The 144,179-nt window shown below is 40.2% G+C and overlaps 10 protein-coding genes across 11 annotated transcripts; 6 read left to right on the top strand and 4 right to left on the bottom strand.

Moving 5' to 3' along the window:
* The first annotated feature begins 28,046 nt into the window (after positions 1-28,046).
* Positions 28,047-30,828, top strand: adora1b (adenosine A1 receptor b). Its single transcript, XM_054609835.1, has 2 exons — positions 28,047-28,387; positions 30,033-30,828. The coding sequence occupies exons 1-2, from the start codon at positions 28,047-28,049 to the stop codon at positions 30,826-30,828; spliced, it is 1,137 nt and encodes a 378-aa protein (XP_054465810.1).
* Positions 30,829-42,712: 11,884 nt separating this feature from the next.
* On the top strand, positions 42,713-47,198 carry mmp9 (matrix metallopeptidase 9). The gene is made up of 13 exons (XM_054608447.1): positions 42,713-43,022; positions 43,298-43,536; positions 43,704-43,852; positions 43,969-44,097; positions 44,214-44,387; positions 44,512-44,685; positions 44,779-44,952; positions 45,049-45,204; positions 45,306-45,501; positions 45,606-45,745; positions 45,839-45,989; positions 46,246-46,349; positions 46,463-47,198. The coding sequence occupies exons 1-13, from the start codon at positions 42,885-42,887 to the stop codon at positions 46,585-46,587; spliced, it is 2,049 nt and encodes a 682-aa protein (XP_054464422.1). The 5' UTR covers positions 42,713-42,884; the 3' UTR covers positions 46,588-47,198.
* Positions 47,199-47,446: 248 nt separating this feature from the next.
* Positions 47,447-59,653, top strand: LOC129100188 (zinc finger protein 335-like). Its single transcript, XM_054609756.1, has 28 exons — positions 47,447-47,980; positions 49,278-49,471; positions 49,597-49,873; positions 49,967-50,044; positions 50,407-51,531; positions 51,675-51,857; positions 51,988-52,152; positions 52,240-52,495; positions 52,591-52,768; positions 52,865-52,977; positions 53,078-53,096; positions 53,237-53,353; positions 53,933-54,009; positions 54,201-54,361; positions 54,468-54,691; positions 54,808-54,907; positions 55,616-55,704; positions 55,823-56,079; positions 56,483-56,597; positions 56,689-56,886; positions 57,027-57,169; positions 57,317-57,456; positions 57,598-57,695; positions 57,805-57,891; positions 57,987-58,070; positions 58,169-58,228; positions 58,363-58,468; positions 58,918-59,653. Exons 2-28 carry the CDS (start codon positions 49,280-49,282, stop codon positions 59,037-59,039), a joined length of 4,764 nt encoding a protein of 1,587 aa, XP_054465731.1. The 5' UTR covers positions 47,447-47,980; positions 49,278-49,279; the 3' UTR covers positions 59,040-59,653.
* A 417-nt stretch (positions 59,654-60,070) lies between these two features.
* On the top strand, positions 60,071-62,197 carry LOC129100292 (uncharacterized). The gene is made up of 6 exons (XM_054609889.1): positions 60,071-60,324; positions 60,436-60,747; positions 60,980-61,106; positions 61,205-61,323; positions 61,435-61,481; positions 61,601-62,197. Exons 1-6 carry the CDS (start codon positions 60,291-60,293, stop codon positions 61,769-61,771), a joined length of 810 nt encoding a protein of 269 aa, XP_054465864.1. The 5' UTR covers positions 60,071-60,290; the 3' UTR covers positions 61,772-62,197.
* A 585-nt stretch (positions 62,198-62,782) lies between these two features.
* Positions 62,783-65,922, bottom strand: LOC129099666 (pepsin A-like). The gene is made up of 9 exons (XM_054608996.1): positions 65,494-65,922; positions 65,089-65,230; positions 64,788-64,905; positions 64,079-64,197; positions 63,778-63,974; positions 63,572-63,688; positions 63,338-63,482; positions 63,022-63,120; positions 62,783-62,920 (listed from the first exon to the last, which is right to left on the bottom strand). Exons 1-9 carry the CDS (start codon positions 65,547-65,549, stop codon positions 62,783-62,785), a joined length of 1,131 nt encoding a protein of 376 aa, XP_054464971.1. The 5' UTR covers positions 65,550-65,922.
* Positions 65,923-67,647: 1,725 nt separating this feature from the next.
* prok1 (prokineticin 1) lies at positions 67,648-69,599 on the bottom strand. Its single transcript, XM_054609975.1, has 3 exons — positions 69,417-69,599; positions 68,279-68,404; positions 67,648-67,767 (listed from the first exon to the last, which is right to left on the bottom strand). Exons 1-3 carry the CDS (start codon positions 69,597-69,599, stop codon positions 67,648-67,650), a joined length of 429 nt encoding a protein of 142 aa, XP_054465950.1.
* A 10,973-nt stretch (positions 69,600-80,572) lies between these two features.
* Positions 80,573-83,459, top strand: lamtor5 (late endosomal/lysosomal adaptor, MAPK and MTOR activator 5). Its single transcript, XM_054609658.1, has 4 exons — positions 80,573-80,766; positions 80,861-80,922; positions 82,208-82,325; positions 83,016-83,459. Exons 1-4 carry the CDS (start codon positions 80,732-80,734, stop codon positions 83,074-83,076), a joined length of 276 nt encoding a protein of 91 aa, XP_054465633.1. The 5' UTR covers positions 80,573-80,731; the 3' UTR covers positions 83,077-83,459.
* A 1,947-nt stretch (positions 83,460-85,406) lies between these two features.
* On the top strand, positions 85,407-106,485 carry slc16a4 (solute carrier family 16 member 4). 2 transcript variants are annotated; one of them, XM_054608545.1, is made up of 11 exons: positions 85,407-85,636; positions 85,978-86,054; positions 88,816-88,956; positions 92,507-92,639; positions 93,018-93,150; positions 93,330-93,473; positions 93,629-93,790; positions 93,918-94,571; positions 98,934-99,145; positions 102,587-102,680; positions 105,104-106,485. In XM_054608545.1, exons 4-11 carry the CDS (start codon positions 92,523-92,525, stop codon positions 105,310-105,312), a joined length of 1,725 nt encoding a protein of 574 aa, XP_054464520.1. In that variant the 5' UTR covers positions 85,407-85,636; positions 85,978-86,054; positions 88,816-88,956; positions 92,507-92,522; the 3' UTR covers positions 105,313-106,485. The 2 variants fall into 2 exon arrangements, with proteins under 2 accessions (XP_054464520.1, XP_054464519.1); XM_054608544.1 differs by having other exon boundaries at positions 85,880-86,054.
* A 5,041-nt stretch (positions 106,486-111,526) lies between these two features.
* On the bottom strand, positions 111,527-116,300 carry rbm15 (RNA binding motif protein 15). Its single transcript, XM_054608543.1, is given in 2 exon segments — positions 111,527-115,440; positions 115,443-116,300. Coding segments are annotated over 2 exon segments (2,550 nt in total). The 5' UTR covers positions 116,182-116,300; the 3' UTR covers positions 111,527-113,629.
* Positions 116,301-120,465: 4,165 nt separating this feature from the next.
* alx3 (ALX homeobox 3) lies at positions 120,466-125,844 on the bottom strand. Its single transcript, XM_054608541.1, has 4 exons — positions 125,514-125,844; positions 121,382-121,656; positions 121,121-121,246; positions 120,466-120,907 (listed from the first exon to the last, which is right to left on the bottom strand). The coding sequence occupies exons 1-4, from the start codon at positions 125,842-125,844 to the stop codon at positions 120,557-120,559; spliced, it is 1,083 nt and encodes a 360-aa protein (XP_054464516.1). The 3' UTR covers positions 120,466-120,556.
* Positions 125,845-144,179: the final 18,335 nt, after the last annotated feature.

The following is a 144,179-nucleotide window of genomic DNA, read 5'->3' as shown; positions in this document are numbered from 1 at the left end:
TGAGAAAAACAAAAGTGCTGTCAGACAGCAGCAGTGGTGCTGCAAAGGCAGATGGCTGCACAGTCTGTTCTCTGTCACTGCCGTTATTAACAGCAATGCCGTGAATCCTCCATATACACTTTTATTGACGTCAGTAAGGCAGTGTGTCCTCGTCTATTCCTTTTGTTCTATGTTACTTAAACTAGTTATAAGTACTGTGGGTATACAACTCTGTGATGTTGTCATTAGTTGCATTAGAGACTATATTCATTTTGGTGACTCCCAAATTGTCCCCTAAATCCATAAAATTGTCCCATGTTAGACTTTCTGTGGATTCTTTTATCTCTTGCATCACTACTTATTGATCCGACATGAATGATGAGCAATGTGAGCTATCTACACTTCCCCCATTTATCCAAGTCAACAAATTTGTCAGAAGCAGTAGCAGCTTTATTTCTTACAACCCTCCAGGGATGATGCAGTTGTGCTATACACACACTCCTGCGGAGAAATTTATGGACATGTGTGTGAAGATGTCTCTTGGGGGCTAAAAGCAAGTTGCATGCCAGAATGAGCTGGTGAGTACACATATTCAAATGTTTTGTCATACGCGTTTACTTATTTCATGTCTTTCTCTGTTTACCTTTCTGTCACTCCTTTTTCCCCCTCAGTCTCTCTCTCTGTATGTATACGTCTTTGTTACATTTTCTTGACTTCATCCCCTTCCACTCTGTCATCCTCAATAGGGTTTTCATAAGGTCTCTTTTTGTACTCTTGTGGTTTGTCATTTTGACACGCTGGCACACACACTCACAGCAGCATGACTGCTGTCTTACCCTCTTTACAGCCAGTCTTTGTGAACGCTGATCTTTTCCTCACTGCTGTAACACCTAGTGTCAGAGGTGTAGGAGCTGCTATTTGTGGCCAGGCTTCAAGTCATGACGTGCCACAATATACTGTGGGCTATGAGAGCCAGTTGATTCCCCCACTCATCTGATTTGATTAGCTCAGTTCATTAGACTTTCAGTGGTGGCTTGGGTGGTGTGGCACACAGTTAGCCTGCTGAGGATCCCCCACCGACCAGCTCGGGGTGCATATTTAACGGCTGCATTATGCATAATGTGCACGTAGCTTGCTGTAAGGCAGGCCGCAACTACATACTGAAGGGAAGATAACTCTCTAATTGTCTTCCAGGAGGGCTTCAAGTATTTATTTTTTTCTCATGGTAGGATGCAGGCGTGGGGAAAATCATAGCCGAGGAGGGCTGAAAGTTCTCTTAGATTGTGCCATCCTAATAAGAGCTGAGTGGGGCTGGACACAGACATTTATTATTTACCTATGAGCAGAAGCTGAGCCCTGGTCAATTTCTCAACCATATCAGTCTTAAATCAAAACACATGTAACCTGTGCTCCTGAAGAGAACGGTAAACAAATTGATATTGATACTCCGCCTTCTCTGAAAGAGAAACAGTATGAACTGTATGGAAATTGCACAAGAAACATGTAATAACATTTTTTTTATAGATTGGTGATGTTAAAAAATACACAACAAATTTTGATGTGCTCTGTACTTAATTCTCAGAGTGGTTAACGGGCGGCGGTTCGATCCCTGTTTACTACACTGAAACTGCAAATATGTTTCTTGTGCTGTACTGAATTTGTTTAATGTTGTTTGTAATACTCCATCTCTTGCACAGGAATAACCAATTTTCCTGCCCTGAGCAATAGGTAAAAGCTTTCATGCCAAAAAAAACGACTGGCAGAGTCCTAAGATTTTTTTGAAGTTTTGCTGAAGCAAGCACATTTGTTTGTTAAAGAGAGCTTTTGTTGTTGTCCCTCACATTACAACAAGCTGACAACTCCTCACTAATGTGCTGTCAACAACAACAAGGGTATCCAGCTGTGTATCATTTATTTTCCCACATGAGCAAGGAGAAATGTTATCATGCAGTGATCAGATTTATACATCGCTTCAGTCTGTGGATGTAGCGTGTTTTGCACGACTGCTCTGTCATAGCAGTTTTGTTGACTTCCTTCCATTACTCTTCTCATGTAGATCAGGACAGGATTTCATAGAATTGGTTTACCATTTAGATTTATTTGTCTCATAGATGCAAAGAAGAAAGAGGAATTTAGCACTAAGAGGCTTTTTATAATCTCTTTTCTTTCTACAGCAAAGGACTAATATTGTAGGAGCATTACTGAGATGGCCCACAGATTGCATGATGGTTGGCAAAATGAAAATCTGCAGTAAAAGCATCATTCGCTTGGAAGAGAGAGACTCTTATTCAGTCGTGAAAAAATGGGTTTTCAAGTAGCTTCAAGTCTGCCGGCTGTATGCTCGAGTGAAAGTACAACATGGGTGAACATAGAACGAATAAAAGGCTATATTACTGTGCTTATGGCAAATCATTCTGTGAGGTCAAAGAACAAGTCTACAACAAGTATAAGTGAAGTTGAAAGAACAATGTTCAAAGTTTATGTAATTTCAATTCATTATGTAGTTTTGCTTTACTCTTAACCGACACCACAGATCTAAAGAAGTGCTTATTCGTGCCAGTGGTGCCCTGTACATTAAACTGTAATAAAAGACATGATGAATAATTGATCGTTGAGGCCCCAGAGAAACTGCACTCACAGGGCGGCAATATGCTTTGGTGTGTCAATGTGCATGTCAAATTATACGTTTGCTCATGATTTAGCAAAGTGCTCCCAATGTGCACAATACACATAGGGAACAGGATCGGCATTTACTGCAGAAGAACTGTTCGATTGATTCCCAACACTGTTACAGCACTCGACTGTGGCTGCTTCCCTTCTCGATTCACACGTTCCCTGTGACATTGCCCGATGGGAGTAGTTATGAGAAATGTTCTGCGGAGGTGTGGTGTTTTGTTGGTGAGTTGCTGACGGCAACATTGGAGGGGCTGGCACTTAGCTGGCGGTAATGGGGGTAACCTTGTTAAGGCCTATTACAATCTTTACCCTGCTGCTAATGACACCCCCCCCCCCACACACACACACACACACACACACACACACACACACACACAGCTTGAGTGTATTAACTTGCCGTGTATCCCACATGTCAGGGCAAAACAGCAGGTTGGAGAAAAACCAAGGCTGTGGGTAACAACTCCTCACTAGCTGGCTCATTATAAACTCCATGTGGCAAATACCACTATTCTAGCTGATGCTCTCATGAACCTGCTATTACAAATTGATTTGCAGTAAATTAACTGGTAGCTGTATTCTCGTGGGACTGCACGACAATCAATGCACGGTCTCTTGAGTATTTATTTACTGTATAAAAGCAATATATAATCCATATGTATAATCAATGACAAATCCTTTTACAGCGACAATAAGTAGTGAAGGCACAGGATGTTTAATTTTTCAGCAGGCAGATCATTTTACAGCGACAATAAGTAGTGAAGGCACAGGATGTTTAATTTTTCAGCAGGCCTTTTAGGCTCTGGAGATTCACAGCCTTTTATTCCAAATGTCCTGACAGTGTTCAGCATGACCTTTTGTCCGCGGGGTTTTCAATAACTTTAAGTCAGTAAATATCAAATATGAGCTCAGTACCACTCACTTTGATAGCAGTTTAACTCTTCTCACCCCAGCAGGATTAGACTGCTGAGTATACTTGCACAGAAAGGGAGAGAAAGAGAACAAATCATGTATGGTTTCAGTGAGAGCAGGTTTTACGTATGTACAGAGATGGACTCTGTTACAGTAGATTTAAAAATAGAAGAATAGAGTCTTCAGTATAAGTGTAAATGTTGCCAGTTGTCACCACATTAGTGCTGCATCTTCTTGGCGGATAATTAGCTGTTTTTATTTGGTGATGAGATGTCTGAAGGCAAACTTAAGTAAGTGATGGCATGATTTCAGCAAAGAAAGTCAAAATAACAGGATGATACCTCTGGCTTTCTGGCTAACCCACTTTTTGTTATGCTGCAGTTCTAATTTACAAAACTGTGGATTCACACAGTGCGATAGAAAATAGTTAAAATTATTCATGCAGCTCCAGTTGGGCTGACATAAAAGACACTTTTATGGCTTCTCTCTGTGTCTCCTTTCCCCCAAGATGCCTCTTTTCATGCTCTCGTTTTTTTCTGATGCCTGTGTTGTCTTTTCCAACCACAACCTTTTTGATCTGGCTTCACAGTTTTCCTTGTTCAAAGACCACAATTTGCATTTTAATATTCCAGCATCCTGATATACACAATACATTTTATTCTCATTATGATAGTGGTAGCACTAATTAGTAAGACAAAAACACAAGCAAAGCGTTATACTGCATATATCCAACATATATCCAACATGCTCAAATGTCTTATTGCCTTTAAATAGGTACCAACAGATATTGACATTGTAGATTATATTAAAGTGAAAAGGTTAAAGTACTTGCTTTAGTAAATCTGAAGAGCTGCATGAATATATAATTAAATTGTAGAATTTTGTTTGTTTTTACTCTCTTTTATATCAATTTAAAATAATGGTAAAACTAAAAGTTAAGTGCTAATGGATGACAAAACTTTTGAAAGAGCCAGATGTGCACACAGGGAAAAAAAAAAGAAAAGAGAAATGCTCGGGTAAACATCTGAGAGTGCTTCCATCACAGGGAGGTGATTGAATGAAAAATGCTCTTTTATCTCATCTCTCTCCCTTTTCCTGTGCCCCAGCCAGATGCCAATATTTAATGCTTATGGATGACCTGCTCAGCATCAATTACAGGCAGTGTAAACTGAGGTGAATCAGTGCACATGTTAGGGCTCCCCGGCAAATTGAGACAGCTGATACAACAGTTTTAAAAGTCATGCAGTGAGGTATTCATCTGACACGGCGCAGAAGTACCGTACAGTTACTGTTCTTGACTGCGGTTGTCCTTCAACCTACTGAATCAGATATATACTGATGTACCAGTTTATTGGGTACATCAGTATAATAAATACCATCCAATACTGTAGCACTGCAATATCTATCTATCTTTGTGGAGGTTACAATGTTTATAGTCTTTGTTGGCAGTGTGCAGAGACGAGATGATCCAACTCTATATTCATTATTAAAACTATAGTTAGTGGTATTGTTCTGGATGGCACCGTATTAAAAGGTGTTTTCAATTTATTTAATGTTCATTGGCATTGACCAATGCCAGATACCACAGCATTTATATGCTAAGCTAGTTTGCAACGCCCGTCTACTGCTCTGCGACCCTTGTCAACACCTATATAAAATAATACAGTGGTGGACAACACATTAAAAATATCTTTAAATGTGATGCAGCCATGGGATATCAACTCCTCTCTGACGTGTTGTCAAAAAAGCGGGTTGACGTGTTGTCAAATGTTTTTATTGCATCAGACTGTTTATCTAATAAGCCTGTAAGTGAGTCTATGTCATTCAGATGAACTGAAATTACCAATATGACTCAACCATGAAGCAAACTGATGTAGCTTGGATAAGATAAGATAAGACGCCAGATGTTCCCTTTGAAGTCTACATGCACAAAGCTGCACATTTATTCACAAGAGAGATTTCTGATAATGAGGCTAAAAAGCAAGTCTTCATTTGTCTTCATTACCTCTTGTCTGGTTAACAGACTGAAAAGAAATTAACAATCCACTGAGGCAGTGCAGCATTCAGCAATGTTATAACATGACAGCAGATTAACACAGGTTAAGTAAAAGATGAAACCTCACACACCAATATTTTTATTTATTAGGAAAAGAACCCAACATTTTGACAAGGATTTCTTTGTTTGTTTAAAAACGGCAAATCAAAGGTCATATATAGTATGTAGGGGCTGCAATTAACTACTGAAGTCATTAAGTCTAAGGAAGAATATTGCACTTAGTGTAGAAACACTGTGATACATGCTTTAGATCCATCCATCCATCCATTTCATCCGCTTATCCGGGGCCGGGTCGCGGGGGCAGCAAGCTAAGGAGGGTCCTCCAGACGTCCTTCTCCCCAGCAACACTTTCCAGCTCCTCCTGGGGAACCCCGAGGCGTTCCCAGGCCAGATGAGATATATAATCTCTCCAGCGCGTTCTGGGTCTACCCCGGGGTCTCTTACCAGTTGGACGTGCCTGGAAAACCTATAAAGGGAGGCGTCCAGGGGGCATCCTGATCAGATGCCCGAACCACCTCAGCTGGCCCCTTTCGACGCGAAGGAGCAGCGGCTCTACTCCGAGCTCCCTCCGGATGTCTGAGCTCCTCACCCTATCTCTAAGGCTGAGCCCAGCCACCCTACGAAGGAAGCTCATTTCGGCCGCTTGTATTCGCGATCTCATTCTTTCGGTCACTACCCAAAGCTCATGACCATAGGTGAGGGTTGGAACGTAGATGGACTGGTAAATCGAGAGTGATGCGGTACAACGCCCGCATCACTGCTGACGCTGCACCGAACAGCCTGTCCATCTCCCGTTCCATTTTACCCTCACTCGTGAATACGATCCCGAGATACTTGAACTCCCTCGCTTGGGGCAGTGACTCACTCCCAACCCAGAGGGTGCAATCCACCGTTTTCTGGAAGAGAACCATGGCCTCAGACTTGGAGGTACTGACTCTCATCCCGACCGCTTCACACTCGGCTGTGAACCGCCCCAGTGTGTGCTGAAGGTCCCGTTCTGAAGAAGCCAACAGAACCACATCATCTGCAAAAAGCAGGGATGTGATTCTGAGGTCCCCAAACCGGAAACTCTCCTCCCCCCGGCTGCGCCTTGAAATCCTGTCCATGAAAATCACAAACAGGATTGGTGACAATGGGCAGCCCTGGCGGAGGCCAACACGCACTGGGAACAAGCTCGACTTTGTGCCGAGTATTCGGACACAGCTCTCACTTTGGTCATACAAGGACCGAATGGCTCGTAGTAATGAGCCAGGTACCCCATATTTCCGCAGTACCCCCCACAGGACTCCCCGAGGGACACGGTCGAAGGCCTTCTCCAAGTCCACAAAACACATGTAGACTGGATGAGCTAACTCCCATGCCCCCTCCAACAGACCTGCAAGGGTAAAGAGCTGGTCCGCTGTTCCACGTCCAGGACGGTATCCGCATTGCTCCTCCTGAATCCGAGGTTCGACAATCGGACGGAGCCTCCTTTCCAGCACCCTGGAGTAAACTTTCCCGGGGAGGCTGAGCAGTGTGATGCCCCTATAATTGGAGCACACTCTCCGGTCCCCCTTTTTGAAAATGGGAACCACCACCCCGGTCTGCCACTCCACAGGCACTGTACCCGACTTCCACGCGACAGTGAAGAGACGTGTCAACCAAGACAGCCCAACACTGTCCAGAGCCTTTAGCATCTCCGGTCGAGTCTCATCCACTCCTGGCGCTTTGCCGCTGAAGAGCTTTTTAACTACCTCAACGACCTCCGCCAGGCATATGGATGAGTCTTCCCCTGAGTCTTCAGACTCTGCCTCTTCCACAGAGGACGTGTTGGTTGGGTTCAGGAGTTCCTCAAAGTGTTCTTTCCACCGCTCGACAATATCCCCAGTCCGGCAGTTCTCCCCCCCTGCTGAGCACAGCCTGAGAAAAGCCCTGCTTCCCCTTTCTGAGTCATCTCATGGTTTGCCAGAACTTCCTTGAGGCCATTCGAAAGTCCTTCTCCATGGCCTCGCCGAACTCCTCCCACACCCGGGTTTTTGCCTCAGCAACTGCCGTAGCTGCAGCCCTTCTGGCCAACCGGTACCTGCCTGCTGATTCAGGAGACCCCTGGGCGGGTTCTCGGATTGCCGCCACGACAGGCACCGATCGCCTTCCAACCACAACTTCTAGCAGCAGCTTCCACAATGGAGGATTTGACTCGGATTCCATGTCCCCAGCCTCCCCCGGGATGCACAAGAAATTATTCCGGAGGTGGGAGTTGAAGACCTTGCGGACAGGATCCTCAGCCAGACGTTCCCAGTTCACCCTCACTACACGTTTGGGTTTACCGGGTCTGTCCGGCAGCCTCCCCCGCCACCTGATCCAACTCACCACCAGGTGGTGATCAGTTGACAGCTCTGCTCCTCTCTTCACCCGAGTGTCCAAGACATACGGCCACAGATCTGATGACACAACTACAAAGTCGATCATAGACCTTTGGCCTAGGGTGTTCTGGTACCAAGTACACTTATGAACCTCCCTATGCTCAAACATGGTGTTTGTTATGGACAGTCCATGACTAGCACAGAAGTCCAACAACAAAGCACCACTCGGGTTCAGATCGGGCAGGCCGTTCCTCCCAATCACACCCCTCCAGGTTTCCCCGTCGTTACCCACGTGAGCGTTGAAGTCTCCCAGAAGAACTATGGAGTCCCCAGTTGGCACCCTTTCCAGAACACCACCCAAGGACTCCAAAAAGGCAGCGTACTCCGAACTGCCGTTTGGTGCAATGCACAAATGACAGTCAGAGACATCCCCCCCTGCGATTCGCAGTCGCAGGGAGGCGACCCTCTCGTTCTCCGGGGAGAACTCCAAAACAGCGGCGCTCAGCCGGGGGCTTGTGAGTATCCCCACACCCGCCCGGCGCCTCTCACCCTGGGCAACTCCGGAAAAGGAAAAAGTCCAGCCCCTCTCCAGGAGTTTGGTTCCAGAACCAGTGCTATGCGTGAGCCCAACTATGTCTAGTTGGTACCGCTCCACCTCCCACACTAACTCCGGTTCCTTCTCCGCCAGAGAGGTGACATTCCACGTCCCTAGAGCTAGTCTGTGATGCCGGGGGTCAGCACGCCCAGGTTCCCGCCCCAGCCTGCCGCCCAGCTCACACTGCACCCGACCCCAATGCATATCCCTGCGGGTGGTGGGCCCACAGGGTGGCGGCACGATGTAGCTTTTTCGGGCTGGGCCCGGCCGGGCCACCAGACGCTCGCGGCGAGCTCCCCTCCCAGGTCTGGCTCCAGGAGGGTGCATGCTTTAGATAAATGCTGTAAAAGTAGACAAGGAAAATAATCTTATTCCATACCCCATTAAAAAAAGAAAAGATAAAGGGTGCATTGAAAAGTTTGATATATATATATATATATATATATATATATATATATATGTATGTGTATGTATATGTATATATATGTATGTATATGTATATATATGTGTATATATATATATATATGTATATATATATGTATATATATATATATATATATATATATATATATGTGTATATATGTGTATATATATGTATATATATATATATATACGTATATATATGTGTGTGTATATACATATGTAACAGCCTTATGAGAGCAGTTATGAGAGCGGCTGCCGTGAGCTAGCCAGTGAATCACCCTCACATGCATGCACATTCACTAAAAGCATGCGAGGCAGAATCCGGATAACAACACACAGAGAGAGAGAGTGACTTAATTCTCTGCTCAGGTAGACATATCTTTACATAACAAATAGTTGTTTGCTGCTATGTTAATGCTCTGAATGTTGTTTAGAGAACCTTTAACATGATATAAATATTCATAAATATTTTTTAAATATCACTGTTATTGTCAATACTTGTATATCGCTATGCCCCTAATTACAAACCATTAATTAATGAACCATTGATCAGATAAGCTCCTTAAACCTGCAGTAATTGATTATTTTTGTTGGCCACAACTGTGACAAACGGATTTTGTTCACCTTTTAAGTTGGTATGGCAAATATGTTAGCAAGCTATTGCTTATTTACCCATCTAAAAGACAAACAGAAACACCCTCATTAATTTTCAGACATGTGCGTGTACACCTAATGAATGTCAGTCCAACATTCACTTTCTTTTTAGCTGTGTTTTTTGTCTCCACCAGCTCCTGCGGAAGATATCTGGCTCTTTAGCTGCTGAGGTGAGCTGCAGAGATTAGGTGATGACTCTCTGAGGGTTTGTCTCTACGAGGGACTCATTTTACATACAAGTAGCCATGTGATCCATTATCATATCATATCAAAAATAGTGATTATAGAGACTTAATTATTTAATTTAAAAGAGCAGGAATCATTGTTATGAAATAGTGCACTTGCTCTGCTGAGACACAGTAGCATCCTGATTCTAGGCTACAGCGTAGGAGGCATTTCGTTCTTTTTGTCTTGCTGCACAAAGAAGGAAGCAGATTTCCATATTCTCTTCCACTGAGATTGAGAAGATTTGGATCCACATTCATCTCTCTCCATCTGCTGTGTCAGCTGACCCTTTAGATAAACACACTCTGTCAGTATGATGGTCTTTTAAGATTCATCTTATGTACAGCCACTGAAATATTAATACCTAAAGCCCCCAGAGAGTTAAGGTCTTAAACAGGGCTCAAAGTGTGAACAAAAGATGTTTGCTATTCACTGGGGACTGCAGCAAGGAACAGCTGAATAACAGAAGTAGAGCATTGGAGCTCACTTCATTGGAGCCAATGGATCACTTTCTCTTGAGGTTTTACTCAGGTTATGATAAATTAATTTGCTGCTTTGATTTTTTCCTATCAAATATGACAGATCCCTGTACCCAACTCCCTGTACCCGACATCGAGACAGAGAGGCAAACTAACATATTTTCCAGTATGCAGAATTGTTCAAACTGCAAAATAAGCAGCCAATCTGGATTTGCTGCCAATGCATCTGTGTTAGCTGCGTCTATCTCATTGTCAGCAGCGTTCTCATTATTATTTTATGAGGCCCAGTTGGCAGAGTGTTTGGCAGAGTGCTGTGCTCCTCGAACTCTGTTGGAGTGAATTAACTTAAAACAGGATTCAGACATTTGCCCTAGATATTTTTAGTATCTTCTCAGGCTGCGACTGCAGGGACTGAATGTCCAGAGCTCAGACAGTAAAAGGATAAACCTGTGCTGCCAGCCTTCCTGCAAAGCTGATAGCCGCCCAGGATCAAGATCTTAGGTGTCTGTACATTATTTGACTTTTACTTTATTGCAATTTTCCTCTTAGGTACATACATTTTAGGCAACCAAACTGTCCAACTCTACATTCACAAATCTGTTTCCCTATCGGGTATCATCAAGGCAAAAAAGACCTCGAACTTTGTATTGATTGCAGCCAGAAAAATCAATGCATGTGGGAAACTAAAGCCCATTTTAAATGCAACAGCTCAGTGTTTGTTCCTTGTTAAAACTAAATTACTAGAAGTAACAATCTATTTTAATCAGGCAACCAACAAGTGTTACGATGCTGCTACCCATTATAAACTGAGAGTCATTATAATCATGTTGTTTACTTGGATGAATTACTGCCATCAATGAGACAACTCATACCAGTGATATGCTTTACTAATGATCAGTCTGAATTACTCGTATACTGGGAGATATGATTGTTCATCTTGCAAGAAAAGATAAGCTAACTGAACAGAGAGGGAACGACTGAAGGGGAAATGATTGCTGGAAAATGCAGCACCTCAGCACTTTTAAAGGGCTGTTAACCTTATCTCTGCGTTCAAGACAGTTGCTGGATTGTGTGACATTCACTGAGCCAGTTTTTATGCACAGAGACAAAGGTCGAAATTGTGTGCAAACACGAGTAATAAAAGACAAGCTTTTTAGGAAGGTTGACTTGTAAAAACCTGCAGAGGCAACATTTTCAAATATGACCTGATAACAAGTTTTGAGCAGATCTTCACCAGCGTGATCTCTTTCGGACAAAATTCCCCACATTCTCATATCTAACATCACACCATTTGACTCATTAAGGAGAACTTTCGCATTTAATGTCAGCGAAGGGTGAGCGGAAAACGGGAGGGCTGCTATCATACTTAATCAAAAATCTGCTTTTGCTTTAATGTTTTCCTTAAGGCCAGATTTTCTCATTGAGTAAAAGCTAGAGGGGAGCAGTAAGAAAGCAGAAACACTTAGGTCTGCAAAAAACAAACTACTGTCTTTTTTTTCACTTCGTGCTTTCCTTTCGTCACTGTTACTTTGCTTTCTTACACCAACATTAAGAAACATTATTTTTTATCACTGTTGTTGACAGCTTCACCGAAAGTGCACTCTAGTGTGTCTATAACCTTGAATATCCTTTTTATTAATTTTGATGCGTCAGATTTTTTAGACTAAAAAGACGTTGATCTGCCAGCTATTGATTGCAGCATTGAGAGATGTAATCCAATATTCTGTATCCTCCTACTGTCATGCCAGGCTGCCGTGTTGACGGACTATTTCGAGAGCAGCATGAGTGGCCATTCATTATTCATTTGATCAAGAGTGCTCGCTGTATGTATGCATTTTATGTGTATAGACGGTTCATGTTTGTAGCTGAGCAGCATGTGTTGGATTTTGTAACCACCGTCACTATTGTATAAGAAGCTGGAAGTATTTTACATCACACTTTAACCACTTCTTACTTTGCTGACTTTGCTCCTCCTGCAGCACATTTCTAATTCAGTTCACTTACTTTTTAAGTACAGAAACTTTTCAAACCTTCTCTGCAACTGCTGGGCACCTCATCCACCAGCGGATAACCTGCGCAGGTCAAAAGAGCTGCAGTAAGAGGTAATGACAGGCTGTCAGTCAGTCCTGAGATGGCCACCTTCCCTCTCTAGAGAGAGCAATGGTTTTGTAACACAATGTTCCTTCCGGTTAGTGAGACAAGCCAGGTGACACTCTGTAGCCAAGACAGGAAAATATCTCTGAGGAATACTGCTGCTTGTACACCTGCCATCATGTCAGGGTTTAATAGTTAGCTCTTAAATGGCTATTAGCAGGTGGCATGACATGATGGGCAAATATTGGAAAGGAGGAAATTATTATAACACACATTCATACACACACAAAACCTTATAGCACACAAAATAATGTGGCAATTTGAAATAGAGGGAGGACATCTTGTGAATAAATTCCACCATCACCATTAAAATGGCATTTCTATGATACGTGTTGGGGATTAACTGTCAGATTCGTGTTTCAGCTGAGTGTCGTCCTTGATTATATTCTGATTGAGATGGCGCTTAGGCTCCTGTTGTGTGCACCCCAGAGTTTTCCAGTACAACCTTCTTCTAATTGACAACGCCCTCATGCCATGCTGTAATGCTTACACTGCATGGCAGCAGCTGGTGAAATTTCAAAAAACAGGATTACAAGAGTGCAAAAAATGTGGGTGGCTGGTGTGGGAGGTGGAGAACTATGGAGTATTACTATGTGGTTCTAGTGGAGAAATGAAAAGATGAGAGCAAGCAGGAAGGGTCAGTGAGGTGGAGATCTGGAGCAGAAACATCACACAGGTGAAACAGGAAAAGAAGTTATAGCAGAGAGAATAAGAACGGAAGTTTAAAATAATAAAGAGGATTGAGAATGCAATAGTGTGATAAAAAGAGACTGTACAGCCGGATGGGAAGTCCCTAGCGTGGTATATTTTAAATTCAATTGGCTGGCTGTCAACACAGGGCTGCCATGACTTGAAGGCAGGCGTGACCTGTGATTGGTCTCTGTGGGAGCGGTGGGCTGAGATTCAGGCTGTGGCCATGGCCACAAAACGCCTCAGCAAAAGGCAGACACTCTGTTCGAGCAGAACTTGTCTTGTCAGAAACAGGGAGAAAGAAAGAAAGAAAGTGAGTGGAGACAGAGGGAGAGAAGGATGAAATATTAATTCCAAACTCACTGCTCTCCACTGAGCTACAGAGCTTCGTTTCTCTCTCTCTCTCTCTCTCTCTCTCTCTCTCTCTCTCTCTCTCTCTCTCTCTCTCTCGATCTCTCTCTCTCCCTCCCCATCTCTGTGTTGCTTAAAAAGTTTTCCATTAACAGAACTTGCACTTTCAGTTGTCCAGGTGATCTATAATTTAGCAGGTTTGTCCCGTGGAGTTGCTTACTTTAGAGCGTTTGTGTGCTCTCTCCGGTCTCTTTGTCTGTGGTTCAACCAGGATTGGTCCTGTCAAGTGCTGTTGATTTGATTTTAGATCAGGTGTTCCCTTAAGTGCTCTGTGGTGCAATGTCTAATTAACTCAATTTGACCTTTGGGTATCGAAGTCAAACTTCTGTGTAAGACAGAAGAGCATTAGATTCATTAGATGAACTGTTTCCTGGAAAGCTATTTCTGACCAAACTCTGCACTGATGTGCTTCATTAGAAATGCATCTGTAAAATAATGAGAGTGGCAGGTAAAACTTTCACACCAAAGCATCAACCTAATAAAAATAGCTTTTTTCAGACCTGGATCCACAGCAGTGCTCACTACCACGGTTTAACAGGGTTTAAATGTTAAATACTGCTTGGCTTCTGTGTGGGGGTTTGCACACAACTTTATGCAGATTGACTTGACATCTGGCCCATAGGCATTTCATTCTGCTCTGCTTTGGCTGCTGAACGTTTTCAGCAAGTCCTCCGAAATAAATGAAAAAACACATTGTTTCCCTCCAGGGTGACAAATGCAAGCTTTTCTTATCGGACATCTCTATTGGCAGGACAATACAAATTGTGACTGCTTTCCAAAATTGTTTCTGACACAACTATGAAACAGAGTTGCACTAAATGGATTATGGAAATGCGTTTTGCCTTTTAATTCTGATCTAGGGAATATTTAACTAACATGACTAATCAGCTGTTTATGCTGTCAGCGTCTTCGGGGACCAAACTATGCTGTAGTTTATACGCTCTGAACCAGTTGATGGACACACGCCATAATTCACATTCTGTTTTAGAGACATTTCAAAAGTTAGCCTGACAATTAAATGAAAACACGAGCGACATTGCTAACATGCTGATGTTTAGCAAGTAATGTTTACCATGTTCACTATATTAATTTAGCTCATTAGCCTGCTAACATTTTCTATTTAGGTTATGCAGACAACTCGATTATGCAATGTAACAATTTCTACATTATCATCTTTGAAATTGTGATACAACAATTTTGGAGATGGAGATCAGTAAATAAAACCCCAATCTGCATGTCAAGAAACAACAACTAGACATACTTGGGAAAATATGTACTTTTTTCGTTATTTGGGCGAACCAACCCTTGCAGAATTATACAGGAGGAGTAAAAAACATAACAGCCAGCTGTGGGTTCGTCCTCATACTTTACAATCATGTCACTTTTGCAGTGACATGTAGGCACCAACCCAGTATTTACCCATCAGAAATAGCCTGGTATGAGTTGCTGTTTCATGTCACTGGGTTTGTTTGTGAAAGATAATTTACTGTACGTAATCAGCATGCACAGAAGCACGATCCTGATGTCCTGCCCTTGGGTAAGGACCATGACACTTCAGTAGATCCTAAAGGAAAATTGATAAAAGAATTTGGCCTTGCCATGTTTTATTCATGTGCATTTACACCAAGGTAATGAAGAACACTTCAGCTAAATACAAGCACAACTTTTTGATTGCCAGATTTGAATAAAGCATGTAGTAATAGCAAACAGTAGGAAAATACACATTACTGGGGCTTGAGAGAACTAGAAAGTACTTGGTCACTTGTCTTACAACTTCAATTCAGTTCAGTTTGAACAATGTTAACACACATTCTTCTTTAACCCTTTTTTTTTTAGAAACTCAGTTGAGGATTTTAAGGCGAAGACAGTGGGTAGACTACATCAAAGAATCGCCACAGATCCTTAACAACACTGGGATTATCTGGATCTCAGCATCATGACATCTGTGTGTTTTAATCCATGCCCTCATTTGTCCGTAAACCATACAACATGAATTCAGCCGAGACAATCTCATTCCTTCTTACAGGGCACTGCTCGGTGTAAATGTCACATCCAATTTATGATTGATAATAACACAATATATGAAGACAATATATAACCCGGTGTGTGCTGGTTCATATGTTTCCCATGAGATGAGTGGGCATCCATAAAGCGGATATCATCTTTTTTTTTTCTGCGTTTGGCAGAAATATGGTTCCAAAAACCCCAATAAAGAAGTACAAGTGTAGAGCTCCATCGGTGGCTCCTAGAGGCTACATTATTTATTACACCTCCATTATAAAAAAAAAAGCTTTGTCCGGGATGAAAGAATTCATTGAAGTGGTAGAAAGTAAAGTTTAAATATAATGATAAACTTCATTTATGTAGCACCTTTTTAAAACAATCTTATAAAGTGTTTTACATGTGAAAAAACAATTCAGCACCACAATTAATAAAATCAAGAAAGTACAGGTCCAGATCAAATAAAATTAGAATCAAATAAAGTAAATATAATGAAATAAGATTGAAAAAATCTGTGAAATATACAAATTAAACACACATTAAGCATAGTGGAACTAAGTAAAACCTTGGTCTAATGTAATAAAAGGCTTTTTAGTTTTGAAGAAGTGATAAGAAGGCTAATTTCAACTGCTCCTCCTCGGGGGCACTGACTGCAAAGCTTGGTCCCATTTCATTGTAAAGTTACCGGCTTAATATAATACATATAATACATATAGCTATTTACTGTAATATATTGTCCAATTGCTTATGGTTGACAAGCAATTGGACATTATACTATCATTAAGCTTATATCACTTCAGCCAGCCCTTCATATTCCCTATATTCTTACAGCATTAAGATGTACTTTCTGTTGTCACAGGCATGTTCTTCCCCAATCCTCATGAGAAAATTAACATTTTTAAAATGTTTATTAATCTGTGTCAATGTTCACACAATCCCCTGGAACTCATTTCCACAGCCTGAACGTGAGTCAGACTGACTTGCAATATGCAAGCAGGACAGAATCAATGGAAAGTAAAGAAATGAGATAACTACGGCTTGTGTCATGAATAGTTATTTCACTGCACCTGCAATGCAAATGCACATTCTAGCAATTTTCCTTCCTGACTGTAAACTACCATACTGTACGTAAATGAAAACAGGAAAGCACAATCGAACTATAGTTGTAGCCTATTTGTAACACAACAAACACATGACAAACAAAACAAAACAATACATTCCAGTTTTGCATTTTTTAATTTGAATCATAAGGAATGTAAACAGCAGCAACAGAAACAGGTAATAGCACACACCTCTGAAGTACATTAAACAAAGGCTGCTTATTGACGCCTGAAAGGATTAAAAGAGTCGGTGTCAAAATGTTAAAATTTATATCCACATTAGTTATCTGGACTTGTAGATAGTGACTTTTTAGCCGTTGTGATACAACATAAGTACATCTGCAGACTGCTGTCTGTATGCTGCTGGGTCCAGAGGGACAGCAGTGACCCTCTGTCATACTTTTGTTTCATATCATGTTGAATATTATCTCTCTGTATTCTGCGTTCAGAGAAAAAACTCTTTAGTACCTGCAGTTAGTTCAGACTGACTTACAAACACTGGTTTCCAACTAATTTTAGAAGTGACATTTTTAATAACATTACAGTAAAGAAAAGTGCCTCTACTGCTTATATTGAATGTCAGTATGAACAAAGACATAATAACAGATCCACAGACAAAGCTCTGATTGTTCCCAGTTGCAGACTTGAAGCCAAAATGTACTAAAGAGGCTGAAAATGTATTTCCTCTAATGAGGCTTTGTTTGTTGTTTTTGAGGACAGTATTGTGTAACCTTGTTTTGTAAGATGTTTGAAATAGAACTTATTATTACTGGTTTCTTTGCTATTAGCACAAAGAGTGGATAAGTAATGTTTGGTGACCTAGCTATTCTGATTTAGCGGGTCACTTTTAGCCAGGAGAGTCTTTATCTTGATAAAAAAATACTCTGGCAGTTGGTATGGCATAGGTGAGCTCATGTAAAGAAGGCATTTTAGATTGGCACCGAAGGAACAAGCCCGCCAGGATAATGACATTTAGTTCCCTGGTCTAACATTCATAGTGAGACAAGCCGTTGTCATAGAAAGTGGTTTAAAAAGGTGGATTTCGTCATATCTGTGGAAAGTGGATGTAAATTTCTTTGTGTTTTAGTCATTTAAAATATCATTGAAGGCAGCATTAAGCCTCAGGTTGCAGCTGCAGCTTGTGTGTGTGTTCAGTTGTGTCAGACAGAATCAACTCTTGCACATGAATATGCTAATAGAGGAGGAAGATGCCACTGGCTGTTTCACAGTCTTGTAACACCTCAGCGTTAGAAACACTGTCAGCAGTCAGTCAACAGTCGATGTGCTGCCAGCTTTGACAACGATTTGGTTATGAGTCAGCATTGAAAATGATTGGTTTCGGGTGCAGAAATGTCTTTAATGTATTTCAGCAGGTCTTTGTGGTGACTGATAAACTCTCTCCGTCTCTGTGTAATGAGGCATGAGCGCTTCAATAGCCACCGAAAAAGCAACTATTCAAGGAAATCCTGAAGGTATTCTTCTCACGGACAGAATTTATTTTGCTGAGGCGTTAAACGCTTACTTTTCTCTCCACATCGATTCACTGTTATTTACTGAAGAGTTCTGCATGTTTTCTTTTGAAGAAGCAAAAATTCCTCATATTAGTTTGTTCACATTTCCACCGCATAGCACAGTAATACACAAACATCCCCATGTGTACCATACAACTCCAACAGGCCAGCAACTTCCTACGAGTCTGAATGTGGCCTAAAGCAAGAGAATAACAAAAGGGGAAAAACAAGCTAATCAAATAAAAAAAAAAAAAACAATTGGTTTAAAAAAAGGAGAATGGGTAATAAATAAAACTCTGCAACCCCAAGGACCAGCCCACTTCTCACCAGGCTTTTTGTCTTCTTCTCTCTTTTCTTTATTCACACTTACACAGCTCCCCCACACATACACCTATTCATGTGCGTAGTTGTTAACCACTTCTCTTGCACTATTAATAAACACCAACACAACAACAGTAACAACAACAAAAAGCAGTCCTCACATGACACCATTGGCCTGGCGTCTTATTTCTACACACACAGCTCATCTGGTCCTTGGTGAGTCCATATACACCTGCAAATAGAAGGTCCTGATCCCTTTCTTTTTCACTTTATCTATTTTCAGTTTTATTCAGTCTTTCCACTGATGGGTGTGTGTTTGAGTGTGTGTATGTGTGTGTGTGTAGCCTTGAATTGCCCATGCGTTAAACATTTAAGTTGTTTGCAGCCATGGTCCAGCAGCCTGGGTTAAAAGGAAGAGGAAGGCAAATTAGCTTACAGGGTGTTTTTTCAAAAGCACTCCCATCTGTTGTTCTAGGTGTTAACCTCCCGTGCCCCTTTCCACCAAAAACTAAAACACTCCGCTTGACTTCACCTCAATTAATAAGAGCTTAGTGTGTGTGTGTGTGTGTGTGTGTGTGTGTGTGTGTGTGTGTGTGTGTGTGTGTGTGTGTGTGTGTGTGTGTGTGTGTGTGTGTGTGTGTGTGTGTGTGTGTGTGTGTGTGTGTGTGTGTGTGTGATTATATCCCTAGACACTGAAAATGTTCTCTCCACTGAAATTTTTGAAGCATTAATTCCAGCATTGCTATCTGTTGCCATGGAAACAAACATGAATTCCCATATGGAGGCCGGTGGATGACGGAGGGTTCATACATCAGTGCAGAAGGAATGGATTTGGCTCAGAATAAAGCATTTAATCAAGGAGCTTTGCACGGCTGTCACATGCACTTTGAGGGTCACTGGGTCAAGAAGTAATTTCTTATGAACATGCAAAGCCATGAAGCAATCTGAATATGGAAATGCATATTTAAAAAGGACAACACATACTGTATGTATACTGTAACCTCTGAGCACAGTCACATCAATCTATCCTGGGTGTCAAACGTGTTGGTAAATATTCATGGTTGGTGAAACATTTAAGAGGGAAGTCATATCTAACTGAATTGCCAATGAGAACATTAGAATTTGTGAACAAATCAGACACAATCAAAATAATTTAAGAGTTAATCAGAAACACTGGATGGATGGATGGATGGATGGATGGATGGATGGATGGATGGATGGATGGATGGATGGATGGATTGCTTGTTTGAAAGGCTAGATCGCTTGTTTGAAAGGCTAGATTGCTTGTTGGGATGGATAAACGTATTGTTTGAAAGGATGGATGGAGAGACGGATGGCTTGTTTTGATGGATGGATGGATGGATGGATGGATGTAATGTTTAAAAGGATGGCTAGATGGATGGATTGTTTGAAAGGGTGGATGGATGGATGGTTGTTTTGACAGGATAGATGAATGGATGGATGTATTGTTTGAAAAGATAGATGGCTAGAGGGATGGATGTTTTGAAAGGATGGATGGATGGATGGATGGATGGATGGATGGATGGATGGATGGATGGATGGATGGATGGATTGTTTCAAAGGATTGATTGATCGATGACAAGTAAGTCAAAAAAGAAAAAAGGTTGATCGACTACATGATTGTTTACATCCTAATCTCCCAAATTGCATTAAAACTCATTAACTTCCAGTCAAAAGCCCATGAAAAACTGCTTATATTAAATCAATCAAAGCCAAACCCAGGGAAGTCTATTTCATTTAAAAGATGCGGGGCACAGCGCACAACACACTGCACTGATTGCCTTTATAATTAAATCATAACAATGCAAATGACAGAATAAAATGATGCCTATACTCATTCTCTTCTGAATGTTGATAATGCATCCACATTTCACAGGGATTTTATTCCCTCCCACGGTGACAGAAGCACTCACGTTGCAGGACTCTTTTATTGCGTGGCGCTTTCCAGCATCCACACACGAGCAAGAATAATGCATTTCACATTTCTGTAATTATTTCCTGCCTTAGCACCAATATTTAGACCTCCCATTTGTGTAAACACACACACTACTTTCCAAATGGTACTTAATAATCCCAGATCCGCTAACAATTTCCTTCATTTGCAATATTGCTCCTTAATTGAAATGGCAAGTGGCCAGAGCGCGCAGGGATTTATCTCATTAAAAAACTATCATGCCTCCTCTCAGGCCATAGAGAAGGTTTGAGAGGAAATAAGGGTGGCGAGAGGCAGGGGACCCTTTAAAATTAGTTTCCAGTTTCTCTTTCGGGGAGTGCAAAGAGGGTAAACATGCTGTAAAACAATTGACAATAAATGTGTCTGTGGGTGAAACAATTCGGACAAACCTCTTCTCCCTTCTGTCTGACTCGAAGGGTCTTTTGTTTTCAAGTATTAAAGATAGTAATATCCCACCCCCCAGAAAAGCAAAATAAGAGAGTTAGACTGCCTTTTGCACGAAATAAAATAAGATTTGTCATTGCTGGAGGCAGTAAAGGTAAGAAAATGCTGTCTTGTCCACAAAGTTTACACGGTTGAATATTATAAAAGCTTCAGAGGACTCACATATCTCCTTTTTACATATCTGCCGCGCCACATTTTAGTCTGGGGATTCTTACAACCGAGAGGTGGTGAAAAGGAAAAATTGTGCAAGCTGTCATGCTTGTGAATGTAGCACATGTCCATTGAAGCACAAATACCCTGCCTCATTTATTCTGTGGGAGGAGCAGATGTTTGCCTTAAGGTTGGTCTTCTATACATCAACAAATCCACAGAAGTGGTTGGTGGTGGGCTTAATAATCAAGGAGTCAAGGAATAATAATCTTGAAAAAGTTGTTCTAGGAGACCATGATGTCACCAAAATCAGAATTTTTTTTCTTTCTGGGAGGGTGAATGTACACAAATAGTAATGCAACCTGATGGCTAACTGGTCAAGAAATACGGTCATTAAACAGATCACCTTGCCAAAGCTCATTTAACAAACACTTCAATGCCTGCCTTTGGCCAATTACAGCAGAATTAATAGATAACAACAATGAGCTGCATACCTTTTTGTCCCAGTACAGAGAACAGCATTCAGGTACTGAGGCACACACGTTAGAGGAATAAATTAGAAGATGAAATGCCTCCTACCCATCTAATCAGCAGCATACATAATATGTTTGTGCATGATGCATCATTCCCCAAAGTCTGCCAGTCTGATTAGTGGCATCCAAACTGTTGTGCATGATAGACCAAGACCAGTGCACAGTCCCAGCCCAATTTCATAGTGCAGAATGGTGATGGGAATGCAGAATTCACAGAACACAGTCTTGCACACTGAATACTGGAGCCTCTCAATGTATCCTTCTATGTGGATTTAGGCTTCATTTATTAATTCTTTCTTTTACACTGGATCGTGACAGCCTCCAAAATCCCAGAGCCAACATCAAACACGCTGAGCACAACGTCTTCATCCACAGAGAACCAAAAGTACACGTTTGACCCAGTTTTCTTTTACACGTCAGGACGCACTTTTCCAAAGCATCTTTTCAAAGGAACTTCACAGCAAAGTGGGCCGACAACAGCCTTGACTTTAAAAGACACATTCTGAAGTGTGCATTCACAAGAGGCCACATCAAGTCCTTTGATTTGGGATTGACCACCCCTCTTAAATAGATTAGATTTCGAGTTTTGTCATTATCCCACACATTCTTCCATCTCTCCCTCCATTTCCTTTCATCTCCCCCTCATCTATCTAGCCGCTGTGCACAGCCCTAACTGATGCCCCTCTCCTACTCCTCTATCTAATTATATTCTCTCTCCTTTCCCTGATTCTCCACCAGTTTCCTCCGTGTTGCCTTTATATGAGTTCACTACTGTAGCGACTAACAAGAACAAGAGGCCTGGCTTTATTCCCTATCACTTTGTGATCTAATTTTATAGTGTGAGACTTGTTTATGCAGCAGTAAGCATTTATGCAGAACATGCCATTACATATTGTACTCATGCTAATTATCACCTTTGTTGACAAATTATAAATTTGCAATCACCGACTGTATATAATATCGAGCATTAATATTTCATGTGCAGGCTGTGATCATCTTACTGTACATGCTGCTGTCAAAGTGCTTTCAATTAGTGTTGTGCAGCATTAATAGGGTCACATGTTGGGGAAAAGACATTAAATATTCCCTCTTATTATCCGAAGCCTTTCGATATGTGTGCAACACCGTGTAACCATTAGAAGAAATAGGGACGTATCATACATTGTTTTTATAAATTGTTGGCATCAGCTATACTGCTCTTACGGAGGCCAATTAAAATTACATCAGAAATAGCACTAAGAAGCGCAACGCAAGCATAGTCAACTCACCCACCTTTACGAAAACAGGATGTGAGTTCCTCACTTCGATTCACACATTTGCAAAATAGCTCTGTATTTAATTCTATGATTGGTGTGTAGGCTGCTGGAGAACGTTTTTACTGTAAAGCCGTCTGTGGGAGAACCTGAGATGTTTTTACCAATGCAGACTGAACATCAAAACTGTCAACATGCAAGGTGTGAATTATATATTTAACCTTGATATTTTGTGAGAGGCAGCCAGTGGCACTTCTGTCTGCTGGTTTTCTGTGTGTACACGGATGGAAGAGCTGTGGGAGATGCAGCGGAACATTTGAGAGGCTCAGTATTTTCTGCACAGTAATCTTATTTGGGACTGGTGTTGGATGACGCGGAGGCGCTCTCCCCACAGAGCTGCATTACAGAGACCGTGGTTTGGGTTTAGCGTTTCTGTTTGAGTGGTCCTCATCTGTACATCTTAGCACACTCAAGCAACAAGCATACCGAGACACAAAGACATGGGGAATCCCCTTATGCAACTTTCCCCGCGGAAAAGAGAATATATAAATTTAAGAGCAACCTACATGAAAACATATGGACATGATTATATTGCATGGTAGCCTACTTTTCCATTCAGCTATCTAAAGAGGAGGATACTGTTAAAGGAAAATGTTGAAAATTCCGGAAATGTGCGTATTTGTTTTATTGCCGATAGTTAGATGAGAAGATCAATACAGCTCTTATGTATGATGGTATGTTAAGCTATAGCCAGAAGCTGATTAGCTTAGCTTAGCTGGCCTTGGTCTGTCCAAAGGCAACGCAATCTCCTCACCAGCCCCTCTAAAGCTCAATAATTAGCATGCTATATCTTGTTTGGTGAATCCATACTAAATAAAAATGTAAAAACGACGAGATTATGACCAAGTAAACAAATTACAAAATACATTCCCCATATTGTCAAACCACTTATTTAACTTAATAACTCCTTGTTGCTGTTTCTCAAGATTTAGGGGTTTTAATCACCAGACCTAACAGCTCACATTTCTACAATTTTTAAGGTAATTTCCCTTTGAAGAAATAATGCTTAATTTAGATAAAACAAGGGGATTTTTTTTAACACTAGAATTAAAGATTAAAGAATTAAATGGTTTAGTGAATTTGAAATTAATAATTAAATAATTCCAAATATCTCTTTGTATTTGATGCACAGGTGGGTAGTCCTCAGTATTTCCAAATCCCTGGCTCTGGGCTTGCCAGGACCTCATCAGAAGGCCACATTAAAAGACTCATTTAAAATATCGCAGTTATGATCAAGGGTGGCTTTTTATATGATACCAGACAGTGAGCTGCCTGACTAGCTGTTGACATTTTTAATTTTCACCCTGTCAGCTCAAGCTTCAAGTGGGTGCGGTGGTTAATTTCACAGCAACATTGTGGGTGACGAGCAGGCAGAATGATGTGGGTCACCCGACTGGCTACTCTGAGAAGAGCTCTTACACCAAAATTAGTTTGTCAACAGGTTGTTTTCTCAGATTAAAGAAGAAAATTTAAGTAGACCAAAGTATTTTTCATATACTCAACAGTCAGGACTCAAACCACTTTAACTGTATTTTTGTGAAAGACAACACAAAATCTGGGTCACATGGATAATGTAAAATTTCATAGTGTCAAATGCATTTGTTCTGCAAAGATGTGGGGTATTTCTATCCATGAAGTCACCAGTTCAATGCTATGAAATCTAATATTCCTGAAGCAATAAATGTTGCTTTGTGCAGATGATCTCACTCTCTGTTGTGTGCAGCTGTTTGCTGACCTCAACAACATCAACTATCATTTTAGATTTATATTAATTGTAGAGGAAACGAGCAGACTTAATTGCTGTGTTTGTGTGAAAACAAATAGCTTTCATGGAAGAAATTAGTTTGTACATCTAATCCAACATCTGTTTTTCTTTTTTTCTCTGTGATGCACCACTTACTGGATAATTTCCATCTAAAGTACAAGGGGCCACGTCCATTCCCAGCGGCTATGATACTTTGGAGGCTGTTGGCGTTTGTCCAGGGAGAAACAAGTGAATGCTTAAATGTTCTTATATTGCCTCTTTTCTGAGATTTTCATTTTCATCTGAACGACAAAGCCAAGGCTATCCATCTTGTGTTGTTTTTCCTTAAAATGTCGCTTGTAATAACACTCTAGTTGTATTTCTCAATGGCCCCAGTCTTGTTTGAAATGGCTAAACTGTTTTACTGGAAAGAGTCCCTGGCTAATAGGCCAAGGTCCCAAGTCAGTTTTAATAATGTTGCTGCCGTCTGGTTCAGCGGTCAGCTGGGAACACCACAATAGTTTATGGCTGGTGATCTTTTCTTTAAATGACTGAGCAATATTGTTTTTGAACCCAGTTCAGCTGACAAGACACTGGGGAGGAAGAAGCTATGTGATCTTTCCTCATTTGAATATGGACATGGCTCAGTGCTTGGTTCTTCATCCAGGCAGTTGAAGCCTTCGTATAAATGATGCTATGTCAGAAGGAAAAGGTTGATGCGCTGTACAAGCTTGTGAGGGCGTCACACTGTGCCTGTGCCCATTAGTGGGCCTTTCTGTCATCTATCAGGATGATTTGCATTTAATGAAGAGGTTTTTGTTGAAAGCAGTCGACCTTACAACTAAACAGCTTTCCTTTTACCAATCAAAAAACTCTGAGCTTGGTGAAGGCCATGTACAAACTGTGGACATTTTGTAACTGCTGAGATATCTTTGATTTTGGACTCGACAAGAAAAGAGCACTGAACTGTAGAATCTCATGACACTGAAGCACACTGCACTTCACTGGTCACACATTCCCAAATGGCAAAATCTGACAATCGTTTACTGAAGCATTCCCTCATTTCCTCATATGGAAGAATTGTTTGAAAGGCCTTGATAGTGGGAAAGTCTATTTAAGGAAGTCTGTATTTGACACAGGGAACGTTTCATACTTCACACATTGTCAGGGTGCAGTCATGTCCTCAGTGAAAACACTGACTGTGAACAAGCACACGCAGCATTATGAAGTCTGTGCTGGCCATGTTGAGCATGTCTGTGTTCCCTGCTCGAGTCTCTAAGCTGCTCAAAGTTTAAAACACAATAAGGATACAGCCTGACATAGTGTATGGCACTTTCAGGATCCCTTTGCTACTCTCAACTAAGGCTTGACATAACATTGTAATTTGTATACTGATTGACACTTGATTGAAAAAGTAAAGAAAAATGCAGCCTTGACAGTGAACTTATTTGAAAAAACAAAAACATTCAGAATCTCTCTGGCTTGTCAACCACAATAGCCCAAATGTGTCAGTTCAATCCATTTGCTCTATGAAGATTGATTTCTCATGCATTACCACCAGGCTTATGCTCATTCAATTGTCAGTGAAAGAAGTGTGTCTGGTGCCAATCACTGCCAGCGGACCATATGGCTGCTTCCTTACTCAGTGTATGCTGGCTGACCTCTGTACCCCACGCTGATGTCTCTGATGCTGGTCACAGATAAAAGCTGGCTAGAGCAGAGCTCCTGCTGACTGTTGGCTATCATGCCATAAAACACGAACACCCGGTATGTACGTTGACCACAGTATTGCTTTTTTGTTTTTGTATCAGTCTGACTCACATGCCATCTGAAATCCAGGACTTCCACCCTGCTTTCTTCCATATTAGGCTATATAAGTTACAGCGAGTAAGCACAGTGCACCATCTGTGACGCCTTCACATCAAGTCTACACTGTCAGTCCTGTACGGATGTGAAAATAGAGATCCTGCCACGGTCAGAGAGCTCACGCAACTGCCTGTTATAAACCTTTGAACCACAGCGAGGGAGCACAAGATGCCAGTGCTGTAGGTCACTCCTGTATTTTCTAAATGCTTGGCTGCTCAGGGGTCATCGTGTGTTTCTAATTGACAGGAAGGGTTGTTGTGTCACTGGAGACCGGCTTTTGAATGGCCCAAGTCAGAGGCAGGACATATTCTTTTAAGGCTGGTCAATATATCTAAATCCGTCATACCGTTTCTAGTCTTGTTGTTATAGATTTCTCATTAGTTTGGAGGCTGGCCTCGGGCTCAAAGCGGAGGTCTTTGAAGTCTGAAGCACATAAATATATTTAGAATGACCTGAATAATAATAATAATTTCTCTGAGGTGTTGTGAATTAATGAAGTCTATTTTGGCAAATGAGGAAAACAGTGAGATTCATATTGCGTGATTCCATAATTGTGCCACTGTTTACTCGGTCTTTTGTCATGAGGGAATTATATATATGATCTCTGCCATTTTCAATAGCTCTAGCTGTGTTGTTATGTGTAAGCTGTGGCAGTTCACTGCCTCACCTCTTATCAGAACAAAAGGTAACCGAGCAAGGTCCATTAGCATTTGAAAGGGCGTGGGAGGAAGGCGTGCATGGCATAAAATAAAAAACGAGAGTTCAAATCACCTCTGCACTACCTGACTTCCTTGGGACGGTCCCGCAGAAGGATACAGCGCATTTAATTATTTCTGCATGGAAACAGAAGCAGTCGCACCCGCCGAATAGACTACGCTGAACCAAGAATATTATTTAAACAGAAACAAAAACAACACATCTGAATAGAACAAAAAAAAAAACGGGGGGAAATTCCAAAGCTATATTCGGCAACTGCATTATTGGTCTTACCGAAAGCACAGTGAGGGGGAGAGAAAGAGGGACCCGCCTGCGCAGGAGCTGCAACTGTGCGCACTTTCATCCAGAAGGTAGCTTATTGCCGTAATGAAACCTGCATTGTTGAGAATTAAAAACGTAGACCGATGAAGATGAAGATGAGGCGCCCTCTTGGATAAATCGGAGCACATGTGGAGGATGCTGCTCTCACCAGGAGCAGGTGTATTTAGCCAAGTGGATGCGCAGGGCACAGAGCAGGAGCGACGCACAACAGCCACCGGACCACAACACCTGCTCCAAAGGAAAACAAACTCATTTTTAGATATGCTGCTGGTTAACGCACTTCTTACCACAACATAACTGGATTATTTTTGTTGCAATTTATATCTCTTAACCAGGAGAATGTGGGCACCGGGAAACTGATGCACGCACAGCGCATTGGGAGAATACTGTAGACTGCCCTGCTGGCTGCTCATAACCATCAATCTTGTTCTTATCCAGGACATAATCATCTGCAAGGATGCCCGGAGCAGTTCTCTCAGCGCAGTCGCTCTACATTGGGATGGAGGTGCTGATTGCAGTCGCGTCTGTAATGGGAAACGTGATGGTGGTTTGGGCGGTTAAAATTAACAAATCGTTGCGAGATAACACGTTTTGCTTCATCGTGTCACTGGCTCTGGCGGATATCGCAGTGGGAGCCCTGGTCATTCCTTTGGCGATTACTATCAGCATCGGACTCCAAACTCACTTTTACAGCTGCCTGCTCGTCGCGTGCACGGTGCTGGTACTGACGCAAAGTTCAATCCTGGCCCTACTGGCTATTGCAATTGACCGCTATCTCAGGGTCAAGATCCCGACCAGGTAATGAGGTTTTCACAACCCAACAAGGAAAAAGGCACATGTCATTGTCTTTATCTGTGCCACGTGGACACGTGACAGGGATGGTGATAGTAATGATGTTGATGATGGCACTGTTTTTATTTGCTCACACAAACAAACAAATAACCACAGCCCCAGAGCTGTGCGTATTTATTTGCTCACGGGTCACGTTTCACTTCACAGGATGCCTCCACCCTGCCGGTCACTTTATTTGCATATAGATCTGACTCACTAGTGCTGACATGACAGCTATCTGATCAACCAACAGCTTTCATTAGTTCCTTTGTCCTCAAGGTGCTAATGTGTGTGGCAGAGTAGCACAGTGGCACACAGTGACAGAATGGGGTTGTATACTGGAGAAATATGGTTCTTGGGGGTCACAAAGATGGTCATATTTGCTGTCAATATGTATAATATCCTTCTTTGTTTCGGCTACTACCAGTGATTTATCATGCCGAGCTGAAACAAAAGACTGAGCAGTGGCGCTGAAAGGCTGAAAAAGATAATCTTGGTCGAACAGGGGAATTTATTGTCTAAGAATATTCTCAGCGGAGTCTTAGACATGAGATTAATGTTCGAAGCTATAACAAAGGCTTCTTAGGTTACAATTGCAGTTTATCAGGAATTTTAACTTTTTACAACTTAGTCTTTTAAAACCATCCAAGCTTAATGGTGTCTGCCTCAGAAACTTTCACATCCTACATATCCATTCCTTGTGTTACTAACATCTGAAATGCTGTCACAAGGGAGTGTTACTGCCACTCGCTTCCCACAACTTCAATTAAGTCCCACATTTCCTGCTGTTAGATTAGAATCTGATATTTTCTGAGCAGACTGGCTCCCAGGCTCAGTGTGTGAATAATGATCGTCATGCCATGCTTCAGACACAATCCCTGGTCGATACTAATCCAAGACATGGCACTGGGCTAAATTGCAGGATTTTGTTTTGCTTCAGGCTCCACTTCAGCTAAAGGTCAGGTTATTGTAATGCTAATTTCCCTGACAATAACCACAACACATGTTGAAAATATCACTCATTCGTTATCCGAAAGGGAGCATTGTTTGCTCTACACACTTTTCAACACGAGTGTGATCAGATAGATGTTTCACTGCCTCTAGGCAAGTATCAGTCTGAGTCTCTCTGTGCCATTGCTTAGTCATAGGACAGCAGTCATACAATTTTACAGCCTCTGCACCTTGTACTTCTTCTACCTTCTGCCTCTTATCCATATAACACCGGAAACAATGAAAAAGCCATATCTGTTAAAGCTGGTTGTAGCTTCCCAAGTCCTGCAGCTTTTGTCCACTGTACCGCTGTAATAAATTATTAGATAATATTAAGCCAATTGTAAGAACTGTGGGCTAATTGGTTGTGCCCTAAACAAAATAAGTGTGCAAAGCAGCAGTGATAAAAGTTTGCTGACACTGTCCTGTTCAAGTGGAAATATTTGCTGCAAGGAAATGTGTGTAACGTGTCCAGGGGCTTGAGGTCTGAATGGTAACTCTTTTTTTGTGAATCACACCTTTTGTCACTGACAAAGTGAAAGAGATGAAGCAAATAAGAAGCCATGCAAGTCCTTACAGCACTGTGAGAGAAAGTGCTGACATGAGACTGTGTTGTTTGCAGGTACAAGCGGGTGGTGACCCCTCGGCGTGCGGGGCTGGCAGTGGTGATATGCTGGACGGTGGCCTTCATCGTGGGGTTAACCCCCATGTTAGGCTGGAACAACCTGAAGCGCCTCCAGCAGAACGGCTCCATCAGCTCTGACCTTATTATCACCTGCCAATTTGAAAATGTCATCAGCATGGACTACATGGTCTATTTCAACTTTTTCGGTTGGGTGCTGCCGCCACTGCTTCTTATGCTGGTCATCTATGCAGAGATCTTCTACGTGATCCACAAGCAACTCAACAATAAGAAGTTCACCACCAGTCACACAGACCCCAACAGGTACTATGACAAGGAGCTGAATCTTGCAAAATCGCTGGCTCTGGTTCTTTTCCTCTTCGCGGTCAGCTGGCTCCCCCTCCACATCATCAACTGCATCACACTTTTCTGCCCTGAGTGCAAGAAGCCTATAGTCCTCATCTACATCGCCATCCTGCTCACCCATGGCAACTCTGCTGTCAACCCAATTATCTACGCTTTCCGTATTAAGAAGTTCCGCACGGCCTTCAAGAAAATCTGGCAGCAGTATTTCTGCTGCAAGGACACACCAGCTCTGGAAATTCAGCCAAGCGACAGAAAAGAGATGCCCAATGCGGAGCCAGCGACACCACCACAGCCCCCTCAGAAGGAAAGCCTAAAATATGATCCACCACAACAGCAGCCGCCTCCACCTGAACAGCAGCAGGACCAGAGGACCGAACCACCTCAACAACCTAAAGAGCATCCGCCTTTACTGGAGCAGAACACAGTCTAAGCCAAGGAATGGAGCTGATGGCTGTGTGGATAAAATAATGATCACTGCAGGAGCATTGGTTCTCTCCTCATTTGAATGTATTCTAATGAGGAGCATGAAACGCTACAATGATGTAGGGAAGGAGGTGACTCTGATCATAAATCCAAAATACTGGATGATCATTTATCTTTACTCAGGAGGAGTGGATTTTATGAAAGTATGGTCAGAGCAAAAAAAAAAAAAAGAAAAGGTAATATATTACCTTGCAATAATGGAAGTCTTTTTAACAGTGACTATCTTAGTAACAGACTTGAGACATTAAGCTTTAACTGTTGATCTTTATGGTCAAACATTTGGTGTGAACATTACAAAATGTGCAATTTAAGTTATTGTGGTTGGTCATTATCAGATTATCAAATGTTTTAATTTGCCATGGAATGAAAGTTTGTTCGTTCAGTAGAGCAGGTTCATTTTATTACTGTGTGTATGTTTAAACGGACAGTAGCTGAAGAATATGAATGTAATAATGTAAATAAGAGACAAACGCAGCACACCTTTTGAACGCTCATCTCCTCTTCAGGGTCTTGATCGCACAACAGTGGTAGAGCAAGTGGCACTATGGGTTCAGAAGATGCAGTTTAAAGGGTTTTGTAATCCCTTAACTCTTCTCCCCTGGAGCTGAGTCCCTCAGTGGATCTAGCAGCACTGCTCCATTACTGAGGAGATGGACAGTGATAAGAAACAAGCAGCTGGAGGGAATGGCTGGTTTTAACCTTTTAGAGGCTGCGTTCAGGAGACTCGCTGCTGCATGAGGACAGCTACTCACGGGGGAGAAGGACAAGATGCACTTAAAGCTCGTGTTTATCCAGCCTCCATGCCAGCTGGTGGTGAGAGCTGTTTTTCCTTTTTACACTACATTGAAAGATAACGTTATCACAACTTACCACTAGGAACAGTGGCTTCCATGGCCTTATTCAATATTATAATTAGTACGGACTGGACTGGAAAAGGCAACGTGAAGATTGTGAGTATTTTAACTGAACTGTAAGCTCAACATTGTGCAAAATGTCAAACTGGGGCATCTGTAGATTAGAAATGATGTTCAATGACAATGACAAAAACACTGTATGAGAATGTAAAGTAATTCTGTTTTCACTCTTGTAAAGACTCAGAGCTCTGGCCAAAACAGTTTGCTGATGTTCTCCTGAGTGGGTGACAATCTATTATGTATTTTCTATTGCAGTCTTGAGAAAAAAAAATGTAGATTCTCAGATGGCCGCAAAGGCAGAAACCTTAATGCGATCCACACCAAAGTGTAAAGGCCAGATGGACTGTATATAAAATACACTTGAGGGAAAAAAAGAGGACGAATAAACGTATGATATAACATGCTTAATGCTATTTTCAAAATATGTTTACAGTATTGTTTCCAATAGAATAGTGAAATATACATATTAGTGATGTATTTTTTGTATAGCTTGATGAATCACCTCTGATGAAAATGTGACTACTGAGCAAACAGTCTAACCCTGTTTCCAAGAAATTATGTTGAAATACAACTAATGTGCAACAGTAAATATGTTTGGAAGGAAACCTAATGCCACCAAAAATACGCTTTCTATTAACATAATTATTACATGTCAAGTCACAAAAACATTGATACTGAACTAGGGGTTTCACGATATACCGGTATATACGATAACACAGTTATGTTTACAGACTCTCTCTCAATCTCCCTTCACAACAGTTTTGAGTCTGATTAATTTGCCCTAAAAAAAACGCACTTTGGTTTAAACATTCTGGGTTTTGTATGCCCAACATCTGCTCTAACCACATCCTTGAGACTTTGTTAGATAAATGTAGAGCTTCATTAACTTAAAACACTGTTATACATAACGTTATCGGGAAACTAAATCAGTAATCTATGAATGTAATGTAAGGAGACAGGGTGTCACACTCGTGTTTTCATCCAATCATTTTATATTGGCCATCAATACTTTTATACAAAAAAAAGGATCACCTGATGACTTGTATGTGAAAGAGGTCGTTACAAATGACGAACGCACTGGAAAACCCACATGGCTGCTGGGCTTTATTGAGGTTTATTACGTCTTTCAGTTTATTGTTTGGATTTTTCAGCCTACAACTTTCAAGTTTTTCAGTCTCACTGCTCTCATCTTTGTTTCAAACTATTTCAGACTAAATTGGCAACAAGCTGGTGATGGAACTAGAGACATACTCATATATTTTTATTCAGGAGTTACCCAGAAAATGGATAGAACTAAAGACCGTCTTGCGATGGGATATCACAAGCTGAGACTCAAAAAGAGCCAGTGGAATAAATTGTGGGGGGGGCAATTAACCATTGCCGTCCTCCCTACTTCTGGCGCTCTTGCTCGGACCACACCCACCTTTGTACTCGGCCTTCATTTTGATCTTAACTACACACCTGTAAAGTTTAGGACTACATTTTGCCGAAATGACACATACAGACTGGCAATGTGAAAACAATACCAGCGTTACTGTTGCGGCTGGTAAAGAATAGTGATTATTGGACATTTCTCAGGTGGCCATAATCCAAATGAATGCTATTGTTGCTGCCTATCTACTGGTTGTGTAATTAAACAGCTGTTTGCTTACAATTTAACCCTTATAGGGATTTAATGTTGTATTGTGTCTGCTTCACAAAACTGGCCAAAAAAAAGAAAAAATCCGGTATAAACCTGCATTAACAGCCTTTATCAATCTGTTCCTTCTCACATAAAGTCTGTATGCTAACTGAGGATACACTAAAGTATAGACACCAAAAGACTCTATATAATTATGATAGTAAAGTTGTTTCTACCTATTCCCTCTTCTCGGCAGGCACCACTTCTTGAATTGTAATTATTCCACTGCAAAACACTTCAAGCCCAAGATATCTCAACTTTCCATTGGTACCTTGCTTGGCAGTGCTGTCACAATTCTCATTACCGCTGCAATAATGCAGCGAGTGGCTCTAGATAACAGTCGAGAGTTGTCACAGCTCTGACAACCCATTTTTCTTCCCTGTGTCTGAGTTCCTTTGATATTTAGCGATGTATAAAGTCCCTGGAAAGACCACGTAATCCTAGTGAGGACTGCTTAGCCTTGCTCTGTCTGCGAGGTCTCCATCTCTCAAGTTGCCAACAGATTTACTTCAATCACCTCTTTCAGATATAATTTATCCAGAATCCGTACATACAGAGTAACACTTTTTGTTCAGTCTGCGAGGCTATTTTTATCATGTTGGCTTGGTTTCATTGGCAAAGATGCTGAGTTTCAGGGAAGGATTGAATATCAAGTCGAAGGAGACTTCAGATAAGAACAACAAATAAGAGGAAAGGAAATACTGGTGCTTTGTATTTCAAATGGAACAGCAGAGGTGACCTTTCCCTGCAGCGACCTGCTGTCCTTGGGGCTAATGTGGGTGCTAACTGCAGATCCTGAGAGAAGGAGAGGGGCCTCTCTTTCCACCACTTCACATTCACATTCTGCAGTAAAACAAGGTTCAGGGTGTAGTAACCTTGTATTTAATGTTGTGACACATTTGCAATTACATTTACATTAGATTCAGTCAATGGCTTGGTGCACATTTGCAAGGGAAATTCCCAGAGATATGTGAATTGTAGTAATGATGTGTTTTGGAATGAATGCAAACTAATATCAAGAGTATTTTAATAACAAGTAACAACATGACTTCCACACCTCTGTACCTGTCCTTGTCCCCTCTGGTGAAATGCAGCTATTTGGATCAATATTTCTTCTAAAGGGCTTGTTTCAACCATGTTTCAAGTCAATATTTAGCTCTGTACATCAGCTGAAGATCTAACCGACTCGCTGCACTTCCAGGGTCGGCTTGGGTGAAAAATGCATCGCATGATATTTATGTCACAGTAAAGGGCTTTTACATTCAAAATGGAGGAGTGGTTTGATCTATCTGGACTCTGATCAGGCTTCATGAATAAGCAAGCGTGTTGTGCCCCCGTTGCTGCAGCACAACAGGAAACAAGGCTCCTTGTCAGAACGCCTTATGTGCCATCACAACATCTGTCTTTAGGAGCAGTTGCAGCACAGATCCAATGAAGAGCTTTGAAGGATAACGTGCACATAAAAGAAGCTCTATGTTACGATGGTATTATACAGTAAAGGCCAGAGCAATATCTGCCATCGCATACAGTTGATTGTTGTCACTCTTCTGCACGTGTGATTTCCCAGAAAAGCAATCAGTCATAAAAACAAGGCCACCAATTCTGCCTTTGCTGAGAGGAGCATCTGTGTCAGACACATCTGTGTCAGACACATCTGTGTTATGACACAGCAATGTGGGGACATCAGTTTCTAGTTGGCATCACAGCTAATAAGAGGTTGCGTCCAAAGGTATATGCATAAAAATGAGAAGATGCGAAAACAAATGAGCAGATGCACATTTGCAGCAGATGGAATTTTTGCATGCTGTAACAACTGGACACATGATATGAAACACATTCTAGATAAACAGCTGCGATTTATCAAAGTGATTACACAGAGCAGATAAACTGACATCATCTTTAGCTGTGAATTTAACCTAAAGGTGCTGTGCTAAAACTAAGAGATCAATCAATTGTCTTTTACAGTCCTTCAGAAGCGATTTCATCCCACTCACCGGACATCAGAAACAACAATAAGGGCTCACAGCATGTGTGAAAACCCTTCAATAGGGTATCTGCAAATTAAACAAACCAATTTCCCCTAACAATCAATTATTAACCAAACAGGCTTACTAAATTAGAACATCATCAATATTTTATCGCCTTTTTTATCATATCTCTGCCTAGGGAGGTATTTTGAAAAACAGCTTGAAGCAAAGCTGTAAAATATATAGGGGGAGGTTGGCTCCTGTGTGAACCCTGGCGAAGAAGAAGATGCAAACAATGGTTCACAGGATTTCATTTGGAAAAATAAGTTTTTATGGAGCAGAGATGGTCTTATGCTTTGTTTAGTGGCATTATTCACTTCCCCTGATAAAACAGGTTTTCCTTACACTACTGGCTGTTAAACCTTGATGCTGCATTTCTCCCCTCCAGCGCTCTATTTCTAACCCTTTTGGTGTCAGTGACAGTCCTTATGACAGACTGCCACCTGCTGGTTAATATGTTTGATTAAAGCTGAGCATTGGGAGTACCTGCTGCGGATCTGGCTGTCTAGTGGAGGGAACCAAGGTCCCATCTGGTTCCTTCATTAAGCTTCTCCCACAGGTCCTGATGGCACTTTCAGCGTCCAAAGACTTTTATTTAAGATCTTTTGGTGGCGGCTCCAAAGACCTGCTTGGCTGATTTATATCCCAAAGTCACTAGAACTATAGCTTATCGAGCACGGATGAAGGAGCCAAAACAAAAACCCCACATGATGCCCAGAAACAACGTGAACCCACAATTGAAAAATGTGCAGATTTAAGCACCACATTATAATCATTGTTGTTCCGTGTTCAGAAAAACATGCTTGATTAAGTTGTTTTATTCATTTGTTTCCACAGTAAAAACTTGCATTTAAAAAGAATGTACAGTAAAATGTGCAAGATAGTTTATCATCTATTTTTATCATAAGCAACCTTTTTTCATTTCTAGAATTGTGAACATGAAAGAGTTGTTTGAAGTTGTTGATTATCTCACAGAGATCCTAAAAATATGATCCAGAGATTGTTCCCACATCCACATAAGAGCACCCATTCAGTCATTGAACCAAAAGTACGTTTCTGTTATTGACTCCAGTATAATGTACCTATAGTGGTGGAAAGAGTATTCAAATGTTAAGGATGTAAAAGTAAAGAAAATGCACAACGAATATTCACATCAAGATATTCTTAAAGTTCAGAAAATAAAAGTACACATAATGCAGAATGGCCCATTTCAGACAAATATATATTATATTACTTGATTATAATGGTGATGCATTAATGTATTTATTGCTTTAATGTTGCAGCTGCTTAAGATTGGGATAATTTAATTATTTTATATACTGCTGGGTAGTTTACCCTCTAATGATACACCATAACCTATTAGCTGATTTATAGTTTTTATTAAAAGTATAAATCTGTAGCTAAAGATTTCAAACAAATGTAGTGGTGTAAAAAGTACACAATATTTGCTTCCAAAAGTTAGTGGAGCAGAAGTAAGTAAATAATAAATAATAAAGTCAATACTCAAGTAAAGTACCTCAAGATTGGTTGAGTAAATGTACTTAGTTACATTCTACCACTGCCTACAATATGAATAGAATTCAATTCTGTTTTCGTTGTGCGTTCCTCAGGCATTTTCAGTTTGGTGAGAAAGGTTTTCCCCGAGATAATGTTATGCTAGATTTATTGCTGACCATTTTGGTGATGCAGGCAGAGTCATCAGCAAATGTGTAACCACAAACAGTAATGTCAGGGTTCAAGTTGTTTTGCTGCATTACTGGGAAATGGCACATTGTGAGCACCACCATCTGGGTTTTTTGTAATGTTGTATTTATCTTAGGCCACGCAAGTTCAAACTCCGGCAACCCCACGTACGGTAACAGGGAGCTCAAAAGGCAGCAAACACACATCAAAAGGAGGGATAACTGCCAGCCTCAACAAGTCTGAACCAAAATGTGTCGAGGCAGCTGAAGTGCTGAGCCTGACTCACTTCACTCCTGCTATCAGCTGCTTTTCCTTTATCAGGAAGGGGAAATTCCCATCCCTTTTCCCATGTTCATGGATGTTGGTTTTAAAGCCCTGTTGAATGGACTTCACCATACATGACTCTGCTATAACACCAAAATGCCTATCTGTAACAAAGCACTGTTTTGTTTTGGTTTACAGGCCGCAGATTTTGAAAACAACTCTTTAAAAAGTTATGGAGGCGTTGCTATATATGCAGTTTAAAAGCAATAATAATATTTGGTGCAATTAGAGCTTCCCTCGTGGCTCATGCTGTCACTCCCTTGTGGCTGTGCTTTGGATGGCAGAGGATGGAACGCCCATAAAGGCCACTGCTTATGACTCGCAGTAATTAGCTTTTAACGGTGGTGGTGAAAGATGGCTGTCCATAAAGTCAACACAACTCCGCCTGCCTGGACTTGCTCTGCAGTGGCAGCCCACGCCTCAGCAGTCTACCCTCATGCATGGCTCCCTGCCATAACCGCCTGCTACTTTTTAGTGATATTATATAATTACAAATGGTCTTCATTACAGTATCACAACATTATTAAACCTCCTCCCTGCGGTGGCCTGGTGGCCTACTGGGGGTTAAGCTGCCCACCATGAACCACAATGTGCCGGATCTCTGTTGCATGTAATTCCCCATCTCACACTCTTCTCATTTCCTGGCATCTACTGGTACTATCTGATGAAGGCAGTTAGCGTCCAGATATATGTGTGTGTATGAGTTAGTATCCCTCAATCACTTTTGTCATGATGATTTGTCACACAGGGGAACCGTGTGAACATCTAAGATGATAGGTGTGGTTCTCACAAAGCCTCAAGTTAGTCAACAAAGTGCCATAATCACATATGTATCCATACAAAGTCATTGCAAAACATCTGTACAAATGACTTCAAGACTTTCTGCATATCCTGTTTCACTCATCTGCAGCAAAGTGTCATAATCCTGTAGAGTACCTAAGTGGAAGCACAGGAAATGGGCATTTTTGGACTGCGGTTGTTACCAAACAGTCGGTGCAAAAGCAATGGGAAAGAAAACAGCGATAAGCACTGATGGTTTATATGACATGCATCTTTTAACAGCTTAGATCAACTTGACATGGAACTCTGCTTTGATCCCTGGCAGTGTAGTGTAACTTATTTTCCCCACATCAAGATGGAGAAAAGTTGTTGTCTGCTAAGATTAAGTCAAAAGAAAAGGTTTGAAGAGAATAACATTAGAACAACTTTTATCTGCATTTAGTTTTGGAGTGAACTACTCAAACCTAACCCAGTATTTTCATTGTTCATCTTGGGCTGGATGTGACATGGATGACACATCACTATGAGGATCATTATTATCACTATTAATGCCCTTTCAGAATCTGAAAGTACTGTAATGCATATAATTACATATAAATGTTATTCGTATGACTTTGAATATCCATCTTTTCCATCTCAAAATCTTTAGAGCAGATCATTAGATTGTTAGACTGTGTTTGCGCAGTAAGCAAAATATATTCCCTTAGATGACTAAGCCAGACTAGTCTAGAATCTGATGAAGCGTTTGGTAAAGCGGAAGTAATCCTTGGAGACATGAGTCAAAGCTGTGACCACTTGTGTGCCTACGATCCCATTGATATGACTGTACACAACGTAATGTCAACTGTTTAGAGTTTGTTCTTGGAATTCTGTCTAATTTATCATGCTAACTTGTGACTCATGACACAAAGGGCTTAGAGGCACAACATGGTTAGGCGTTTGCTTGTTTTGATCAGTTTTTTTGTTTCAGCTGCCATAAATTTTGTTTACTGCGCTCTGAGGATCTTTGTCTTCCAAATTCACCCACAAGCATGCATAGTGTCTTGACAAATTAAAAAGGCCATTTAAATATTTAGAGACAATACATTAGACATGCCGTTCATTACTGTTTTAGTTTCATTGTTATTGTGATAATGAGATGAACAACATAGAATGACCAAACATAAAACAAAGGAAATACAGAGGCAAACTTCTTGGAAAACCAAAATAAACTGTTGCCAGAGTTTAGTGGGATATAAAAACAAAGCCATTCCCAGAATAACTGCAAGGCACAGCAGACTCAGCAAGGCTGGGTAAAGTACCTGGACGTGGTGTTGGAGTAACGCTCACTCCACATCAAACACAGTCTCTGTGTCCCACCGCAAAGTCAACAAACCAGTTGTCATAAAACACAACGCAGCTGAGCGAAGAAGCAGGAACCACATCAACTGTGGCAGACAGGAAGTGATTTTTCATTTATAACTGCCTGCTAGAAACATACCATAAGAAATAAACAGTTTGCTTTAACAAGGCAGGGCAGAAACTAAACAGGGCTTGTCACATTTAAGGACAAAGTTGAAAAACTTTCTTGTACAGCGCTGATCTGTAAACTCTGAAGAATCTACCATCAACTTAAGAAAATCAGGGAACAAAACATGCTGAGTTTTGATGAGAACACAGTGCATAAGATCAGAGTTTTCACCCTGAACTTTTATTGACCTTAAAATGCCAACATTTAGACCATGTCTGAGACATGCAACAGGGAGGATTTTCTTGTGCTCTGCCTAACTGTGTTTCAGCAGCTCCAAAAAATAGAGAGCGGTCACAAATGACGACTTTTGATATTTCATGGCTCTGTTGTTGCACAGTTAACCTAATCATAAAGATCTGTGAGCTGTGAGGGTCTTGCAGGTCTACTATGATATTATCCAGCTCCCTGATGACGCAGTTAGCCACCTCATACGCTCATGGTGGTGTGTGCCAACAGGCTGTGCTGTGATTGAGGGCAATTTTGGGAAATGTGCCACACAAAAATGTGTATTTTTCGAGAATCGGTGCCAGACGTCTTTTTGGAAGGAAAGTGGCAAAACTAAATTAAATGTGGCATTTGTTAAAATGCATGGAGCCGTTTTCATTAAGCCTTTGACGCCATGTTAAATCAGTGGCAGATGTTTTTTCAAAGGAGGCATGGGGATCTACTGAGGAGCCACATATATACAGAAATAACCTTAGGATTGTGTCTGAATGACCATAAACAATTAAAGAGGGCTTGTGTATTAGAAGCTGGATAGAGCTGCTTTAGTCTGGATTAAATGTTATCCATGTGGTCAAAAATAGACGTGCAATATGAATATGTGTTATGTAACTAAAATGTCATAGACATTTTTTTAATTTCTTGTGGAATTAGATTTAGTATTTTCCAGGAACAGTGTTGAGTTTGTTTTATAGAATACTATGTGAATAATGTGCATATAAAGTGAGAGTCAGCAAAAGGAAAATAGCACAATAAAAATTAAAGGATTGGAAAAAATGTAATCCCCCGTTTCTTGGTTTTGACTGGTCAATATCATTGTTACAATCATGAGATGTATGTGTGTTATCAAGACTTAAACTATAGAGATTTATATGTATAGTGCCTGTGTAGACATACTGATCTAACTAAACAAAATATATGAATTATTATGGCTGCTGCTCTCTATGGGAAAACCACAACAAACTACAGAAATGACAAATGTGGAGCGGATATGATGAGATGATTTAGACACATCAACAATACATTAGAAGAATGTGGGAAGATTGACATATGTGTCAAAACATGGCATCATCAACCACATCAGGAAACCAAGGTATCCTTCCTCATATTGACCGCAGGTCCAAATTTTCACACCACCTCTTAATTTGAACATTGATCGGTACAAATTGTCATTGACCATAAAAGGCAAGTTTTTAGAGAATCTGCACCGATGTGCACTTAATTACTTTCAGCTCTCCAAATTGATAAAGTCTCAATTGCAGCTAATATTTTTTTAGCCACTTATAGAAATTGGAAAACCATTTTTTAACATGGGCTTGGACAGGGACATCCCCTCAATTTACAATGGAGTATTTTGACTTGGCTCATCAGTTAAACAAATATGTTTATTTTCTTGCGTCTGAAAATGCAGCAGAGCAACTGAGTAAACATGTTTGCACTGGAGGTAAGGATGTCAGCTGTGTGCTCATATGAAAAAAAAACCCTCATCTGCAGCTTTTGCCATTCATGTGGGAAGATAAATGAGTCAGGACATGCTGGCTGAGACACATCCTTACCCACAACACCTTGATACTCACATACCTCAAAATATCAACATACACATACCCAGCACAAACACACCACTGCCCGTAGTTGGTACTCTCAAGATTGTATGTAACAGAAATGTGCATGAGAAACAGAGAGGTAAGATCCGCTTTGTAGAAAATACAGACACATTAGGTGCAATGCTCATTGCCAAATGAGACGTTTAAGTCATTGCTAATGAATTGGCTCATCTTGTGGAAGAAGCCAGGGAAGATGTTGCAACAGCATCGGTGTAGTGATGATGAAGCTGGTAGTTCCCTAAAATCTGTCCAACAAGAATAATGTAATACTGCAAAAAAAATCATAGTTAAATACATTGGGATTTCTTAATCACCTCAATCATTGAAAACTTCAAATTTGTATTTAAACGTTTATCATCAAAATAAAACAACTGACAGACGTGTCTGTGAGGATTTACTTTAAGCTTGACCTAGTTTGATATTTTATTCAGTATCTAACAATAGTTAAAGAGGAAACAAATCTCTATTTATGAAGCCTTAGGTGGAAGAAACTTTTTATATCATTGCTTAGACCATCTAAATAACAGAACTGTCTGGTTGAGTCCCATGATGAGTGTGTTGTACTCAGGTAAAAATACATTAACATGTCAAGAAGATCTTTCACATGAATTAAAAGTAATGAGAGAGACAATGTAGACTGATGATCTACACATTGTGTTTATGTTCTCTTTATGTTATTTCCTGAATGTTTTTATGACATAAATTCTAAAGATAATAGCAATTTTAAGTGCTTTCAGAGGAATTTGTAATCTGGTTGATCATTTTCGTTGGTTTTCAGGCAGCTTGTTTTATTTTATTAACATATTAATGCACCCGTAATAATTTGCCATAATTGGTCTTATTCACTACTGTCATTCTTTACCTCCTCCAGCGTGGACTATTTCCACCTAAAAACAATTAGCTAACCACTCACTAGCTGTTAGGTAAAGCTAAATGTGGACATTTTGGAAATTCCCCTTGTTCATTCAACATGCAGTCTGTCAAAATGTAAGTGGGAGGGTTGAGGTCAGTGGGCGGGGGGTGAGGTTAAGTGACTAAGACGATATGCTGCATATAAACAAGGTCCACAACCAATGGCACAAAGAAGAGACAACAAGAGCCACCAGTCAAAACAAAGAGGGAAGCCAACACTGAAGGAAAAACACTGCTGATTGTCAGTGGAGAAGCTTTTTAACCCTTTTTACCTAACTGAGCACTTGTTCACTGCAAGACTCTTAGAATATATATTTTTTTTAAACAATCTATAACAGGTCTCATCATGAGGTGCTGTGCTTTAGCTGTGTGTTTCATTTTGGGGATAAGCATACAGGATGGACAGAGCTTACCCCTCAAGTCCGTCTTTGTCACCTTCCCAGGAGACATCATCAAAAACATGACTGATACGGAGCTGGCAGAAGTGAGTAGCAGATGGTTCATTTGGTCTTGATAGAAATTCCTAAAACAGTGTGCAATCAAGCTGTGTGCCTAGACAGAGACCTCTATCCTGATGTTAATAGAAAGGAAAATATGCTCTTTTGAATTCAAGCTATGTGAGGGTGTAAAAGTGAGAACCAAAATAAAGAAAATCCTAACCACAGTTTACTTCTAAAGGATCCACTCTTTCCTGCTCATCACATAATATACTTACAATCTGGACTCATTATTGTGGTATTTCTTTTGTTCTCCTGCCAGGGTTATCTGAAGAAGTTTGGCTACATGAACTCGCTGCAACGCAGCGGCTTTGAGTCTATGGTGTCTACCTCCAAGGCTTTGAAGAGGATGCAGAGGCAGATGGGGCTGGTAGAGACTGGAGAGCTGGATAAGACCACCCTGGAGGCCATGAAACGGCCTCGCTGTGGGGTTCCTGATGTGGCCAACTTCAAAACATTTGACGGAGACCTCAAATGGGACCATCAGGATGTCACTTATAGGTTAGTAGGTAGAAAGAATCGATTAATAGACTGGATGACATTATGATGCTTGTGCCTTGTAATGCAAGGCAGCAAATATCTCTGATGAAGATAAATCACCATGTGTCTTCACTTACATTGTTAGTTATAAATCTGAAAACAAAGTGTCATTCTTCTCTTCTCCACAGGATCATTAACTATACTCCGGACATGGAGAGTTCTCTGATTGATGACGCCTTTGCCAGAGCCTTCAAGGTGTGGAGCGACGTGACCCCTCTGACTTTCACCCGCCTCTTTGATGGGACAGCTGACATCATGATTTCATTTGGAAAAAAAGGTATGTTTGTTCTGTGTTCATTTCATGGAGTGATGTCACATACTTGTATAATGATTTCAAACTAAACACAAGTTTAAAAACAAAAGACTGATGTGCATTTTGATTTTCCTGTTCAGACCATGGAGACTTTTATCCATTCGATGGTAAGGATGGTCTTCTGGCCCATGCTTATCCCCCTGGTGATGGTGTGCAGGGTGACGCCCACTTTGACGATGATGAGTACTGGACCCTGGGAACAGGACCAGGTAATAATATAAACCAAAACACAGTGCTCCACCACCAACAGATCATATGAGCTTGTCTCCCCCCAGTGTTCACTTTATACATTACATTACATGTATGTTTTTTTCTGTCACCTAAGCTGTGAAGACTCGCTTTGGGAATGCTGATGGTGCCATGTGCCACTTCCCCTTCATTTTCGAGGGCAAATCCTACACCACCTGCACAACTGAGGGGCGTTCTGACAACCTGCCATGGTGTGCAACCACAGCTGACTACAGCCGTGACACGAAATACGGTTTCTGCCCAAGTGAACGTAAGCTTGACAATTTGTTCTGCAAGGGAAATCATAGGTCAGAGGTCAGCTTGATGCATTTGCATTTGTGGCAGGCTGACTCGCTTCACTCGCTCATCCTTGCCCCTTATTCTCATCCTGACAGTTCTGTACACATTTGGAGGAAACGCAGACGGAGCGGAGTGCGTCTTCCCCTTCGTCTTTCTGGGGGAGGAATATGACAGCTGTACCACAGAGGGCCGCACTGATGGCTACCGCTGGTGTGCCACCACAAGCAACTTTGACAACGACCAGAAATATGGATTCTGTCCCAGTCGTGGTGAGTGACAGGAACCACAATTCATGAATGCTGTGGAGCACTGACACAATGGCTTGTTATCTTACTGTTGTTATTATGACTTTGTTTGGCCAGACACCTCTGTAATTGGTGGAAACGCTGAGGGGGAGCCCTGCCAGTTCCCCTTTGTGTTCCTGGGTAAAAAGTACGACTCCTGCACAAGTGAGGGACGAGGAGATGGCAAGTTGTGGTGCGCAACTACTGACAGCTATGATGACGACAATAAATGGGGCTTCTGTCCTGACCAGGGTGAGTACCATGAACATAAGACAGAGAAATCTAAGATGAATGCTATACGTCTTTACCCTTGACATTCCTTAATATTCCTTTCTGCATGTGTTCCAGGTTACAGTCTGTTCCTGGTGGCAGCCCATGAGTTTGGACATGCCCTTGGCCTGGATCACTCCAACATAAGAGACGCTCTCATGTACCCCATGTACAGCTATGCGGAGGACTTCTCCCTGCATGAAGATGACGTTGAAGGCATTCAATATCTCTATGGTGAGGTCATGACAGAATGTGTTATCATACAAAATCGCTAAATGCTTAAATTTCAAACTTCTCAACACTTTCTCTCGACCAACTCTATTTTCTTTTTTCAGGACGCAAAACAGGCCCTGATCCCACCCCCCCTCAGCCCGACACAACCACCCCTACCCCCAACCCAGACCCCATTGAACCCACCACCACCACCACAACCACCACACGACCTGTGGATCCCTCCCAAGATGCCTGCAAGTTGACCAAATTTGACACAATCACTGTGATTGAGGGAGCGCTACATTTCTTTAAGGAAGGGTAAGTAATTAGTCTATTTTTCTTTGTAATAACAGCAACATAAACACAAACCAGCAGTGCTGATGTGTTAATTTTATGTTGTGTGTAAATGTGTTGATCAACAGACAATACTGGAAGATGTCCAGCGAGAGCAATGGAGGGCTCCAAGGACCGTTTTCTATTTCACAGAGGTGGCCCGCTCTGCCAGCAGTCATTGACTCTGCCTTTGAGAACATTCTGAGCAGGAAATTGTACTTTTTCTCAGGTAATAAAGATACATACAAGTGTATATCGGAGCGTTAACACTAAAGCCAAAAGTGCAAGAACATTTTTTCTAATGATCATTTTCTTTCTGTAGGGACCAGATTCTGGGTGTACACAGGGAAGAGTGTTCTGGGTCCACGCAGCATAGAGAAGCTCGGCCTCCCGAACAGCGTTCAGAAGGTGGAGGGAGCCCTGCAGAGGGGGAAAGGCAAAGTGCTGCTCTTCAGTGGAGAGAACTACTGGAGGTGAGTTAAAACTGAAATCAGGATCAGGATGGAAAGCATGTCTGATGCTGGAAGATTTCATTTCAAATTCAACCCAGTCAGCTCTTCTTTGATTGCTATTAGTCTTTGAAGAAGTCAGTAAAATCCTGCATCCACTGTGGGTTTTCTGTCCACCGTTGAAATTGGCTTTTTCTTTACAACATAACCAAAGAATGTGATTCAAGACAGCTGATTTTTTTTGTCATTTTAATGATATTCTTTGCTATTATCAACACAGGCTTGACGTGAAGGCCCAGACAATCGACAAAGGGTACCCCAGATACACAGACGTTGTTTTTGGTGGAGTCCCCAATGATGCTCATGATGTGTTCCAGTACAATGGTAATTTCAAACATTTATACTGAGCTCATAAACTAAATAAGCATATAACCGTTGATTGTTGCAGGCAAGAATTATTATTTTGTCTTATTAAAATTTCTATATTTCTGCTTCAGGTCACATCTACTTCTGCCGAGACCGCTTCTACTGGCGTATGAACTCTCGCAGGCAGGTGGATCGTGTTGGCTATGTGAAATACGATCTCCTCAAGTGCTCAGATGCTTCACGCACTCAATACTGAGGAGAAGAACAAACAGGGATGAGCTGGAAATCGTCTTTAATTTGGTAGCACCTAGTTCTCTCTCCTGTGCAGGTGTCAGGGAGAATGTGATGCAGTAGTCTGTTGTATGTGTTTGCTTTCTGGGATGTCAAAGATTGTCCATCATTGATGTTGGCTTATTCTTTAACATACAGCATTGGTAAAAAGGAAGCAAAGCCAATGTATCTTTGGCACTGCCTTGCCCTCAATCCTGTAATCTGTGAATGGGTATGTTTCAGTGGTCTAAAATTTGAGACCCATAACAACTAAATTATTCTCAAAAGCTATCTGGATTCCAGATTTGCTGATGGTATATTTACATCTGACAGGTTCAGACTCTTATCAGTATTAGATTATTTTGGTATTTATAGCAATATCTAATATTATTTTTGTGTCCTAAAGCTTATTTGTTTTCTATAAATATATTTGTGTATTTCTGAAAATGGCTTCAAAGCCAATAACTTGCACTGGAAGACAATTTCATTTCTCCTTCACTGAAATTATTTATGAGGCTGATATGTTTTGTATTTGTACAAGTTCGTACTTTCAATGCAATAAACATTCTGTGAGAACTACACAAGTTGTCTTAATCGTTCACTAACTCAATTGGTTAACAGACATGCACATGGTTTCTGACACTATTATGTTGTATTATTATACATGTGAATCCATGATCCCACAACAGCAAAAACAATCATGTATAATCCACATCCTGTTAGTTTTACAACCCGGCTCACAGGCTGCAACGTGAGTGGGAGATCAGACGAGTTAAAGTAATAAAAAAAAAAACATTTATTTTAAAAATACAAAACCTTTCCAAAACAAACATGTGTAGCCAGTAATCAGTAATGTCAGCATGACTGGATGTGTGGAAATGTCTGAAACGAACAAAACAAAATATAAAGATAGACAGTAGTGATCTGCCACGTAGTCAGTTAGGATAACACAACACCGAACTGGCAAAAGAACAATTAACTTCATTAATTTCTGCAGTACGGATTATCTCGCCTCCTGAGACGGCGGCCCTAGTGAACGCATATTACTCCGCATCTAATTGCGTAATACGCCTTCCTCTAAAAACAATAGTCCACTAAGTGATTAAAAACATAACTTTTGCCGTTTATCTGAAACATGTACAGACCAATTTATCAATAAACACAAAAATGTTAAAATAGGTTAAAAAAATAGACCAATGTTCGCTTGAACGACGAGATAGTTTTCAACAAAAACAATAAATAAGATCCGGTTGCACGGACAGGAAGCAAGGAGAGTCTCATGGCGCCCGACTAGAAAGAAGCAACAATTATCCGTTGCTATTATCTGTTCTGCTTAGCGCGTCCATACGAACGGATACCCCGCTACCCGAAAATACACGGTAAGAAAAACACGTGGGGACTCTTGTGCCGGAGAAGGAAAATGTTTTAATTTCCTTCAGGGAGAGCATTTGGGCGGCCTGCCGCGGCGGAGGCCCTCGAGGTCCCCAGTAGAGCTTCCAGAACGCCTGAGCGTAAAGAGCCGTCTGCTGGAAAATGGCGACGCGGAGCAGGCAGGATCAAGGGCAGCTGGGCCCGTTTAAAAAGGCTAGCACATGCCGTGTGGGACGCTGTTGTTACACCCGACACGCCGAGACGTTTATAACTGTCCTTCACACATGACGCTGTCACGTTCAACCACTCAAACTACCTCCGGGAGACTTTAGTGTAACAATGCCTGTTAGCCAGCCAAAAGCTAACGCTAACAGCTCGTGAGCTAACGCTGGCTCCCGTAGAACTTCACTGCTGACGTCATTTCACTAGTGCAGGCACGTTTGACGTCCTTGAATGAAAACACGGATAACTTGGCAAACGTTTATTGATGTATACTTCACACTAAGTGATGGAAACTCAACATCTTTTGCTGAAATCATTTTAGGGAAATTACACATGTGAAACACATTTTAAATAGTCTCACAAACGCACTGGCTCAGCCCCTCTGTGCAGCAGGGGTAAAAGGATAAACTTTCAGAAAATAAGAAGTGTCAGTAAATCAAAACTGTCTTCAAGTTTATCTTAGTAAACGTACTCCTGTTATTTCCCACCCCTGGATAGAAATGTTCTTGTAAGCTGTTTTAAACTTTGTTTACATGTGCTCACTATTTGTTATAATGGATTTTTTGCATTTCCACAAAGGCATCACGGTATCATTATCTAAATAAAGACCCCGTAAGGACAGACACTAAATGTAAACTGATACATTTAAACACTTTGAAACCAGACCATAAAATCTTGGTAAATTGCCTGTTGACTGCCCATCTGTTAGAGATAATGAAAGCCAGGCTACACAATAACCATAAGAAAGAGAATATTATGTTTGTATAAAATTGATTACATTATTTAACTTTTCCAATATATGTCCTTGCACACATTTCTTTCAGTTTTCCATCCAGGATCTCTGCAGGTCTCAAAGTGCTTATTATTTGCTTTTAAATCCATTCCATTCATAACTGATCATTATCTAGTGATAAAGTAGAGGGGACCGTGATCAATCGTAACTATTGAAAACTCTCATAACACTAATGACGGGGGTTGTGTTCATCTTAATACAATGAACTTGCAGTCATTTTCCAAGGCATGCTTAAATATGACACAAACTTCACATTTTTTACTGAGTTTATGTTTCATTTTTGTGGATAGTTATGGATTCGGAGGAGAATGAGGTGGAGAGTAGCAGTGATGCAGGTCCCTCAGGGATGGAGGAACCGTCTGAAAGCGGCATGGGTGTGGAGTCATCAGAGGCCATGTCTGCAGACAGCAGTGATGCAGCTGCCCCGCATGCACAGGCCCCAGAGTCTGACTGCCACGTGGGACAGAGCTCAGAGGGACTTGTGGTAAGCATGTGTGTGAGGAAACAGCAAAATATAAAAAACAAACAAAAAAATCAGATATAGCTGTAAGGCTTTTGTTTAAAACAATTATTGATAGTGCATTCATGTTCTTGCCCCTCCCTGTCAAGGTGTTCGTCCCAGAAACCAGCTCCAGTACAGATGTCAGAGTTTCATCAGTCCACCTCCCAGACTCCTCCTCAGTGGCCCAGTCCACCAGCGTGTCCAGCGTCTCCACAGTGACTCAGTCAGTGCTGGTGTCTGAGTCAGCCCAAGTGCTGGTCCACTCAAGTGCTGCATCTGAAGGAGCCATGATGGTTTCTGACTCAACTGCTTCTACCTCGTCAGACCTCGGGTCTGCCATTGACAAGATCATTGAGTCCACCATCGGCCCTGACATCATGAATGGTATTTCATTTGAAGCTCCACTTATATCACAGGCTTAGCAGCTTTTATAATAATGTAGCAGATATCTGATCTTATTTACTGTTCGTCTGTTAGGTTGCATAGCTGTTACCAGTGCAGAAGATGGAGGTGCAGAAACAACCCAGTATCTTATATTACAAGGACCAGATGATGGTAAAATTGCTATTGTTACTGCTAACTCATTAATTCTTGGCCCCATTTCAAACCATTGTAAAAGTTAATGAGAAATTTATAAACATGTTAATATATAATTATAAAGAAACAATATCCTGAATACACTCGAATGGATGTTATCCAGACAGCATTTATTTTTATTATTATTTATCGTCTGAATAACAGTAGATACGTTATTTAGCTCAACTTGTTATGACCCAACTTTAGTCTAGTCCTCTAACAAGCAAGATTTTTTTTTAGTACATTTATGATCTAAAAAAAAATCATAAATGTTGACAAACAGTTTGTCATCAAAACGTTTTAGTATGTTTCATCCATCTATATGTATTTGTCTGCTATAGGGGCTCCTATGGTAGCCCAGATGTCATCTTCGGCCCTCTCTGATCGTATCGCCATAGAAGCTCTCGCAGAAGGGCCAACGTCCACCTGTCTGGACCAGGGAGACCTGCATGGCAACCTTGAACCTGACGATCAGCCTGGTCACTCTGGTTACCCAGAGGACAGCAGCAGTCAGCCTGACCAGCCCCAGCACTCCCACCCCTCCCAGTATATGGACTGCAGTGCAGATGGTCCAGACCAGACAGGGGAGTCTTCATCTTCCTACGTGGAGTGTTCAGGCGAGGAACCCGACCAGACACGCTCCCAGTCAGGTTTCCCTGACTACAGCGGTGATAACAGTGACCAGGACCTGCCTGGATATGTGGAATGCAGTGGGGCTGACTCAAACCTTACCAGCCGAGGTCACTATGTGGTGGAGTGCAGCACTGGGTATCTGGAGTGTGTTGTGGATGAGGGAGAGCAACCGCATCATTCACGCAGTTACATTGACAGTAGTGAGGACCACCGGACACAGACAATTCGGCAGTATGTGGCCCAGTATGGAGGAGAGTGTGTTGCAGCTGCAGACTCTGAGCAACCAGGTTGTTCTCAGTATCAAGCGAGAGACGATGATGATGAAGATGATGAGCGGAACCAGGATCCAGACCAGCCGCAGCACTCCCAACAGCATCCACAGCACTCCTGTTATTTGGAAAGCAGCAATGGTCCAGAGGCCTCTCTCTATGCGGATGACAGCTCCTCATCAGACCACCCTGTAGCAGACACAGCAGGTTCAGGTGGGCCTCCTGAGGCTTTGGAGTGTAGCGAGAGCCAGCCTGGGCCCTACATCAGCAGCAGTGGGACATACACCTCCAATCCAGAGCGTGAGGTGCCCCAACAATGCTCACCCAGCCAAGAGGAGCCTCAAGGCTCCCAGGGACCTCAGGATGAAGCTGGGCTGGTAGGAGAGATGGAGACATCATCAGTAGCAGAAGGCTCCGGACACAGACCACCAAACCTGGCTGAGTTGGAGGAGATGATGGAAGTAGTGATTGTACAGCAGTTCAAGTGTAAAATGTGTCCATACAAGAGTGCCTCCAAAGACACACTCATTAACCACATGAGAGACAAACACTTCAAACCTGTAGGTAAGGTAGTACGGTTGATTATGATTATTATTATTATTCATATTATTATCAAAAAGGCACAAAGATTTTTTTGTTCTCAGATTTTTGGGAAAAATCTAGCACTAGTAATAAAAATGTTTTTGTGGGATAATGTCCGGTTTCAGGGGATTTGTCAAAGAAGCGTAAACGTGGACGGCCTCCAAAAAGTGAGACTTCTGCCCGTCGTCAGGCAGAGAAGGAAGAAGCTGAAGAGAGGAACGCAGCAAAGGCCAAGGCTGCTCCACCCAAACAAGCAGAGGAAGAGGAGGATGATATTGTGGATTCTGGTGCTATTGATGATCCTGAAGGTCAGAGAGGAAGATTTTCATTATACCCCATGAAGACAAACATGCGTTCTTTTCTGGATAAGTGAATCAGGCAAATGGAAACAAATCATATTCACGTTTCCCTCTCCCCGCTCCTTTGTTTATTTCCCAGAGGACAGTGACTACAACCCTGCAAGCGAGGACTGCAAAGGAAGACCACCTGCCATCATCAAGAAGCCCGCTCCTCCTATCTCTTCCTCCTCTCAAGGGCGTCCTCGACGTAAGGTTGGCCGTCCAAGGAAGTACAGCCTTTTGGAAGAAGGCTACAGCAGCAAAGGTAGGCTTTCAGTTTTGACAAAGTAAAGCCAAAAACAGCCTTCACAGGAGAGCCTACACATTCTTCTCTTCCATTGATTTGTTACAGAAGCAGAAAGTATTGCTAAGAAGCCCAGGGTGGGTGCAGATGCTAGTGTACCTGAAGAGGCAAGCTCCTCCGGGTTAAACAATGGTCCCGCTATAGGGACCGATGGAGACCAAGCTGAGGCAGCAATAAGCCAATCAGACTCTGAGAACAAAGACCCTTCATCCAACACACAGCCAGAGGAGTTCTTTGAGAGGAAACGTGGCCGACCCTCCAAGCGTTTTCTTCGCAAGAAGTATAAGAAATATATAAATCGAAAGTGAGTATCAAATTGTTAAATAAACCTGTGTTACAAATAGTATTACATAATATTACAACAAGCTTATTGCTTTTTTTCTCTTTATTTTCATACAGTCGGTACTATAAATCCCTGAAGCCGCTCCTGAGACCTCACAACTGCTGGATCTGTGGCTCACGCTTCCTCACTCAAGAAGATTTGCACTTCCATGTGGACTCTCATGAAGGCAATGACCCAGAGCTCTTCAAGTGCCTGCAGTGCAACTATCGCTGCAAGCGCTGGTCTTCACTTAAGGTCAGTTGCAGTAAAGCAGGTCACAACATTCAGGTTAACCTCAGTATATATGCATGTTTGAACAGTGCCCTGAAAGTCTTGTGGGCTGTTTTGCAGGAACACATGTTCAATCATGAGGGCATCAAGCCGTTTAAGTGTGAGGAGTGTGATTACACAAGTGTCTACAAGAAAGATGTAAATCGCCACGCAGCAGTCCACAACAAAGATAAGTAAGTAACTCAGTCAACATACTGCACATACACAATAAATTATTCCTAATACAGACATTTTTTTGCATTTTTTAAAATAATGTTAATTTCCATCCTACAGGAAAAGAAAGACAGAGTTGGTAAGACATTTCAGCTCTACAATATTTGAATGATGTTTAAATGCTAATTTGCATGCTCATGGTGTAATGATCATATTGTGCAGTCTTGTAGCAGAATGACTTTCAAGTGAATTTTATGTATTTTCTGCTCATTCTTGCAGGTACCAAAGGTGTCAGAGTTCCTCTGCCCTGTGTGTCACAGGGTTTACCCCATGCAAAAGAGACTGACCCAGCACATGAAGACCCACAGCTCAGAGAAACCACATATGTGTGATAAGGTCAGATGATATAGAGTGTAACATTTTAAGAACATTTCAACAAATATTTCAACAAAAAAAATATTATCTATGATCCTGGCAAATATTTTTATTATTATTACAAAACTATCCCTAAAAAATATGCTTAAAACTCTTAAAATTGCAATAAACAAGCCCTTTTTCTTGCATTTTTTTAAGGAACTAATATTTGTATTGCATCACAGATAGGACACACCTTTTTTAGTAAACATCCTTTTAGTGAAAAACAAACCATGTTTAATAAGTTAATCATAAATCACAAGTCTCCACCTGTTTCTTTACATGAAAAATCTATTCTTCATTCACAATTATCCTGATTTAATATTGTGACTTTTTTTTAGCATCTGCATGCATTTGAGAAGTGACAACTACCGGTGATCACTGGTTCCTCCCTGACAAATGATTTAATGATTTTCCATACACTCTCTGTCGAGCTTACATTATATTGTGAATTTTTTCACCAAATAAGTGTACAGAATCTTTGGACAAGAGTAACCAATTTAGGATTTTTTTTCCTATCGTATTCAAAACTCTTTTAAAAATTCGTTTCTCTCTTTGTAGTGTGGCAAATCCTTCAAGAAGCGGTACACGTTCAAAATGCACCTGCTGACTCACATACAGAGTCTTGGAGACAGCAAGTCAGTATTTTTATTCCATCTCTTTTATTTCGTCATGTTTCAGTCTGTATTTCAAAAACATGGATGTAACAGTATTGTCTGATCAGCAATGAAGGCTAAAATATGCCTTAATTATTCAACATTAGTCATTTGTTGTTGCTAGTGATAATGATATTATCACAATGATTAACTCTTGGATGTGCTTGTGCAAGGTTCAAGTGTGAATTTTGCGATTACACTTGTGACAACAAGAAGCTGCTGCTCAACCATCAGCTGTCCCACACCAACGACCGGCCCTTCAAGTGTGACTACTGTAAATACTCCACTTCTAAAGAGGAGTTCCTCGTCTCCCATCTGGCCATCAAACACACAGGTCTGTGTGTCAGAAAGGCTTTCATTACGTTTATTTTAGATGAGTATGTTTACCTCATGAATGCAATACTCTACAACTCCTTTACAATCAACACTGCCTTCTACAGGGGAGAAACCTTTCTCTTGTGATATGTGCCACTTCACGACCAAGCACAGGAAGAACTTGCGTCTACATGTGCAGTGTCGCCACCCTGAGACGTTTGACGACTGGTCGGTGACACACCCTGAGGAGCCTGTCAGGAGGCGCCGCAGGCCCTTCTTCACGCTGCAGCAGATAGAGGAGCTCAAACAACAACAACATGATGACACACAGGATTTGCAGAACACTATTGTGAGTCTGTTCGAGGTTTTATGTTATTCATCTCCAGCCCAATTTGGAATTATTCAAGCATGTGTTATGTTTTGCGGTATTTGGAGATAATAGTTTTTATTACCCGCCTTCATTAGGTTGCAGTGGATTCTGCGACACTACAAGCCATGCAGGGTATGGAAAATGCCTCAGTGTCCCAGGACGCATTGGGAAACACCACCATCATCTATGAACAAGGTCAGTCCTCTTTTTGTTCAAGATGCATTATAAGTATTTCTGGTATGTATCATCCTACAGACTGGGGTACATACAGACCCAAGAGGTACACAGTTTGTCATAACTCACCGCTACTTAATTCTATCATTCAAAATTTTTGTTACTTACTGACTTCTTATCATTGTGTTCTGTTTCTGTATTTATTAGTGCTCTCTAAAAATACCAATGTGTTGGTATCTTAGACAGTGGGGGCCCCAGTCAAAAGGACTTAATTCCACTTCTGGAAATTTTAATAGACAGCCACATTGTCGGAACCGCTCATCGCTTGATGAGTCCAGGGAAGTGAAGAGTAGCTTGGTTGTATGTTAGTCATCATCCAGCAGGAAAAATGTAACTGCAGTCAATGACCCACAGCCTGTAGAGGCTCGCTGCAGACGACAATCCAAACAAAGTCCAGAGAGCCCTGAAGCCCGCCCCCGGCACAATTTTTAAAAGATTTTATTTTAATTTGATTCAAAATGCAACTGTTACTTTCCTAAAATGTTTTTTTTTCTGCAGATGACATTAAATACATAATGTATTATGTTTTGAGTGAAATTGTTTCACATTTTGCTATGATGATGATGGTTGTTTTTACAGTAGTTTATTCTTGGGTTACAGATTTGGTAGTAGTGTTTGTGGGATGAAGGTTGAGGACAAATGCTGACTTTTTCACCATGTGCTCCTCAGTTGAATCCAGCGATCAATCCGCCCAGAATGCCCTTGACCTGCTGCTGAATATGAGCAATGCCCGGGAGTTGGTTGGGAACGCCTTACAGGTTGGTGCTCATCAAAAGATTTTTACTTTACATAAGCTGGTTACATGTATGTGGAAAGTCCGCTTGCATTTTGTAAATAAGATAAATTATGTTAAAAGTGACTGATCGTGCTCCTTAGGTGGCGGTGCTGAATTCAGAAGGCAAAGCTTTGGAAAAGGGCACGTGGAGTACGGTGACCACAGCACCGGGCCAGACGCAAAAGGTTGTGACCTTCCACGTGTCTGAGAACGGTGAGACGGTGCTACAGGAGGCATTCGAAGCAGCCACCTCTGAAACAGGAGAGCTGACCCAGATTGCCATCGAAGCTTATGATGGTGGAGGGGACTTCGGTGTGGTGGAACAGGCGGCTGAAGAGATCCACAGCCCTGTATACAGGTAACTTAACACACCGGATGTAGACTGTGGGTGTAATCCTCTCATTGGTATTTCACGCAGCATTCTCCTCCCCTTCAGCTACTTACACTTTACCAATTTGCAAGGGCGCTGCATCCTGTGCTGAGACAGTTGTGATTGGTTTGAAGAAATTCAAACAAGCCAGAGCCTTTTTTTCTCTTTAGCATGTCTGGAGCCAGACCTTTTTTTAGCGCTGACACAGCATTGTGGAAATAAGTCTGGCTATGTGAGACTACTTTTCTCTGATTAGGTGGAACATTTGTTGTTTGACTGGAAAGCACAGTCACATGGTTACTCTACTTCTAATGAGATTGAATGTAGGATTATTGATGACCCTCATGATCTCGTCTCAATCTATAATGTCATCAAACTTTTGTCTTTGCAGTAACAATGGGAGCAGCCCTTCTCAGGCTGCAGAAGGCTCTGGGTCAGAGAGCATAAAAAGCGACAAGTACTACCTAACGTCGGCACTGCCTGATGGTGTTCTGCAACAGGTGGAGGTAACTGAAAGAGATCAGTTGTTTTGGCATGTAAAGATCTGACTACATCGTGTACCCATCCTCTCTGACTGTGTCCTTTGTTTTCTGTCAGCTGAGCAGCGAAGCTCCGGCCTCTCCCTCTGCTGTGGGCTCTCCTGGTCTGAGCAGCAAGAGGTTTTCCTGCCGAATATGCATGGAGTCTTTCCACGGACGCTCTGACATGGAGAACCACAAGAGGGCACACTTGGACCCCAACACCTTCAAATGTCCTGATTGTGATTTCACCTCCACATCCTGGCAGGAGGTCAAGGTAGGTCACTCAAGGCAGACAATAATCACTACCTGAAGTCATAGCCGGCCATAAATTGTCCCTAGATATTTCCAAAGGGGCAGCGATGAATAATTTTTAAGTAATTTGTATCTTAAGGTGATTCTTATCTTTTTTTTTAGGCTCACATGGAGCAGCATTCCTACTTACGCCCTCACAAGTGTCCAAGCTGTAGCTTTGCCTCCAAGAACAAGAAGGACCTGCGGCGACACATGATGACTCACACCAATGAGAAACCGTTCGCTTGCAAACTTTGTGGACAAAGGTGGGTGTGAAACTAACTGGAATCGACACAAAACTTGTATTTGCTTAACTTTAGGAGCCCTTATGCCACACCATTTGTATACATTAGACCGCCAAGTGGTTATGGACAGCGACTGATGTTAATGTGTTTTTTTGCCCAATATCTCAGGTTTAACCGTAATGGCCATCTGAAGTTTCATATGGAGCGACTCCACAATCAGGATCATCCCGCTCGCAAGAGCCGTACCCCCACATCTCAGCAAACCATCATAGTGAATAGTGACGAAGAGGCCCTGGCCACACTACAATGTAAGGAAAACAAGTAATATGAAAATAAATGAATGATACCAGGTATTAAGGTTCAAACTGGTTTATAGGTGAAAAGCAGAGACCGCATTTAGTGGCAAACATCTCAAACTTACTGTGTGTGTTTTTGTGTGTGTCTAACAGCCCTACAGGCACATCAGACAGTGATCACCCCAGAGCGGTTGCAGGCCCTAGGACAGGAGCACATCATTGTAGCTCAGGAACAGGCACTATCAGACCAGGTACCAGCCTTCACACGATGCTGGACATACTTTTACATTTGTTCTTTTTGCTTAAAGAATTTCGGCATTTTGTTTTGTTACTAAATACATTAATGTGTGCATTAATCAGGAGGAGGGCACATACATCCAGCAGATAACCACCATAGATGGACAGACAGTTCAGCACCTGATGACAGGAGAGAACCAGGTGACCGAGGTAAGAGCCATTTTGTAGATTCTACTGTATATATTTATATCAGAGCCCTTGTTATATATTCAAGCTTCCATCTCAACTCATTTGTCGTGTTTCAGGTTCAGTATATCATCTCGCAGGATGGCGTGCAGCACTTGATCCCTCAGGAGTACGTCGTAGTAGCTGATGGCAACCACATACAGGTCAGTGTATTGCCTCATAAGAAGTCGCCATAACTGATGAATACATGCAGTGTTTGCAGGTGAAAATGTCATGTTGTAACTGCTCTTCTGTTCCTCAGATGGCAGACGGACAGATCATCCAGTATGAGCATGACGGGACCTTTCTGCAGGAGCAACAGGTGAGGCTGAGGTTTTGATCACTCTACAGTTAGAGATTGAACTTGACAAAGTGAGGCATATAACCTAAATGCTCTACAGTATGAGTGTTTTGTTTTGACAAAAGCTCATTGTTCCATGTTCTCTGCGTGTTCAGATTGCTGTAAGCCATGACGGTCAGATCCAGTATCTTCCTGTGAGCTCGGAGCAACAGATTGTGAATCCTGAAGATCTGGAGGCCGCTGCCCAGACTGCGGTCACAGGTAGGCTCTCTTAGGACACAGATTGGACTTCACTTGTTTTATATTCAGTCCGCCACTACACTGATGGATTGTTTATTTATCAAATCTATTAAAGATTATGCATGTGTTTAGCGTCTAGCATTTCCAAAGCCTACCACACATTTCAAGTGTTAAGTAGATCCGATAAGCGTTTCTTGTGATATGTGAAGGACACACGCACAGACAGAGATTCCTCGCCATATAGTAAGTTAAAAAATAATTTAAAAAAAACTGATGTTGGTCTTGACCACACCATTAAGGAGGCAATAGACTAATGTCTCTGCAAGTTGAATTTCAGACCTTACTGAAATGAATGACTGAATAATAATAAGCTTAATAATAAGATGAAGCATGAAATCACCATTGTGATGAACACCTATAGTAACTACATTGCCAACAAATCAAACTAAGTGGATGAATGTTTCCTTCAGCCGTAGCAGACGCAGCCATGGCTCAGACCCAGACAGTCTACACTGAAGCTACACCTGAACAGCTGGAGCAGCTGCAGCAGCAAGGCATCCACTATGATGTCATCACCTTCACAGAGGAATAGACGGCTTCTTAAACCTGCTGGGATACAACTTACTAGAAACCACTATGAGCTGAGTACAGTGACCTCAACTTATTTATGCATTCAGCTGGCTGTGAACTGAAACATCATCTCCTCAACACTGTCGCCTGCTCGGAGGGCAATTGCACTGTTCAATAAGATCAATGACTTTTTGTAAATTCTAATTATTGCACCCATTGCTTCTAACTTAATCATAGGGGCTGTGCATTCAAGAGTTAATTAAGCAAGGTTGGTCTGTTCTGTAATTATTAAAATAGTATACTTGTTTACGTGCCTCAACTGCCTCCATTTGCAAGACATGTTATCAAAGAAAAAGAAACGGCTTATATCATGCTTAAGAAAATATACTGAGCGTCCAAAGGAACATTTTAGTTTTTGAATGGGGTGAAAGGAAAAGGGAGTGATTATTTTTGCTCTGGAATAATAATGTAAATTGTTAGAATGCTACAACATTGTGTTTACTAAATATTATTATGTACATACCTTTTGCATTTGTCTTCTATTCCGCAATGGAGGATGTGTTTTGATTTTGTGTATATGAAGTGTTTAATAAGCTGAAAGCTGACACCAAATAAATCACTTTGTGTATACTTGTGTATACGCTGTTATGTGTCCATAAATGTCTAGATTTGAATGAGATTGATATTGTTCATAAAGGAACCTATATCTGCTTTAAAATGTCTATAATTATAATGCATTGGACATAATATAAGCAAAGCCATTACATAAGAGTTGTTGTTTACACACCCAGAAATTAGTTGATGCAACTCTATAGTCATTGTGAGACTAATTTGTGGTGTTATGTTGCAATATAATGTGCTAATGGAAATTCTAGCATGTGGCAACATTTTGCAGTAGTAAAGTACAAGGAAATGAACAATGTAATGTAATCCCATGCAAGCACATAACAAACTGCAACCTCAAAAATGAGTGTCAACATCCTCTGACCGTGTGATCACACAGTGGTTTCATGCTATACAGGTGTTCCTGTTCCTGTGTCCACTCTCTGAACATCTACATTATGGAAACAGTTAAAAATATATGACAAATTAAATGTGTAAGAAGTGTGCCACTAAAATCCTCAAGAGACTCGATGTGGACTCGTCTGTCTCGGCCCTCCAGCTGCTGAACTGACAACTTCCTCCTTTCTTCAGCAAGGAGGGGCCTCAGATACCCTAAAAAGAGTGGAAAGTGTCCAAAAGTGGCTGAGCCTCAGTGAGCATTACACAGAAGATGAAGTTTTCCTTTGTCTTGTTTCTTTTATTAGGTATGTTTGTTTTGTTGATTATGTTGTTGTTTTTCAAAGAATCCAAATGTATACATTTTCTGTTCTCGAGTGCCTGTAATAACACATTAATGAGAAATGTTTGTTTTCCAGATATCCCTCATCTAAAAGGGCAGCAGAAAATCGGGGAGTTTGAACACATTCTGCTGAGACTCTCCTTCCCTTCATTTTACAATAGTTACAACAAGTCCTGCTGTAAACTCTATCCAGGAGGATGCTACAAGCTGCTGGACAGTGCAGGATTCACTTGTGAATTACTGAAAGGAAGAGTTACGAAAACTGAGAAAGACGGCTGGATAGAATTTAAAATATCAAATGTGCGCTTTGTGGACGGAGGATATTACAGATGTATTGTGCTGGGAACTCAGAACCACATCTACAGTGATTACTATGTCGAGGTGTCCGGTAAGCAGTCTTAATCTTCATTAATGGGATGTTATGAATTTGAATTATGCCATTGCCTCTTTTACTATAATGCATTGGCAAAAATTGCTTTAATACAGCTTCATAAGATAAATGTTTACTTGCAAAATAATATTTTAGGGCAGTTTTTACCTGGTAACGTTGGGAAACAACTGCAAAGGTTGATTCCAGCCATAAACTCTGAAAGTTTATTTGATATTTTTGCATTTTGCAGAGGTTTCAGGTCGCCACAGCCAAACTCAGCCTTCACCGACAACAACTGTCAAAAGCCCCAACACCTCCACAGCACTCCCAGACTCCACTGGGCCTGCTGTGGCACAGGACCATAGTGACCGTGCCAGGTATACTCTCTGCACATCACTCATTTTCTGTTGCTCGTCAGCCAAACAGTGCTGTCTGACCTAAGTTTATAAATATATGTTATCGTTTTCTTCTCCAGAGTTCCCTGGAGTTTGGGCCTGCCACTTGCTGTCATTTTGTCCATTGCAGTAATGATTTTGATCACTTCAGTTATTGGTGTTGTTTGCTGCAGAGTCAAGGCAAAACGTAAACAGCAAGGTAAGCAGTTTTCTTAAATTGATGCTCACAAATATCTGAGTGTCTGAAAAGAAATTGTCCATTTTTTCAAATGGTTAAATAGAACTAATGTGATTTTGTTTTTTCTTGCAGACAAATATGCAGAAACTCTATGTGAGTCACTGAAACAAGAGGCCCCGGTAAGTGCTAAATAAGGAACATGTAGCCTCTGTGATTCATTGTCACTTGTTTTCAAAAGCAGATTGCATGTTCAGCTTCAAAACTTCCTCCACAAGACAATCTCCTGTGTCTCCCCCAGGAAATGAGCGGCATAGTCTACACAACAGTGGACTTCAGAGCTCACCAGAGACCAACAGAGATGTATGCAAACCTGAGGATGCACAAAACTCAAGCAAGATCCCCTGACTCGACCTGGAGCGCAGAGCCCGATGGGATGGTGGAGTACTCCACACTGGCAATCCACCAGTGAAAACCCCCTGTGAGAATATAGTTAATTTCTGAATTTAATGGGATGGATTAGTTTTTTCCACTGCTGTGTTTGAAATTTTAATAATTTCAGTTTACTAGTTATGGTTAGTAGTATTCAGACGATATAGGGTTTGACAGGGATTTATCAGGAAGGAAGGATCCAACAAAAACATCCATTTGGTTGCATTGTGGGAAATGTTCTTTAGCATCCAGCATTTTTGTAGCTTGACTCATATTAGGGACTAAAAATCATCATGATCTGCTCCTTTGGTTTGAAATATTCTCTTGTCTTTATTGAGTCCCCCAACTTAATGGAGGTGCAATATTAAATCACTGAACTACCCCGTATATATAGCATATGTTGTACGTGAAAATGAGAAGTCATAAAAATGAAATGATCTATTAAAGAAATGAACATAGTCTGGTGAAATTAAGACAAAACAGTTGTGTTTGAGTCCTTTCAACAGTGTTCATAACTTGAAAAAGCAGCAGAGTTGTCAGATTATGTCATCAGGTTATCTTTTGTTAAATCTGTGTTTGTCCTTATCAGTTTCTTCTCGATTACAACCTAGCCTTCTGGCTATTCTGAGAGCCGCTCAATATTCTATTCTTGGCCTCTTCTTCCTTGACACAAAAAAGCTGGTGGCAATCCTTTTTGAATCCTCTATAAAAGGTCAAGTTTCTCTAAAGAGCGAATGAATGAATAGACCGAACAGATTCTTATTTCTGTGACATTTCAGTGCAGCGCTGTAACACAAAAATAAGGCGACTAAAGATGTTTCTAAAGAGGTCTTTGCTCCACTGATGTGTGGTCTTCGTTGTAGTCATCACAGTCAGACTGACACATACACCAAAAACACACAGAATGATTTTACTTGTTATAATTGATTTAATACAAAGGCATCTGTTCAAACATAATTCCACAATCTCCAATTGCACAATTGTTTTTAATCAGACAAGCCCCTACACTGTGAATATACATTCATAGATATCCATCAGGTGTCTCATTTGATTACACAGACTTGGCCAGGCCAATAGTCTGAGACTGTGTGTTAAAGATGACGTAGAACTCCCTGATGAAGACATCACCCAGGATCCAGAGCTGTTGAGAGCCACCCTGGCCAAAGCCAGTGCTGCAGCCGTAGGAGCTCTGTGAAGAGACAACAGAAAATACTTTTACTTCCCCGAAATCTTCATTATAGTGCTAAAAAACGTTTCAGTTGCACTGGGGTCTAACTGGGTCTAACTGACCTGTGAGACGTAGGCAGATGCAGGGATGGTGAAGGCCTTTCCGCCGAGAGTGAAGGTGACTTCAGGCATGTTCTGGATGTTCTGGCAGTTCACTGTAGCCTGTGAGAAGGACGTCACACACAGTTGAACACCGTGTTGCAGCAGAAGTTGTATTTATTGGTATTGTACAGGTTTCCAGCTAAAGCAAGTAACCACGTCCTGCTTAATTATTTTCATTTGAGAGTTTTGACGTCAGAGCATTAAATGTTTGCTTACTCTGGGTTCAGAAAATGGGGAAAATTCACTTCAAACAGTACGGTATGATGGTATGACTCACATCTCCATACTCGTCGGTTGAGGCTCCAACCCAGGAGTTCATGTTGTTGATGTCACTGGTTGGGCCAACAATCAGGGAAGTACCAGTGTCAATGATGGCCTGGCAGCCACCAGCGCAGGCCACAGACTGTCCATTGATGGTAACACTGGGAGAAGGAACAGCAGAAAGGGGATTACAGTCAGGTCGCGAAACTTATGTTTTTGCTTAGTATCTTGTTTTGTGTTTTCTTGGTACCTGTCCATTTTGATCTGCCAGTAGGTGGCAGAGCTCAGAGGGACCCAAGATATTTGTCCAGTGTAGTGGCTGCTGTCAACACCACCGAAGACCACCTCACTGCCCTGCTCACTGTTGCTAAGAGAGCAAAGAAAACAAACAAATGAATCAAATGTCACGGGAAATGACACCCTGCCAACCAACAGATTTCAATGCTGTTTCAGTACCTGCTCAGGTAGACGGAGAACAAGGCCTGAGACACCAGTCCCTCGTTGACCATCATGTCAAAGACAGGCACGACGTTGTCAGAAGCAATGGTCTGGAAGGCCAATCCCAGGATACCATCGGCTGTCATGTGAGCCATGAAGGGAGCCTCTGTTTGGCTAATTCCAAACACCTGCTTGGACACTGTGATGCCGCCCACCTGTACACACAAGACAGCTGTTAGCCATAGTTCAACAGACCACATAGAAATGCCTTTTTGCAGTCTAAATAGACTATGCATTTTGTTCCAGAGGCTTTGGTTACCTCAACATTGTCAATAGCCAGATATCCAGTCATGCTGCCGGTGCCATACTGGATGGACAGACCCTGGTTGCCCCATTTGAAGGTGCTGGACTGCTGTGGGTTGAATTTCCTGTGGTTCTCTGCAGAGAAATGGGGTCTCTGTCAGACCTCGGCTGATACTTTATAAACTGTATTAGTTGTTAAATAAGTAATTAGATATTCTACTAGTAAATTCAGCAGTCTTAAAATACTGCATTACAAGTTAAATACCTTAAATCTAAGTTATGTCCAAGTAGAAGTTCAAATTTATTAGCAGTAAGATGTACTTTACTTTCAAAGATAAAGGTACTGATGTTATTATTACTGATGCATTACTATGTATGTTGCGGCTGGTGAAAGTAGAGCTACTACTACTTTAGTTTATACACGGTTAGCTAAATTAATCTATAACGATATATGTTATATATTTATTATATGCATCATTGCATGATTTGTATTTTAAATATTATTCTGCAAAGTAACAAATAAGAATAGCTGTCAAATAAATGTAGTGGAGATGTAAGAAGAATAAATTAGCATTAAATGGAAACCTAAAAATTGTACGTAGACACAGTGCTTGAGTAAATATAATGAGTTACTTACAACACTGTGTATAACACTAACCAAGTGTTTGAATCTTAACAGCCAACTTTTAAGCCCTGGCAGCAGCGGCAGTCTGAGTAACACTTACCGCAGGCCTGGCTGGAGCAGTAGACTGAAGGGATCCACAGGTTGGAGGAGCCGGTGTCAAAGATGACGCTGAAGGACTGAGGAGGGGTGCCAATGGAGACCACACCATAGTAGGACAACTAGAGGGACGCAAAACGTGGAGTAAACAGGTGCAAATGAACATGAACCTGACTCAAATGTAGCGTAAAATGTGTTTTTATTTTTAAAAGTTGCAGCAACAGAGGTGGATATCATTCTTCGTTCAACACAGCGTAAAATAGCTGCTATTTGTGCTCTAAATGTCGTCTCTGGTGTGGACTTACGTCAGCATCGTTGGTCATGGGCTCAGAACCACCCTGGATAAACTTTACCATGGGGTTGTATGGATGCTCCTTCCTGTACTTCTCCCATAGTCCTTTCTCCTGCAGGTTTTGCCTGGCAGTCTTTCCCTTGATCAGGGGAATCCTAAGCACAGAAATGAGAAGAAAGAATCACCAAAATGCACAAATGTCTGACATATTATATCCAGACAAATCCCAAAGTGAGCTTTACTTTGAGCTTTGTGTAAGTTTGAAAGGTGTGATAGCTCAAAGCAAGATTGCCTGAAGACTTTACCCTCAGGAATACTAGATAGAGATATTGCATTTCAACAATTCAGCCTATTCATGTGTAAAATGTCAAAGAAGTAAAGGAACGGGTGGCTTCTCAACCAGCCAGTTCAGACTTACTTATGGAAGCATTCGGAGAAAGCCACGAGGGCTGACAGGACCACGAGCCACTTCATTGTGTTACTTCAGTGTTGAACTCAGAAGAATGTAGTTCCAGTCGCTGAGTCCAGCCCTTAAATACAACAAATCAAGGTGGTGTCTCCAAAGTGCCCTTCAAAATAACTTGATATCATTTATCAGCTGGAGATAAGAAATATGCGATGTGGTGACTCATATCTGGGAGCAAATATACAGTTAAACAAATTAACAATAAAAACTTTGGCTTGAATTCTAAAATACTTTGTAACAACAATTTACTGTGAAACCAAGTATCCTTTATAAAGTCTTTGTATTAGTTTGAAAAGGATTTGTTACAATAATCACAGCTAAGAGACACTGTTCTTTTGAAAACTATGCTTTTAAAGCTTTATTTTACTTTTTCTACTACTTTACTGAAATAAATCCTTCATGCAAGAGTAATATAACACTGCTAATGTTTAGCTCAGCATTGTTCATTTATTTTACTGAACTCACAAAGTCCAATACAGTATAATACAGTTCAGCAAAATGATTATTTAAAGGAAACGTGTCAATGTGAGGATTGACTTTTGTTATCTAACATATGATTTGAATTTACTGTAAGGGCAAGATAAGTGTTTAATAACAGATACAGAGCACACCTAATATGTTGGCAACTTTATCAGGGGATTTGATGCCCAGAGTTCTTGTTTAAGATTGATACGGAAACTTTCCACAGGTATTCAAAGGTGTGAGCTGAGGTTAGGGAAGGATATCTGATAAGAGTAAGACGCAAAACAAAGACACAGTGAAATGCAATGATATGTGAACAAATTGCACCTAGAACATATACTGTTCTCTGACTTTGATTGGAAAATTAATTTCATGTCATATTTACATGGTTGATGTAACATTTTGTTTTTAAATCCAAATAAAAAATCCATTATTCATAACCTTGAGCTGCATGTGGTTACATAAAATATGTTTTTGTGGTCATGTGGTTTATTCCATGACCATAAAATACTGAAAACTTTATTAAAGCACAGTGATGGAAAAAGTATTAAAATTCTTTATTTCAAATCTAGAAATACCACAATGTTAAAATAGTGACAATAATACCACTAATAATAAAAACAACAGCCATAGTAATAATTATTATTATTATAACATACTTTTTTACTTTTATTGATATTATAATAGTAATTATCAATTCATATACCCTTATTATTTGCTTCTATCAAACAGAGGGCGAAGGATTTTTGCTTACACAAATATACTAAATCAGGACGAAATAACATCCATCATAGGAAAATTCCATAATCTGAAATGGCAGAATATAATGTAAGAGGTTAAGCTCCTAATGTGAGTGAAACAAAAAGCAACTTAAATCTTCTGTTGTAAATGTTATGTTGGGATTGCCCTTTGTCAGTCAGTTAAGTCGTCAACCTGGTGTGGACTTAAGTCAGCATCGTTGGTCATGGGCTCAGAACCACCCTGGATAAACTTTGCCATGGGGTTGTATGGATGCTCCTTCCTGTACTTCTCCCATAGTCCTTTCTCCTGCAGGTTTTGCCTGGCAGTCTTTCCCTTGATCGCTACATAAGTCGTCAGTTCAGTTACATATAGTGGTCATGAGTTTGCTTGTGGAGGTAAAGGACGTTATGTACATGACCTTCATTTTAATCAGACCTTGATTACAACCACTTGACATCCCATAACACCATTATGTTTAATCCAGCAACAAAGACTGCAGGGGAAAGGAAAACTCCAGAGAGCATGTATTCAACAACAAGGTTGTAATTATACTTTTATTGACAATAATATATTTATACATATCTTTTGACAATTCAACATAAAGTGAGCATGAAAACAAAACAGCAAATGTTTCAATTATTCACAAATATCTTCTTTGTTTTTATTAAGTAAAAAGTGCCAGATATCTGCTGTGGCTCTCATTAATAGGTTACACTCTCTTTACATTTCTGTTTTTGTTGTTGATGTGTGGATTGATAAAACCCAAACTATGTATTATAGTGCATAGAGTATGAAGAATACAGCCAGTGGAGATTAAATACTTGTTTCTGATCCACAGCCTGTTTTTTCACTCTGAATGCTGTTCCTGCTATGATCTTCTTCATCTGAATGTTTGGGCATCTGTTAAAAGTCCAGGCTTTTGAAGTCGTCAGTACATCTATACTTGCTTTCACTGTACCGGGTGCAAATCAAGTGGGGGAGACAGGGGCAGGTGTGATGTTGCCTTTTCCCTGGATAGGGCACCTGGAAGTGGGAAAAGGAGGGGGTAAGAATAATCTGACAGTTAACATACTTCATCAGCTGACAAGTGGAGATGAAGATCTTAAAAAAACTGCTCTTTAAAAGTCTGAATTCAGAGACGGATGTGGTGTTAGCAGAACTAATTGTTGCCATCTCCAGATGATCAAAGTGATGTATGGCTCTGATTGGCGGGTCCACTCTGGAGAAGATCAATAGCCTCTGCTGTTATCAGCAGCTTTTCTAAAGCTTCAGCCAACCTGCCAGCAGCTTGATATAATCTGAATTTCCACTAACACAGAAAACAAGTGTGGGAGTATGACTGTGTGTGTGTGTGTGTGTGTGTGTGTGTGTGTGTGTGTGTGTGTGTGTGTGTGTGTGTGTGTGTGTGTGTGTGTGTGTGTGTGTGTGTGTGTGTGTGTGTGTGTGTGTGTGTGTGTGTGTGTGTGTGTGTGTGTGTGTGTGGCAGATCGTGAGCATGATGCAGGAAGATTAGTGACAACCCATTTCTCCCCACCTTGTGACTAAAGGGGTGGCATTCATCCCCCTCCACTCCTCTTGGGACGCACATCCTCAGGCCCCTCAGCCATAGACTGACAGCACAGCAAAAACCAAAACCACACTGCACGTCTCTCTCACAGGCCTGCAGGACAGAGGGAGAGACATAAAAGAGACAGACATGCAGAGTACTTTTAATGCCAAGGACTCAGTTTTATTTATGCTAATAGAGATACCCTTTTTTATTCGAATCTATTTCATTTTTACTTATTGTAATAGTAATCTCATGTTCGTACAGTGAACGCCATTTTATCCATTGCCTGTCATCTCCCTAATCCATTTACAAATGAATATCAGTCAGAGGACTGAGATAATTTCCTCTGCTTTCCTCCATTGGACTTGAAGCGGAGGAGGATGTGGTCTCCTGTCAGTCATGTGTAATCAAATTTTACAAAATTATCCAGAAAAGTGGAGTGTGTCGTGTGTTTATATGTAGGTTTTTTTGCAACATTTTTAGTTTGAATATGAACATTTTTTAACCAAAAATTAAAAGTCAAAGGGATAGTATTAAATAGAATAGAATAGAAAACAAACTGTATATTGGGGTTTGAGTGCAAGTGCAGCACGCTTCCTAATGCATTGAGAGAATTAGCTCAGAAACAATTCAATTTGTCAGTTCATTCATTAAAAAAAGACGTTTATAAATTTAATTTATCAAGCAAAAATGTCAAACATTTGCTGGCTCATGCTTCTCAAATGTAGGGATTTGCTGCTATTATCTGTTTCATATTGTTGTAAGTTCAATATTTTCGTGTTTTTGACTGTTGATCAGACAAAAACATGCACCTCGAAGACGTCGCCTTAGGCTCACGAATCTTGTGATGCGCATGTTTCATTGTTTTGCACTAAATTAATAAACGAGTAATCAAAGAAATAACAGACAGATTAAGCAATAATGAAAATAAGTGTTAGTTGCAGTAAGTAAGTTTGCCTGTAAAATCAAAATGTCTCAATATTCTTTTAAATAGAAAGAAGAAAAATAACAGAGAAGATGATTTAAAAAAATGTAAAATGTTATCTCTAATCAGAAATGGTTCAAAAGAGTAACTGGAGTAATTAGTACCAGTGTGCAGCAGAGACAAGAACCCCTCACTCACCCCTGTGATGACAGCTCCTCTGGAGCAGCTCAGAGACACCAGGAGGAAGGACAGCAGCACTGCCCTGAAGCCCATGACAGCAACAGGAGAACGGGACTCTCTCAACGGCCTCAACACTGGACAACAGTTGTTAACGGTCTCTCCGGCGCCTCGCACTGGATCCCTGGCTCTCTGGTCAGTCATGAAGGCTCCCAGAACTCCTCAGAGGGGGGAGCCACACACTCTCCCTCTCTTTATCTACCTCAGACCCGCACCCAGCCCTCCCTCCCTCACCATGTCTGAGATCTCCCCACGCCCTCTCTGCCTGTCTCCTCAGAAGCTTCGTCATCTTACTCATCCGGATGACAGTGATGATGGAGGCTCACAATAGTCCTCTCTACTTGTTCATCTTTGCCTGTAACATGGAGCTGACCAAACATCTGCGCAAAGCAGAGGCTGACAAAGTTTCCATGACTCAAGTGGTTCAAGCTAACGCAAAAAATATGGAAAACTGCTCAAAAAGTGATGTCATTTATATAAACTAAAATTATTCTGACACCTCTTTGAGTGAAAAAGAGCACAGGTGGCATGAAATCCAGAGTTATCTGTCAGTCTGAAGCAGCTGGGACCAGACAAATCCACACCAAAGCCATATAACCAGTTTACTGAAAACCACGGGCTGACTCATGAACTGGGCTTCACATACGAATGGAAAGTGATATTCCTTGTTTTAATATGGGATATATGTGTCATAATGCCATGTATTTTGACAGCTACCATCAACTTTAGCTGCACATCAGCATTCAACCACACTGAGAGTATAAGGCCTATGAGATTAAAAACGTATCATCTTGATCACATAAGCCACTCTGCAATCAGTGGTTTATTAGTATAGTGATACATATTTCTTTGGTATGAATTTAAACAGCTATTTTGACAGAAACATTAAAAAAAATATATATATATTACTGAGAGTAGGAATATTCAGTTTGTTTCCAGGTCTGATATGATGCCTCCTATATCATTCTTTAATTAATTCACTGTTTGCCTCATTTGAGAACAAAAAAATCACAGTGCTAAAGGTTTAAGCAAATTTGGAGGGACTTAAACACCTAATTTAAATTGCTTATTAACTTTAGTATCACTTAGTGAATACCATAAAATGAATCATGAGTCTTATGTGTGCTGAATTACGTAAATAATAGGGAAATTCCTAAATTATATCAGCCATTATAAGAACATGTCAAGGTGATGATAGGAGTTTGATCACTGTTCTGGGTTTATTTGGAGATTTACTGTGGCTGCAGAGTGGCCTTTTAGCAAATAAGCTAGTCTAGTATTGATGCCAACCTCCTTTCATACAAGATTATTTGCTTGAGTGTGTGTGATGCACAACCATGAATATGTATGTGCGACAAGGGAAGAAGATATCACATGTATGTAGACCTTATAAATTATTCCGGATGCGTAAACGTGTGCAGGTGTTTGTCTACGTGCATGCTCGGACAGTGATGAGCAGCAGGTTGTCCGTGGAAGCGTCTGGGCTCGGCTTTAAGCTGTGAGGAGAGAAATATGATCGAGCAAAGAGAGGAGGAAAATATAGAAGAATAAGAGGAGAGAAGGGAGAGCATACCCCATGGGTTAGTCAGCAGCACATTAACCTGCTGCTATACAGGTGATGGATTCCTCCAATGCAGCAGCCACATAATTACATTCACCCATTTCTGCCCTGTCAGCAAGAGCACTGAAGCCTCTCTGTCTTGGGACAGGCAGCAGAAATCATGCAGGGAGGTAAGCCCAGGCGGTGGCCTCCAGTTAACTTTGGAAAAACACACAAAATCTATCAACAAAAGGCTACGAGAAGTATGGTCACTGTTGTGGATTCATAACATCAATACTATATTTTATGTTGGATAAAGTACTTGGTAAAGTGCTCACCATGTTGCTTAATTGTTTAACATGCTGAATGTTTTTTCACCAATGTGATGTAGATTTTTTTTTTAAAGATGATTTAAATTCTGAGTGATTAAATCTGAGTGTCAAAAAAGGACTTCATGCTTCTCCAAATAACAGTTTTATGACTAATGATCATGCGACACTGGAGCTCTTTTGGCTGACCTCTTTTGGAGCTTATGTGAGTCATCTGATTGTGACCGTCTGTGCAATGCTTGAGAAAAAGATGGGAACTGGATTATCAATAAAGATAATATATTCAAGAGGGAAAAATAAATCAAGTAATCTTATTTTAAATAAATGCAATCCATTTTCACTGTGTCTGGGGTGAAGATAGTAAAACATGAATGATGGAATATACACAGGCAGGGTTTCATTTTACAACTAATCCAGTTTAAAAAATGATTTTTGTGAATGAGGAATCATTGCACATAATAGAATATACTGTAGATTTACATCTACAGTATATTAAGCTTATATATCAAGTGCTATCTAAGAACTGCATCAATATGGCACCATTATAAGAAAACATTAAGAAAAGAGGGCAATTAAAACTAATTATGTATTTGATAAATGTCTTATGGACTGATGGTACTTTAATTTGGGATTTATATTATTCATTATTATCATTATTTTTACTTTTTTGTACCCTTGGTATGGACAGTATAGATGGTATATAAGAGGTGGACGTAATGACGTCAACCGTTGTGCCGTAAGGGGGGTGGCCTGAGGTTCTGCTTGGTGCTACAGGCCGCAGCTGCAAGTTGATCAGAATGGCACGAGGGTATGGAGGTTATAATTAACTTTTATGAACTAAAACCGTGAAACGTGAAAGGGTTAAAACATGGACATCACTCAGTTTGCACAAGGCAGTGGCAGCGACCTGTCAATCACAAGGTAGACATGCCCTCAAGCAAACCCTCCTTTAGCGCCTGTTTGACTCTAAATAGACCATTGTTTACTAAATGAACATCGTGCTGTATGCAGAAGATTTGAACTAGCGATTGGGACCATAAATTAATGTTTACAGTATTTATTGAAGTTATAATTAAATCAATGACTTCCGCATTGGCTTAACTCTCAGCCAGCAAAGGAGGACACCGCCGGGGACAGTCATAGGTTTCATGTGACGTCACGTACCTAGGGGAACGCCCCCTTGGAGGGCAAAACAACCCTGTCCTTAGCTGCCCACAATCTTAAGAAGTGAGGGATTTCTGCTGTTTCGCCAAAATGCGGGATAGTTGTTGTGCAATTGAATGCATTAATCGATGAGGAGAGAAGCCTGAGGTGTTCTTCTACACAACCCCATCCCAGAAACAAATGATGAAAGGAAGATATTGTGGATTTGTTCCATTAAACGTGCCTCTGTCTGGAGGGCAAACAATGGCAGCCGTCCAAGTGTACAGTTTGCAGCGAACACTTCATCAAAGGTAAGCTCAAGTACACCATATGTATTAATCGATGTATTCTTAGCAAAAAGTCATGTCTTTTGTTGTTCTGAGATGGTTTGCTGTCGTGGACCTAGGCAACCAAGTCCAGTGGCCTTGATGAGTAAGACTAACTGTAAGCCAAAGTTAGCTAGAGAGTTGGGATTCTGTGTAACGTAAATCAACTAAAAATGCAATGATTTGCAAATCCTTTTGCACCTACGTTAATCTAATTTTCAGACTGATTCATTGTTTCTTTGTAAATATATTCACTCATATGAGGCTTTCTGTTTATTTCATTATTTATTTATTTATTTATTTACGTTTTACACAGCATCCCAACTTTTATGGAATTGATGTTGTAATACGTTATAGCTAGAGTACAGGTCAATTTTCAGTCAGAATAGTTGTCAGCAGTTGTATTAAGAGAGAGAGGGTATTAACCAGTGTGCAGAAATGATATCACACATTTAACTCAGGCTGTTTTTTTTACTTGTTTAACATAAACTATCCTTTATCATCATAGGTGCCAAATCTGATGACCCTGACTGGGTTCCATCCTACTGCTCACACACACCAGCCACCAAGAAGAGGAAAAGAGATAAAGATATGGAGAGAAATGAGCAGTACAGCAGAATGAGGAACAAGAGGGTGGAGGAGGAGAAGAAGGAGGAAGAAGCAAGATGCAGTGGATCTCCTCCTAGAACTGTCATCAGTGCCAGATGCTGAGGATGAACAACAGTGTGACAACAGATTGGGTTGTAGGTGAAGCAAGACATATGTGGATGTCATATTCGCTGATCAACATTTTCCACAATTTTCTGACATTTTATAGACCAAACAAGTCATTTGTAACATTTTCTACAGAATGTTTGTATTAAACAAGCATCTATATACAAAAACTTGCAAGCATACAGTGGGTACGGAAAGTATTCAGACCCCTTTAAATTTTTCACTCTTTGTTTCATTGCAGCCATTTGCTAAAATCGAAAAAGTTCATTTTTTTTCGCATTAATGTACACTCAGCAACCCATCTTGACAGAAAAAAACAGAAATGTAGAAATTTTTGCAAATTTATTAAAAAAGAAAAACTGAAATATCACATGGTCATAGGTATTCAGACCCTTTGCTCAGTATTGAGTAGAAGCACCCTTTTGAGCTAGTACAGCCATGAGTCTTCTTGGGAATGATGCAACAAGTTTCTCACACCTGGATTTGGGGATCCTCTGCCATTCTTCCTTGCAGATCCTCTCCAGTTCTGTCAGGTTGGATGGTGAACGTTGGTGGACAGCCATTTTCAGGTCTCTCCAGAGATGCTCAATTGGGTTTAGGTCAGGGCTCTGGCTGGGCCAGTCAAGAATGGTCACAGACTTGTTCCGAAGAAAGTATGGCCTGTGTTGAATAAAACTTGTACTCTTAGCAGTTCTTTTCTGTTATCCCTCTTAACCCTCTGATGATTTGGTGGTATCAAATGATTTTGCTAGAATAGGAGCTGTAAACACTTTTGTACGCTTTCATCTTGGCTGCAGTGAGGTGAGGGATTCTCCACAAGATAGATGTAAATGTCGCCGAAATCGAGCTGTGGTTCTCTTTGGACATATTACACCATGACTTCTCCTACATGCTACATTTTCTATGACATTTTTGGACATATTATTGAAGACTTTTGGTTCACTTTTTGTTGATAAACTACACTTTGACTTATTTCAACATACTTTCAAATGATATACTTTGACTATTTTATTACTTTTTCTATAATATTAAGTAAATAATAATACTAAGAATTTTTTTATGCTTTTTTACCCACATACTATGCTATGAATATTTTATTACTTTTTTTAACATACCATAATAGGATTTTTTTTTGGAACTATGTGTAACATTCTCCACTATGACTTTTTTTTTTTTACAAAATATATATCATTTAAAAAATATCCACATACCATGCAGTGACTATAATAATGACTTTTTGACATACGTTACTATGACTTATTTTTTCGACATACTCATCTATGTCTTTTTTCCACATACTATATTTTTTATTTAATAACTTTTTTCAACCCTCTATCCCATGACTTTTTTTCATCATGCTATACTATGACTATATTATGACTGTCTTTCAACATATAATACTATCACTTTTCTAATGACTTTCTAATGACACACTTCACTCTGACATTTGTTATGAGATCATTTTGACACAACATGCTATATTATTTTTATGATACACTATGAGATTTTTGACGGCAGTTTTAAGGCATACTATTTGATGGAACTTTTAAGACATACAACAAAGACATTCTTATTGCATTTTTTCATGACATACTATACAACTATCTTTTAAGGCACACCATGGTGACATTTTTTACAAGAATGCAGGGTTACTTGTGGTTGCTAGCATCTCCCAAACAAGAATGGGAGCCGGAGCCTTCAGCTATGAAGTTCCTACATATGCTTGTATAGGCCTAGACTGCTGGGTGACCACATATGATGCAATGAGCTCCTCTCTTATGCTCTCCATCTGTTTACATTCATGGCCCATTAATGAATGTTACTTGCTTGGCTAAAAAGTATTTGTGCTTTCTCCCCTCACAGGTTTCCATGGATCATGGCTACACCTGGACTGTGGATGTGCCTGCCGTCATGGCCCTGCTTGACGGCCGCTGCTGCTACTATTATTATTATGAGTCATATTTCTATTACTATTTCTGCTTCTTTTACTGCTTTTATTATCATTCCAATATTTCCATTGCTCTTCTTAATATTAGTATCATTTCTGTCATATGGATTGACTATTTTGTAATTTTAATGTAAGTTTTTCTCTGGGAAGTTTTTCCTTATCCAATGTGAGGGTCAAATTACAGAGAATGTCATATGTTGTACAGATTGTAAAACCTCTAGGGAAGATTTGTGATATTGGGCTGTACAAATAAAATCAAACTGAATTTTGAACAAAACTTTGACATTTTTTATGACGTACTATATTAATATTTTTCAATGGCACTTTTTCTATGACACACTATTTTGTTTTATGACATACGCCACTATGCCATTTTTTTTAACAACATTGTTATGGCAAAATACACAGACATTTTTATGACTATTTGGTGAAATGCTATACTATGGCATTTTTATGATTTTATGTTCCTTTAAGGACAATTTTAATTGTATACCATACTAGGACATTTTTGATTACTTCTATACTCTATTTTGTATTTTTATGGCTTACTTTTCTGTAACATTTTTTATGTCTTTTCTGGTATTCTATTCTATGACTTTATGACAAAGTTTTTATGAATCTTTAAATGGAACACAATACTATAATATTTTATGCCATTTTTATTACATACTATATTTCTTATTTTTGATGCATACTTTTCTATGACATTTTATGGTATACTACACCGACAGTTTTACAACCTTTTTATGGCATGCTATACTATTTAATAGCACTTTTAGAATATAATACACTATGACTTTTTATGGAACGTTTTACGACATATCTGACTATTATTATTTTTTCTGATTTGATTTATGCAGTTTTATGACACACTATACTATGACATTTTTTAAAACATTATCATCGTTAATTATCATATTTATTATGACTTTTTATAGCTTACGATAATACAATGTAAGATGACATTTTTAAGCCATTTAATAATATACTATGTTATTTTTCAGGGCATTCTATTATATGATCGTTTTTACAACTTTCTGAGATACTATTCTATTATTTTTTTCCTGACATTTTTTTGACATGGAGTATGTTTTATGATAAATATTATTATCTTATTTTCATAACATATTGAATGACTTCATTTTATTTTATTCATGGATTAGTTTAATATGATTTTTTTATGATTTCTAAAACTAAAACAACTTTTACTACTAATGTTACAGCTACAGCTACAACAACAATAACTACTAATTCTACTACAAGTGCAACAATAACGGTAACTTCAACTATAGCACTAGTTGATTTGATAGTTACCCAATGTTTGTTCCATGCGCTTTAGTTCTCACCCCTCCAGGCTTTTCAAGTTCCCTTGTTCATTCATGCAGTCTGAGCAGAAAATAAACATATACATCAACATTTACAGAGCATATAAAGTCTCTCTTGCTCCAATAACAGGTTGCTACAGCCTAATTGCATAATTTTTCATGGAAGATAGAACAAAACCTTGTACATCACAAACACAGGTAGGTTTATTGGGCTTTACATTGATAATCTTATTATGTAGTCACAATGTGCCTTGTGTAGGGATGACAAGGAGTTAAGTGACTTACAATTAATTACAATTACTGCCCTTTAAGTCACAAAATGACCTTTGTTCTCTGTCAGTCTATTCATTTGTTAAGAATTTTCACAAATAATAAAATAAAATACAAATCAAAATAAATAAAACATGCACGTCTAGGTAGTCAAGTTGTTTCAACATATACTATGTAATTTCTCTGGTTCCATGCAACGGCATCTATTTTCAATATTGATGTTTCCTTACTCTGTAAGCATCGGTCCTGTCTCGGAGGCAGCTATGCTTCTGTTGAGCCTCCATTTGGTTCCCCAGCAGGTCCTTCAGCATCTCTTGGACACTACAGACACACAATTATTCAATTATAAAATGTTATCATCACGTCTTTTGACTGTTGCAGTTTCAAGTTGTTTACAGACTGTAGTGTTTTTCAGGTACATCTTTCTATCCTTGATGTCCTTGTCTCCATCCATCCAGTCGACTGCTCCTTCCCCATTGCCTCCATCTTTTCTCTGAGTACCAACAAAGAAGACAAATGAGCTACTTAAAATGGCTTTCAATTTTTAATTTCAGTGTCAGGAATTCTAAAGTTCTGGATATCAGAGCTATCTATTACGGACCATATATTCGAAAAATTCATGAATTTGCAAAAAGCTTATATTGAAACTTGACTGAATTTAAAATATGAAACACAGCGCAGCTGGTACTGACGAAAAATATCTTACCTTGGAGCTTCAGCACAGAGATGTTTTCTCAGTTTGTCTATAAAATGTTCCTCGTCTTCCCAGATGTAAACCATTGACTTGCATATCTACAAGTGTGTGATAAATAAAAGCATTTTTTTTTTTTTTTTTACATACAATACAACTGACACTTAAAAGAAAAATGATACACAAATATTACACTTTTATAGAATTTATAGTTATTTATAATGCACACATTCAAACAGTATCCACATCAGTTGTTTGAATTTTCATAAAACACTTTGTATTATGAGTATAAAAGGTGAGTATTCACACTGATAAATTATCCTTCATATAATTTAATTTCCATTTATTTTGTCATTATTTAATTCGTAAACTGAATACAATCAAACCTAAATTACCTGTTTTGTGACATTTAATCCATTATAAGACTAGCAGTCAGACTTGTGGCCAAAAGTATGACATTAAAAAAGAGAATTTAAAGTCTGAGGACTTTTCATGTTTTTGAGTGAGTGAGTTGTATGCACCTACAGATGGAGGAAGACCAGGTGCCTTCTGATCGGGTGATAAGGGGGAAATCCATGCGCTGTGGCATGGAGGGAGACCGGGTGCCATTCATCTGTGGTGACACAGAGCCAATGTGTTATAACAATTTTTTCTCTCTTGTCGAAAAAGTGGTGGGTCCATCGATTTTGATAACAAACAGGGGTAAGTGTACTGTAAGAATATGGGGAGGATGTTTTGATACTCCATTACAATATCTTTATTTCAGGAGTAGCGTATTTCGTTTTGTGATGCATAATACGATGAAATAGCCAGCAGTTTTTTTAAATAATATGAAATGGTCAATTACATTTTCTTAGGGAAAATTAGTCGATAGATTATATAGTGTGCTACATTCAGGGGGATTAATTGGCAGCAATGAAATAAAATATTCATAACTATGTCTTAATCAGTGTGTCATCACCTGAAACTAAGAATCCTAGCTTAGAAAAACCCACTTATATCTTTCAATTGATAAGCCCTGCCCTTACTGGTGTAAGTGAATTTATTGTTTTTTTAAATTCTATATATGTTTTTCAAAGCAATTATTTAGTTACGCTGAAAAGCAAAGAATTGATCCTAAAGATAACTCTCCTTACCTGAAGGCCACCGTAGTTCTCCAACATGCTTGGAAAGAAGTTAAGACTTTTAAGTTTGAAGTTTGAAGTTTAAGACTCTGGTGCTAGCCTACAGGGCAGTGAAAGGAACAGCTCCTTCCTATCTCCAGGCCATGGTCAAGCCCTACACCCCCGCCCGACCACTTCGCTCTGCTGCCTCGGGGCGACTGGTTGCCCCGTCGCTCAGAGGTCCCTGCGGCCGATCGACCCGGTCACAGCTTTTTTCTGTCCTGACCCCTCAGTGGTGGAATGAACTCCCCACTGACGTCAGGACAGCAGAGTCGCTGCCCATCTTTCGGCGCAGGCTGAAAACTCACCTCTTCATGAAGTACTACCCTGAGCCTTCCTCGTAGCACTTATTGCATTCGTATTAGTCTGTTGCAATTATTGTTTTCGTAGTATTTTGCCTCTGCACTATACTTTTGCTCTGGTTTATGCTTTAAGATGCTTGTTTAAGAAAGGAGATGCACTTATGACTTCTGGTGACTAGTAGTTCTCTTGAATACCTATGTTGAATACACTTCCTGTAAGTCGCTTTGGATAAAAGCGTCTGCTAAATGACTGTAATGTAATGTAATGTCATGAAAGAGCAGGGTGAGGGGTGGGCATTTAGTTGGTTGCAATCTGCAACACGCCACTAGATGCCACTAAATGTTACACACTGTTCCTGCATTTTCTAGTATTAAGATACATACCTGCAGCACTCTATTGAAGCTCTATTGACGAAAACAAGTAAATATATTACATATTAAATTAATAAATTAAATGAAATAAAAACTCACAATTGTACATAGCCTGTTCAGTGTAATCGAGGTAACGTGATTGTTGCCGCAGAGTGTTGTCCCAATCGTATTTAGTCATATCTAATACCATTTCAAGCCAAGCAGCCTCTCACACTCAAACCATTTACCAGGTGAGGTCAGGTAGGTCCCTGAGGGTTCAGGTAAGGTGGGAAACGTTGTTTAAACACAGACAATGCCCCTCTGTAACCTTAGTGAGGTAGACAACAAACTACAACCTTACTTTGATCACACCATTCATTAACTTCAGTCCAATGTAGTGTAGCACAAACAAAACCAGGTGTCACCTGTTGGTTGTACTAGAATGTTAATTTTTGCTTTTGTACAAAAGATTTTTATTTGGATTATTCAATAAATTCACTGTTATGAAGTGTTACATGACCAAAATCCCATCCTTCATCAATGGGCTCCTCCTGGTTATATTGCAACAGTTTTTCTTTTTTTTTATAAAATGTGCTTTTAATAATTATGGTGAACTGACCGTAGTCATTTGAAATAACATTACCACCAGGTGTATGGCTAACTTTAAGCCTTTTACGGAGTTATATCGACATTCCAAAGTTATCTCGTGTGTCTGAAATCATGACTCACACTCCTTTTTGAATAAAATGTCTTTTGTCCTCCGTCTTCTGTAGTTTTGGGGGTTTTGGACATTGCAAACGAAAGTTTCTGCTGAACTGTCTGATGGCTGTGCGCCACAGCTCCACAGGTGGGGCTTGGAGCGTGTGCGGGCGTTTTTTAGCGCGTTACAAACAGGACTTTCATTTACGAACTGTAACAGTTGAAGGGTGCCTGTGTGTAGCCCACGCAGCTCGGATGTAGGCTACTTATCTACATGTAGACTGTAGATACCTTTCTACTGTCACATTCTTGGTCCGTCTGATACCTCGCTTGGTATAGCTTGGTCCTCATCGGGACCCTTAGTGCACGTGACGATCAGCTGACTCCAATCGGAAGCTTTCAGGAAGCAGACTGTAAAAATAAACACATCTTCACACACAAAACTTGACTTGGCAGTTATTTACGATTGATAATAATGGAGTCGACCCTCGAACAGCACCTCGATGATACGTAAGTTAATAGCAGGCTGTGACTGAGTTTGTATTTAAACTGTTGGGACCTTAAAGACGACTAAAAGCTATTTGTTTGTCTGTGTTGTTGGCAGCATGAAGAATCCAGCAGTTGTCGGTGTGCTCTGCACGGATCAACAAGGACACAATCTGGGCTGTAAGAAGACACTGCTTGTTCTATCCTAGGCTAATATAAAAATGTTAGTCAAATGCATTTAGACCAAATTGGCCTTTTATTAAGGCCAGTTAATATATATATATATATATATATATATATATATATATATATATATATATATATATAGATATATAGATATATACATATACTTTCAAGCATAAACTGCCAAACAAATCAAATGTAAATGACACTATTATGATAGTAAACTGGATATTTTTGGGGTTAAGACTGGGTTCTGGTAACTTGGGAATAGCATGTTCCCGATATTAACTGACTTATAGACCAAGATTGCAGGTTCATGTACGGTCATTTTAAAGCACACGGTTGCACAAACACATTCAAGTTGTAGTAGCTTAATGCTACACAAAAAAAAAACATAACCTTGATTAGTCTTACAGCCTGAGGAAAAAACTGCTTTGTAGTCTGGTTACATGCAGAAATGCACGTTTCTAAATTTGTATAACACAAACAACTTGCTACCCATAGTGTTAAGCCAACCAGGGTCATAAACAGCCAACGGTCTATCAAATTCACAAAGTTAAACTAGTAACTTCTCGTTTTGGGGAAATACACGTGGACATATAAATTCTAAATGATGGTTAAGCAAATCCTCAGTTACCTTGCTGCTAATACATTACAAAGTGGGGTTATTGGTGAGCATCACTAACAATAAGTAGCAAAGTCAGGTATAGAATATGACCATGTCAATGCCAACTGAAATGTGGACACAGACTTTTTATGTGCGGTACCAATTTAATTCATTTTCCTAACACTATATCATCTAAGGAGGCCTTCCATCTCGGAATTTCGTTTCCGACCAATGTAATCACATTCAAGATCAGAAAAATCCACGAGATATTAAAATGTTTAATGGGAGATGCCCCAGTTGTTCATCTGGTTATATCTCGTTTGTTTTAGTACAAAAATCAAAGTGTCAAAACAACAAACTTTGGTTTTACAAAGATTTATATGGCCGGACCAAAATGTTGAAGTATTCCTTCTCTGGGAGCAGTTGGGTCACTAGCCAGTAGTGGAAATAAAAGATAATTGTCTCCTTGATCAGAAGGTTTATAAACTTGATGAAACCAAAAACATGTTGATTTTTTTCAAATGTTAAATGTAGCTCTAGACTTTGGAGAGACACACCTAGAAGTGATAATGGATGGATGCCTTTTCAGATACCAAAGGAGAAAGTTTAAATAGTGCTCCTTTTGACGTTTCTTCAGTTCTGTTTAGTAACTCTTTTATATTTCACAATCCCCAGGCCGCGGCTCCCTGTCTGATGAACATGGCGGTGTTGTGTCAGTTTTGGCCAAACAAGCTGCAACTCTCATCAAAGACCCAACAGATAGTCCGACAGTTTGCCTGGAGTCTGAGTCAGGGTGAGCTGTAACACAACCTTTTGTGTTTTCTGCTTGGCTGGCTTGCATCTTGTCCTTTTTCTCCATCTCACTGGATTTAAGGGGTCTGTCTGCAGTGGTGATTAACACTTGTGGAGATCAATAAATCCTTGGGAAAAAAACTGTTGAAAGAGATCCAAAATCAAAGATTGAGTTTCTATTGTTTGTACCTCAGACTGAGCTTCAAGTCTTGGCAAAGGAGTTTGGTTTTCATTTGTGTGACTATGCTGCCACCTTCTGGACTTAACAAAACATGTTCTGGTTCATGGGTGACCAGTGACTTACTAATAACACCAAGACTTACCATTATTAGAGAGTCATTTTAAATGTTAGACCTTATAGTGACTGAAGATGAGTCTGCTGCTTTGTTGTGACTGGCAGTACTAAGTATAGTAGAATTACAGTATTTGTCAACAAGGTGTAAATTAATAACTTCATGACTCCGACAGATATCAATTATAAAACAAAATGCGATAGGCCATTAATCCTCATGTTTTTTTACTGTGGGTTAAAAGGTCAACATTTCATTTTTGTAGATATTTATGCTTTAAGTAGTACATTTATGCAAAAATAAATGGTGGGTTGGGACTATTGCTGATGCCCATGATGATGACAATGAATGATGGTGAATGTTTGTCTCAATACATTGTTTTTTGTTTGCTTGTTTTGTAGAAACATTCTGGTGAGGAGTCATGGGACCATCACAGTAGCAGTTCACAAGATAGCATCTTGAAGACAACACAACGCTGGGGAGTTTTTTTTATGTAAAAAAATGTACATGTAAGGCACAGAAGTATAATCACACAACCTGGTTGAACTTTAAAAAGATCTTCAGTTTGCAAGAGAAATCTGGAGTTTCCACATGTCTGTTGTGTTTTCAGCAGATCCCATATTTAAACCAGAACATGCTTACCAATTTTCAAACACTTGCAGTGAGATTCCCATTTTTTAAATATATAGTATAAATATATTCACCAATCTGTCAGTAATGCATTAATAAAAAAGGCCTTTAACATGTTATTTCCAGCCATGTTAATACTTGTTTTTAGTTGTTATTATCCATGTCCTTCAATTCAAGGCACTCATGCACACAGAACAACCCTTAATAAACTTCAACTCGACTTAATGTTGCCCTCTTCATTCATTATTTCTTCCTTTGCTGGGTGTTTTGTGGTTAACCCATTGATTTTCTTTGGCAGCTGCATGACGTTAATCCCAGATACAGATCCTGATCAAAGATAACTCCAAGGTTCTTAACGGTAGTGCTGGATGCTAGAGCAATGCCATCTAGAGAAACTATATCGTTAGATAATTGATTTCGAAGGTGATCTGGGCCTAGTAGGATAACTTCTGTTTTTTCAGAGTTTAACATTAAGAAGTTACAGGTCATCCAGGTTTTTATGCCTGTAAGACATGCTTGAAGTTTAGAGAACTGGTTAGTTTCGTCTGGCTTAATTGATAGATATAACTGGGTATCATCTGCATAACAATGAAAGTTTACTGAGTGTTTTCTGATAATATTCCCCAAGGGAAGCATATATAAGGTAAATAAAATAGGTCCAAGAACAGACCCCTGTGGAACTCCGTGACTAACCCTGGTTTTCATCGAGCTTTCATTGTTTACATATACAAACTGAGATCGGTCTGATAAATACGACTTAAACCAGCTAAGTGCGGTTCCTTTAATGCCTATTAGATGCTCCAATCTCTGTAATAGGATTTGGTGATCAATGGTATCAAATGCAGCACTAAGGTCTAGCAATACAAGTACAGAGACAAGTCCTTTGTCTGAAGCTATTAGAAGGTCATTGGTAATTTTCACCAGTGCCGTCTCTGTGCTATGATTCACTCTAAATCCTGACTGAAAATCCTCAAATAAACTATTGTTATGCATAAAGTCACACAGCTGATTTGCTACTGCTTTCTCAAGGATCTTGGAGAGGAACGGAAGGTTAGATATAGGTCTATAGTTAGCCAACACCTCTGGATCAAGAGTAGGTTTCTTAAGAAGAGGTTTAATTACAGCTAGTTTGAAGGCCTGTGGTACATGGCCCGTCAGTAAAGACAGATTGATAATTTCTAATAAAGAATTGCTAATTAAAGGTAAAACTTCCTTAAGCAGCCTAGTCGGAATCGGGTCTAAGAGACAGGTGGAAGGTTTAGACTTAGAAATAGTTAAAGTCAATTGTTGAAGGTCGATGGGAGAAAAGCCATCTAAATATATTTCAGGTTCTACAGCTATGGATCGATCGGTACTGGTTGAGGGCAGTAGATTATACATTTTTTCTCTAATAGTTAGAATCTTATCATTAAAGAAGTTCATGAAGTCACTACTACTGAGGTTTATAGGAATACACGGCTCAACAGAGCTGTGACTCTCTGTCAGCCTGGCTACAGTGCTGAAGAGAACCCTGGGGTTGTTCTTATTTTTCTCTATTAATGCTGAGTAATAGGCTGCTCTAGCATTACGGAGTGCCTTCTTATATATTTTAAGACTGTCTTGCCAGACTAACCGCGCTTCATCCACATTGGTGGAACGCCATATCCTTTCAAGTTTTCACGATATTTGCTTTAAATCGCGGGTTTGAGGATTATACCATGGAGCAAACCTCCTTTCTTTTATTAGCTTCTTTTTTAGAGGAGCTATAGAGTCGAGTGTCATTCGCAGTGAGCATGCAGCACTATCAACAAGATGGTCAATCTGAGACGGACTAAAGTTAGCGTAGGAGTCCTCTGTTATATTGAGCAATGGTACTGAATAAAACCCTGAAGAAATCGCTTCTTTAAATTTAGCTACAGCATTATCAGATAGACATCTAGTGTAGAAACTTTTGCCTAATGGCGATCTGCGGTGTTGACTGCCAGTGCGCCACCAAGACGCACTGGCAGGTGCTGGTCGTCCAGGACCTGGGTTAAGTCTGCGGTGGCTCTGATGTTTTCACCGCAGAGCCTTTTCTCTCTCTCAGATGAGGTTCACTGCTACGTCTCAGTCACGTGGCTCTCCTCAGTGAATGCTTTGCTTTCTGCGGCTCCTCGGCAGCATCAGCGATGTTGAGGCTGCGATGTGAGAAGCAACTCAGAGAGACTCGCTCATAGAGGCAAAGTTATGGCACGGACATCCCCGAAGAAAAAGGTCCCGCAGCAATCTCTCTCTGCCAAAAAGTCCCTCACTGGTGATGCGCACATTATTCTGGGACGCACAACCCCGGAGCGAGAAAACCCGAAATTACGCGTCAAATTGAACTAATTGAATATTGTGGAAGAAGCGCGTCGAGGACTGAAGGAGATTGCAGGTATGGAATTATTTGCACATATAAGCCAATTAATTGTGTTGCATACAAGTTGACCGAACAAAAACATTATTTTGATATAAGATTGATATTAGATTGTTTGTCACACCAAACTTCCACCGCCCTGAGAAATCAAGCGCAAATTACCATCCAAGCTGTTATCCTCTGTGACCCTACAAAGTTATTTTTGTTTCAAAACTTTTCACCAGTGTCAGTGCATGTTTGTGACTCTTCTTTATCGTGCAGCTCTATCTCAAGACGTCAAATGACGCAATTCACCGCTTAAGTGCCAAGGTGCCTGAATTGCTGCATCTGCTTGAACGACCCTTTTCTCGCCTCCCTAGCAGTGTTGAGTGGAGCGGGGGCCACAATGCAACAGGCCTGTGAAGTGAAGATCACAACCAGCTCACAGCTACACACGGTAAGACTTCCCTGTTTTCTCCTCACAATAGTATGGGTTTGTGTGGGACTAAGTCAAAAGCTTTCAGCTAAACACCCTGCATTTACTATATAATCTCACAATTCTTGAGGACTGACGAATGCTTTTCCTAACAACGCAATGCCGAAGTGAGGCTGTGGTCATATAATTGGAGACTCCAGGTTGTGGTTTTGGGTTTATCTTGATTGATAAAATAGTTAGGCAGACGGGAAGAAATAAAGGAAATAACTAAGAGAGAAAGTCTTTAAAACACACTTTCACAAACTGACTTTTTAACTGATAAACTTTTTTTAGAGTAAGAGTTTTTCTCACTTTACTGTAATTCAGAGCCATGAAGAAATGCAAACTCTTGCAAAAGAGTAGTTCGGCTGACGGAGTAATCTACAGGGAAGCATAGAGATAAAACTACTTTTACAGGCTACATTTGAGGACAGTAATGCTGCTGAGGGAGATGTATCATTTTACCAGGTATTGCTCTGTGGTCTTGGTGTGAACTGTATATATTGGATCTATTACAGTGACACCAGCTGATATGATGTATTCTCAATCTACCCCCTTTTTTCGCTTTTACACAATGCAGAAAATGAATGTTTTTTTGATTTTTGGAGTGAAATTTGTAACTATAAAAGCAGGAGCTCATTTTTCTTTTTTCTCTTTTTTGTACAATTTGCTTGCCTCCCAATGAAGCTCACATTATTGTCTTATCTTCAAGCTCTTGAGGACAGCCCATTTGACATCACCAGTCAAAGGACATGTCTGTGCAAATATTTAAAGTGTCAGCTGTTGTCTTAAAATGGAGATTGTTATCACAAAAAAGTTTCAGTGAGTAGTCCATCAGTGTATTTATGCAGCGACCACAGGCACACCTTGTGGCTGTAAGCTAATGTTTTCTGTCAAACTGCCCAATAAACCTTTATTTGTGATTTGCCTTAACAGGACAAACATGTCCTGTTAATCATATAAAAGCAGTTGAATAGGTGTTGGTGCATGCCTCTTGGGTGTGGTGAGAGCTCAGAGGTCAGCAAAAGACTGACATCTGGCTAACTATATTTAAAGCTTTAAGGTTTTACTTTCATCCTATTGTAGAGGCATCTACACAGACATTTGAGATAATTTTTTAATGAAGTTCTGGGCATGTCTGTGTGTGAAGGGGCATCCTGAGCCAGGAAATAAATATTTGTGCTATCTATTACAATATGAATTCATGTTATTTGTGCAATACCTTGTTTCCTGTTTTTATTATTGAGTTGTTATTTCCAGATTAAAACAAACCAAAAAGCAAGAAGAGCCTGATTACTGTGATCAAATCAAATTGCTCTCCCCCAAAATAAATTCAAAACGTTAACCACCTTTTGTGTTGCCAATATAATGCACACTAAATTCTTCTTCTTATTATGAAAAAAACCACAAATGTATGATTAGATTTAACTTAAAAATGTGTCACCTCATATTGCTCCATACTGCCACTCCATCATCTGTAGAAGGCCCGGCTTTTTCTAATGACTTTTCTTCATTACCATTCATCTTAATAGCAATTAAAACTGCCTGCCATTATTTCTCAATAATAATAATACTTTAATTTTATATAGCGCTTTTCTAGATACCCAAAGACGCTCAATGAAAATATAAACACAAAGAGGGAAGAAGCAGAGCGTAGCATTCTTCGTAGTGCTACACATCTACAATCGTTGTGGTACCTGGACTGTAGTCGTGCCTCCTGCTGTGAGCCGACTGACACCCACTGCTACTTCGATTATTATTATTAGTCACATTACTATCCCTATTTTCATGGCTATAATTCTACTGTAATAATTGCTGCTGTTATTATAAGTAGTCTTATTATATGAATCATTTATGTCATATACATTGAATGTGTTGTATCTAAGAACCGTTATGCTGCTCATTCTGTACACATGACATCTATTGCATTCTGTCCATCCTGGGAGAAGGATCCCTCCTCTGTCGTTCTCCCATAGGTTTCTTCCTTTTTTCTCCCTGTTAAAGGGGTTTTTAGGGGAGTTTTTCCTGTGCCGATGTGAGGGAAGGACAGAGGATGTCGCATGTGCACAGATTGTAAAGCCCTCTGAGGCAAATTTGTAATTTGTGATTCTGGGCTATACAAAATAAACTGAATTGAATTGAATTGAATCTGTTGAGTCAGACTGCCGCCTGAAGCACTATTGCTGCGTCCCAATTCATGGCCCGCATTCTTCAAAGCTTGCAATTGTTGACCAAATGTCTTAAAGCACGTGCAATTAGTCACTTGTGAATATGTCTCATAATTAAAAAAAAGTTACACATAAAATTTGAACATATTGTTAATTACAGGTGTTACTGATGTATTGAAGTTAAAACACAATTTAGGCCATTTATGGGAAATTTCCTGTGACAAAATTTAAAAAAATGTTTTTCAACAAGGTAATGGCATTGCTTTAGAAATGATAGTAATGCTGTGCCGATTGGTCCGTCATTTCGGTCTGAAATATCTCAACAACTGTTAGATAGATTGACATTTAATTTAGTAGAGAAATGTGTGGATCCCAGAGGATGAGTTTTGAGGGATACTGTGAAATGTTATATAAACAAGATGGAATTGGCACCGAAATCTATCTACAATTTTGTGATGATAGTGCTTGTTATGTCTCTGCTTTCAGGTTTCAGAGATGTGAGCATGCACCTGCATTCATTTTCATCTTTTTTTCTCATATTCTTGTATCTTATCATGGTCCACTCTTTGTTGCAGGCTTGAAGCTAACCTTGCTGCAACCATAGTTACAAGTGCCCTTCGACCAACCTGAGAATGACACTCGAAGAATAGGACTCCTGAGTTTATTCTCCACCTCCAACCACAGCTTCAGGCATACTACCAAATCTGCATTAACAGGTAACTCAACTAGCTAGTTAAGAAAAACTTCATAATTCCAAGCAGCTGAAGAGTGAGTTGTAACTGAGCAGGACTCCGGACCAATAAATGAGCCTGACGCTGAAACTGAATTATGCTTCATGAGTAGTAAGGAGATGTTTTTATCGATGTGTGTTAGGGTTTTGTTGTTGCGGCAGTTTTTGTAGGTGAGAAGCCTTTTAAGGATTGTATCCTTGTCATTGCACTGGTATTCCTGCTGGTGGTCGAGCCAGGGAGGCCGTGCAATCCCCCAGTTCTCTCCATTTAACATACAGTAGTATTCTCTATTATGCGCAGTAAATTGAGATTATGGACACTCATGGATGATTGTTATTTTGCATCTTTACTGGTGCACCCAGCTGTGACTTTAGCATCTATTACATGCAACACATTGTATTATAAGCAGAAAGTTGTTTACTTTTTTTTTTTTACGTTGCATTGCTAACGCTCGAAATTCAAACGGTCAGTAGTAAGTAGTACACTACATATACATGCTGCACAAGCACGCGGGTGATTCCTGCTGATAACTTCACACTAGTCCACTGATCAAAGGTTAGCAGTGACACTCCAAGATATGCAGCAATCTGCCAGCAGGCTTGAAACATGCATGTAAACGATGCGTGATTTAAAACACATTAGGAAGGAAATGTTTTTAACACACTTTTTAGAGCTCAAGGATACAAAACAATGTATTTTCATGTGTAACACAGACTATAACTTTGCAGTGCCCTTTAAGACTTTTTCCTTTTCAGTTTGCTCAGTCTTCATGCACCAACTTGGACTTCTAGATTAGCTTTCAGAAGGTGAGGATTAAAAGATTTGTTTATAGTGATCCATTGGTTGTTGGGATGCTTTTTTTTTTAATTTAAAGCTCAGATGGTGTACATGTCATATAGGGACAGATTTAGGACATTTGGAAATTATTCAGCAGTAACCTTACTAAAATCTTTTATTACACTAGAAGCAGAATGTAAATGTTGAGAGAGAGAATCTCATGATGGAAGTGTGCAATAACATTGTGTTGTTTTCAGTTGCGTTGGTACATTTCTCAGATAAGAATAGAAAAATAAAAAAACATTTATTCAACATCCACATCACTTGTGCACTTTTTAAAAGCTATTTTTCGTTCTTTTGAACAAATTTGAAATGCTTTGGCACATTCATGCAAGGTACAATTATCTGCTGTTTCCTACATTTTCAAATGATTTTGTCATGTTGATCAAAATGCATTTTATTGGTTCTCTGTTCAATAGTCTTACCCCATAAATATCTAGTCATTAGTCACATGCAAAATAGTTGAACAAGTTGTCATAATCTGTCGAGCATGTTTTAAAGACATTTCTATCAGATTTATTTTGGAAGTTTTTTGTAAGAATGACAAAAGGACTTCATTGACATAAATATTTTCTTTTGAGAGTCAAACTAAGGACTTGGAGCAAGTTACAAGCAGGTAATTCATTGTGTTGTGCTATTTGAACAAATTATTTCAAGAGATGAACTTTTTTGTAAATGTTAAGGATGATTGGAGAAATGTACCAAGGCAACTGAGAAAAACTAATACCGCACTACAAAGCTCAGATCTCCAATCCTCCATCGCTCAAACCCTCAGACCCCCAACACATTCGCAAACTCTGAGAACAACGTGTGCACAGCACATGGGGGAGAAATACTTTCCTCACAATACACTGGCCCAATTCATTCCCCTTTTAATCCGCTCTGTGCTCTCTGCCTAACGTGGTCTCTGCTTCTTATACATGTCTTAGTCGGTCTGAGTTAGTGATGTAGGCTAGAAAGGACTGGTGATAAACACAGGTTTACTAAGACCTCTCCTTCTACTTTGTTCAAGGCCTCTCCAGCATATGAGACTTGGCAGTCATGTCACACCTTGATTACTTCAGGTTTCATTAAGACTGTATTTCCTGGTCAATGGTCAGCGTTGGATTTGATGTACTATGCAATCACATTGATTTATGATACAGGAACCGCAGAATAATAATAATAATAATAATAATAATAATAATAATAATAATAATAATAATAATAATAATAATAATAATAATAATATATTCTATATTCTTTTGTATGGAAACATCACTTCCTTTACTTGGCCCTTCTGGGTTGCATTTATATCTTCACCAGACTTGTGCATGCGCAGTATGGTGATCGTGCCATGTAATAAAGTGGACAAATAAATAAATAACACGTTACTAAAAAATAATAGATTAAATAAATAAATAAAATTTCAGTTTCAATTTATATGAAAAAAAATATATATACATATTCCCCAAAATGCTTAAACACAAATATAAACAGAAATAAATGAACGAATAAATGTGAAAATAAATGAAAAGGCTTATAATATTTGTATTCATATTTCTAAATTTATTTTTCCTCTTCATACTTCCACTTTTTTTTACTTACTAATTTATTTCTATTTGTATTTCCACTTTGTATTACTTACATACGTATATGTTCTATTTTTCTATTCCGCTTTATGTTCCCCCATTTATTTTCTTATTCTTTTAAAGATTATTTTTTCATTATGGCCCTCTGATTACTACATAGAATCCTTTGGAAACAAGTTCCAAGAAAGGCTGAAAGTAAATCATTGTTACACATTACCTGTTGAGGTGCCAAGATAACCTTAACACAGGCACGGACAGGTCACTGCACCATCACCCCACTACAGCACAGATTCATTTCACAAAACTGCATTCTTTAATCATCAATTATCTTAGTAATCGATTATCCCCCTGTTTGACATCCCTCTGCCAGTTGACAGTAAAACATCAAACTCTATTTTGTTCGTCATCAGTGCATTTACCTGCATTTTAACCTGGTTATTCTGATCTCTGCTGTAATCTGACTTTCTTTAGGACAGGGAAACATAATTACTGAAGCTTCAAGTGCTTGTAGGATAAAATCCCAAATACAGCTCTGGGTTTAAGTTGTTCATAAGTCAATTCTAGGAATAGGCCTCAGGGTTTTATTGGTTCACAAATTGAAATATCATAAAAGTTCATCACCACCTAATCAAACTTTAGCCCATCATGTTCAGGTCATGCTGTTATGTTCTGACAGGAAGTTCCGAGATACACATGATTGAATATTTGCACTTAATGTAAACACTGCTGAGACATTGAGTCCAGGGCAGTAGCTGTAATAACAGCAAAAGAGGTGGAAAATTAACCATGTTTAGTTGCACAGTAACTCACCTGCTACACAGCTCAGTGACACAGCAAGTCAGTACAGTATTATTGTTATTGTTATATGATCTGTCTTTTTGAATGGGTCAAAAAATGTAATTAGCTTTTGGGTCAACAGTTTTCTGGAAAGTTGATTGAAGTTAAAGCACTTTAATGACGAAAAACCAAATACCAAAACCTCAAAAATAATTGTGCTTTTTTTTTAAAGAGAGATCCTGCTTGTTATGTTAGAATATGTATGCCCTGTGATGTGTTGAATGCTTCTGATTAAGCAGCCTATGAGATTTTGAAGTTATTGATGTTTTATTTAATTTTTTCTCTTCTAGTGAAACCAAGGCAGCCATGAACCTGTTCAGGAAGGATGCCATGGCCTCAAAGAAGGAGAAGGAAAAAGAGATCCATTATGAGGATCCTCCAGATGGAGGTTGGGGCTGGATGGTGGTGCTGCATTGCTTCTTGGTATGTGTCCACCTCAGTTGTTTATGATCTCGCATTTCTCAAACATGCAAATATTCAGCCCAACACTGTTGACCAACAAGTTTTTAGCGCTCCCAAACACTGTACTCAAATCCAGGGGTATTGTGTGGCAATGATGTGGTTTTCTGTCTTTTTTTCAATAAGTTCCAAATTGGATGGTGGCAGCAAAAAGACTAAAAATACATCTCACTCAATAATTGTTGATTTAAGAGTCTCCATATGTGTGTTTTACAGAGCATATTCTGTAACAAGAAGACAAACTAAGCCTGACAAAAATTTATGTGTTACCTCACTTGCACTCTTTGTTTGTACTGATCTCATCTCCCTCCCCTATTTGCGTGAATGTTTGTTTGTGTGCAGGTTAACGTCCTAGTGATGGGAACACTTAAGAGTTTTGGCATCTTCTTTGTGGCATTCCAAGATGAGTTTGGAGGCTCATCAGAAAGTATCAGCTGGATCGGTTCCATCATGTCCAGTCTGCGTCTGTCTGGAGGTTTGTATCAGAATGAAGCTGACTCTCTCTGCGTCACCTACACAGCCCTGTATTGAGTTTAAAGACTGAATATAAAGACAATGGTATTTTAACGTTTGAAGCTACTTTTCCTCTGCATATTTACACATAGACAGCAGAAAATTAAAGAATGATTCTATGTCTTTGTGCTTCTTCTCCAGCGCCCATTGCCTCTGTGGCCTGTGCCAAGCTAGGAACCAGGGTGACCGCCATCGTTGGGGCGTTGCTGGTTAGTGGAGGCTTCCTCATCAGTATTTTCGCCAACAGTGCAGTGTTCCTCTACATCAGCATGGGAGTGATAGTTGGTGAGTAGAAATTTGTGGCATGCCAAAATGCTAACCCAAAGCATCCTCTGCACAAGGACAACTCTTCCTATCTATCAAGATGAATTATTTCTCTTGCCTGACCACATTCCTGTTGAAGACACAGTGTCTGATAAAAATTCATTCATTCTTCATAGGAATTGGTTTTGCACTACTTTACCAATCCTTCTCAGTCGTCACAGCGCTGTACTTCCGAAGGAGGTTAGCAACAGCGTATGCGATTGCACGTTCTGGGATGGGTTTAACCTTTGCCCTCGCTCCATTCACTCAGTTGCTCGTGGACCACTATGCTTGGCAAGGTATGTAGGAGCAATCTGTTAATGAGTGCTGCACACTGTATAATGTCTTTGAATAAGTCTTCAGGTGTATTTCCTTTTTTGTGTAGGTAGAAATACAGCATATACAAGGTCTCGTTGTCCCCCACAGGTGCAATGCTGATTCTTGGCGGTCTCATGCTGAATCTGGTGGCCACTGGGATGCTCCTGCGACCAATCAATGTGAAGCCTCCAGTTTCAAACCTTACCTCTTCTCCTATTCAAAAGAGCCCTGCTGTATCCCTTAAGAGCTCCTCGGAGAAGGAATACAATAAGAGCTGCTTGAATGGCTCCTCTCCCTTATCCAATGGCATCTCCAAAGCAGACTCATTCCCATCCCCTCCTCCTCCTCCTCCTTCTCACACTGAGAACCTCGGGGGCCAATGTACTCAGGGACACCAGGACCAGTCAGTGAACCATGAACTGACCAGACTGGTCCTCAATGGTGTGAATGGCCAAGAGCCCCACCATGACTTGGGTCAGTGTAAACCCACAACTCCAGACAGCTCTGCTGGGCTCAAGGGCAGCCTGAATGGGTCCAGCATTGTTGGACTTCCCTCGCATGCGAGCACACCGAGTGAGGTGACCGACAAAAATACCAAAGTACTGGATTTCTCCCTTCTTAAGGACCCATTCTTTTGTATATACACTTGGTCCTTGGTCTTCAGCCAGCTGGCCTACTTCATCCCCTATTTCCACCTGTCCGCTCGAGCCAGAACCCTGGGCATCGATGCCATGGATGCGTCATTCATCATCTCTGTGGCAGGTGAGGCATCCATTGGTCAATATGTTTTACTATGTTTTAAGATCCATCCTAAAGAAATAGTTTGATGTGTTGGGACTATTGTCTTTTTGTGATAAAAGTTAGATGACATGTTTGATACCAGTCACATGTCTGCACAGTAAATTTAGCTGCAGCCAGCTAGCATAGCTTAGTGTAAAGACTGAAAAAAGGGGGAGACAGCTATCTTGGCTCTGTGCAAAGGGAAGAAAATCCTCCAACCAGGAACTCTAAAGCTAACTAATTTATATGTTGGATCACGTCAAATCTTCAGTAAAGTGGAACCAAGCCAATTCCCAAAACATAGAACAATTTAGCTAATTATGCAAACAATCTGATCATTAGATGAGACTCTTTAATCATCCAAATTTTATTGATTTTGACAATTAAACGATGATGATTGTTTCTATAAATTGAGTTTGAGAACAAGCACAACTTTACCTCTTGCATAGAAGCGTTGTCATACTTTTCTATTTAGATGCACTTTCATTGTTATAAAGTTTGAATTTTATCAATGAAACCATTCTCATCATAAAAGGTGTTGCAGAAATGGGCCTCTTAAGGATTTTACACCAGTTTGCATTGATTGTGTCTTTAATGTGGATGTTCTTTATTAATCTTACAGACTCCTGATTGAATAGACATTGTATGCTGCCGTTTGTCTTTGAATGTGGCTTCCAGCCAGGATTTCACAGTGACTTTGAAAAGGGAGATCCAGGTTTCTTTAAAACTCGGTTTAAGAAGCGATGCAAAAGAAGTCCTCAGTCAACTTTAAGGCATTAATTATTTGTGAGCTGCTCAGACTCTGCAGTCTTATGTAATGAATGTGCTTACATAAAAGCTGAACTTTGGTCCACTGGCCAGGGTGGGTGGGTTCAGCAGTATGCCATTGATGAGGCCACTCCATTATTTACAGAAAGCAGCATTAACATTTTGACCACCAACCACATGTGCGTGTAATTCTTGAAGAGTGCTTCGTCAGGCTTTGTGAATAATTGAAATACTCCAGACGGGGTCATGCGTTTATGAATTACAAGCTTCGGTTTTGTAATCTATCCATGGGTTATCAGTCCTCAGCAGAACAGAGATAATTTCATTTTTTTTTACATAATCTTTTAGGGCTTTTTATTGCCTTTATTGTGCAGCTGGAGAATGACAGGAAAGTGGGAGAAAGAGGGGATGACACCCAGCAAAGGGCTGCAAGTGTCTCTACAGGGTGAGCTAAAGGGAGCTGCAGATAGTATTTCCTTTGATGAAAGGTGCTTTTTAGTTTAAAAAAAAGAATTAATTAATTATTAATATATAACACATCAATTATCACTTCCTTTATGATGTAATGAAGGGAGATGCTGTGAGGGACGTTATTGTCATAGTAACACAAAAAGTTCATAAATTTTTTACTTCACATCTCTTTAGTGTGAATCGAATGGTTTGAATTATCCATCAATGCCTCTGCTTTTTTGGAAGATGGTTTAGAATAGCTTAAGGACTGTTTTGGTGTCCCTAAAAAACAAAGTAATTTGTTGTAGGGTATGCAGATGGCCTGTGAATATGCAGTGTTTCCTTTTGTCGGCATTGCTGCAGCTGGATACAACCACTGCTGAGGATTGAACCAAAACTAAGATGGGTGTCAAATAACTCCGCTGGATAAAATTAGACAAGATTCACTAGATTAAGTGACAAATAGGCATTATGGGCTCTTAAACCAACCTCTACATTGTTTCTGTGACAAAAACCAGAGGACATAGATGTCTGAGTTTACCCTGATGGTCTATGGGGTCACTTCTGAGCTTCACGCCAGCGATCAGTGCCAGCGAGCGGCAAGACTGACCGATTCTTTTGATTCAGCCACGTTTGTTCTGTCTCATTCTCTGGTCATGTGCACTGAAAGAGAGACAGAGCTAGAGAGACCGGGTGCCACCAACACCACAAAGCCACCATCCCAGTGTCCTGCTGTCCCTCTTTCCCCGAACTAGCGCTTGTCATAGAGGCCCATTGACTCGGCTGAGGGAGGGAGGCCACTGTCGTCCGGGTCAGTCTGTTCGTCAACCCTCAGCCACCAACACTGGAGCTAACTGGAGTTGCTAAGCAACACCTAACTGAGTAAAGTTGTTGGCGTGACGACAAGAGGGGCTCCCAGAGTCCAGTCCTAAAGTGGCTTATACTTTGCAGAGGAGCACTGAGGCTGAATACGTACAAAAGAGGAGGCAAGACCAGCCAACTTCCACCTCAGAGAAGCTGGGAAAACCAACATGTCTTTTATAGCCACTTTGCTTTAATCTAGTGACAAAATGTCCCTCTTTGAAGCAAAGGGAATGGCACATCTCCATGCCTTGTAACCTCTTGACGCTCAGTTAATGCCCAGAAGCATGCATAAAGGATACACCTCTATACATTTCATCACTACGAGGAGAACTAATAATTTCCCTGATGCAGTTAGCTTAAGGTGCTACTTGGAGAGGCCAAATTTAAACTGCAGTGTACCGAGTTTGAACAAGAACAGCTGCAGGCCTGAACCAACCTGCTGAGGCTAAAACACACAAACAAACTCACAATTTGTCTGTGTGCAAGCAGGGACACCCCGGGACACTGTGGGGTCACTAGAGCAGGACACATAAACACAGCACAGCTGCCTCATGTCATCTTTCTAACCTCGGAAGAGAGAAATGCTCTAGAGTCCGTTATGTAAGGAAAGTAGTGGTAGTAGTTTTTTATTCATGTGAACTTCAATCAAAGTCCTGAAGAGTGAGGATGTAGCTGATCATCATTAATTAGATCCACTTGTGGCTTTATGTAGATTAATTTAACCTTTATTTACAAGACAGATAAATCTGCATACTTTTGTTGGTAACACATACTGTATGCAAACTCATCCGTATTCAACCGAATTTTCATCTGTTCCAAACTTGAGTTTCAGTGTCTGCAGCCTGTGCAGTTGTGGTGCAGAGGCTGAGAAAAGGATGGGTAACTGTGATCTGCATTAAACCAGTTTGTTTCATTGATCAGTGGCTCAGCGCTGCCTGCTTGTAGCTATTCCTGCGGCGGTCAATACACTACTGCAGTTTCCGCACTGCCTATCGCGTTCCAGTTGACCTCAGCAGAGAACAGCACATATCTGCCAAGTCATCATACCCGAGTGGAGCAAACAATCAATCAGATGGGACGGAGTGCATAATGAGTAGTTTGCCTGGGTGTTGCCAGTGTAATACAGCTGCTGGCAGATGGATATGTTGCCACCCACTGATTGTGAAAACATTCTAATTTCAGAGAACAGGAACAACTAAGACTGGCAATAGATTTGTCTGGATGTCACGCTTGTTATTAATGCAGACCTGTGTAGTTTTCCTGCAGAGCATCATTCTTTGAGTGTCTGCCCCACCCTCACAAACACACCTACAAACACACCTACAAACACATTTTTGAGGACTTGTGAGGAAATGCTCACAAGTCCCTGCATGTCACTTTTGGTAGGTGCCCTCATTACCTTAACTGCACTTGAACTTTGCATGAATACAATTTCATGGTAATCCATCCAATAGCTGTCAAGATATTTCACTTAAAAAACAGAAATATGTACCTGATGGTGGCGCTAGAAGAAAAGCCAGCATTCACCAAAGTAATCAGGATTCAGCATCTGGGAACCATGACTGTTCTTACAATATTTCATGGCAATTCATCCAACAGCTGTGATATTTCAGCCTGGACCAAAGTATCTGCATGGAAGGATACCATTTAGAGTTGTGCTTTTTCTATTTCTTTCACATTTGGGTGAACGGACTCATGCAACTAATTTTAAACAAAGTCTCTGAACATTTCTGTTGCAGTAGTAGATTATTCCTAGGGTTTAATAATCAGTCTGCCTTATTCAGATAATTACTCTGGTACCTGGACATCTGTGGCTGTAGACTGGATCTGTTTTCTAAATGTTAAATGTGAAGCTGATTATGACCCTGATCATTGAAGACATTTTTGTCCAGAGTAGAAGAGAGCACTGATGCTCTGTTTTTTTGGATTCCATCAAAAACTCTATTCCCAAAGAGCAGCTGATACCTGAATATTTTATTGTATGCATTCCCCAGTCTGCCTCTCTTCTCTCACTCCTTCCTTAAAGAAACAGTGAGGAATATCTTACTTTACCTTATTTAACCAGGATAATCCACTCTTTATCAATAATCATTTCTAAGAAGTACATACTTTTAAAAACAAACAATAAGACAATCAAAGCCTAAGACAAAAAGGTAAGCTGACAGTTTTACTGATTTCTCCTTTTCACTTTTTTTCACCCTTTTGCTCTCACCCCCAAGACTTCGTACAGTTTTTACCTTCACCTTTTTGCCTTCTTTTCAGGTATCACAGAGACCATTGCCCAGCTGGCCTCGGGCTGGTTGACAGACAGGAACCTGTTCCATAAATACCACTACCACAAGGCCTACCTGATCCTCTGCGGCCTGGTCAACCTGCTCGCTCCCCTGGCAACCTCCTACATCCTGCTGATGTTTTACGCTATCTTCTTTGCCATCTTCTGCGGTGGATACATGGCTCTGCTCCTGCCCGTTCTAGTAAGGAAACCACCCTATTTGAACATGCATGCTATGCATTTGTACTCTTTACGCTTTACTTCAGAGGTCCCATTGTTTTTTGTACGTCATTCACTTGAAAATAATTGGAATATATTACAGATTATTGTTGGATGGATAATGAATAAACAAGACTAAGGGCTCAGTTTTAATGGCCAAGCCAAAGGATGACATTTTTAGCATTACTGTGATTGCTGTCATTGATAAAATCAACCGATTGGCAGATGATTGACATACCGGCAGAAACAGATGTGGTTCTGAGGCGTCTATTCTCAGCCAAACGTCTAAGAGACATTCCACCAAAATACCAACAACTCTGTGCTGCCTTATTTGAAGGAACCTCCTACCCGTCTGCGCCTCTCCTCTGACCTTAGCACTGCACACTCACTGACACTAAAATATCAGACAGACAAGAAAAGCTCATTTCATCTGTGAGGCTGTACTTAGTCACAGTGGTGCTTTGAGCTAAGATAACATCTGCATGGTAATACGGTCACAATGACTACACAATGTTCTAATATGCTGATACTAAGCAGGTGTTTACCATGTTCACTAACTAACTTAATTGTGTTAGCATGCTAACATTTGCTATTTAGCACCAAAAACAAAGTAAAGCTGAGGCTCATGGGAATGGTTTTGAAAGTATTTGGTCACAAAACAAAGTTTTGGATTAATACAAATTTTGATAGGTGATGGCGCTAGATTACATGAATTTCTGTACAAAATGTTGTGTCAATCTATCAAGTAGATGTAGAGACATGGAACAAGTGAGAACTTCAACCTGCTGGTGGTACTAGAGAAAAAGACAGTGGATCCCCAATGTCAGTGCAGTTCATCATCCGGGGACCATGAATATGTCTACAAAATTTCAGGGAAATCCATTAAATAGTTTTTGAGATATCTGAGTCTTGACCAAAGTGGTGGACTGATTCAGCGTGTTGAGTATAAATGGAACAGCTCTTTAAAGGAAATTGCTCTAGAAATCATTAACTGCTTATGAACTCAACACAACTTATCTCAAATAGCTAAGGACTTTTTTCCATATAGAAGTTCAAATTTACAAAATGATTTAAGGGAACTTGATAGTAAATTATTACAAAGTTACACACCCATAAAATAAACTGTTACCTAACCTTCATTCAAATGTAAAGGTCTAAGACATGTCTTAACTAGGCACTTGGTGTCAATTCTTTTACAGAAAGAAATACAGTCATGTTACAGGGCACTGCAGAGCAGATAGAAAGTGATTCTGAACAAATTTCAAATGAAAACTGTCTCTTAGAAAATCAATATAGGTCAGTGAAGACAATTAAATAAAAGTGCCACAGTGTGCTCTCTCAATATCTTCTGACTTTTCACAGAATCCCACCGGCATCAGTCTCACCATATTATCAGTGTTTAGTTAATTTACCAAGAAAAGACCCCTACAGTAATCACACCCTCTAATCTGTTTAAATCACAATAACTGTATTTGTGTGTTGAGACTTTTGTACAATGAATTGTGGCTTCATTACGTCATTGTGTCACGCACTGAGATGAAAAAGCATCCTTGAAGCAGACCGTTTTCAACTGCCTAAATGGGTGGAACAACATATTAAGTCAGGGAGTATCCAGTATCGTCAGGTCATATCACACGTAAGAACAGAAACGTGAGGACGTATGTGGTGTGATTTCACTTGCCGAAAGCGTGGCCTCAAAGGCCAGGACATGCCTCTGGGCTTATATGTTGAAATGTGCGATCAGTTCTATTTTCCTGAATGAGAATGGAAGAACCAGGTCCTGACAAAGATGTTTTTACATCTCCTGAAATATGCTGCTGCCATCTCATGTGCCAGAACCAATACATTACATTACATTACAGTCATTTAGCAGACGCTTTTATCCAAAGCGACTTACAGGAAGTGTATTCAACATAGGTATTCAAGAGAACTACTAGTCACCAGAAGTCATAAGTGCATCTCCTTTCTTAAACAAGCATCTTAAAGCATAAACCAGAGCAAAAGTATAGTGCAGAAGCAAATTACTACGAAAACAATAATTGCAACAGACTAATACGAATACAATAAGTGCTACAAACTAATACGAATAGGATAAGTGCAGTAAACGAATACGAATACAATAAGTGCAGCGAACTGATACGAATACAATAAGTGCAACAAACTAATACGAATGCAATAAGTGCTACGAGGAAGGCTCAGGGTAGTACTTCATGAAGAGGTGAGTTTTCAGCCTGCGCCGAAAGATGGGTAGCGACTCTGCTGTCCTGACGTCAGTGGGGAGTTCATTCCACCACTGAGGGGCCAGGACAGAAAAAGCTGTGACCGGGTCGATCGGCCGCAGGGACCTCTGAGCGACGGGGCAACCAGTCGCCCCGAGGCAGCAGAGCGAAGTGGTCGGGCGGGGGTGTAGGGCTTGACCATGGCCTGGAGATAGGAAGGAGCTGTTCCTTTCACTGCCCTGTAGGCTAGCACCAGAGTCTTAAACTGGATGCGAGCTCTTACAGGGAGCCAGTGTAGAGAACGGAGAAGGGAAGTTGTGTGGGAGAACTTGGGGCGATTGAACACCAGACGTGCTGCAGCTTTCTGGACAAGCTCCAGAGGTCTGATGGCCGACGCCGGGGCTCCGGCAACTAGTGAGTTGCAGTAGTCCAGGCGGGAGATGACCAGAGCCTGGATGAGCACCTGCGCCGTCTCCTCAGTGAGGAAGGGGCGAATCCTCCTGATGTTGTAGAGGAGGAATCTGCAGGAGCGTGTGACCGATGCAATGTTTGCTGAGAACGACAGTTGGTCGTCCAGGGTCACACCCAGATTCCTCACAGTCCGAGTTGGCGTCACCACGGCATCATCAATGGTGATGGACAGGTCTCGGTGCGGGCAACCCTTCCCCGGGAGGAACAGTAGCTCGGTTTTGTCCAGGTTGAGCTTCAGGTGGTGTGTCGCCATTCACTTCGAGATGTCAGCCAAGCACGCATGCGTGCCTCCACTTGGGTGTCACCGGGAGGAAATGACAAGACCAGCTGGGTGTCATCGGCATAACACAGTGCAGCGGCATAAACCAATAGCTTCCAAATGCTATAATCATATGCATGTTTTATACAATCTATTACAAGTCAAATGTAGACTCCTACCATTTCCCTAAGCTTACCATACTTTTTAGTTTTTTATGGAGTTTGTCCTCTTCTGAAGGCCGATATTTGTTTTCATCCAGCATCAACTTGCAGATATTTTCAACTTTTTTGACAGATAATCAAGCATGTTGAATAGTTGTACCAGGAAACTCAAAGCATTCAGCCATTTCAGATTGTTGTATGCTTTGAAAAATGTCTGTTACAATATGGTAGAAATAGGAAGGATATGTGATTTATAGTGTTGAAATGCATGCCAAAGAAGAACTTCAGATTAAATTTGTTGTTTTGCTCTGCAGGTTGATCTCGTTGGTTCAGAGAAACTCAACAACTCAATGGGCTTCTCAATGTTCTTTGTCGGCCTGGGTTGCCTGACAGGACCTCCTTTGGCAGGTGAGTGGATTACGTCATAGACAGCCCTAAGTCAGACATGTGCTAACCTACTTTTTACAGTCCACATGCACACAATCAGTAACAACCCCCATACATATACACTGCATGGGTTGCCTGACAGGACCTCCTTTGGCAGGTGAGTGGATTACGTCATAGACAGCCCTACGTCAGACATGTGCTAACCTACTTTTCCACATGATGTCGCCACAGCCGCCCAAAACAAATTGCATTACATACAGTCATTTTAGCAGACGCTTTTATCCAAAGCGACTTACAATCAGCCATGACGTTACTGTCCTGAAGTGATCTTTTACACAGAGGGCAAGGCAAGGTTTGTAGATGTGTGTACTTGATACTTTTTGTGCATCAGTTCATAAGAGTTTCAAACTGTGAGTGAGTGAGTGAGTGAGTGAGTGAGTGAGTGAGTGAGTGAGTGAGTGAGTGAGTGAGTGAGTGAGTGAGTGAGTGAGTGAGTGAGTGAGTGAGTGAGTGAGGGGATAAGGGGATAAGCCTTTCTTATGAACATATATTTTTGGGAGGGTGTTGAGCCACATGCTTCCATTGGGGCTCTGAATTCCTAGCGGTGCCTCCAAGTGTGTGCCTGCAGTCATTATGGAAAGTGAAAACTGAAACACACAGGATTAAAAAAAACTATAGTTAGTGCAGCCCCTCAATGCAAACTGGGACTTTGGGGTTGCTTTAACAAAAATGCATACAGGGGTTACTGGGTCAAATGTCATCTTGCCTGAAGTGCCTAGTCAAGTAGAATAACAGTGTTGTGTTTATGGCAGCGTTTGAGTCCCTTTGTTTAACTGAAGGCAGATCGTCTTTGTTTGTGTTAGAGGGCCGTTTCTAATCTGGAATCAGTTTTTTGTTGCAGTGATCTTCTGTGACAACAGATTCACGAACTACGCCTTTTCTAGGTCAGACAGAAAAACAAAACTTGCTTAATGCTTGCACAACATATTCACCCACTTTTGTTTTTGAACAAGTAAATGGGGTATTTCGGGGAAAAAAAACTCTTCATGCCCGTAGGTAACGTTTGGCTCCAGTTAAAACTGGGGGGTTCCCTTGAACCTATTGACATGGACCCTGTAAACTGAGATGGGCAGTCCCTTCAAAGGAGCATATAGATTTCGGGGTCGAAATGTGACTAATGACCCCCTTTAGGGTTGTATGGAAATGGCATGTGGCTCTGTTTACCATCCCTGCTGTTCAAGTAAAAAACAGAAAAAGGCAATCTCCTTGTGACAATGTTGTTGTCATATCCATTTATTCCAGACTAGCAACTGCCCATAAACTGTCTCAGCAGCAGATTAAACGTGTTCCTACCTGATTTTTATCCTGTCAATTGAAATGCCAACGTTAAAAAAGAAAACAATAAAACCACATAAAGTGAGTTCATGAGCTCAGTATAGTTTACACCCAAGTCACGCATGCCCATTCAAATTAGAAACATAAAGGGTTCACTTTAAAAATGTTAAATATCCATTATGAAAATAAATACTATCTGAAATGAATTGTATAACATTTAACAAACATATGTCATCAATTTACCAATGTCTGTCATTGTTGGTACTATGAGGTTTATTTTTTTAACAAAAATTTACTATGAGTTCTTAAATTACATTTTTTATGACATACATTTTTATGGTATATCATACTATACATATCTTTTGATGTACCATACTATGTAATTTCTATTATTTTCTATAGTTTGAAATTTTTTCTGACACTCTTTTTTGACATAATATACCATGTCATTTTTATGAATTTAAACATACTATTTCTCCTCGCTTTTCTCATATAAAATATAACTCCATAAACGGCGTTTAAAATGATAAATGGACCCTCTAGAGACGAGTTTCAGTTTGGTTCATTTTTGCTGACTTTTTAAGCATCAACTTTGTTTAACACATTTTAAATTGTCCTTACCCTCCATGTGTGGTATAATTTTCCAGCACAAACACAGTTGCAAATTTGACTTGCATACAAGGAAAATGCTACAGGCTCCTATATAAATTTACAAAGTGTTATTAATAATTGCTCAACATATTATTATAGGGTATTTCAGGGTTGTAAAAAAAACATTGTTCCAATATTTATACAAGAAAAAAAAGCACAAAAATGTAAGAAATACAACTATAACAGTCTATTTGCATGTGAAAGGGATTTTATTCCAACTCATTCTTGTGCTTTTTCAATTGAAAGTCCAGGTAAATTAATATTGATAACATGTTTTAAAAATGTCTTTTGAAAAATAAGATTCAGAATGAAACACCTACACCGTCACTTTCAACAGGCTTCCTCAGCTTGTCTCCACATTATATATTTATGAAGTTATGTTGCTTTAATGAAACATGCTGTGTATTAATCAATAAATAGACAGACTCTTAAAGTGTTCCTATTTTTGTTTTTTGCAGGCTTTCTGTACGACTACACTCAGACTTACGACTGTTCTTTTTACCTGGCTGGACTCTGCTATCTGCTCTCCTCTGTCTCTCTGTTCATGGAGCCGCTGGCTCAGCGCTGGAAGGCCAGGAACGAAGTGACCCGGACCAATCGAGCAGAAAGCAGCTGTAAGACCAACGGCTGCTTCACCCCCGACCGCCTGCAGAACGGCGCTGTGTAGGAATGAAACCCAGGGAAGGCCTTCGATCTTGAACCAGCATGCTCATAACTTGCCATGGGCCTGCATACCTTGGACCTTGGACTCCAGCTTAAAAGTTGGGACCCAAGTGACCCTTAATTTCAGCTGGAGCAAATCATGGGCCGAGGAGACAACAGAAACATGTCTAAGAACATGCAGTAGTCTGGACGATGGTGAACAGATGATTATATAAATCTATTAAACAGCCAAAATGTTAGTGTTCTGCAAAATATTTTACTCCCTATTCTTGTTCCTATCTGAGGTACATGCATCCAAACCGAAACACAATCTCAATCTGTTTTCCAATGCAACAACAAAACTGCAATCACTTTGCAGCATCTTTTCATTGCACATTATATTTCTGGAAACTAAGCTATGCAGTTGGGCTTGAAATCCTGTTAACAGAAATCGTCCTCCTCTTGTTTCTGTAGTGGCATTAATGGAAGCACATATCCATGAGGAAATACTTCTCAATCTATTTCTGTGGAACCTTTTACCTGTATCTGCAAACCTGTACTCACTAGTACGCACTTTGGGCCACATTGTGATTATGCTGCATGATTTTTCCTCTGATCTTTTAACTGCCAGACAGTTAAGATACTGGTCAAAACACTTAAAAAAAAATTTGGCAACCTTTATGTGGATGTCCAATCAGTGTTGATGGTAATTGTAGAAATTGAAGAAATACATTTCTCCCTGACAGCTACATTGAAAGAGAAAGCTGCTGATGCACATGGAGCCGTGCCGGCTGTTCCTTTATGTATACCAATTCAGCACACACAGATGAATTAATTGTGTTAACGACTGCAACTACCATCAACACTGATCAGACATTCACATTAAAGGTCACAAATTTCCCCTCTAATTGCAACCTTCCTCCATGACACAATTTGCAACCTTCTCTTCAAAGCCAAAAAGCTGCAAATGCTTAAGTATAATAATCTCTTGCCCGAACTAGATTACTGTAGGCACAGGGATAGATTGTATGGCATGCGCTATAGCATTTAGAGATATTCTCATATTTAAATCTTTATTATTGCTACGCTGGACGATCACAATGTTAAGCTCATTTAGGATACTTGTGCTTCTGTTCAGATGTTTTGATATCTTTCCTTCAACTTCTCCCCATAGATTATAATGAAACGAATGTTCAAAGTTTGAAAATGTTCTTTTCCTCTTTAACCCCTTCATACTCATTAATACCGTCATCTACTACCGTTTGAACTTAATAACATTAGTTCAGTTGTTTCTTACCTCTTATGTTTTTTCTGGAACTGCAGTTGATGTTTAAAACTTATTTTAAGAACTTTTCAGGAGTTATAATGTGTTTATTGTGCTGCTAACACTGACTTCTAGCAATGGACCATTTGAAGGCAACGTTGAACTGAACTCTTAGCTGTCTCTCGAACACTTCAACTCACACCTCAGCTCCTTTGAATGCTTGCAGGTCAAATAACGCAAAGTATTTCAGGCTTCAACTTCAACTGACATTTCAACTTCTTGAATCTCATTCTAACACATTTTTAACCTGTTGACAGTGTTTGCATCAGCAGTTTTGAGGGCAAGCGGGCACACTTTTCTTTGGAAATTATCTTTTTTTTTATTTCAACCTCAACAGTTTTTTTTAAACCTACTAACTAGAAACTGCCTCCCCCATTTTCTGGTTCAGTAATGACTTATTTCGATTACTTAATATTCACATTGTGTTTTACTTGGCAGCACCTGCAGATAACAGAACAGTAACGCATAGCTCATTGTCTGTGAGCTGTTCTATGCATCTTTTTAACTGTAGCAAAGATACCAACCCCTGAAAGAAGAAGCCTGTTTGGTCGCCATTTAAGTATGAGTCCTAAATATATTGATCACAGTTGGAGTGCTAATGAGCTCCACTGAATAGCAGGGTTTTCTGTGTCATTGTGTGTGATTAAGTGTCATTTTGTCAACCTTGAATGTCTGTTAATCTCTGACTCACTGCGTTACAAATACGTTTTGCTGTTGTTGCCCATTTAAATGGACTGGTAGGAAACTGTTGTCCAGCCTTAACAGTGCCTGCAGGCAGCCAATTAATGGTAATGCAACTTAAAATTATATTGTGTTTATGTTTGGGAGTATGTTGGTTGTTAAATCTTTTGTTTAATGTAGTAGAGGTTTTTGTGTTTTCAGTGAATTTCTTGTTTTTCACCACGGTTTGCCTTACAAGGTACTGTATTGTACCTTTACTAACTTTCCTGTGATGTCAGCCAAAGACACATTAGAAACCTACCTACAACTTGAAGCTTATTATTAGTAAAAAAAATAGTTTGGACTGTCTATATAATTGAAACCATGATGATCACCCATTATGCCGACATCTTAAAATCTTAACTGAGGGCGGAACAGAATCCAGAGATAGACGTGTGTTTTGTTACGCTGCCCTCTTGTGGCAAAAGAAAGTCTCTACTCAAAGAATGCTGCCTCAATTAGTACCAAATTATTCCCCCTCATCTCACTTTCACAATACTGAGCAAGGCTCTTTGTATTGTTTCAATAACGACAGTCATGCACAAAAGCTCTTATGGCTCACGAGTTTCATTCACCACCAGTATGCTTTTGTGATTGAGGGCCACTGAATATTTTGTACCATTATAAATCTTTTATGAAATGTATGTGATGCTTTAAGTAGATTTTGGTTTGGAATTATTTTACTCAGATATTTTAAGGAAGTGTATGTTTAAGCAATATCTTGAAATAATTTGTATGTCCCGTTGGAAATGTCTTAAACAGCACTGATAATGAACTGAGTTCTGTTTGATGGTGTTTGATTTTATGTTTTTGTTGCAGCAAATGCATTTATGGGTAAAGCACTGTTTGGTCACTACTCTGGCTCCTGGATTTGTGAACTGATAGTTTAGAAAATATGCTTAGCCAATCATAGATATCCAAGTTCTTCCTTCGAGTTCCCATTTTAAGCCTTGTAACAGTGTGCAGTCAGCTGAAATAAACTGGCATGTGACTCAAATCTGCTCTTGTTTGATTCAGACAATAAATGCACTGATAGCACGCCAACTTCTCTCTCTCTGGAGGAAAAACACTCACAAGTTGCAACATCTTTTCCATATTTTATTGACACAATTTTTTAGACACACTGACGTGAATGAACAAAATGATTCAGACTATATTATTACATTCTTTTTCATCTTTGGTTTAAAAGTAGACCCAACAAAGGCTTGTTATCAATTCACAAGGTAAAAAAAAGGGTTCAACATTTTACATTATTTCAGATTGTTAATGTTCTGGTAATCAAAGCAAATAGGTTACTTACAGTAGATGACGTCCGATGGTGTGTTGATTGGTGGTCTGGAAACAAACTGATGCAACAACTGTTGTTCAGTTTAAGTCTGTATCGGGACAATAAAAAAAGTTTTAATTTTGTCAGCAGTTTACGGTGTAAAGGATTTGAAAATGATTGTTATTGTTGTTTCTAGAAATGAAACTGACATAATATCCAAGTGAGTGCTTTATACCTCAATAAACTGCAATGCAATCAGCATTTCTAACATAAATCAAGTGTGAATCTGTAGGTGAAACATTTGTGGCTTTTATAGATGACTGTTTTCCTAGTAGTGAATCAGTTGCTCTTTCTGACAGCATTACATGAGTACATTTTATGATATGAGATGTGTGGATCTGAGGTGATTGTTCAATGCCACATTGTATACCAGTTTACATTAACAACATGTGGAGATGTCTCACTAACACAAAGGATTATAGGTCACAATCCTTATCTGGAAATCTGGTGACACATTGACTTGTTACTTAATTACTCCATGTGGGTCAATTGATTTCACAAAGTAGTCTTTAAAAGGGTAAGAGGGTATAAGAGGGCCTATTTTTTTAACATTGTATATGAAGACAAAAGCTAACACCCTATTTTTTAACAAAACAGACATCTTTCCAAGTATCATATTGATGCTTGATATATTGATTTGTGAATATCTACTTTCATACCTCTCTGGTTCTGGTTTTACGCTGTGGCAGTATGACAAATGGCACATATAGCTTCTCATACAGCCTCAATATACTGGGAGCAGAGTAAAAAGTAAGCATACTGGTATCAGTGGAACGCCAGCTGCCAGATTAAACAGTCAAGTATTGGCCACAGATAGATTTTGTTGTCACAAGCTACATTTTGATTGCTTACTGGTGGCATGTGATGGAATTACAAGGTCATGGACCGGGCCTCCTTTAAATCTCACATTAATGTTCTCCATTGTATAAACTGGAGGTTATCATTTGTGGCCTTTCGTCAGTGACATCTCCTAATGCAAAAGACAATTTTCTGCCAAAAGCCATATTCCTATGTCATTATAGTTCCTTTCTATAACATTTGCCTAACCGAAGGTAATACTTTAGGTTTGAATAAGAAATAAACTAATAAATGTTTCTTTAAGCAGGATCAATAACAGTTTCTATGATGACAAGTGGCTTACTCACAATGTTAAACATGAAAGAATGTGAGTCTTAACAGAGATATTAACCAGATAAGATCATAATGAGCTTTCCTGTAGTTTCTGGATATTTGTCTTTTTCATGAGTGCCAAGATGAACATTTATGGGTATGATAATTATCACAATTTGGTTTTACATTAACTGAAGTAGCTTTACTGTAAAATGTCAACATTTGACATCAATTTGGCAATGAATGTAAACAAACACATCTGCATAACTATAGTATAGTATCTAAATAGTATACATTCAGGTATCAAAATGTTCCCTATTACAACTTATCATTCGGTTTAGTTGATTTTCAAGCTGCTGATGGGCGCAGCACTATGTGCAATGAGTTATTGTTGGAATGAAATGATCCTGCTGTCTTGCACAATTGATTTTCTGCCATCAGTGGATATAACCTCAGTAATGACTCTGGCTGAAAACTAGTGTGCCTTTTTGCATGTGTTATTGTAAAGCATGTGGTGTTGACACGTTATACTTACCACTGCTGCCTAAGCCACCGATACAGAACTGGCAGACAGCACTTTCTCTCCTTACTCACCCTCATGTCGTTTCTATTCAGCAGTGGAACAGTGATAGCAGCTCTGTCCTGGGTGTCTGCTGTGCATGAGTGTGATTTGTCAGGTAGACTGTGAGAGGAAAGCAGGAGCTCCAAGGTCCTCAAGATGGCAATGTTTCTCTAGTGAAGGGGTCCTTCTCAGCACAGGACACAGTATTTGTTTTCACATTACTATGACTAAAATGGATGGGAGGAGGAAATGGAAAACTTTCTTTCCTGTGGAAAGTGGCCTTAAACTTACAAAAGGGCATTGGTAAAATAAACAGGTCTCCTAGAGGAATTTGGGAGAAGGTTGGGGTCCGCAGTGTGGATTCCTTCCAGCAGTGTCAAAAAGGGTAAACAATTTGGCCTGTTGGGTGTTTCATTTCCATGCTGCAGCAGACCTCAGATGACGATGGAATACAGCTTCAGCACCGCAAACACACTTCTTCACTTGTCTCCTCGGAGAGGGTTCAATCAGAGGAGAACACGAAGATGGGGGCAAAACAATATTCCTAGCTGAGGTTTGGGCCAATCCTCTTCCCTGATTAAGTCAAATCAAATCATAACAGGGCAAAGAATAATAAAAGGCAAATCACCCCAGCGGTTCAGCTCGGCCTCTGCAGTGAGACAGCTTGAACTGTAGACGCTATGGAAATTTCAGAGGTGTCACCCACAATCTCCTGAGTGGAGTGTGTGACGGCCGGTGACAGGATTTCCTCAGTTCCTATTCAGGACCAGGATCAATGCACATGAAACCTTTAGAGTAATGAGCAGGGAAGACAACAGGATACTGGCACGTGCTGCCATTAGCTCCTGCCCTCGACTCCCGAACTGCACCGCTGTCTGCATCTGCCACTGTTTCACACTGCAAACTGGCTGTAAACAACAGACAGCGAAGGCTCCTCGATCCTGTTCAGGCGTTCACATGCCAACAGCAAACGTTGACGGTATAACGGAGATTCATGGGGGAGTAATTTATGATGGCCAACTTAGGAGCTCAGAACAGGCCTGTAAGCAAACCGCGATCCTCACGCGGTACAGGGGTCTCTCTTCACTGGTGCTAAACAAACTGCAAATTGTCTCCCTCGTGTGCAGAAACAAAATTTCAAGTGACAACTCCTTGGAACATAATAAGGTATGGCAGCGTGTTTCTTCAATTCACTTCCATCGAAGAAACATGTTTCCCTTCAAATGAACAATTTATTGATAATCGGTCACATTGAGTGCCCAAACGCACTTGCAGGTATGTGAACAGCTTCGCATGGGCTCTATGGGTTTTCCTTTCCCATGACATCAAAGTGTACATTGCTCAATTTTCCATTTTAAACAGAAGTCATCACAGGTGCAGTTGGGATACACAACTTAAAAGTTGCCTCATTAGTGAGGACTCACAAACACTTTCTCTGCAGAGGGTTTCATCTCTGCACTCGTCTCCTCATGAGTCCAACGTTGAAGTGGGTGTGATGTTCACACACAACAATTTTCTGACATATTAATGTTTTCAATACATATTAAACCATAATCAGCGAATTTCTATTGCATGACAAACATACAATGGCAAAACAAAATTCAGTAGGTAGGCCTTGGGAACATGTTGGCAGGCGAGATTTAAATAGTGTCAAATGTATACTTCTAAAATTTAAATTCAAACATTAACCTTTAAAGTGTTTCTAAAACTTTTAAATTACTCAGACCTACTTACTGAACAAAGAGCAGGTTTTTGTCACTTTGTACCAACATTTTACTGATACTGAATATTATTATTATTATTATTAGAGGACCTACTGGTTTCAGAGCAATAAATGAAACAACACAAAACTCTAAGCTTTTTTTTATCCATTACTACTGTAGTTTTTCATAGATCACATTACACAACCATTTCTAAAGGTAGGGATGCACAAAATAAAATATGAAGTAAAAAATATGTAAAACATGTTAGTATTTGCTTTACTATGCTATGCGTATTTTGTTAGGGGCTGTTCCCTGGGCAAAAATATCACATCTGTTAGTATTCAGCATTCCACATAGAGTTGACGTAACAATTTAGTTTAACCAGTGGCCACACACCGAGTTCATTGTCTATCTTGCAATTTGGTGTTCCAATACTGACGAATACATTAATAAAAGATACTCTAAAATCCAAACCATGAACCTCAACATAATTTGTAATTTTTTTTAAACAGAATTCACAATTTAGGTGACTGAAATGTGCAAGTATATATAGAGACGTTCTAACTGGTGACCTTCAAAATGTTTTCCAACTTTGAGAGCACATACATGCAGGCCAGTGTGAGCCCATCAAAGTTAAAACACAACGCATAACTGTTGCATTTTACCGCACTCCATTCACCAAACTGTTTTGGCTATTTTGTTGACATCAGGCTGGTTACCTAATGACTGAAGCCAAAAACCTCTGGTGAATGTTGTGTGGTAAAAAGCTGTGAAACATGTTTTGACCTTCAAAATGCTACCGGGATTATTTTTTCTTGATTCGCTTTGAAACTGCAGTACCAAACCATTCACTACACCCTCACTAAGAACGTTCAATTAAAACATGTCAGGCTCAGTGGTAGAAATATTTTTGCGCTGTAACTCAAAGCCTTGAAAAGGGCTGTTTTTCTATATAGAAAATATAAATGCCTATATAGGGGGTAGACACAATAACACCTACATACAATATAAGGCTATGCAGTACAATAGCCCAGACACAAACATGACCTTTTTAAACTTGTACACTTCAGCTGTTGTTGACACAGAGTCAGGGAGGTGTGGCCTCAACACCATGGTAGGTTGAGGCCATTGTTTGTGGCTCTATTGTAGTGGAGGTATTATTGTGTCTACTCAGTGAAAATCTGAATTGTTTAGTTTTTTTTTAATAGAGTTAGAGAGCTAAGATTCAAAACCTGTAAATGAACCAAAAAAATATTGTCTATATGACTCATCTCTTCTTAAATGAAATGTATTCAACAAATGCTCCTCATATTTTACTGTTTAACTGTGTGCGGACTGAATTACTGCAGGTTTATGACTGTGAGCAATTCATACTCTTAAAAAATAATTTCAAAAACACACATCCTTTTAGTTTAGTAAGAGGGCAGGGTTTGTTATTTTAGTGGATTACATGGTAACATATAAACACCCAAGAACCATACTAGTGTACCCCATAATGCAGAACACACAGCATGCAATAGTTACTGACATACAGCAGATTTTTTTTTTTACACCACTTTAACTTGAGCGTGTTCTGATTTTTCTTTCTTTTTTTTTTTAAGATGCTCCACGAACCACAATCATGACCAGATAGTCCTCTTCACTTTTAGCCAGAGCTTTGGCAGAGGAATCCAGGAACTGCTGGGAGAAATCACAGGGAGGGAACGCATGAAGAACCCCTGTGTTGTCTTTATCTCTGCTCCCTCCCACAGGTAGGCTGATGACTCCAGCTGCTTGTTTTTGGTTGAGGTAGGACACCAGGTTGCGAAGCGGCCGCTGAGTTGAGGCCGCAGGGTCAGAAGATGATGAATCCTCTGTGGTCCCAGGAACTGCCAGCAGGATGGCGTAGCCGGCGGGACCTGCCACCTTGATTCGCCGGGACACCTCGTCGAGCTTGGGCTGGTCCAGACGGAGACGCTGAGTGATCTTTAGCTCGCTCACCTGTCGCCCTGATGTGCCCTCAGCAAGCAGATCGCTGGCCACATTGTGATCGCCCTCCAGCAGGTGCATGTTGGCTGGGAAGTTGCTGTTCTTGAGTAGCAGCATGCCATGCCAGGCCAAACCGAGTTTTGTGCCGTCTGGTTTGGACGGCTGGCCACCCTTGGAAATGTTCTCAGAACGTTCTCTTTTGGCCGGCCCTTTGCCACCATCACCAGCTTTGCGCTTACGCTCTCCAACTGCTGAAACACTGCTGCCTGATGGTCCCTTGTCGGAGAGACTCTGGATTTTGAGTCTCCGTTCAGCCACACCTCTTTCCAGGCTGCTGTGGCGTTCTCGTGCGGGAGAGGGTCTCTCGGCGCGCAGAGGGCGCTCCGAGTCACTGAAGCGGCCTCCATCTCTGCTGCTATCTCCGGGACTGCCATCTGGAGAAGCACGTCTACGCCGTACGGTCCTCTCAGTGCTGTCGGGGGAGTGGTCTATATGGCGTCCATCCTCCATTATACGCCGCTTGCGTGCAGGTTCTCGTCCCTGCAGCTCTCGCTCCAATGACCAGGGCTCTCGTGCACGCCGCTCACGTTCCAAGTGCTCCAGAGGCTCAAAGGGTGAAGCACGTACCCGATCACGAATAGCTGGATTGGGCCACTCGGTTCCAGGAAAGAGCTCCCTTTCCCTGAAATGAAGTGGCGGTGGAGTCCGTTCCCTGACCCTCAGAGGTTCAGGTGTGGCACGGTGGACAAATGACTCAGCCACCATGTCAAACGGTGGTATTGGGAGAGGCTGCAGGAACTGCTGCTGGTAACGGTGCTCAGTGTCAGCAAAGTCCACTCTGAGTCTTCTCTCTGGACCTCCCAGCGGAAAGCCCCTCATGTGTGTGCATGCCGCTTGTGCAGCGTCCAGACTTTCATATTGAATGTAGGCCCAAGTGTCCCCCTTTCTGTAGTCAATGGTCCTTATAGTGCCAAAGCGATCAAACTCTCTTGCTAGGGCAGCTACAGGAACCCAGGGTCCAAGTCCACCCACCCACAGGCGTGTGGTGGGAGTCGCTTTCCCATAACCTATCTTTATGGGGTTGTGGCCTACTATTTTGCCAGACATACTAAGTTTAGCACGGTGAGCCATGTCAAGATTCTCAAATTTCAGAAATCCATATGTGCTGGTTTGTCCTCGTGTGGGTCTCTTAATGTCCACTTCAGTTATGACCCCAAACCTGTCAAAAGCTCTCCTCAGGTCTGCCTCGGTGACAGTTATGTCCAGATTGCCTAAAAACAACGTCCTATTGGCTCTTTGGTCATCTTCTGGAGATATAAAATCCTCCTCACGAAAAGCTGCTCGCTCTGCAATGAAAGCTGGGCGCGCCCTGGCTTCAAACAGGGCAAACTCCCGGTCCCGCTCCAGCTCTCTGGGCAGAGGGGGCGGCGGGGGAGGGGCAGCCGTCCCAGGGCCAGCTGCTGCAGCCGGTAGTCTCTGTACCCGAGCCCGGTGGGCGAGAGCGGTCTCTGCAAATGTCTGTGGCTTTGGGCTGCACCATACAAGTCTCTCTCCACGGGGGAGCGGCTTCTCCTCCGGTTGATGTACACTGCCTCGATCTTCAGCGGCCGGTCGTACAGCACCAGCCGTCCCCTCGCGTGCTTAGCGGCCCTGGCGTCCTCCGGCTTCCGGAAATTGACGAACGCGATCCGCTCGTCGTTGCTGCGGCTGATCTTCACGCTCACGTCTCCGAATTTTTTAAACTCGTGGAAGAGTCCGTCCTCGATGTCCTCGTCGCTCAGCTGGGTGCCGAGGTCGCTTATTTTGAGGGTTTTGTACTCACTCTCGGTGCTCGGCGGCTGCACGCGCTGCTCGCCCCGTGAGGTGGTCCTCGCGGAGGCTAAGTCCAGCGTGAGGCTCAGGTTGTGGTTTTTACCGATGGAGCTAGCGGCCGCGGACTGACAGCCGTGGTTATTACCAGTCCGACTGTGGCCGTCAAAGTCCCGCTCTCTTTTCTCACCGAGTAAACTCCTTCTCGTCGAGCCGCCGTCGCTTTTGGTCGAGCTGTTTCCATTATTGCTCCCGCTGGAAACGGAGAGAGCCCCCATTTTCTTGCTGGTCGGGTGGCATCCTCCCCTGTCTCTGATGTCGTCCAAGGCCCGCGAGCGTTTTTTGATCGGCGACCGCTCTTTCCCTTTCATTTCAGTCCACACGGAGCCGACCCTCGGGACGCCTGGGCTTTTTTCTCCTGGTTTCTGCAATTGAGTGCAGAAAATTGTTGAAATGAAAACCGGATTTATTCACTGACCCTGCGGCAAAACAACAACAGTCGCCATTTTGTACAGATTAATGTGAAGGCCCGCCCCTGCGACCGGATTGGTTAAAAAACAGGGTGGAAAACTTTTAAGCGCCTGTCAATCATCCACTGATACGTTTAATTGTGTGTGTGTATATATATATATATATATATATATATATATATATATATAGAATCTAATATATATATATATATATATATATATATATATATATATAGTACCCGTCAAAAGTTTGGACACACCTTCTCATTCAACTACTTTGAAGAATCTAAAATATAAAACATATTTGACTGGTACTATATATATATATATATATATATACATATATATATATATATATATATATATATATATATATATATATATATATATATATATATATATATATATTTGACTTGTACTGTGTGCTGTGTATATATATATATATATATATATATATATATATATATATATATATATATATATATATATATATAAAAGTTTATATACCCGTCAAAAGTTTGGACACACCTTCTCATTCAACTACTTTGAAGAATCTAAAATATAAAACATTCTGTTTTTTGTTGAGCATTTGTTTGTTTACCACATAATTCCATATGTGTTCCTTCATAGTTTGGATGTATTCAATATTAATCTACAATGTAGAAAAAAATAAAAAAAAAGAAAAAAGAAAAACCATTGAATGAGAAGGTGTGTCCAAACTTTTGACTGGTACTGTATATATATATATATATATATATATATATATATATATATATATATATATATATAAATTTGACTGTACTGTGTATATATATATATTAAATATTCAACTACTTTGAAGAATCTAAAATATAAAACATATTCTGGTTTGTTTATAATTCCATATGTGTTCCTTCATAGTTTGGATGTCTTCAATATTAATCTACAATGTAGAAAAAAAAGAAAGAAAAAAAACATTGAATGAGAAGGTGTGTCCAAACTTTTGACTGGCACTGTATATATATGCTTTTTTCACTTTATAACGAAGTGAATTCTGCGGATAAAATAACTGGACCAATTAGCAATTTACTGCGAATAAACAAAAAACACCAACGCTATCTCTGACCTCTCAATATTACACATTATAAGCACAACATATTTATTTGGGGATTTAACATTTATCGCACGGTTATGTAAATGTATCATTTGAATGTATGATTTTGTGAACTGACCCTGTTTTTTGGTCATCCACTATCAAAGTACTTAACTATTACGATTTATGTAAAATGTTTCTTTATCAACAAACAAATGCTGTACGAATGGATGGAGACTCTTTTAACATATATTGGCATAATACCACAAGGTGGCAGTATTTGAACAGTAGCTGAAACGGTACAGTAGCACACAAGCCCATAAATTACTAATCCTGAAAAATGACCTGGGATAGGCACATGGCCCTTCTGTGGGTATGTGGACAAAGCAACAACTTGTGCATGCAATGCATTTTCTCATACGTATACAGTTGCCAAGCTCCAGTCAGAATTGTATTGTAGGTTAATTGGATATATTTTCGGCACTTTCTTATGTTACATCTGAACGCTTGGTTACTTTTAGTTATAAGACATTCCTTTTTCGAGGTGAAAGAAAAATTTATATAGACCAGGATTTGGCCTTTTCTTGTCCTTTATGAAAGTTATTTACCACCCATTTACGAGTCAAAGGAATGTTTGAATCATGCTGAAATAAGATAACACTTAGCTGAGTTCACGGTTTCAACCAACCATTTTTTGCACTTCTGGATAGGTGTAAGACATTTTGTGCAGACAATTAAATGCAAATAGTCAACTCAGTGTGGCAACCCCCTTTTTTTTATCCTTCAACTGTTAAATTAAGATCAATGTCTTGAAGCAGCTAAATACTTTAGGACAGACTGCGTTGAACTCGCCTTACTCCACTGTTTGACTGTGATACAGAGATGGCAGCACTGTGCAACCACATTGTTTAGCTTACTGGGACATGTTAATGCTGTCCGACTACTTCAAATACAAGGATCAGTTGTGTCACAATAGCTGCACTTCAAGGCCAAGATAAATCTTGTTGAGATCAAAGCTCAGAGCAGTAGCCAGCAGGCAGCTGTACAGATTTTAATGAGCATTAAATCAGATTTTTTGTCCATTAATGAGACTAAGGGTATAGTAATTTTCAAACTCAAGTGACAGTCTTCACCCGATGACCCTTACACACAAAGTGATGCTTAGTTAATAACTGCCCCCAGCATCGTGCACTCTTAACTCAACATTTTTCATTTCATTTCTGACAAATCATTTGAGGCCTTTCCAGCCTGATATATTGAGCCAATACAGATCAAAGGGTACGCCATACCACTGTTTCTTAAATGACAACTTAATCAAAACTTATGGTTGCCTTTTGTAAGATGGGGTAATTAGTTTTGGTCCTGTTTGGAAGGGGACTAAACCATACTGCATTTGTGATATTGTTATCTATTCTTTTACAACTGTCCTGACAGTGTTCAAGAGTTAACATATCAGATTCACTAAGCCACTGAGTTTCCTCTTTTGTTTGGACAGATTTCATTAACCTGCTCCCTGTCTAAAAAATAAATACTAAAACTGAGCGCTGATCCACCATCTGCTATTTCTTCAGCTTTTCTAAAGATGGCCATCTCCTCAATCCCTGATCCCTACTGACAGGTCTCCTTATCTTCTCCACTTAATCTGGGATTTAATCAGGGGACTATGTAACTGCAGTAAGGGCTGCCGTCTCCCAGGGCCTGGCTGGAATTTGAAGCTGTGGGTGTGGAAAGTGTTTCTGATGGGTTTGTGCATTCTTCTATTGGAACCACATGTTAGTGGCTCACACAAAACCCCGACACAGACTCAGGGAATGGCAGCTGATCCTCCCCGGCATGGCTGTCATGTGAAGCAAGCAAAGGGAAAGCAGAGTCAGTATATTCTCCCGTAAGCCATGTACATTTCTTGGGAGTAAGTGGAGCTTGGAACGGCTTTGTCCACCAGAGGAACTTTCTTTTTTTCTCAATTCAAGTTGCATTCTCAATCTCTCACAGATTTAAATGTTTGCACATCTGACATTAATATGTTGGTATTTAGTAATTTACACCAGATGGGATGGTACCGTGCAATTCAGTGTTTCCTTGACAATAGAGTATATTGTTTGGGGTAAAGCACAACAAGGAGATTTTCTGAAAACAATGCAGTCAGAATACATGTGAGACTAAGCATGCTAGAGATTTATATTTATCATATTCTTCTTTAAAAAGACAACACATGGATACATAAGTATGTATAAATAAAAGCAGAAAGCAGATGAACTGGCTTCAGTGGTTAATATTATCAAACAAAACACGCTCCGAGCCATGGTAACCCCAATTTCTTCTATTAAACTCAGTCATTACTCAGTTGGTCGGGTTTACCACTGATGCCAGATGTGAATGAAAAATGGCTGAATGTGAAGCCATCCTTCTGCGGGAGGCTTACTTTATCATCAATAGTGGAGTGTGTTTGCTCAGATACTTTTCCATTAATGAACCTGCCACCCGCTGCTGATACATGAGGTGCCACCTGAAGGCCTCTTGAAGTGTGGCCAACTATGCTGTACATGTACGGTCTCTCTGAGCACTTCCCAAATACAAGAAGCTCACTTCCCGCACAGCAGAAATCATTGTGTTTATGGCAACCACAGCCTGTGAAGCATTTTTTTGTCTCACAACAACCTTCCCAGTTAAATATGTGACACAGACTTTTGGTTCGTTTGTTAAGAGTCATGTCAAGCCTAAAATAATTCCCAGATGAGATTGTTTTTGTTCGGTTTTCTTAATCTCTTTTCACCAAAATAGTTTCGGACTGAAAAAAAAAAAAAAACTATTTAGGTGGAGGCCTTTATTACTGGTCACACTATAAAGCACAACAAACAAACACAACAATGATTAAAATGATAATTACAATTTTTACATGCTTAAATATTTTTTTTTTGTCTTTGGTCTCAGCAATCTGATATCAAACTAAAAGTGGAAACAAAAAAAGTTCCTATTAATACACTAGGTTTTCGTGCTAGAAGCTCAAGTTGCCCTCAATGTTCATGAAATTCATATTCCAAGATCTTCTGAATTGTGAAAAGTCTCCAAGTTTACATAAAAGTTAGGAGGAATTATTTGAGCCATATGCTGAGGTGGGTGTTTACATCAGGGACTGTTTATGGTTCAGGAATGTAATATGCTTTGGCTCAGTCTGTGCATAATGGGGTTCTGGCACTGTTGTGGTCATGTAGGCCAGGACAGGATGCTGCCTGGCTCTTTGGCTTTCATACGCAGCGCCACAAGGCCCGTCGGCTTGTAGTCAGTCTCGGGCCCCTCAATGGAAGGGGGCCCAAGGCCTCCAGGAAAGCTGTGGAGTGAATAGAGGCCGTTGATGCCTGGATGGTGAGGTGGGTGGTGGTGGTGGTGGTGATGGCCGGGGGATGCAGGCATGCCCATGAAGCCCTGCAGATTGCTGTGGGGGTGAGGGTATGGACTCATGCAGGACGAGGGGATGGAGTCCGCTCCTAGGACACAACCAGCAGCTGAACCACCGCCTCCTCCTGAGGCTGCCCCGGGCCACAGGTTGCCCTGCATCTGACGGGGAGAGATTTAGGATAGGACACATTATGAATTTACTCGAATGAACATGGAAACACTTCATACTTTGCTCTGAACACCAAATCAAGATACAATATCTGCAAAGCTCGGATAGAGCTTGAAAAACTAAACAAGTTCTCACAGCAGGTTTGATCATTTCTACAGCTTCCACTCCAACATGTATGTCATGTGAGATCTGCGGTGGCCTACCTGGTATGTATCATGGCGAGGGAGAAGAGAGATATCATATGTAGCAGCAAAGTGGTTGCGGACTTCCTGGATCTTTCCATAGCGTTCCCGTTTCCTCCACTTCGCTCTACGATTCTGGAACCAAACCTTTCAAATACGAAAATAGAGTGGAGCAGGAACATTTCAGAAGACAGCTGGTATTTTTCAGGTTATAAACTCTCTTCTGCTTACAGTTATAAAGCAAAAAGGTGTAATATTTGAGTCAGTTGTCTGAACACACACCTGAACCCGAGCCTCAGTGAGCTCAGTCCTCAGGGCCAGCTGCTCCCGGGCGTAAACGTCGGGGTAGTGTGTCTTCTGAAACACTTTCTCCAGCTCCTCCAGCTGAAAGGTGCTGAAGGTGGTACGGTTGCGCCGTTTCTTGTTCTTTCCGGACAAGTCAATGGAGTCGGCGATAGAGTCCCCATGCAAACCGGCCCCAGGCTCTTTCAGCTTGCCACAACAGTCTGTGCCAATGCCGTGATAGCCCATGGGCTTTGGAGCTCCTTTCTCTCTAACTGAGACATAAGGAAATACAGAAAAAGGTAGACAGTTTTATATATATTTGAAAATGTATGTATATGCAAAATCTTATATGGTTCATGGTTTCAGATTGCTGTTAGCTGTCTTTAAGATACCGCAATTTTTTTAGGGTGCTGGTTTTACTTAAGATTTTATAATCATCAATTTCTGATTAAGATTCTAGCATTGTTTACGTTTGATCCTCCGTCAAAAACTTTGTGAAATCAGTTTCACTTCGTCTGGATTGTTGTTGGCCTGGACAAAATTCTTTAATGACAATGATTGTGGTTTGATGAAGGTTAAATAAAATCTAAATATATGTTGTTTAGGCTTTGTAGGGTTGCAGAAAAAAGGTGTGGGACCCTAAGAAACATCACGAACAAATCAGCGGGCTTTTACAGGTTAACACCGATTAACATTCATACCTTTAGCTAACTTACTGTCACTAATGTGGATGAAAAACGCACAAGTTTTGTACAAAAAAGGCCAGCGCTGGAAATCAAATCTCTTTGCATGTGAGGCACCAGTGCAAACATCTGAATGATCAACCACTCCTATTTTCACAGCAAGTAAATTAGTTTAATATTAAGTCCAGGAGAGTATAATTCTACACACTATTATAAAATAAAATTAAACAGGAACTCACATAAAACATTCTCTCTGAAAATCCATTAATCCCTTGCTTGTTTTTATGCTTCTCAATTTAATTTCCCAAACTCAAAATATCATAAGAGGCTGAATTGTGGCGCAGAGAAAAGCAGCACACAACACTAATTCAGCCAAACAGCAAGTTAATTTGATTATCTTAGACAACCCGTAAACTCTTAGTGAGTTGGTTTGAATTAAACCCATAAAGCAGAAGGTAAAAAAATTGGGATTTGATTTGTCACATTTGGAAATAAATTCACATCATAAAATAAATGTTTAGGTTCACTTATAAAAAACATCAATTTATTCTATGGGAAACTTATGGCAATGTTCATGTCAAAATATTCACATTCAGAGTATGAAACTAGGATAAAGAACTGGATTATATGACAAATATGTATCTGATAAAGCACATGATTGTTTGAATACATTCGGCCCATGACATTCAGCAGTAATGGGAAATCTGAAAGCATTAAATCCCTTCCTGTTAACAGACCATGCAAAGGGCTGTTCCCTCCTGCAGTGTTTGGATGTTGTTGTCCATGTTCATTATGTTTGACCCTGAGCTCCAAAACAAAATCACTCTGCGTCTAACTGCAGGCACTCACTCACTGGGGGCCGCAGAGACATTACTTTGCTATTCTCCTAATTCAATATGGGGCCCAACAAAGAGCACTTTTCATTGCAGCATTAATTTCCTTGTGTCCATTAGATCCCACCTCACACCGCAGTTCATGCTGATAATATTCTCTGTTAAGATTTCAAACTTGGGTTGCAGGACATTGTATAGCTTTTACCCTGTCAAACAGCCACATCCGCTCTGACTCCAGTGTAACAGGAGATCTATGTGAAATTCCGGAAAAGGCAAATAGAGGATACATTCAAAATGTATAGGTAGGAATGTCATGCTGTGAGATTGGGGATCAATTCTAATACTGAAATAGCCGTGGTAGAAATTTAAGCAGCTTCTTTTCCAGGTGTCTTGCTCTGAACATGAAGGTGTTCAATTTGCGCAAAACAGTACTTCAGTTTTTTAAAACGTGTTTCATTCAGTTTCTTTAACGGATATATAATATTCACTGGTTTTAAATTCATCTGCTCTTGTCATTAAAGCAGATCAATAATAAAAATGAAGAAAATTTTAAAAAACGCAATCCCAAGGTTTGAACTGAGTTTATTCTGCTGAGTTCACAAAAAGATTTAAATAGTGAGGGAGTATTTTGTTCTATTTTATGGAAAAACAAATATGTATTTACGCGTGAAGCATATTTCTATACCAAGAAGTATGAATCGGGTAAGAAATGTATTGTGCTCCTAGAAATATTATGTCTGTGGCAGATATGCCATTCAAATATAGTATTAAACTTTTTAATAAGGATATTCAAGCACTAAATATTTTAAACATTCGCACCCATGACTTTTTCTTCAAATAATGTGAAACCTTTTGGTCCTTTCCTCGGGTAAAAAAAGAAATAATCAACTCACCCATTAGGCAAATTTAGCTAATTCTGTATTACAATTGCAAGAATTAATTGCAAACAACAGCATTACAAACTAAAGTAAAACCTGAAAAATGTAAAGATGGTAGAAGGGTTTTAAATGTGTCGGCCTGCACCACCATCAATAAACTTTCCTCCCACAGTAGACAAAACAGGAAGACATGTCTGCCTTTGAAGCTGAACGAACGCAAACTCAAAAACACACATGCACACATACACACAGTATCTATTCTGCACATTCATGCAAACCCTAGTAACTTACAGTGATTTACCAAGTAATGCATACAATTAATTTAACTTACACTGAACAATTGACAGTGCATGTGTGTGCATGTGTGTGTGTGTGTGTGTGTGTGTGTGTGTGTGTGTGTGTGTGTGTGTGTGTGTGTGTGTGTGTGTGTGTGTGTGTGTGTGTGTGTGTGTGGTTGGGGTGGGTGCCCGCAAAAGAGATCCGGGGAAACCATACATGCCATTTCTAATTTAAACCCAATTTAAAAGCAAAGTAATAAAATTCCTCTTTCAAACAGGACAGCTGATATTGTTATCATAACTAATTGTGAGAAAAAGTCTCTTTGTCTTTGGCAGTAACATGAATAAATCTGATGTATATTATTCTGGACACAGATATCACAAAGACCTTATCAGCACTCATATCCTCTGTTGCCTTGCAGGATCATCAACACTAATAAATAAAGTGAAAGACCACATCATTTCTTCAGGCTTCGGTTCAACATATACAGTAATTACTTTTCTTCCCAATATGGACATTTACGGGCTTTTACGTCTGACAGCCTTTGAGCACAAATTCGAAGTGAATTCAAATGTGTTTTACATAATGACAATTTGCAGATGAGGAAAATAATTAGCAATTTTTAAAAAAAGTGCAAGGACTAAAATACAGAAATATTAGGCTCAATGTTGGCCTAAAACCTGACAACTGCTAGTAGCCTAATGACACACCCAACTTGATGCCAGGCTGACCTTTAACCTCTCTCACTTTATATCAAGGACTGTCAAGTGAAAGACAACTTGTTGACATTTTTATAACAACCATGCTTTTATTTGCATAGCCGATAAAAATCAATCAAAACTTTTATATAATTATGAGTTGAAATGAAACACTTACCAAACCTGCAAACTGCAAAAAAAAAAAAAAAAAAAAAAAAAAAAAAATGCCATACTGGAAAACTGATCCACTGGATTTAAGTCATTCAATTTCTTACTAATTTTAACAGGGATAAAGATTATTCTTGTGTTCTATAAATCCATTCATAGTTTTTTAACACCTGCCTATTCTGTGCATTAATTCATTTTAAAATATCAAAATTGGGGAAAAAGATGCTATTGTGAGTATTTTCTTCCGCACTGAAGACATTTTGGGCTAAAAATACTCTCATTTCTATGGTGTGATTTATTTGTTGTAATGTGTTTTCTGTCTGTTGTGCGCTGTGTGAACTGTATATTGTTGTATGTATGAGTTGATCTGGTGGCAAATGATCTAATCTCATTTTTATATATATTTTTTTTAAGAATACCACTTATCAAAATCCATTGTCAAGCAATTGTGCCGTATTTCATTTAAAGATAGTTCTGAGAAACAAGTCAACATATTGCTATTGCTCCTATTTTGACTTATAAGTCAGTTAGTTTTCAGCTTTCTTTTCTTTTCTTTTCTTTATGTAACACATAGATTCTCTCTTGCTCACCTTCGGAGTTGTTCTCATAAAACGCCGGCTTGCCGCTGATCGCCGTCCCCTTCTGATCCTGGTTTATACTCTCCAAGAACTTGCTGTGTTTGGCCGGTGAGGCGGGCGTAAAGTCCGCCGCAGCATCCCCAAACCTCCCCATGGCGGCGGCGGCGTACAGGTCCCCGCGCAGGCTGAGGCGGTGGGGAAGAGGAGGAGGAAGGTGTGAGGGTTTCTGCAGCTCATCGCAGGGGAGAAAGGAGCCGGAGCCGCTGTGCTCCAGTCTCGGTGAGTTATCTGGCGTCCTCCTGCTGGTCTGCGAAGAGAAAGGCAAACAACTCTCTGTCTCCATCTTACGGGTCCAGCAGACAGCAGAGACAACAGCGACTGGGCGCTGATAGTGTGGGCGCCTGAGTGGGACCGGGTTTTTTTTTTCTCTTCTGTGTTCATGTCAAGTGGGTGGGATTTAACAGATCAGAAACAAAGACCCGTGAAACCGGGGCTGGAGTGTGTGTGTGTGTGTGTGTGTGTGTGTGTGTGTGTGTGTGTGTGTGTGTGTGTGTGTGTGTGTGTGTGTGTGTGTGTGTGTGTGTGTGTGAGTAGGTGTGTGAGAGAGAGAAGAGAGAGAGAGGAGTTGTGTGTTGGTGTATGTGTGTGTGGTGGGGTGTCTATTACAGCATCCAGCAGTCTGATATAATCCGCCAAAAATTCAATCACGTGTGGTTTCTGTCCCTCCAATTAACCATTTAATTCCTATTTCATATATTGTTATGGGCCTCATCCCCAAATCAAGCAGGACAGGAGAAACAGGCACACACACACACACACACACACACACACACACACACACACACACACACACACACACACACACACACAGCATGTCACGCAGGGAGAACTGACCGAATTATTTTCCATTGAAGGTCAAGATGTCTGTATGATTCTTTTTTTTTTCTTTTTCAGGTTAATTTCGTTTTACTTTAGTTTATTTATATTTCATGTCTCACAGTCGGGTATAACGAATGGGTCTAATGTTTTAATTTCATTATTCTTTGTCAGACTTACTTTCTTCCTTTTAATTTACCAAACCATTCTACATGCTTTATTCAGTGATCATACATGCATATATCATTTTTTCCCCTATCGGGTTTCGATGTATTTATTTTACTTCCAATAAACGTATGCATGTGTACTTCCTGTAAGTCGCTTTGGATAAAAGCGTCTGCTAAATGACTGTAATGTAATGTAATGTACTTTTGCTGCTAAACGACATCTAAAGAAGCCTACATGACGCAAATGACCTAAATCACTTTTTTTTTTAATGCCCATTAAAAAAGGCTCATGTAAACAATGAAAAAAACCAAAACAATGCAAAGACTGCCAAGGTCAAACTAATTTGGATAACAGCCTATTTGACACAAATCCATACGCAGACAGAAACATTAGACATGATCATTTTGAACAGAATAAGCAAATGTATTGAGATCATTTATTATTATTTATATAATGTAATTGTCTGTGCTCAGCGTGATACAGGTTTATTGTTTTCACTGTGTTTGTTTTTGAACAGATTCAGCTAAAGAAACATTTCTGTGGGATGCGTCGGCAGTCATCACCCGATGTAAGGGCATGAATGGCAGTTAGGATTTTATCGTATTAATCCCATGGAAATATAAAGTTCACCTGTGAAATTTTGGATTTCGGAGGATGTCTAAATAATATTAGCCTAATTTAAAAGGACGGACTCTAAGACTTTAACGCTATCGTCAACTATTAATCTAAACAAAAACGATTATTCCGATCGACAATATTGAGGATAATGTAACATACCAGACGAACAATGTTAGGCCGAAAAATAGGTTATCAATATTAAATTGATCCAACAGATTTAACACAAAATACTGATTTTGTTACTGTACCGATAAGTCCGCTGACATTTACAGAGGTTCACTTCTCCGTTTCCCTGTCGTTGATCACTAAAGTATGGTGCTCATTTCTTGTGGTTTCACTGAATAATACTGAAAATATTTTAGAAATGATTGAAACAGCAAAACAATAGTTATGAAGGTCATAACATTCTCCTGCTTGCAGTCAAATACAGTTTTAATTAAGGCAATATCTATTTAAATCTCTGTGGGTTTTTTACTTGAGCTCTCTTGACAACTGTTTTGATAGGAGTCAATATAAAAATAATAACATTTAAAGTAAAAGCAGAAAAAAAATGATTCGTCCATGATACAAAGCACAAGATGTGTTATTTATTTTAACCATGCAGCTCGAAACTGACTGGATATCAGAAAGAGTTGGACTCAGCAGTAAGATAAAAGGCTTTTGATATACTGACATGTTATCTTCGATCTAGACAAACCTCATCTAAACACAGTGCACTTACCAGGTTCAGACACAGTACCGTTGGTCTTGGGGACATCTCTCCATCTATGGATACCTGAGGCTGCACGCCACTCAGCTGATGGACAAGTGTATAAACACGAGGTCCATTTGGGCTGAAAAGCCTCATAAGCCCCATTTGATTCCATTTTCAGCTCTGAAATATCAAAGTGTCCACAGTACACATAACAGATCCAAGTGTAGGGGGAAAAAGCTGTGCAACAAGAAATATGGAGTTAAGGTGGCATTTGAATGATGGCTCAATGACCTTGAATTCTTGCTTGAATTGTTATTTGTACAAAGAATTTTCATCAGAATTTCAATGACAAATAAAAATAAAAGCTGATTAACCTTGTTCAAAAAAACCCAGACATTAATAAATCAACAGTAAAACATGTTGCAAATATAATGATCATCCCATTCACATTCCAATGTGCAGATAATTGTCACAAACTTAATTCTTCTCTATACCAAGAGACTCATTAAAGTGTAGTCATGACCAAAATGAAAATTCCAGTCTTCATCTGGACACAAATTGCAAAGACATGGCTGCTTGCATGGAAAGGAAGAGCTCCTTCAAGTTTAAAATGATTAGTGACCGTAGATATAAGGCCTAATGACATTTATGTGTAACATGACATAGATTAACATGTTTCAGTCAGTGGAGCGTAGAGGCTAAAAAAGGCAGCGCTGTCATGTTAATCACAACCACAATGCCACCTTTTACCCTCTCACACTCGGAGTGTATTCATCCCCGTAAACTTAAGCCTATGTGTACTTGCCAGCATTTATCAAACTGTCTGGCTGACCACCATTAAAACCTCAAAATTCTGTTAGAGGGGAATATACGTTTTTAAGATGTACACACAGGGGGGGGGCACGGATATGTTTCTCAAATCTCGTGACAAGCATGTCCTCTGTAGCTCGAGGCAGCAAAGCACGAACCCAGCTGAATAAATGCATTCCAGAAATGTGGGCAAGAGGAAGAACGTCTTCGCTATGATCTCAGAGCAGCCGCAGGTAACAGTGTTTATATGAATACTGCATCAAGAGAGCATAAGATGTAGAGGATTATGGATATGTTATTTGCTGAGGAATCAAAGCCTCCTAGGAGTCTGTGTGGACGTCTGTGTGCTGTGGTTTGTTTAATTATACTTGAGGGGTGGGGGTCCATTCATTCATACACTGAAGAGTCAGACTTTCACTGAGCATTGTCCTTTATAAAATAAGCACACTATGTGATCTCAGACACAGATGTGTGTGCATTTTTGACTTTACCCACTAACATGGAGAGATGTGGTGGTTAAAAGCAGGGAAACGGCAGGAAAATAGCATCAACATGCCGTCCATACCATGACCAGCTTCACTCTCTGCTCCCCGTGGTCCTAAACCCTTGTCCTCCAAGCCTGTCCTGGGCATGACCCTGCACAGGAAATCAGTTCAGCCTGTTGGGAGTTCCAGGTCTCCCCCAGCTGCCTCCCGGCTCTGGGCACAGACTGGATAAAGGTGACCCTGCACTCTCACCACTCACCCAGCGGCCCCCGGGGCTAGAGAGCCACTTCCATCCCTCCCTCCACAACATCCTCTCAGCCTGCCTGTCAGTCTGCAGGGCTTTGTCACACCCTGTTACACCTTACATCCTCTCTCCAATGCACCAAATGTATGGTACACTGGCTTGCATTTGACACACATAAGTATAACCGAATTATGTGATCAGGCACTTATCTTTTTACATAAAATCCTACTTTTTAAAGGTTTAAATAATATTTTTTTCATGTTATAATTGTGAGTAATATCTGCCATGTGTGTAGAGAGTATACAAAGACTTGACCTTTTCCAGCGACAGTCTGTGTGATCCTGCAACAGGATGTAGATGGAGAAGTTACTAAAATGGAGCTACCAGAGGAACAGCAACATAGACAGCCAGATAGAATGAAGTACAACTCTGTACTTCACACAAGCTGGCTGTCTTTGTCTGGCCATCGCTGCCTGGGGCCTTTCCTCTCACGTACAGGGTGGCGATTCAACCTGAGGTTTGCATTAGAATAGGAGAAGGATAGCTAATTTAATTAGCCGCCATGAATGCACAGAGATGATCCCATATGCAGAGCCAGGGCTCCTCTCAGAGGCCTCCCCTCACAATCTCTAGTCTATGTCCAGAAGCTGAAGAGCCAGCTGAGGATGTGATTGACAGCTGCCGACCCTTGGGTCAGCCGGCTGGAGAGGTGCATTCTGGGAAGCTTAAGCTGGTCCGCTTTTGCGATGGGGGTTGAGGTTTTTTGAAAGGGAAATGGGAAGTGGGGTTGCTGTCCTCTGTCTGACCTCATATGAGGCGTCATGGAGCACACTGGAGCCCATGGAGAGTTAGCAGCTAGTCAGGATCCACCACCGCAACACTTGTGAGATGAACCAGGTACGTATCTGTCAGAGAGAGAGACCAGCATTATTTCTCACAATAAATGTTATTCATGTTTTGATTAGAATTTTACTGTATTAAAATATTATTTTCCACACTACTCCGACAGAGAATATTTTTCCATTCATTACACTAGCCTACTAGGAAGATTGTGACATATTGAGTTAAGTTACTCAATTAAGCCCCTGGTGATCTTCAAACCAAAGGACCTTTGATGTTTGACAGTGTAGACTGACTAAAAGTGCTGCAGCCTTATTAAAATGTGTATATTGTTATTGGTTGATTCATCCCAAATGATTTTCTGCTGTAGCCCATGCTGTGTGTTGCTTTCCCACTGTAGTTTTAAAAATAAGGGAGCACATATTTAAAATGCAAGACAGAACTACTATAAAAGGCTGACAAGGCCCACAGCAGATGACCTAGGCCAATTCACCCAGATTTTTTTTAGGTTGCACATTTACTTTTTCGAGCATAAATATAGGGGCAGCTATGGTTCCAGACCTATAAATCACTTTTATACAAACCAAAAAAGATTTTTGTTTTCTAAAAGCAACTGCTGGGTTATCATAGCAACACGCTAAAGGACTGGTCAGGTGCTCAGCTAGTTTAAGCTCTGCCATTTTAGCAGGTTAATATGAGCACTTAACCCATTTCACATTAGTCACAGAGACCAGAATGAGAAGGCTCGCTCGACACAGTAGCTAAACCAGAGAAATGGTGCCTGTGTGTGCGGGAACACCGGGTTATGAAAGCTCTGTCTGTCGGGATAAATGCCTCTCTGCTCTTAATGAAGGACAGACCGGTGCTGCCTCGCTCCTTGCTCACAATCTCCAGGAATCCGTAAACATACACCTTAGCAAAACCATCTGGAAGTATCAGCTAAGGCCCCGTTACAGCGCACACATGGCTAAAAATAAATAATCCTTAAACGTGTTTGAGAGCGGACCGAGAAACCGTGGACGAAGAGGCCCTGTTGGGCGGTGACGCATGCGTAACGGAGAAGACTAAAAGATAGCCTTCAACTTCCGTTAAAAGAAAGTTATAGTTAGGTTTAATGTAAATTGCATTGTATTGTATTGTTCAAACTAGTAGCTATACAGACTTATCAAAACCCGACTGTCTCCACTCCGGTCTGGTAACCTGAGAACCTATAAAATAGCCAATCATCGTCTTTATTGGTGCAGGTTAGAATAAGATAACATTAGATTTGATATGACTGATAAAGGAATGCAACACATTGTAGGCTATGCCTTGACTATTATTGTCAAAGGTTAAGGTTGAGGTGGGCCCTGATGAATTATCTTACTTGTGACAGATTATGCAACTTTAAAAGCAGGAGGAGTTGTAGGATCACTAGTGGCAATAATCGTATTAATGCTATTTTTGGTCGTTATTCTAACAGCCTCCAACACTGCCTGTGACCCGGGGTCTCGGATTGAATTAGAGGTGGTCAGCAGCGGTAAGCAGCGCAAAATGGATATCATGGGATTGTCATTATCCGGAGCCAGAGGACAGGAACCTCCTCAAGTCTTCCTGTCCCAGAGACACTGCGGGTTTCTGGTGAGTCTATATTAAAAGTGTCCATGCGATCAAGACATGAGGCACCTGTGTTCATCCTCGAAGAAAATCTTACGTCAAGCTGTCAGTGGATAACTGAGAAGTGCATTCAAATAAATATCCATTAGAAAATAGAATTTAAAAAAATGTAATCGTGGTATAATAGTAGACATTTACATTTACATTAGTTCTAAGGTTTATTTATAAAACAATTTATGAATTATCCAAAAATTATCGAATTAGGATATTGTCTATCATTTAACCAATTCGTTTTTTTGTATCACTCATTCAAGTTATAACCTAAAATGCCGTTGTAAAGTGTGACATTACAGTGAAAATGATAGTTCAAAAGCAAATATAGACGTCTAAATATGTTTTATAATGACGCTGGAATACAGCATAGACTAACTAATGCATAAAACTCAGCAGAAGAGATTGCCGTTTTTATCATTTTTGGCAAATAATATTTCACATTATTGATCAGTTTCTTTCATCCTTTTTATCAGTGAATAGTATCAGAATATTTGGTGGGAGCATTTGCTTCCAGGCCTATCTTAGGCTTTAAATTACACTTTTGTTACATCTCAAGTAGATATCAATTTTGGCTTTATTTTCCTGAGTTAAATTAAAATCGTTTTTCACTGGTGATTGAAAGAAACGCGTTTCTTGTCTGATTTTTTTGACAGGCGGAATGGAAATTCCGATATCATATCACACTTTTCTGAGGCCACCTTTCATATTTTGGAAAAATCAATTAGAGCAATTATATGAACGAAGGTTAAACATGACATTTTATTGGCTATTTCTTTTATTAATTATCTGAATTGCGTTTTTCCAAGCTAATAGGAAAGAACAAGATTATTGTTGGCTGATTATTTAGGAATAAAGAATTGAGAGGATACATTCACTCCTAAATGTTCAGTTGTTGCCTTCAGTGAGATACATTTAAATTGAGCTAATTATTGCCTATCGAAATGCAAAATACGTGAAATTATTCTTATGCTTGTGTTCAAAAAAAGCTTGAATCAGTTATAGCCTACAATATTGCAAAAAATATAACAACTCATTCTCTGTTTAAACGTGTCGTTTTTTTTATTTTTTATTTAACGGAACATTAAGAGTATAATTAGGCATAGACAACGTTTTATAATAACAATTGTTAACCTAAATATACACCTACAGTCGATCGTTACAAACAGCATCTTCGACGGGGAAACCTACTTTTTAAATTGACTTTCTTAGATTTTGGAGATTGTCTTATAAAGCTCGCAGCCTGTAGGCCTACATCCATGTGTGTGACAATGATGGCTCTGGCATTGTGACAGACACACACACACACACACACACACACACACACACACACACACACACACACACACACACACACACGGATCTGTAATCCGGAGGCTCCAGACAGGACCTGCGGCTTTGGCAGCGGCCTCCGTCTCCAGCGTATCAAATGAGAAGACTCCTGACGCACAGGAGGTCTCCGGTAGCTCACCAGCTTTCTCACATTTTGGAAGAAACCTGTCAGCTATATTCTGGATAAATACTTATGAAAGTCCGCGGAAGAACAACTCGAAGAACAACTTTTTTTCGGAGTGCTTCACATTAAATCCGTCAGTTTTTGCAATGATGACAGTTGCAAAAAAAAATAGACTAACCAATTTAACGTGCTCATTTTTTTCCTGCTCCCATCAGTGGTGTCAGAAGCATTTGTTAGATTATGATATTAAATAGGTTTTACAAATGAGGCAAGGTGTGAAGGACAAAGACAGAGAGACATAACAAACAATTTTCTTACTGTGATTTTTCGTATATTGGTTTTGTCATTTAGTGTTCAGGATATATATATATATATATAATTTATATACATATATATATATATATATATAATATTCGTATTAGTATGTTTCTGCACTGTACTTTTGCTCTGGTTTATGCTTTTAGATGCTTGTTTAAGAAAGGAGATGCACTTATGACTTCTGGTGACAAGGAGTTCTCTTGAATACCTATGTTGAATACACTTATTGTAAGTCGCTTTGGATAAAAGCATCTGCTAAATGACTATAATGTAATATATATATATATATATATATATATATATATATATATATATATATATATATATTTATTTATATATCCTGAACACTAAACAACCTTACCACATATATTTCCTGTACACTATACTACCACACTCAAAACATAAATATTAAAATGTGCATTAACATTATGACTGTTGGTGAAATGACAATATTGTAATATTATGCTGCATGTCTGCCTTGCAGAAACACAAAATCACTTTTTGCATATTTAAACCTGTGTTCCTAAAACTGTTTCCCATCATTCTAAGAAATACAGATCAACACACTCATGAACTATTGCGGAGAATATGGGAGCAGTGATTCTTGTCTTAAAGGATAATTTCTTTATATCTGCTGAATGCCAAACCTCCTAGTGCAGCACAGCTCTTTGTTCCTGTCCAATCAGATACAGCTGTACAAGCCAAACTCCACAGGGATAGCTGGGGTCATCGTCACAGTGGATGCTCGGGCCTATCCTGCTACTGGTGCCCCGAGGGCCTGGGCACAGAGCATGACCCCCCAAACAGCCACCCAGACACTGGCCATAATGCACCACTTCACCCACAGCAACTGAAGCGAGCATGGTGGCAAGTGTTTTGTCTCTGCTGTGACTCATCCTCCACTTTCAAATGTTTTTTTATCATGCAGGACATGGCTGCAGTTACAGTTTTCAGCCGTCTGTGCAATCCGTGTCTTTTGTAATCTTTTATAATCTTTTAGATTTTATAATCTTTTAGATTATAAAAGACGCAGAGAAAATCCTTTTCATTCAATACAATGAATGTTCTGCTGTTCAGGGCGATCTGTGTGAAAGGCCTCATGCAGCTGAAAGTGGCCTCGTTGTTTCGTTATCAGAAGATCTCAGGCAAAAGATGAGGTCTGTAAATTAAAGGAACTCTGACACATCTGAATGAAGCGGTCACAAGTCTGCTGGGGAAGAACAGACCAGCGTAGCAAATTAGACTAGGTGGAGTTCCACCAAGAAAGGACATGTGAGAATTCTGCCTGTTTAGAAAGTGAAAAAGCAAATGACCTTGGGGGCTGAAGTGGCTGGATAGAAAATAAACTGTTTGGAATTACTCTGCACATTGAGGAATAGAAAGCAGCTGCAAAAATCTGAACTTACTCAGTTGATTTCTCTGTGATTTGGAAAAGCTTTCAGCAGGCACATCACACTAACCTCTAGGCCCAGAGAGCAAAAGCACGAGTTGTAATGTTTTCAACATGTTTTGCTTTTTTAAAAGAGATAAATTGTCACACCAGAGGTTCAAGTTAGACTGAAACTAACTTTATGCTTTGACTTATGCAGCAGCAAAGAGCTGATGGGCAACGGAGATAATTTAAGGTATGCGACAATGCATCAACGAAGTTTAAGGGATTTAGGTAATGATAATGAAAGCTGCAGTTGACGAGTTGGGTTTGAGCGCTCCAGTGAACGGCACACTGGAAACGACGTCTGCACCAAGTTTCAGAAAATCTAATTTATGGCCACTTCGCAGCAGCTGGATTTGCACTTCCGACCAGGGGATACCATTACCAAACACCATGGAGAAGGCTGATGGATATGCAGGAGTTGGGACACTCTCGCTCTTGCGCCTCTTTACGACTCACAAATAGTGTATATCTAGATGCACACTAACATGCACATGCTTACACAAACAGAAAAACTGCATACTAGACTAAAAGATCACACTAGCTGTCATTTTGTGCAACATTGCAAAGGAATAACATGATGATTTGGATTTCCCCACTATTCTGATCTAGGTACTCTTGTATTCACTTTCCCTACCCTATATGCAACAATACTCTTAGGTCAGTTAACTGTATATTGTTGGCATTTAAAGGGAAACAGCACTCATTTTAAGAATTCAATATACGTCATGGACTAAATGGGTATTTTGGAATTAAATAACTAAGTAACTCGCAAGGCCAGACAGCTAAAAAAGTAATCTGTAATACCACCTAGATCCACAGTCTGGAGCTACTCCACTGAACATAAATTGGAGACTGTCTTTGAGGTTGGTAATGAACCAGAAAATACTTATTTTGGATCAAAAAATCATCGACCTTTCTGTCTGAGTGAGCTGAGATGTGAGATCACAGATTATGGGCGAGAAGAATACTGCTCTTTTTGTTTCTGTCCACGGGAAACGATAATAAATGTTACCCCCAATACAGACTGAATTTCTCCCAGGAATTGGAAAATCATTTTAGACATCTGAAATTCAGTGGTCTATCCCAGTAAGGATTTGAAAGCCCTGCCATGGAAAGTCTAGTCAGCTGCGACCACGATTTTTCTCCCCGAGAGCCACAATTCACTGACTTGGCCAGGGAGTGCAATCTTTGCAACAACCTATATGGAAAAAGAGCCAAAGCCTCGCACTCACACTAGATCTTTTTTCTGCCTGATGGTGTACACTATCTTCCTCAATCAGAAGCTTCATCACTCTCTCTTTCTAAACTTAGTACAGTGCCTTAGATTACAGAAAATGTTTGGTAATCAGATAGCCCAGGCCGAGACAAGACAGTTGACATTCCCATCCTCAGATTCCAAATGTTTTTGCAACAACTTTATTTGAGTCCCCGTCAACACAGCCCTCAAGGCAACGGTTGTTGTTGAGATGAATCATCTTCAGCACATAAATCATCAATTTTGTGGACGTTCTTTGTCAGATAATTTTCACGGTGTCTTGTGGAAAACAAACCAGCTACACCACGTTTGTCAAAGCTAATTTTGATGAATGCTGGGAGAGTGGAAGTGACCACTATCCCCTTGGTTTGGAAACCTGGCAGTGAACTCTGAAAGGCCAGCCACCCCCCAGACAGCTTCCCCTCCAGCCTCTAGTCTCCATTATCCAGCCATAGCCTGGGGACCAATCACCCCGGCTGCCCTCTCCGTCTCTCTTTTTCCCTTTCTCCTTCTCTTTCACTATCTGTCTCCATTACTCTCTCTCTCTCTCTCCCTTCCTCTTTCTCTCGTTTTCTCTCTCTCCAGGCTCTCTTTACCCGGTGCTTTCAAGAGCTCCCTGTGTCACCAGATTGATTAAAACAAACACTGACCCTATTTTGGTATCTAATCCAATTGTGCTCTTTTTCTTCTCACCGGCCCTGGAGCACGCAGAGTATTAGGTGTCCTGGGAGCCACAGGGCCCCCCTCTGTGACTGATCTTAGATTTCAAACACTCAGGAACATCACATATGGTGGGCAAAGAGTAAATAAAGTCTTATTAAAATCCCTCTTAGCGCTCATGTGTAAACAGGATTTAAAATACATCATGATTATGAGACTTATAGTCCTGTGGTTGGAAAGATGTTCAAAATGATTGTTTTTGCATTTTGAATGTGCAGGTCGTCCTTGCAGGCCTGGATGCTAGCAGCAGTTTGAGTTAAGAGTAAGGGGATGAAAGTGCAGGTTTCAGAAAGACAACCCTGCTGGTGAGGGTGCTGACTGGGGGGTTATTGAGAGAAGACCGCTGTTTATTGTTTTATTAACAAGAGCATGTTGGCCTCGCCAGGCTTTACCTTTGACCCCAAGGAAGAAGACTAGAGAGCAGCAGCCTTTGTGTATCAAACAGGCAACTGTGCTTATTGAAGTCTCTGTGTGTTTGTTAAAGTGTTATGTTATTTTAAAGCCACTATAAATCTTTGTTGCTTTACTTTTAAAGCTTTCAGCAAAGCTTTGTTTGCTTTGTGCAGTTTTTTGTTTTTTTATTAAGAATTAAGAAAATATTTCCTGCACAGAAGTGATATGACATCTATTGCTTAAATTAATTTCATGCTATGAATAGTTACAGCCAGAAACCAGTGTTTGTTTTATCTGGCCTGCTAACTTCAGTGCTGGAATACTGGTTGATATCAGATATCAGACTGTATGCCCATTCAGAATTGTGTATTTATGTCATATGTCTACTTGCATAATGAAACATAAAGTTTGACAGAGCATTAAATGAATATTCACAATGAACTTCACAGGAAGCTGACGTGTTTTATATGTATAGAGATATTGACATCCTGGTTTTGTAGCAAGACAACCCATCCCCCAGTGCAACGTGCAGCTTGTGTTTGTCCCGACTGAGCAGCAACACACTGACATTTGCAAAGTGGATGGACTTTCAAGCCTCAAGCCGGTGAGTCATCATCACTATATCACCTCCTGAAGCAGAGCGACATTAATGATACCATCTAGTGGTGATTAACAGTTATATCATTAATTTAATGTCCTGCACTTGTATCCACTGTTTTTGATTAATGGACAGTTGATACAAGTGTTTGCCTCTGGTCTATGTCTTTAACGAGATGTTAACTGTACTCCACTTTATACAGCCCACTTGTGGTGCAGTTACAGTAAAGCCAAAATGAAAAAACAGGTGGCTTTTAATGATGCTTTCAGAATCTTGCTCAAGCTCCCAAGATGGACAAGTGCAAGTCATATGTTTGTGACTAGAAAGGTAGCCACTTTTTATGCTGTTTTGAGGAATTTGATTTACAAATTTATACGTCGACTGATTGACTCAAAAAACTCAATCATAAATGTTTTAACACAAAGTGACACAAGGTATTCCTCTTGTTTGTGGAAACATTGGAACAAATGTCTCTATGTCTTTTAACCATTGGTGACTTTTGTACTGCAATGACTATGCCTGTCTTCGTGTTCTTGTGTTGTATTGTATTTATTTATTTATTGTTGTTTTAGTTTTTTCTGTTTTGTATGGACCCATGTGTCTGAAATAAAAGTTGAATATATCTTAACTGTGTTTTCACAAAGGGTGAAAATCAAGTTCTGTAAATTATTAATGGGTTTTCTGATTGGCAATCACTCATGTGCTATACTTTAGTGAACATTTGGGTTAGTTGTACTTTTACTTGAGTAAAGGTTCTGAATACTTTCTCCAGTGTTTCACCTATTTATTCTGTAAATGTGTAGAACAAGGTCTTAATAATTATTAATAATTGTCCTGAAGCCTGAATATGCTTTTAGATATTGTGGTGCCTGATGAAATGATAATTAAATTCATGCAACTCAAAATAATTTTCCTGTTAAAGTTGGCACATATATGGAGAGCCGGGGTTTCAACTCCACGCAGCCAGACAAACGGCCTGCCAAACAGGCACCTTCAGTGTATGGAAACCAGCTTTGACTACGGCCAGAAACTGTTTTGCGGGCCTCGTGAATTATGGCCAATTACCTTTACCCTCTTATAATAATCATTTGTTTTCCCCACTGTCATGAGCAAGACCTTGGAGTCGCTATTACCTAAAACTTCAGTAGGCGACTACAGGTTGAAATATATGGCGATAATCATTCCCACTAATGGCCGTGGAGCTCAGAGCAAAGGCAGTTTTTATAGAGCCCAGAACTGTACATCAAACCCAGTGACTAGCCAGATTTTATGACCAGGTCATTTCACCCTTTACTCTGTTGTTTATGGTTTTAATGGCAGACTGTTGCCAGCCTTCATGACTGCGATGGCGGATTTTAACTCAGTCAGCAGCATGCTGACCCTAAAGTTAAGCATCTTTACAGCAATAATGACACTCTTATTTAATCATTTGAACCATCCTGTCACACCAACAGTTGTAAAAAGCATGTGAAAATATAGTTAATAGCTCTTTCAGTTACTATATTTGCCTTTAACCTGCAGGCTTTGCTACTGCTGTATATAAAAAGAGCACACTGCAAAAAGAGACATCCAGCTCTTGTCACCCTGCATTCAAATCGATAAGGAAACAGGGTGTGACCGAAAACAAGAGATTAAATGAGAGAGTTAGAAAGGGAGGGTGAGGCGAGGAGAGAATGAGACAGCGAGCAGCGATAATCGATGGCGGCCACAAAGCGACAGCAGAGACGAGGTCGTTTGTCTCCAGGAGAGGGAGGGAGAGAAAGAAGAGGAAGTCTACTGACGAAGCTGTCTGCTGATAGAGCTGGCAGCGGGCCAGACTCTGTATGAGAGCGTCTGAACAACAACAGAATTTATCACAGTGACTGCTGGCCTTGTTACTGATGAAGACATGAATCTGAACAACAGAGGGAATGAGGCTGGAGAGCAGGGCAGGTATATCAACCATGCTCTCAGCTGAAAGCCCAGACCTGGCATCCAATGACCAACCAAATGAAAAAATCCACATTTATTGAATCTCACAGTACCTAATGGCTATGTTATCCATTTAAGCTCATTATGCTCCCTGTCACCTTATGAGATTAGTATCTCATTATTTTAATGGCACAGATAACTGTATTCTCTTCTATTTGAGAAGCGCATAGATATATTTTGTTTATTATTTTTACTCTTCTAAATCCACTACCTTAGCTTTTCAGACTAGCACTTGAAGAAGATCTTTTATTCTGGAGGCTCTTAAAGTAAACATAGGCCTGCAGCATGCTGCCTGTCATCCCAGAATAATTCACAACAGACCACGGTGCTAGGGGCTCTGCAAAACAAAAAAATGTCTTTAGTGATGATGCCTTTGATTTATCTTTAGACTCCCCCATCTTGTGTCTTGCTGATGGTACATGAAGGTTGATCGTGTGTCTTGGTTTCCGCTCCCTGTTGCAGCCCAGATGGCAGTGACGCCCTCCCTCCGCAGCAGAGGCCTCAGCAGCCTGCCTCGACAGCCGGAGAGGAGATGGAGGGAGGAAAGAAGATTACCATGATAATCGTTCTGAGACTTGCGACTGATTTTGCAAACTTGTGGAAAATCAATCAATATTTGTTGTTTACTGATCTTGTAGAACAGCAGACTAAACTAACCACTGTAAACAGAAACGTTTTACAATGTAAAATATCAATGTGTGCAGTTTTTCTTTGAGCACTTCCCCCATTCTCATTTCACACTGAAGGTATCCAGAAAAAACTAACTGTACTGAAATGATCTCTTTTGCTTGTAGGTATTTAGATTCACATTATATGGTGCTGCCACAATTCTAACCAGTAGAGGGTGCAACAATATCACAAAGGCTCTTCTAGAAGCATAACGTTCATCATAAAATTACACTCAGTGGCCACATTATCAGCTACACCTTTAAAATCTAATGCAATCCAATACAACAGCTTATCCATGAATTCCACCTTTAACCAAGATTATAATCAGTGTGTGAAAAACCTGGTGATAATAATCCCGTCCAGACAGAAGTAAAGACAGGCACGTTTCACGCAACCTGTTTTGGCTCTGGCTGGCTGTGATATTTACGAATTTATTTATTTATCTTCTTTCGCAGTCACTATTCATATTTGTAAATACATATTTTGCTGTTTGAATGTTTAAAATTAGGATTACAAATAAGATTTAAAAATACATTTTAGTGACAATTGCAAACGTGTTAATTTAACCATATGTTTATTATTGAGCTTGTGATTTTTAATGTTTAACTCAACCTCATTTACAGTTAGAATTTTTTTCAGAAACACATCTCAATATGATGCAGTACAGTACACCACCATTAACTATGGCCTCAGTAATAAATATATAGTTTGATTGAACACCTCTAAGAGAGGACAAGTGCATATATTTGATGCAAGGACAGCAATTTTTATATATAGTACACTGTAAGCAACAATGTTGAAATGTATCATGTTGCTAGAAAAGGCACCTGTTTTGAATTAGTTTGCAATGTGACAAGTGGACTTCTGCAAATACCACTCTAACAAAACCAAAAACACACTAAGAGCTGAACAAACACTCCACATCTTTTAATTCGCAATCGAAAGCCTTGTTAAGAAGTGATGCTTTCTGAATAAAATGGCATTTTTTGTAATGCTCCTATTCCAAATGCTGGAAAGAAAAAAGATCAAATCTACTACTATACTTTTTGTGTGAGTTTGACTTCCTGGCTTTTTCTTACACAGGGCAACTAAGTTTAAGCACTGAAGTCCACACAGAGAGCTGGCTGGCTGATGTATTAGAGGCAGGGGAACATGAGTCACACTGTGGTATGTTTTTTTGGAGCAGCGGCCTTTAAATCTCAAAGGTCCATGAATAAATAAGCCTTACTGCTTTAGTTCTCTGTAGGCATGGGAGCTGGGTGAGATTTAAATTTCAGTAAACCAACATTGCAGTGTCAGCACAGCAGGGGTCGTTATGGACATATAATTAACATGAGAGGAACTGCTTTGGAAGTAACAGAGAAATATGATGTTACATCCTTTGTTTCTAATTGCACAGCAGCATATGCTGCGGTCGAGGCTGCTTAACTAAGAGATAGAGACAGTAGAAACACTGGGACTTTAGTTAATACTGTACATGCATAAGTACATGTATCAACCACACACAGATACACAGGTACACATTCTGATCATCCCCAGGGAGTGCAGATTTTTTGACAAGAACGCAGCTGACAGGGTCACAACAGCCAGGGTGCCAACATTTTGCTCACGTCTTTAATGTCGTTACATAAAAGATGCTGTGCTCTGATTCTTTAAGCACTGCTCTGCCCTGTTGGCACCAGTCACTGCAGATTAGTCATCAAGAGGTGGCAGAGAAGGGTCCACAGTCTGAGATGGACTTTTCACAGATCACTAACTGGGTCTGTGGGGTTTTGGTATATCATGTCACTGTGTTTAGAAACGCTCCTCTGGTCACAATGGCTCATATCACAGGACTACTGAGATATGGGTAGCTGTGTCGTAGTGGAGAGCAAGTGGTCGGTGGTTCGATACCCGGCTTCAGCAGTTGATGTGTCCTTGGGCAAGACACTTAACCCGAAGTTGCTCCCGAAGGCTTGCCATCGGTGTGGACTGGATGTTGCATGAATGTTAGTTAGAGTCTGATGGTGGCACCTTGCATGGTAGCCTGTCATCAGTGTGTGAATGGGTGAATGATATGTAATATACTACTGATTGTAAGTCGCTTTGGATAAAAGCGTCTCCTAAATGACTGTAATGTAATGTAATATGTAATATGACAGGCTTTAAATTTGGCCATATTGCATAATAAAGCAAAAGAAAAATCATAATCATAACTATGAATTATGTGAGTTAACATTTACCCGCTGTTAGTGTTCAGTTTACAGGATTTTAAAAAACCTGAGGAACAACATTTATTTGTTTCTATCTGGACAAACTGGCTCAGCAGCATATTAATACAAACAAGACCCAATGAGTTTTCATTATGCATTGGATAAGGATGAATGCACATTGATCTATGGACTAACAGGAAGACTTTACTCTACTATTTGTTCGTTTTACTGTACATCCTCGAATATCAGGGTCTGAACAGCCACCTGGTATACAGGGGTGAAAGACCAGGAGGACCAGTGTTTCCACTATATCACCAAAACCTATAGGGATAACTTTAACCTTCTCTGAGCCTTAATTTACGCCATGACCTTTAAATGTCATGTTAAAGCAGCTGGTGGAGGCACTGCACAATAAAAACAGGAATTGTGGCATTTGTTTCATTTCACAATTCATTGATTTTGGAAATTAACATTCAAATTAGTCTCGCCTTTTGCAAACCAATCGCACAATGCGGCCGTTATATTGAATATGTATCCAAAACACACCATTTAATACTTGTGTTGGCCACTCCTGAGTGAGAACACCTTGCTCTAGTTTCAGTAAAGATTAAGTTTTGAGTGCAATAACAATAAACGGGACAACACAAGTGAATTCAGTTAATGGCAACTTTAGTTTTCCCATATAGAGCAAAACAAATGCAAAATTTACAAAAAATTAAAATAGAACTGGGCCATTTAGCCAAGCTCAAGTGACTTGTTACTCTAGTTCAAACTCACATATGTTAAAATTATTTAGTTCTAACAAAATAAGCTTAGCTAATGACACAATACAAATATTAGACATGGATAGGATTAAAATGTAGCTTAATATTTGAGTAAGCAATAAAGCACATAAATCTTACACTTAAAAATCTTAATACAAACCTTACTTTCTCAGTGAAGCAAAACTGTATTTCTCTGTAGAAACACTGTACTGTATACTAGCAACATGCAGAGTAACGTAGTAACGTTTACTCATGCAGAGTAAAGTGATTAAGAACTCCACATTAGAAGTGATGTGATAAGATATTTACACTATGAACGTCAAATGCAATTCCCTTTAGACAATTGATTCATAAACCACAGTGAAATGCTTGTGTGTGCTTTAAATGGAAATAACTTTGTTGCTAACACACAACAAAACAAACTTTGTTAGCTTGGAAATAGAACTTAGAAGCTAATGCTAGCTTACCGAGGCATGCGAATTTAAACAAACGTTAATTATTATCGTGGCTTCTGTAGGGAAAGCG

The sequence above is a fragment of the Anoplopoma fimbria genome, chromosome 12, assembly GCF_027596085.1.
Source record: "Anoplopoma fimbria isolate UVic2021 breed Golden Eagle Sablefish chromosome 12, Afim_UVic_2022, whole genome shotgun sequence".
NCBI classification, from domain to species: domain Eukaryota; kingdom Metazoa; phylum Chordata; class Actinopteri; order Perciformes; family Anoplopomatidae; genus Anoplopoma; species Anoplopoma fimbria.
Note: the sequence above shows the minus strand (reverse complement) of the source record. Positions and strands in the feature narration are given on the sequence as shown.

Bases quoted from the DNA above. Each gene is read 5' to 3' on its own strand.
- adora1b (XM_054609835.1), top strand. From the start codon at position 28,047: ATGCCCGGAGCAGTTCTCTCAGCGCAGTCGCTCTACATTGGGATGGAG. The intron at 28,388-30,032 runs GTAATGAGGTTT...TGTTGTTTGCAG, and splicing joins AGGGTCAAGATCCCGACCAG to GTACAAGCGGGTGGTGACCC.
- mmp9 (XM_054608447.1), top strand. From the start codon at position 42,885: ATGAGGTGCTGTGCTTTAGCTGTGTGTTTCATTTTGGGGATAAGCATA. The intron at 44,388-44,511 runs GTAAGCTTGACA...TCATCCTGACAG, and splicing joins CGGTTTCTGCCCAAGTGAAC to TTCTGTACACATTTGGAGGA. The intron at 46,350-46,462 runs GTAATTTCAAAC...TTTCTGCTTCAG, and splicing joins TGATGTGTTCCAGTACAATG to GTCACATCTACTTCTGCCGA.
- LOC129100188 (XM_054609756.1), top strand. From the start codon at position 49,280: ATGGATTCGGAGGAGAATGAGGTGGAGAGTAGCAGTGATGCAGGTCCC. The intron at 49,472-49,596 runs GTAAGCATGTGT...CTCCCTGTCAAG, and splicing joins AGAGCTCAGAGGGACTTGTG to GTGTTCGTCCCAGAAACCAG. The intron at 57,892-57,986 runs GTAAGAGCCATT...GTCGTGTTTCAG, and splicing joins GAGAGAACCAGGTGACCGAG to GTTCAGTATATCATCTCGCA.
- LOC129100292 (XM_054609889.1), top strand. From the start codon at position 60,291: ATGAAGTTTTCCTTTGTCTTGTTTCTTTTATTAG. The intron at 60,325-60,435 runs GTATGTTTGTTT...TTTGTTTTCCAG, and splicing joins TGTCTTGTTTCTTTTATTAG to ATATCCCTCATCTAAAAGGG. The intron at 61,107-61,204 runs GTATACTCTCTG...TTTCTTCTCCAG, and splicing joins GACCATAGTGACCGTGCCAG to AGTTCCCTGGAGTTTGGGCC.
- LOC129099666 (XM_054608996.1), bottom strand. From the start codon at position 65,549: ATGAAGTGGCTCGTGGTCCTGTCAGCCCTCGTGGCTTTCTCCGAATGC. The intron at 63,975-64,078 runs GTAACCAAAGCC...TTGTGTGTACAG, and splicing joins TGGCTATTGACAATGTTGAG to GTGGGCGGCATCACAGTGTC. The intron at 63,121-63,337 runs GTGAGTCATACC...TCCTTCTCACAG, and splicing joins CAACCGACGAGTATGGAGAT to GCTACAGTGAACTGCCAGAA.
- prok1 (XM_054609975.1), bottom strand. From the start codon at position 69,599: ATGACTGACCAGAGAGCCAGGGATCCAGTGCGAGGCGCCGGAGAGACC. The intron at 68,405-69,416 runs GTGAGTGAGGGG...TCTGTCCTGCAG, and splicing joins GAGGAGCTGTCATCACAGGG to GCCTGTGAGAGAGACGTGCA. The intron at 67,768-68,278 runs GTGGGGAGAAAT...TCCCACTTCCAG, and splicing joins GCCACCCCTTTAGTCACAAG to GTGCCCTATCCAGGGAAAAG.
- lamtor5 (XM_054609658.1), top strand. From the start codon at position 80,732: ATGGAGTCGACCCTCGAACAGCACCTCGATGATAC. The intron at 80,767-80,860 runs GTAAGTTAATAG...TGTTGTTGGCAG, and splicing joins GAACAGCACCTCGATGATAC to CATGAAGAATCCAGCAGTTG. The intron at 82,326-83,015 runs GTGAGCTGTAAC...CTTGTTTTGTAG, and splicing joins TGCCTGGAGTCTGAGTCAGG to AAACATTCTGGTGAGGAGTC.
- slc16a4 (XM_054608545.1), top strand. From the start codon at position 92,523: ATGAACCTGTTCAGGAAGGATGCCATGGCCTCAAAGAAGGAGAAGGAA. The intron at 93,791-93,917 runs GTATGTAGGAGC...TGTCCCCCACAG, and splicing joins GGACCACTATGCTTGGCAAG to GTGCAATGCTGATTCTTGGC. The intron at 99,146-102,586 runs GTAAGGAAACCA...TTTGCTCTGCAG, and splicing joins CTCTGCTCCTGCCCGTTCTA to GTTGATCTCGTTGGTTCAGA.
- alx3 (XM_054608541.1), bottom strand. From the start codon at position 125,844: ATGGAGACAGAGAGTTGTTTGCCTTTCTCTTCGCAGACCAGCAGGAGG. The intron at 121,657-125,513 runs GTGAGCAAGAGA...CTTATGTCTCAG, and splicing joins TTATGAGAACAACTCCGAAG to TTAGAGAGAAAGGAGCTCCA. The intron at 120,908-121,120 runs GTAGGCCACCGC...TCTCCCCGTCAG, and splicing joins CTCGCCATGATACATACCAG to ATGCAGGGCAACCTGTGGCC.